Here is a 142,446-nt window from a genome sequence, read left to right as displayed (position 1 = left end):
GCGTATGGGACTCTTCTGCATCTTTCAGATGCTCAAAAAGTAGTAGCTGATCATTCAGGCAACTCCTGTTAGAGTGATCATGTTCCTATTCCCATGGGAAAGCATGCACCTTGTGGCAGAAGCTCTCAAAAAATTTGGTGCAAGGAAGATACATGCCCTGGAAAATGTCACCCAGGACTGCTAACTGAAGACAGCTTGTTATAGTGAGAACTAGCTTTAATAAGATGTACTACAGTTTTGCTTAGAGTGACCTGGATTCACAAGTCGGATCTGTCCTGCTGTATCTTATCTAAGGAACAGATTTTGCATGGTTGGCATGTGTGCAAACACACCCTATGATTATTACACATGCAGACTGAACCCCAAGTCTGCTCAGAAGCAGGAACTGCAGCCACAATTAATGGATCTCAGTAGGTAATCCTTTCTGAAACAATAACTGCTCAGCTGTTGTGTAAAGAGGCCGTGTTTGCCTGTAGAGCACAACTATATTAGTCACATTCCCTCTCTCCAGAATGTGGATGTTCCTTATGGAGCAAACAGTCTAGTGGTTCCTAGTTATCCACATTTGAGAATTTGAGTGGAGACAGCTCTGGGCAGAAGTCTTGAGTGCCTGGTATTTTGCCTAGGCTGTAGACAAGGAGAAAAAGGATTATAAAAGCCCAGTGAAGACTTCTGTAATAAAATGCTCCCTACTTCTTATTATCTGATGTTGTTCCCTGACTTTAAAAACATCTTATTAATTGGTTCAGCATGTCAAGCCATTATTTGTCTGCAGCCAATCTCATTTTGCTTTGAGGCAGAGAAGCATTTTGCCTTCAGATCTGTCGGTCTTCCAAATCTGTTGCCTGTAATATCTGAGTATGCCTCTGTAGTTAGTAAGTCCTAATAAAAATGAAAACTTAAAATTACCAGTAGTTAGTTTAATGCAAAGTCTTGAATGAAAAGCAGTAAACTTAGATTCTCTCAATTAAGGAAAATGACTCAAAAAATTACTTGTCCTTAGGAATATTCAGCTTTTAGACATCGCAAGCAATGGCAATGATGCCAGTTACAAATGTTATGACAGTAGTGATACTCTGTCTTTTACCTGTAGCTGGTGGTGGGTGTGTGTATAGAAATGCTCTCTGAGAAGGGTCTGTGTGTCATTTTTCCTTACCTTTTTGGGTGCCTTAGTTTGTGGAGACTAGGTGTTAAACACAAGTAGCCAGTTTTTGGGTGTTCAGCATTTTCACTCTTGCCTATGGCCATGTGCTGGTTTGACTGAAAATGAGTTAATTTTCTTCATGCAGTTAGAAACCTTTCTTTTTCATAGCTAGCACGGTCATTGTTTGGGCTTAGTTTGACGAGATGACACCTCAGCACAGAGTTAATATTTTTAATGCTCTGGTCTGAGAGCCAGGGCCTCTGAGCTCTGCCCACAGGTGTGAGGCAGCTGGGAAGGGGGGCATGGATGGGGCAGAGCTTGACTGACATCCAGACTGATCAATGAGAGTATTCCATCCATTAGCGTCATGCTTCATATTGAAGGAGAGTCAGGATCTTCCAGTCTCTCTCTCGGGCGCTTGCTCTGTCTGTCTCTCTCTGTCTCTCTCTTGTGTTCTTTGCTCTTTTTGTTGGAGATGGGGGAGTTTGGACTTCTGCGGTTTTGCAGAGGCCTTTGAGCCTTTTTCCTTTCTTCTCTTTCCGAGATCAGCTGTTAGAGACCAGGTGCTGCTTCCTGGGACTTACTGATCGGAGTGGACAGAGTTCATGAGGAATTTCCTTAGGTATCTTTTATTTCTATTTTATATATATATTTACTAGTAGTATATTAGTATTTTGTTATTTTATTAAATTGTGTTTCTCTCAATCCAAGTTTCTCCCTTGCCTTTCAATTCTCTCCCCTGTTTGGGGTGGTGGGTTGGGGAGGGGGATGAGTGCGCGGCTATTGTGGTTGTATTGCTAGCTTGAGTTTAAACCATGACAGGCCATTACAGTGGTGTGAGTAGAGTTTCAGAGCAAAGACCACCTAGAGATGCTGGGAACTAAACATGCAAGTCACTGGGCCACATAACCCTGCACATGCTGTGAAACCCCTGGGAAATTAGCACCAAGTTCCCAGAGTTTCGTTGCAGTAGTTCTGCAACTCTTACTTTTAAAAATGAGGTGAGTCCTCTGGGGAAGTTCTTGGATTCCCAGTTTGTCAGCAACTTTTTTTCACTTTTCTCCTTTCAGGTTTGTCTGCTGGCTGTAGAGTGTTGATACTTGAAATTCGAACAACGTCAAGCAGCGTGCTGTGTCTTGTATTTCCTGACAGCTTCCTATAAGCCAGAAACTGGGAAGATAATAATCACCTTTGGTTTGGGAGGACTTGGCTTTTGAAGTCTGTAAGCGAAGATAAGACTTCCCTAGTGGACCTGTTAACATGGGAAGCAGGTTGCAGGGGCAATGTGTGATGTCTGGCAACACACAACACTGTGAGGATATGGCAGGGATGTTGTGGGAAGAGGACTGCTATCTTAGAGAGGGCATTTATGAACCTTTCTTCGCATCTCTCCAGAGTTAATTGTAATATTCCTCTAGGCCACGTATGGGAAAATGCTTACCTCTGGCTGCTCTGGAAGAACAGCTCAGGCTCTAACTCCACAGTAAATTCTACTTAGTCAGAGTGATGCTCTGTTGAAAGGCAGGCTTACCTGTTAGGAATATCCTTTCACCTAATTAGACATAACATCATCTGTGTTGTCCATCTCAGTGCAGGTTTAGGGAGAGGCAAGAAATGTGCCATGTGGTGAAGGCAACAGTGACCATGACCTGCTTGAAACCTCGGTATTGCTTTTTGGCAGCATAGCTCTAGTCTGTACATGTTTTTGCATGGATCTTCCATGCAAGTGTGACAAACCAGGAGCATGTGTGGACTCTGAGGGGTTGGAAATCGATCTCGCACTGCTCTGCTTGCGTTCTGCTAAGGAGATCTGAAGTGGAGGCAGAGGAAATAGTAGGAAGTACAAGGGTAAAACAGATTAGAGAATGAGGATGAAGGATAAATCAGGGAAAAAGATGTGCAAAGAGCAGGGTATATAGCTTATACTTTATACTGTAAGCAAAATGTCCTATTTAATTGCTGTAAGTATGTGGGCTTGGGGACCTCTGTTGTGAAACACATGAATTTCATTTTAGTAGAACACATTTCATTATCACTTCTGTAAATGTGTGAGAGATTAAATTGACTCAAATATCTTTAAAAAAACTTCAGGCAAGGGTCTACTTCTCAAAGAATGAAGTAGCAGTTCCTTAATGTCTTATTCTTTTATTGTACTTACCAGAATTGGTAAGGAGTCTTATTATTAAATAGGATTTCCTGTGTTGAGCCTGAATTTGCCACCATCCCTCAGCTTTACCAACTCTACCTCTCCAGGTTCACTATAAATACTTTTCTGCTGCCTTGGTCTTAACAACTTTCATATAGCTTCTACGTTGTGATTCTGCTTCCCTTTCTGGAAATTAGTGTTCTCTTTATGAAGGTAAAATCATGTCAATAAAAGCCAAGTGTACTGTAAATAGGCATAATCTTTGTTTTCCTCTCTCTGGCCTTTCTGAGTTCATTTTAGCTGTGTTCCTACTGTCCTACCCCACCTCAAACTGGAAATTCTCAAGCAGATCTGCCAGAGCAGGTCACATTGTTAAAATAAACTACAGTGTGTAATGTGGCTTTGTAGTAGCTCTAATGTCCTAGGAATCTGAATGCCACATCCATGTAAGCAAGTTTAAATGAAGGAGATCATTTAAGATGGACAGACTTTCCAGGTGTTTTACAGCAGAGACAAGGCTGTCAGGATACAGACTGGGGGACTAGTATGGAACAGTGTGCCAGTGAAGAAGGACCACCACCATTTTGTATTTGGCTGAGAGGATCAGGTGGGAGTAGTTGATGAATGAAGAGAGGGTCGTATACCTGTTTTCAAGCCTTTTTTTTTTTTTTTTAAATAAAGGTTTTGTCTTCCTGTAGGTTTTCCACTAAGAACGCAAAATTTTATATTGCGAAGAATGTGTGCACTAACAGCGGGTTTGTGTTGTAGTGACCCACAGTAGAATGCATAGACCTCTAGGGGCCAGCAGTGAGAGGCTGAAATTCACTTGTCTTGAGCATGGAAAAGGGATTCTTACATTTTTGGGAAGCTAGTTTAGAAGTGGAGTTTCCAAGCTCCACTTGGGTGCCAGACTGATTCCACTTAACAGTGTCAGAGAAATTCTAACAGTAAATCCTGTGTAGTGGATAATTAAATTATAAACTTTGTGTCCATGGGACACAGAGTGGAACACATACAAATGTGTCCTGCGGGTTTAAGGTATTTTGCTTTTCTTTTTGATGGAAGAAACTCCCAGTAGGCTTCATGCCTGATCTGGCATCATCTGGAGTCCCACAGGTCAGGGAAACACCTGCCTATGTTCAATAGAATTGCATCTCTGTGCTCCCACTTCATCTGGATCACATCACAAGTACTCTTGGCAGTGCCCCAGGCTGATACTAATATCTATGAAGCTGTGGTTTTAGCTAAGCTTTTCTATATAGAGAAGCTAAATAATCTCTTAGCAAGGGAAACCTTGGATTTCTAGATCAAAATAAGAGAGGAAGGAGAAACTTCTGGGCATTCCATAAAGAGCAATAGGAGGAGGGAGGGTGTGGAATATGCTAAGCTGAATACTGGGCCCTCCCTAGAATTACTTCTGTCTTTAGAAATCACAGAATGGTTGAGGTTTGAAGTGACCTCTGGAGATGATCTAGTCCAACCCACCTGCTAAAGCAGGTTCACCTAGATTAGATTGCACAGGAATGTGTCCCGACGGGCTTTGAATGTCTCCGGAGAAGGAGACTCCACAACCTCTCTGGGTAGCCTGTTCCAGTGTTCTGTCACCCTCAAAGTAAAGAAGTTTTTCCTCATATTCAGACGGAACCTCCTATGCTTTTGTCTGTGCCTGTTGCCCGTCATCCTATCATTGGACACCACTGAAAGGAGTCTGGTCCCATCCTCTTGACACCCACTCGTGAGATATTTATAAACATTGGTAAGATCCTCTCTCAGCCTTCTCTTCTCCAGGCTGAACAGACCCAGCTCTCTCAGTCTCTCCTCATAAGAAACGTGATCTAGACCCCTAGTCATCTTCGTAGGCCAACACTGGAGTCCTTCCAGTAATTCCTTGTCCTTCTTAAACCAGGGAGCCCAGAACTGGATGCAGTACTCCAGATGTGGCCTCACTCAGGCAGAGTAGAGGGGGAGGAAAACCTCCCTTGACCTGCTGGTCACACTCTTCCTAATGCACCCCAGGATACTGTTAGCCTTCTTGGACACAAGGGCACATTGCTGGCTCACGGTCAACCTGTTGACGACCAGAACTTCCAAGTCCTTTTCTGCAACACTGCTTTTCAGCAGGTCTGCCTCTAACTCATGCCTGGGGTTGTTCCTCCCCGGGTACAGGATCCTACACTTGCCCTTCTTGAATTTCATCAGGTTCTTTGCTCAGCCCTCCAGCCTGTCAAGGTTGTGCTGAATGGCAGCACAGCCTTCTGGTGTGTCAGCTCTTCCTCCCAGTTTGGTGTCATCAGCAAACTTGCTGAGAGTGTACTTGGTCTCTTCGTACAGGTCACTGATGAACAGGTTGAACAGGACTGGACCTAACACTGACTGCTGGGGGACCCCAGTAACTACAAGAGCTCCAACTAGACTTTGGACCATTGTTCACAATCCTCTGAGCTCTGCCATCCAGCCTGTTCATGATCCATCTCACTGTGCATTCATCCAGCCCTCACTTCCTCAGCTTGCCTATGAGGAGGTTGTGAGAGACGGTGTCAAAAGCCTTGCTCAAGTCAAGGTGGACAAGGTCCACTGCTCTTCCCTCATCTACCCAGCCAGTCATACCATCATAGAAGGCTCTCAGGTTGGTCAAACATGATAGCACCTTCTGTTTCTCATCTTGGGAGGCACCTAAGGAATATTTGTCACTGCTCTGGTTGGTCTGACACATTTGCTAGTTGGGCGTCATTGCATGAGCATCACCACTTTGGACCCAGCCCCAAAAGCTCATCAGTTTAGAGCCTGCTTTACCTCACCCCTCTATGCTTGCTGTCTCCTCTCACAGCATGTCACAGGTCAGCCTGATTGCATCCCCCTTCCCCATCATATCTAGTTTAAAGTCTTGTCAGTGAACCCTGCTACCTTGTGTGCAAAGACCCTCTTCCCCTTATGTGTAAGGTGAACTCCATCTGATACCAGCAAACCCAGTGTTGTGTAGGCCATCCCATTATCAAAAAAACCTAAAATTGTGGCGGTGACACCAGCCACAGAGCCATATGTTAATAGAGTGCACCTGTCTGTTTCTTCTAATGTCACTGCTCATGACTGGAAGAAGAGAGGAGAAAATAACCTGTGCTCCTGATTCCCTCACCAACTGTCCTGAGGCCCTGAAGTCTCTTTTAATTGCTATTGGATTATGGGTCACAACCTTATAGCCACCCTCATGAAAAACCAGTGATGGGTAGTAGTCCAAGGGCTGTACCAGGCTGGGAAGTTTCCTGGTGATGTCCTTAACCTGGGCGCCAGGAAGGCAGCAGAACTCCCTAAGAGGAGAGTCCTTCTGGCATATTTGACCCTCCATACCCCCAGAAGGAAGTCACCTATAACTATAACCCTTCTTTCTTGTGGAGGTGGTCTTAATAGGGAGGGTAGGTCTTTCATATCACGTGGGCACCTGTGGTGTAGATGATCCTTCATTGTAATTGGCCATAGACTGGCCTTCCACTTCCAGGACCTTGTACGTGTTGAACGGAGGCACCTGGGAGGGTGGGGTGGTCAAGGAGATGTTTCACCTGCTACTTCAGGTGTGGACTTGTTTCCATTCATCCGTTTCCCTTGACCTACTGTCTTCGGTCAGGCGGGAGGAGGATAATGGACATTCTTGGTCTTGGTTGCTTGGTAGTGGCCTTTCATGTCTCAGGGAGGCCAGAGCTTGATTCCACCAGTCTATTTCCTTCTCCACCTCCCTGACGCTTCTCAGACTTTCTGCCTCTTTTAGCTCTACCACCAGGCTCAGCAGGTCACCCACCTGCACACACCTCACACAGCTGTTCTCACTCTTACCAGTGAGAGACTCTGGCATTCCCTGCAGCCCAAGGCCTGGATGGCTGCATGTTTCTTTGGCAGCTCTGTCTGGGTTGCTGCCTGCTTCATGGCAAACGCAGGGGACTTAGCTTTCCTTTGGGAGGCTACCGTAGTTAGGCTCCCTCTGTGAGGGTGATAACCACTGACTGAACTAATCTCTGAATGTACTAAGAGCAGCAGTACCATGCACATTATGAATTGCACCTTCTTAACTCACAAGTGCTTATCAGTGCCAGAGGCCAGGGAGCTGTATTGAGTCCACTTTATGTGTGCAATGGCTCAGTGCACTTTTAGTGAGATCTACAGTTTGCATAGAGACATAACAGCAGGGCAATCGCTTTTCCCATGGTTTTGGCAGCCTATGCAGGAAAGTAGTCATTTAATGCTCAGAGGAGTAAGGCTGACAGAGCTGACCTGTCATACTACAGAGCTCTTCAGGAGCAGGTGCTGCCTGTGAATTGCAGGCAGGCACCTCTTGCTTCTTCACCTGGGACAGCATGTTGTGTCATAAATTTGTGAGTCAAGCATTTTTCTATATAGGTTTGTCCACAAGCAAAAGGACAAACAGATGATGGCAGGGCAGCATGTGTTTTCAAATATCCAGTAAGGGGAAATAATTATTTCAAAATGAGGGTATTGACATGATCACGTTTCACCCTTCAATGAGTGTGCCCGCAGAGCAACTTCCAGGTGTCTGTCAGCCTTGCAGTGGGGCTCAGAGCTTTCTTGAACTCTTTCCATGGTGCTTGAGGTACTTCCCAGAAATCACCCTTCCTATATGTAAGGGCAGGAAAAAGCAGAACATGCTGGTATGGGCTGATCAAAGCATAGAAACAGAGCTTATTTCTGAAAATTATGTTCCTTGGTTAATTAGCTGTGGGTAAAGTGTGAAAGAGGAGCTTCCTGGTTACTAACTCCAACATCTAGGTTTCCAAATGTTTGTGACTGGAAGACTGCAGAAGTGGCAGTTTACAGTTACAGTGCTGTGGAAACATGTAGGAAGACTTAAAAAAACCCCAAACCAACCAACCAAAAAAAACCCAAAACCACCACTACAAAAAAACCCCAAACAACAAAACAAAATAAAACCAAGGAAATCATGGGTATAGGTGTAAGGGTATATTCAGCATGCAAACCTAGGGACATCAAAAACTTCAGCTGTAATCCAGGAGCTTCTAAGCTACTGTAACACCTACTGTCATGCAGAGGAAGCAGCAGCATTGGAACTAACCTGCATGCATCAATACAACAGCAGCAGTAGATCCTTCAAAATTTAAATCTGCAGATAATCCCTAGAAAAAGGTCACTCAGAGCAGTGGAGCATTATTGCCATTGTTTTTTCTCTCTGCAAATTGTTTTGCAGTCTCTCCTCTGAACTGCCTCATTCCTGTAACTGCTTTCCTCTGGCTAAGAGAGCTTTTCATCCAGCTGCTGAGCTAGATCTTGCTCACTCTTTTCCTCCTCTATTATCTTGCTATCTTTGCTGAAGTGATTAGCATCTGAAAAGATTTCAGTCTGCCTCACATGTACCATGCAGGACATACTAGTTACTGACAAAAATGCAAACTGTCCCCTAACTTCACCAGGATCAAACTGAAGTACTTGAAAAGTTGCAGCTGTAAGTTTAGATCAAATTGATTTTCATGTGACAATCTGATTTCCCTCAAATTAAGGTATCTGGGAAGGATCCAAGGGTATTCTGCTGTTTGTGTCTTGTAACCATAGGGCTGTATTTCCTAGGTGAGGCACGCAGCACCTTTGAGCTCTCTGTTAAATCTTGCGTAGATGAGCTAGCAAACCTGATAGCTGTGATTCTCCCTGCTACAGCAGGCTCACGAGGAATAGCAGCGGCAGCACAGAAGCTGTTAGACAGAATTTGGGCTGGTGTTTTAGACAGAGCTTTGTCTGCTGGGAACACCCACAATGGTAAGGTTCAGCAATTTTTCCTACCTTAACTACTTTTCATCTTCAGGTTAATGTTGGACAAAGGGTCTGATGGCATAGATGTAGCAAAGGCGTAGGGAATGAAACAGGCAGGGGAGGAGTCTAGCAGCTTGGTTTGAGTGATGGTGCATTGTCCTTTGATGAGGAGGCTGGAGATGGGACAGGTGCCTGGTGGGCATAGAGAGGTGGTTATAATGGGATAAGGGAACCAGAAAGACCAGTTGTGAAGTTTTTCCCATGGACAGTGGAGACAAAGGGACTAAGGGAGGAAGAGACTGGATGTTTTGGAGGGAGTGTAGCAGGGGTTTTGAAGAGCTAGTAGCAGTGTTGTGCTCTGAGAACCTTTTGGATGAAACTTGTTGAGTAGCCATTTTTCCCTCCAGTTTCACGCTCTTTCCTGTTCTTTCCAGTCCTCCCAGCTTATAGGCACACTGGTGATGATGGATGGTGGCACAGGCAGAAAGATGACACAGATGGTAACTCTGTTGAGACTCTGTTTCTGCAGCATTGTTACTGAGTGACAGAGAAACAACCTCGATGTCACAGGAGGCAGCTAAAGGCCTCTTCTGATTGAAATTCAGAGGTAACAGCAGGGCCCTTTCCCTTTGAGAGATGGGGTATTTCAAATGCCTGTCCCTCTTATTGTGTGCTGGGTGTACCTCTATAGGACAGGTCCCCAAACACATCTTGCCTGAGTCTGTGCAGTTTCCCATGCCACTTCCTCTGTGTTCCCAAATGTGAATGCTGGAGTCCACAAATCTCCCTGGGTCCCTTTGGCACCTTAGAAATTATGAGGCAAGTCCAAGGTTTGGGTGAGAACCCTGTGGGATGGGGTCTATACCCACAGCCAGGCAAGGCAGGGCTGTGGGAGCTGGAGACTGGTCCTGTTATGGCACCACTGGAGCAGGGGCTGGTGGACCTGGGGGGCTGATGTGGGGTCCCTGGTAGTGGGCAGGTGGGAAGAGCCCTTAGGGGCAGCTGGACAGGGAGAAACAGAGCTGTGAGTGTCTAAGCCCTTACAGGCTGCTGCAGTTACACTGATGCCAGGCCACCACTACGAAAGAACTCAGTTTGCTTCTGAATTTCCTTCTCCTTTTTAAACGCAGATGCTTCTCTTTTCAAAGCATTAATGCTGTTAAACATCTCTGTCCCAATTTTCATTTATCTTGCCAGGACCTGTGGGGTGGTGTTGCCAGCATGACCAAATTACAGAGAAGGTTCCTGTGGGTTTTCTGCCGCTGTGGAGGAGCCCCACTGATTACTCCCAGAGTGGAGACTGAGGGCAAGAACTGCATGCTACTCAGTGGCCATCAGAACACTATTCCAGTGCATCACCTTCCTGGTAGGGATGTCGAAGTTCAGGCTGGAGCTACTTCTCCAGTGAAGGCAAACACTGGCTTCTGTGTACCAGGGTGTTATAATCAGAGCTTTGCTCCATGGGGTGATTCTTGAAGTGTTGCAGAGCAACGTGTGTTCCTTGGCCAAATGGGCTGCTAATAGAAGAGTCCTTGTGCCAGGCTTCCTGCAGATGAGTGTAGAGATCCTTTAGTGCTGACTCTGAATTCCTATATGAAAGAGACTCTTCACAAACATGCATGCTAGAAGGCTGCCTTATTGCTTTCTGAAAGAGCAGCAATTCTGCAGAGCAATTGCAAGCAGTATCAGAAGCCTACATGTAGTCCTGTGTAAAGCCTTGTCATCAGCATTGTAATGAGCAGAATTATGTTGATCTGATGTCTGTTCTAGAAGACTGTGACTTGGAGCCATGAAATGCTTGTTTTGATAATGGCAGCATGTATGTACATACTCACGCACTCTGTGTGTGAATCCATGGTTACTCCTGTTGAGGATTAAAACATTGTTAAGAGTTATTTTCATTATAGAATCATTCAATAGTTTAGGTGGGAAGGGACCTTCAAAGCTCATCTAGTGCAACACCCCTGCAATGAGCAGGGACATCTTCAACTTGATCAGGTTGCTCAGAGCCCCATCCAGCCTGGCCTGGAATGTCTCCAGGGATGGGGCATCTACCACCTCTCTGGACAACCTGGGCCAGTATTTTACCACTCTCATTGTAAAAAAATTTCTTCCTCATGTCTAACCTGCATCTCCTCTCCTTTACTTTAAAACCATTAGCCCTTGTCCTGTTGTAACACATCCTTCTAAAAAGTATGTCCTTGTTTTTCTTATAGACCCCTTTTAAGTACTGAAAGGCCACAATAAGGTCTCCCTGAAGCCCTCTGTTCTCCAGGCTGAACAGCCCCAACTCTCTCAGCCTGTCCTCATAGGAGAGGTGTTCCAGCCCTCTGATCATCTCCGTGGTGGCCCTCCTTTGGACCCTCTCCAACAGGTCCATGTCTTTCCTGTACTGAGGGTTCCAGAGCTGGATGCAGTACTGCAGCTGAGGTCTCACCAGAGCAGAGTAGAGAGGCAGAATCACCTCCCTCAACCTTCTGGCCATGGTTCTTCTGATGCAGCCCAAGATACAATTTGCTTCTGGGCTGCAAGCGCACATTACCAGTTCATGTCCCATCTTCTATCCACCAGTACCCCCAACTCCTTCTCTGCAGGGCTGCTCTCAATCCCTGTATTGATACTGGGGATTGCCCTACCCAGGTGCAGGACCTTGCACTTGGTCTTGTTAAATCTTACGAGGTTTGCATGGGCCCGTTTCTTGAGCTTGCCCAGGTCCCTCTGGGTGGCATCCCGTCCCTCTGGATGACATCCCATCCCTCAGGCATGTCAGCTGCACCACTCAGCTTGGTGTCATCTGCAAACTTGCTGAGGGTGCACTCGATCCCACTGTGTCATTGATGAAGATATTAAACAGTACTGGTCCCAGTACTGACCCCTGACAGACACCATTTGTTACTGGTGTCCATCTGGATATTGTGCCATTGACCACTACTCTCTGGATGTGACCATCCAGCCAGTTCCTCATCCACAGTTCACCTATCAAATCCATATCTCTCCAATTTAGAGAGAAGGATGTTTTGAGGGACCATGTCAAAGGCCTTACAGAAATCTAGATAGTTGACATCCATAGCTCTTCCCTTGTCCACTGATACAGTCATTTCATCACAGAAGGTCCCGAGGCTGGTCAGGCAGGACTTGCCCTTGGTGAAGCCATGCTGGCTGTCTTGAATCACCTTCCTGTCCTCCGTGTGTGTTACCATAGCTTCTAGGAGGATAAGTTCCATGATCTTCTCAGACACAGGGGAGAGGCTGACAGGACAATAGTTCCTGTGTTTCTCCTTTCTACCCTTTAAAAAAATGGGTGCAATGTTTCCCTTTTTCTAGTCACTAGGGGCTTCACCTGACTGTCATGAGTTTTCAAATATCTTGGAGAGTGGTCTTGGCAACTGCATCAGCCAATTCCCTCAGGACTCTGCAATGCCTCACATCAGGTCCCATAGATTTATATATGTTCAGGTTCCTTAGGTGGTCATGAACCTCATCCTCACTTACAGTAGGAGGGACTTTGTTCCCCAGTCCGTATCTTGCAGTTCGTCCACTCGAGAGGTGTGGGAAGAAGCTTGACAGTGAAGACTGAGGCAAAGAAGTTGAGTATCTCAGCCTCTCCTCATCCATTGTTACTAGTTTGGCAGTCTTGTTCATGGGGGGACACACTTCCTCTAACCTTCCTTTTCTGTTTGACCTACCTGTAGAAACCTTTCTTAATGTTCTTTGCTTCCATTGCCAAGTTCAGCTCCATCTACACCTTGGCCTTTCTGACCTCATCTCTGCACAACAGGGCAGTGTCCCTATCTCTCCCCAGGATACCTGTCCCTGCTTCCACTGCCTGCACATTTCCTTCCTGCCTTTCAGTTTGATTGGCAGGTCTCACCTGCCTTCCTTACCTGATTTCTTACTTCTTTAAGAAGTTCAGAACACAGATCTGGGCTGTGCTAGTCACTGGTGAAAGAGGCTGATCTTATATAACACACTTGTTCATCCTCTGAATTCCCAATCAGTAACACACTCTGAAGTGTCAGGGACTATGGCATTTGCTGACAGAATGAAAGGCAGCGCCTTATTTCTTGTGTCCGTTATGTCCATTACTAATGTTTAAGAATTTCCCATGTTTATGTTTGTCTGTTCCCCTTCCCCCTTGAACCACCTGGTTTCCAGCATTATCAAGCAGGAAGAATCTGTGAAGTCAAGTGTTTCATCATTTTGACATTGAAGGGAGCATCTGGGGACTGGGAATTCTTTCCTCATTCTGTCTACAAAATGGTCAGATCTGCTTGCTTCTAGTTGCTCTGACTTGCTGAAGTCCAAACTTGCGTTCTCATTTTGTTAATAAATTGTATTTAATCCATTCCAACATGGGGTACAGGTCTGGGCTCTACTGTTAACTGCTTCTTAATGCTTCCCATGTGCTTGTACTATGGATATCAATATAAATTTGCATAAATCCCATATGTATCACATGTAGTTGTAAGAACATCCATCTCTTCAATATCAACTGTGGAACCATTTCCTCAGCAGTAAGTAGAGCAGTAAGCCCCTTCTTTTCTTTAAACGAGCCACTGGTCTGATTACGTGTGTGCCCAAGTTCTATAGAATCATAGAATCATAATTTTGGTTGGAAGAGACCTGCAAGATCATTGAATCCATTCTCCTATGCCCAATTATCCTACAATAATTTATCAGGAGTTACTCTGGGGTATTTTCCTGTACTCCCCAATCACACTCAAGTTACAGTTCACACTTCTACTGTTATTTCAAGCTTGTTTCTAAAAAACAATCCCATATATCTCCACATGAAGTCCATCAAGGGCTGCTCTAGAACAATACTGAACTTGCCACATTTGTTGCCCTGGATTCCAGATGCCATGGTGCACTCTTGCCTGGTTTAGAAATGGTGGAGACTCACCTGGCAACTGTCTGTCATCTATCAGAAGACCATCATCTTATACTTATTAGTTGTATCCAAGCTGTTCACATAATTTTTGCCTGAAAGACATCTTTCTTGTTTCATCAAATCCAGAAACACTATACTTTTCTTTTTGTAGTTGGTATATCACTCTTGGGTATCTTAGGGACTATATGCACCTCCCTTCCTCCTTCAGCATTTCTCTTGGGCTCATATTCTTTTTGTGTAATTCTTCTCAGTCTGTATCCTGAGGGCCTTGTGCCCTCAGCTCTTCTGAGAGCTAAAGCATGATGCCCATGGAAATGCCCTGAAAGGACACCCCCAATTTTGCAGTACAGGCTGGGTAGGGGTGGACTGGGCTGACTCTATACTTGAAGGTTATGCTCATAAGCAAGTATTTTGTTTGCTTTTTTTCTGTTACAGTATAGTCTCAAACTGTCACTCTGAACAGCATTTTCATCCCTTTAAATAATGAGGTGAAGAATGTAAAGGAGAAAATGTGGGGAGGATAGTATGATGAAAAGTAAAAAGGCAGCTCTCTGCTTTTGATCTTGCCCTTGAGCATTTTATTCTCTAGGAACTACAAATCCAGTGTTCCTGAGCAGCAGCAGGAATTTGTAATCAAACCCAGATAAAGCCTCAGATCCATTCTGTAGATCTATTCTTGGAGATAACCTAGCTGGATGACTTCGAAGGATGCCAGCCCCCTGACCTTGTGCTAGCTCAGCTCCTTCCTTTCAACCTAAAGAACCACTCCAGGGAATCAAGTGAGTCCTTAGAAAATAGTTTGAGATCTGCACAAAACTCCATAGAGTCCCTTCCAGCAGAATGAAAGCAAGCAGTCTGAGCTGACCTTCCAGATGTGGGTGTTTAGTATCTTCTGCAAGCTGATAGAATGTGAACAATGGCTGCAAATCTGGGGGAAAATGGGCCTTAACTGGGTATTTTTAATCCTCCTGTGGTTTGTGAATGGTGAGCTAAATCCTCATGACTATTAGGGTTTGATTGCTGCAGTAACTGGTCGTGAGCTCTTATGCTGCAACTCCATTGCAAAAAAAGGTTTCAAGGATCTAATGAGAAATCTATTTTTTTTGTTTTTTCTTCTAGTACTCACTGAAGCTGAAGGTAACTGTGAGATGCCTTTGTTTTGCATTATTCCTACTCCAAACTAGAGGATAAACTAGAGCTTTTTTGTGTGTGTTTGCAGTGGGCATTGGCTGACCTATCCAGGTTGGCAAGCTGTCTGCTGGAATTGTGAAATAGTAATCCAAAGGAGAGTCACACAGAATTGTGTCTTGTCCTGTGAAGGGGCAAGAACATGAGAGAATGCACTAGACTTGAAAAGTCTCCTTCATCTCACTGGAGATGCTTTCTTGTTGGAGCTTTGTTCCAATTTCTAGGTGGGCAAGAAAGACAAATCACTCAGCTCTGAGGGTAGTTGTGCTCTCTTAGGCTCATCTTAAGAATAGGTTTTCATTGTTGAACATGTCCATGATTTTCTTTGGCTTTTTTTCTGCATCTTATATCCAAGACTGGGACAAAAAGATACTGATGGATCAAGTGACAATCTTACTAAAGGGGACTGAGAGCACATAGTACAAATGAACTCTCGTTACACATAGCACTGACTTGGCTGTGTTCATTCTGAGTACAGCTGGCTGGAATAACAGTGAGGTTTCTCTGGAGCTGAGCTCTTGTCTTCTGTTAGCATTTGAAGGCAGGATTCCCTTTGTTGTGTCTTGTAGGTCCCATTTTATTTTCAGGGGAATCTCAAGAGTCTCATTCTAAATGGACCTATTGCAGTTTTCTATATACTCTCTGACCATGAATAAACTCATATCCAAGTCACAGACTTGTTTCTAGATGTCTTCAGTCCAGCCAAATGATTTGCTTGCCTGCATGTGCAGAGATACTGCTAAAGTTTTAACAAACAAGAATTGTCTCTGTGTAGTTGAAAAAGCAAGCTAGTCTTGTTGGATTCCAGCCATATCTATGGGTAAATCCAGAGTCTATTTTGCAGGCTGCCAATGATTAGAAATAAATCGCTTACTTGAAGACTTCCAATAATGGGTACTCATGAAGCTGTTGGTATCTTTGTTTCCTGTGTCCCATAACACATCCTGCTGCATTTTCATATCAGCATGCTAGTAACCTGTGTAGCTGAATGCAGAGCATAGGACTTTTCAGATCTTGCTGGTCTGTAACAATGGCAGTATGCTGCCTCTGAAAAAGGCTAATACCACAAACTGTAGAAGAAATTGAAACTAAAATGTAAATAAATAAATAATGAACATTAGGAATTAATTCCCATGGAAGCCATTTCTGCCTTGGTGAAAGCAGCTGACAATTGGTGTCACCATAAAAAAAATGTACTGTTGTGCTGCGGATATTTATCTGTTGCTGTATATATGATAACAATATTTTATAACATATAACATACAATTAATATTAGATGCTAAGGGAAGAGAGACTAACCTATTTTAGAAGCATATAATCTATGCGCTTATATCTGGGCTAGTCACTTTGTGTTCCCTGTAGAGCTAATGCCGGAAGATAAGCCACCATTGGATGCTGTGTGTCTGACTGTATCTTCAGACTTGAGTCATATCACCCTAGAAATGTTCTGTGTCTCTCACCACTAATTGTAAAAAGAACCTAAAGAATTAGCTCAGATGAATATGCTTAAAGATGGCCAAGATGAATCTTCCTCCTAAGGTCAGGTTTTCATATACTTTGGTAGCATAATATAACTGTTCCAGGATCTGTATTGTACTCTAGTCTTGTAGTGCTCTGGAGTCTTTTGGAAGTAACTGATCTATGAACACCTCAGCACAGGACTGTCACTTAGACTGAAAGGCAACTTCTGCAGCATTAGAGGTGCTGTGTTATGCCAAGCCATGCTGGTGCTACTCAGCAAAGGGCTTAAGGCATGCACATTGCACCTGAACCATGGAGCTCTGTCTGAATAGCTGCATGTCTGTCTTTGTTTCCTTTTCAGGAGAAATTTGCAAATGAGGATCCTGTGTATGCGTTTGGGACAACTGCCCCACTCTACCAGAGCAGGTATTTTTGCCTGCACCCATAGGACAGCACCACCAAGAGATACTTCAAAGCCAGGGGCTTGCACTGGGTGCTGGCCTGTGCCCAGGGTGGATTATGGTATTGACCCTATGGACCTCTTCTTCTCTGTGAGCACCCTGTAGTCATAGTGGGTGGAGGACCTGTATATGTTGGAGTGAGGCAGTGGTGGCTGAAGTCACTGGTGTGGGTAATGGCAAAACTGGTCTCTCTCTGTGGTCTGTCCTGAGCCCACACAGCCGCAGAGATTATAATCAGATATAGTCAACTGTTGTCTTGTTTTGCATTATCCCTCCATCCCTTCCCACTGTTGATTCCTCTTCCAGGCATAGTAACTAGCTGTAACCTTTGAACTTATTTTTTAAATGCCCCCAGTTGCTTTTCTCTGCTGCTTTGCTTCTTGCTGTCTAATCTCACTGTATCTTTCCTGGAACTAGAAGAGTATGAAGGGATGGGGAAGGTTTTCAGAGAAGGGAGTTTTCATCTGAACATGTGTTGTGCTTCTTTTCCAGGTGATGGGAATGACAGGCTTGTTGTGGATAGTCAGAAAGTCATTGGACTGAAGATGAATGGCGGAAGTACAGAAAGTCACTTCTATAGTAAAGGAGGTTGCATCCTGTTGAATGCAGGGGCACCCTAAAATTAGAAAGGGTTACTGAGGAAGGCATGTCCCAGTGGGCTGGAGAAAAACTCTTGTCTGTAGGATGGAATAGTGTTAGATCTGGTTGACTTGTACTTTCTCCTCTCTTCTCCTAGATCTGAAAGTCTCTTTCTTTATCCTTTTCTCCTTGTCCCACTCTGCTTCCAGGCCCTCACTGGGTGGGTCAGACCATGTTCCCTGGTGCTGACAGCGGAATTCAGGGTCTCCCTGTACTTCAGTAATCTAGTGAGGTTGACGCTGAAGCAGACTGTGGGAGCAAGTGAGATACAGAAAGAGAGGAAAGAATGAGACAGATTATCTTCACAGAGAGCTCTGCTGATGCAGTGGAAGAGCTGCAGCCAGGCCACCACCTGTCCTCTGATTGACTTGCCTTTCCAATGCTCCTGTTCCTGTTTGCTCCCACGCCACTTTCTGCTGTAGATCTCACTGGGGTTTCACAACAGCAAGATCTGCCAGGGGTAGCAGCGATTCTCCAGCTGAGGGCAGCTCCTGGCTGGCTGTGTGCTGTGCCTGCTGTGGACCAGAAACTGCTGCTCCTGAGGCCAGAGGATGAGCTCTGCAACAGTAGCCTGAGTGACTTGGTGCAACAGGCAGTGAGGCATCAGGGTAGGGAGGAAAGACAGAAAAACTGTGTGGAGAGGTAGAAGGAGCTAAGCTCAGGAATGGGCAGCAGGTCCCTGCGCTGGGAAAAGAGCTGGTGTCAGAACTGCGATGTTTCTGACATCAGCTGGTGCTAATTGAAGTGCTATAAATTATTTACTTAAATACATTTAAACAAACAAATAAGAAGCCTTTGTTTAGACTGTTTCATCTTCCTTTGGGCTGGTAACCAGTATATATTAAGCAAATATTGTCTGCATTGCCTTGTAAACCTATTTTGGGTATACAGAAACATGTGCTATGGCTGTGCATGTTTAATCAACCCTGTCAGGTTAATGTTTTAGAGTCTTCAATTTTAACACTTTATCTTGATGAGAATATAAAAAGTATCAGGTTTTGTTTCTCAGTTCCAGTATGGCTTCATGGAAGCTGAAATTCAATCAATGCAAAAATCCCTCAGCACTTAAAATTTGTCATTAAATCACAAAATAAATAAATATATAAAGGTATCTTGGATATTTTGGACTCATGGAAAGTAAGTTTGTCTAAACATATTTGACAGTTACGTGGATTCAATTTAAACAAAGCAAGTTTTATCTCTCAAAAAACTAATTAACTGATTAATTTTTATTTTTTTTCCTTCTTGTCACTGTGTTCTTCAGCGTTTCAGAAATCACAGAGCTTAGCTCCTTACAACTAGATCCTATTTGTAGATATGGAGGGCAAAAGCAATTTCCATGCTCTTGCAGGCCCCCCAAGGCTCTTTCAGTTTGAATAAGCTAGTCATTACTTTGCACCAGGTGAATAAACAGAAAACAAAAAAAAAAAAGGAAATATTCTGTGGATACATGAACAGATCGCTCTTGTCAAAAGCTGGCTGAACACCTTTGTAAACTGTGTTCTGGGCATTCACTAGGGACTTCCACTTGCTCAGTAGTCTGCTTTTAAAACATTGTGGGAAACACATACGGCTTTATTATTTTCTTATTTTAATTACTTGGATGTATTCTAAAATGATATTTGGAACTCAGCAAATGTCTGTTATGTCTTTAAACTGACTTTTAAAAAGGCTTATTTTCAAGCCAAGCTGTTACTTAAGCAGCAAAATTTAAGAAAGCTTGATTCAAGGGTTGTAGCCGGTTTGTTTACACCTTTCTCCTTCATTGCAACCTTCCCTGTTTATGTATTCCTGGCTTCCTAACCCTTATAACCCCATTTTCTTATGTTTCTGCACTTCTGGCTAGGGCAAGAGGCAATTCCTGTTCTGGCGGGCCACGAACTGTGTCCTCTCTGACTAACTGGTACCATCCACTGACTTGCTGGCCATGTAGCTGCTGTACAGCAGCTGATCGCTGCTGATCTTAAACAACATGCTCTTCATCAGTGGGAGATAGGAGATCTGGTCTCTCTTAATGTAATAGGTTAAAACCTTTTTTGGGGGGGAAAAGATACAAACATCCTAGCATCTGTGATCAGATGACAAAAATTCTACCTTTAAAAAATGGATTATCTTGATTAAAGAACGAGCCATTTGGATTCTGGAGAGTTACAGTACGTGGTGGCTTGTTGGTGTTTAAAAAGGTTAAGAAAGGAGAGAGAAATCTGTGGGATGATGGTTAGGTAGCGATTTATCATGTTTTGTTTACAATGTGAGCCTTTTGTTCAGATTTCTCAGCCTTTTTCTGTGATTATGCAGGCGTAGTCTATGTTTTCCTCTCAAAATAGGAGTTAACCCTATGAAGTCAATGAGGACATTTACTGCATTGTACCAGGGATGAAGTAATTTCCAATTCCTGTCATTGGTCCTGGAATGTAGCATATATAGAATATATCTTGTGGTTTGATCAACCAGCTGACTTCTTCAGCTTTCTAAAGGTAGGTTCTTACAAGCTCTTGACAGAATCACAGAATGGTTTGGGTTGGAAGGGAACATCTATTCCAACCCCCTCCTATGGGCAGGGACATCTTTCACTAGATCAGATTGCTCAAAGCCCTGTCCAGTCCAGCACGGGATACTGCCATGGTTGGGGCATCCACAGCTTCTCTGGGCAACATGTTCCAGTATCTCACCACCCTCATTGTAAAGAATTTCTTCCTTATATCCAATCTAAATCTACACTCTTTTAGTTTAAAAGCATTGCCCCTTGTCCTGTCACTATAGGCCCTTGTAAAAAGTCTCTCTCCATCTTTCTTATAAGCTCCCTGTAAGTACTGAAAGGCCGCAATAAGATCTCCCCAGACACTTCTCTTCTGCAGGCTGAAAACTCCCAACTCTTGGAGTTTTTCTTCATTAGGGAGGGTGTTCCATCCCTCTGATAATTTTTGTGGCTCTCCTCTGCCGCTCTCAAACGGATCCATGTCTTTCCTGTACTTGAGGACTCTAGAGCTGGTTGCAGGACTCCAGGTGGTGTCTTGCTGTAGCAGAACAGAGAGTAATGCAAGTGAACATAGCAGAATGGTCTTAAGGTTTGAATTTGAGCCTGTAATTTTGCATGCTGAGGTGGTGGGTTTTGTTGTTGTTGTTTTTGTTTTGTTTTCTTTTTGTTTTGTGGGTTTTTTGGTGGGGGGTGTGTTTTTTGTTTGTTTTTGTTTGTTTGGTGGGTTTTCATTGTTGTTTGTTTGTTTATTTTTCTGCAGTTGAAAAAGATCTGGGATTTTATTTTTTCAAGTTCTAAACAAACAGACAAACAATACTAACAAAGATTTAAATAGATCTTTAAAAGTTCAGCTCTCATTTTAGCATCAGACTTGGACTATAACCTTGTTCTTTATGACTTGCTCTATGCTGCTAAAACAAGGTGCTGCTGAACCAGTCAGGCTGGTTCTTGAGCCCTGTGCTGCTGGCATTGATGTTGACAAATGGTACAATCAGCCATGCTGTGGCGTCATTGTTACCCTCTAATTTCCTCAAATTGTATGTAAAGACCTCAGGGAAGACTGTAGGAAGAAGAGGAGAAGAGATGGAGGGTGGCAAAGAAAACTGAGGGAATGGCTGTAGTGACATACCAGGAAAAGAGATTGTAAGGATGCATAGAATTCCTTTTCTAATGTTATATTTATTTTGATTTTAACATCTCTGACACAAAGAATACATGGGACTGTAAAGTCTGTCAAATGACAAGATAAAGAAGCAAGTGGACTGTCTGTTTAATCATGAGGAGCTCCTTATTTTCTTTGAGAGCAATGGCTGTTCCTATTTATAAAGTCTCTATCCACTCTCTTATCAGCTGCAGTCCCCCTGCTGTCTGCCTCTGACAAAGGGGCTGGTCTGCCATTCCCTCTTCTTTCCCCTGCCATGCATTTGTTCTATGTGCTGAGCTGCCTTTGTGAACCCTGGCTCTGGATATTGCTTGTGATCATTTCCAGGAGTACCCACGGCTTTCCCTCTCCCCAGAGAATCCTCACGTAACTGAGTCAATCCCCATCAATTTTCAGCCCCAAGATGTGGATCTGGGATTTGTTCCCCACTGGCTTAGTCCAGCTTAAATTGTTAGGTGTGATTTGGGAGGCTGCTTCTTTGGACCCAGCAGCCCTGTCTGTGAAAGGTTAGTATTTCCAGAGGAAATGTATACTTGGCCTTGAGCATTTGTGTTGTCTCCTTGGCCCTGGTTATGAATCACTGTGCAGCCTTGAGCAAGTCCCTTCCCTTTCTATGCCTCAGTTTCTTAGAGGATGTTGTAGCTGGTCTGTCTTCTCTTCATCATTGCCAATCTTGCAAAAGCACAGATAGAAGTGCTATAGGTAATTTTACTATTAATCAGAGGTTGATTTATTTACTTATTTTTAGATGCAGATCTTCTTTCCTTTATCCTGGGATCTGGTTTGTTTTCAGAGGCTAAGGAGAGAAGCAAGTTCAAGTCACCACCCCTAATACCATAACAGAATGGAAAGCCAACGTGTTTTGTGTCTCGAGCAGTGATGGCTTTGGGATGTCTCCCACAGTAGGACTGATGGCCTTCAAACCTTTATGAGTCTGGCCTTACCATAGTCTATGATTCAGGGAGAGTCATTTGTGTTGAAAACTACTATGTTCAACTGCTTGAAAAAGTGTGTCTTTCATACTCATCTTATGTTTTCCTCTTTCTTTTTATAAACCACTCCCCAGACACATGGTAAATCTGGAACTGGCTTAAAAAACATCCCATGATATGTTAGCCCTGCCTGTTTTCCAGAGACTGGGAGAAAAATCCACAGGCTTTACTTGCCTGTCCATATATCAAGACACCACTTACATCCATAACCATTCTAAATGGGACGTACAGCTTGCTGCTATTCCAGCATCTGCTAAATTTCCTATTAAAAAAATAGCATATTAAAATGTCACCCACTTTCTCCCTTGTCCTGTAGTGATGTCTGCTGTTAAGCCTCCACTTAAGACAAGCGGCTGCTAACTCTGCCTTCCTATATGTCTGGGACATATCCAAGGCCAAGGAGTACCAGTTGGAGTCATGCATGAGCTGTGACTATGCTGCCTGCCCATGTGCTGAGGAGACCAGGACATTTCACTGAGATATTACAGCCATCAACCTGTGTGAGAAAGCAGAGGAGAAAGATAAGAGAAGGTCATCCAGGAGTTGCTTTGCTCTTCATGCCATGGCTCAAGCTAATCCAGTATTCTGCTTTTGCTGTAGGCCAGGAGTCTGTCTTGTTTGGTTTGCTTCTGCCATGCTGGTTAGATATATAGTCTCTCTGATCCTGTGGGAGTCCTGGGGTTTGGTACTCCATTTCAATAACTAAGTATTCCATCACATGGCAAGCATTTAAGTCCATTTTTGTGTATTGGGTAATAATGTCAAGCTGTGTATGCAGGGAAAATACAAAGATCACTTCAGAGCATCCACAGTATTCTCCTTAAATCATCAGCTTGTCCTCCACAGAAGTCACCAGTCCTCTGAATTCTGCCTATTTCATCCCTCTTTTTCCTGAGGATTTCTGTAATCAGGCTGAGCCCATTTGTGGCATGTGGCTGCATGAGAGAAAGACACAATACACTGGTCACCATTAGGGAAAGTCAATACAGAGATGCCAAGACATCCCCAATACATGACTTCCACTGATTCCTCTAGAGTGGGTGGAGGAGGAATGCTGGCCCATAACCTGTGGTACCAAGTCTTGTTCAAGCCAAGTCCCAAAGTCTTTCAGATGTGAGCAGTTTTTGTTGCTATACTGCCCTTAGTGTGTTTCCCTGTTTATCTCTCCCTCCTTTTCCTCCTTCCTCTGACTCTTCCAGAAGGAGAAGAAAAGTGGTCTGGAACCAATAGGGTCCAAGCAGCTGCTGGCCAGAGTGCCTGCAAACACAAGATCTGGGAGATCCCCTGCTTGTTTGAGGCACTGACATGTCACTCTCTGGATTCCTGGCTGGCAGAACCACAGCATGAGATCCAGACATTGCCCAGTTTTCTGCACATATAGCCAGAACAACATATGTTACAGTGTAAATCATCTCATTGCTTCCCGTGGAATACAAATATGCTTAATTGCTGTAGTGTACCCCAAATGCTATTTAAACAACTAGGTGATTACTCCACCTCGCTCAGCTGCATAACTCTGTGTGATGTAACATATCCTCAGAGTGGGCACAGAGACAGGAATTTTAGGACTACATATAGTGTCTCTGAAATCTTCCTCGTATTTAGCAGGCAGGCTTCTCAATAGCCATCACACCTTCCTTCAAACTGACATCTGGATGCTGGATGGAATAGCTGGTGTCTCTGCTGTAGAGAGCAAATATTTTTACCTTCTCTATGTGCAGTAAAGCATAGAGTGACATAGAGTCACAGCAGAACTGTGGGGTGGGAAAATAATAACGTCAGAATGGAGAGAAGAGCTTTGTTGAATGGAGACTGTCCTCCTGACTGACAACACCAGTATCCAGTAATGGAACTACCCTCTGTGGCAGGCCCTTTCCCTTCATCTGCCTGGGGGCTATGGCTCTGCTCATCTGTGAACTGGTCTATTGCTTACCATGTCCTACCCTTTACAGCTCAGCAAAGGAAGGCTACCCAAAGAAGACAGCAGAAGAAAGGGAAGCCAGAGAAGCAACTGATGAGATTGCCCAAGGAAGAAGCATCCCTGATATCTTTCCTTGAAAGGAAGAAATCTTCCCTGTCTCTTTCTTCATGCAGCCTCCAGAAAGATGGCACACCTGTGTACCTGGCTTATGTGTATGCACATTATCAAAATAGCTGGTGCAGATACAGCAGCACTGTGAATTGTGTTTAACACTGAATATCTGTTTTACATTGATACTTCTACCATGTGTTTTAATTTTAAACTTCTGAGCCTGTATTCAGTAACTGTGGGCAGGTCTCTATCACTTGTTGCATGGTTCATCTCCAGTTGTATGCTCAGTCCAGCATGAAAAGGAAAAGGCACAGTCAGAAGATTCTTAGAAAGTATCCTACCTATGTCTGGCAGTGTTCAAGGTATTCCACAAATACCAGCTTTTCCAAACTACTGCAGTGTCTCATGTGTTTCCATACAAAATGAGTTTTCTTTAGTCCTTCCACCAAAAAGAAGCTTCTTGGGAGTAATCAAAGTTGCCACTTAATTGAGTAAGTAAGGGTCTTTGCCAAAACTAAGAATCTCACATAACACCTGACAAATGGGTCCACAAATGTATTACATGTAGTAGAAACTCCACTACAATTATTCTGGTGGAACCTCCTTTATCTAGGACCCTAATCTTTACCACTAGGTTCTAGTTTCGGTTTTGTTTCTTTGTTAACACTAGAGATGATTCCTAAGCCACAGCATTCAGATCTGGAAGTCTTTGTGGTTTTGTTGCAACAGCCAGTTCACCAACTTATAAAGAGTTTTCAGCTTCTATGAGACCTTAACTAGTTGATGGCTATGTTTGAATTTATAAGCCGGGATGTTGTGATTCAGCGAAGTCACTATGCCTGGAGAGCTGGTGAGACTTTCTCAGTTCAGTGAGGTGGGTAGGAGAGATGAAGCAAGAACCAGAGCTTTGGTATTGAGCCAAGAAGGTTTGGTAGATAGTAGGCTCTTTCAATGAGTTATGTGGGTTTTTGGCGTGTTAGCTAAAAATAAGCTGCACTAGTGATGTCTGCCCTTTTATGAACACTATGTAAAGGTGCAGGTTTCAGGGCTCACACGTGTTCTTTGGAGAGAGAACCATGGGTCTCCTGTAGTTTGAATACCTTCCTGTGAAGGTTTCCACACTCCCTTGGGCATAGGTCTGTAATTCTGTAAAGCTCAATTCCAGTTAATGAATGTAAAGCCTACAATCTAAAGGCTTGCACTAGATTTCCGGGCAAAAATTTAAGATTTGCTGTTCTTTGAATGCTCTTGGTATAGGAGCCAAGCACTGAGAGAGGCACAGAACAATTTATACTATGTTGCCTTCAAGCTTTCTGACCCAGTCAGTTCCTGCTCCTTCTGCTGTGTTTGTCCAGGTGTGTTCTCAGGTCCTTGCTTGGCTTTGGTGCAGTGGAAAATTCTGCTGTCAAGGCAGCAGAAGGTGGGTGCAGCAGTCTACCTTGGCATTATGGGGAGATTATTGAGGGATTCCATTATGTTATGGATGTTGGTCAGGTTGCAAAGACCTTATCAGCTGACAGGTTTTTATAAACACTGCACAGGCTGTGAAATATTTTTAATGCAAAGGTACACTTCACTGTCAGAACACAAGGGTATCAAAACCCATTGTCTCTGAAGATGCTACACAGTAGTTTTAGAGTTTGTGTATGTGTGTGTAAGAGGCGAGCTGGAGATGTCAGTGATTAGGAGTATGAAGTCTGTGATTGGAAAGGAAAGAAGGCAACAACGGAAGAAGCCCTAGGCCTGTGTGAAGCTGGTGATGAGTGTCTAGAAGAGAATGAAGAACAATTCAGTTGCTTTGATGAATTATTCTGTACTACAGGCTCTCTAACAGATAGGATTTCTAAAAGAAACCAATGACTTCCCCCTCTCTGCATAGTCTTCTGTCAAAGGGCTCTGCAGACATCAGGGCTTCCCCAGTACTCTTCTCACACAGAAAGTTGGTACTATTGCCTTTTTGTTTTCTTCAAAGCTATAATATTAAAACATTGAAGGCGTTTCCACTGCTCCTGGTCCTCATTCTGAACCATGGAGGACATCTTCCATGATAAGAGGTGTGACCCTTAGTAAGTCTCCTTCCTTTTAATTTTTGATTAAAGTTATCTGTGGAGAACAGGTATCTATATGGTTTTGCATTGTGAGTATGTACTATGTCCTTTGATCCAGTTGAACAGTATGTTTTCAGGAAGGGTAGATGCCTTACTCCACGTGGGTCTCTTGGCTCAGCACTTCTATCACAAAGGCCTTCTCTGAGTCCATTTCGACAAAGAAATTGCAAAACTAGAAACTGTGCACAGCCTTACTGTGCTTTCTGTATTTCAGAGACTTTGTTCGGGTCTATGACACCTGTGCAGCTGTCAGTCACTGCTTGATCCTTCAAATGTGTGTTCCTGTGTCCAAGAGTCAGGTTTGCTGAAGCCAAGCAAGGAACAGAGAATGCACCTGGGCAAACACAGCAGGAGGAGCATGGTGGGACAGGGTCAGAGAGATCTCCCCAGTGCTGATCGTGGTGGGTGCAGCTCCTGTCACAAGTCTACCAGCAGCTGGACCTCTCTGACTATGGTTTATTGATTTATGGTAGATCTGGCTGGTGCTTTTTGTAGGAAAATCTCAGGTTTTAGACAAAAAAAATTGTAAGTATGCCTGCTATTCTCAGCAACACGGCCTTCCTTCACAGAGACAAGAACAGGGAAAATGTGTCAATTGAAATAAAAAGTAACCAGTCTTTCTTACTTAGGAACCTAAAACTGATTTAGACCAACTTAAAGCTGATTTATGAAATCAGTTGAGATATCTGGCCTCTGACTGGTTATCTCAGTGTGTTGAACAGTAAAATATTCACTTGAGACAAAGGCAGTGCTAGCACTAGCAGCTCTTGTGCATAACGTTTAGCCCCCGTGATGTATGCTTGTTCTAGAGTGGCCCAGTGAGAGAGGTAAAATAGAGATCGGTCTTCCCAACCCTATCTGGAAGAGTATGGAGAGCCTTGGGAACAGAGAAACTTCTGGGCATCATACAACGTGGTTTTGCCAGAGGAAGAGATGCCAACTGTGTGCTTGAGTAACACCATGCTGGGACCCAAATATGGAAAACTTAGGCTGCATCAGCACTATTAAACAGTGCTTGGAAATATTTCCAGGCACAGAACTGTAGTTGTCTTTATTTTTAGGATGGTCCCTGGTACATTTCAGCCTGGGCTAACTCACATTGTCTCACACAAGTCTCAGATGTAGTTTGTGAGTTAATGCAATCTGTGTACCACTCACAACAGGCGGTTTACATGGTGACTATGCTTTTCTGGAGGCCAGGCTTGTTAAACAGCACAGTTGTTTACCCTTCTGTACAGGTTGTCATCATTGCTAGAAAATGTCCCACATGTTAAATTGTGAATTTTAACCTGACCCTCGGGTCCAAAAACAGAAACAAAAGGCTATATGCCTGTACCCTAGATCTTTCAGGCCCAGACATAAACAATGAGGAACTAGAAGGAGTTCCTGAGGCCTCCTCCTTGCAGATGGTGCCATTGCTAATGAGTGTTGCAGGGAGCTGGTGGATTCCTCTGTTGGCCAGTATATATTTCCTATTTCCCTCGCTGTATGAAGTGAAGGAAAAAGCAAAGTCATTAGCTCATTGGTGGTTGCTGGCTGGTGGTAGTGTTGCTGTAGTGGTTCCTTGTGTGCATGCAGGGATCTGCTCCTATTCTGAAGGCAAACAGGAGATCCATAGTCTGATCCAGAGCTACTGAGACTGTGTCCTGAATGACAACACCACCTGCTGTGTGCTCTTGCTGCTCAGCAGCAATCCATCTCCAGCAGCAATCCATCTCCAGCTGCAACAAAGGGACGCAAGTGACAAGTGATCAGGACCTGGCATGGGTCACTGACCAGCAAAGTTCTCACTTTATTTTTTTTTTTTCCCGCATAGAAAGTCCATTTAATCAGATGTCTCCATGGCAGCCTTGCAGGAGGGGATGTTCTGAACTAGTGGATGGCAGCCAAAGTGGCTGCTGTTGGCTAAGGGGCAATTGGCACAGTACACCCATCCCTACTGCTGCCTGTGTATAATCTCAGGAGAGAGGAAAAGGTGGGGAGAGGCTGGCTCCTCCCCTATCCCACCTCTTCATTTAGACTGTGCTCAAAAGAAATTACCCCCCTAAAGACAGCCTCAGTGATTTCAGAGGAAGAGGGGCATTGGAGACTGGGCAACAAGAGCCCCCAAGATGAGGACAGCCATCCTGAGCCTTCTGTTGCACATGACAGCTGCTTTTCACCAACTGTGAGTGGCGCTGAACTTCTGTTTCGGTCTCTTTTATGAAGGCATCAGTCTAGGTAGACAGACCACATTCCATGCCATCAGCTCTTATACTTCCTGCTCTATCAGATCGCCTCAAAAGTTGTCTGAGACATTTACCTTGCCTCCCATGCATTTGATTGACTCCTGCAAGTTAAAATACAAGCCAACTTTTTGGGGAGCTTCCAAGTCAGACCTTAGGCTCAGGGGTGTTTGCTTCTCCAGTTGCCATGCCAGATCAAATCCCTGCTGTCTAGACTGAAAGGGTATGAGGCCACTTCTGAAGACTGCAAGTGATTGTTTTAGGGAGTTCAGGAGACAGCTGAAGTAAGAGGTTTGAAAAATATTGTAGGGCTGTATTTAAGCTAATCAAGCAGAAACTATTTCTCAAGGTATCAGTGAAGCAATCACTTTGCTGGGTTCACTGTTGCTTTTGAATATTGACTGCAGTCATGGCACATTGCTAAGGATTTCTGCATGGAAGCTCTTTTGCATTTCTAAGCGCTTGACCTGATGCCACCTCTGATGTTTTCTTTCCTCTGCCCCAGACATTACCTGGTGGTGATCCCTGCAGACCTCCGCTACCCATCCACCCAAGTTGCCTGCCTTCATATCACCTGTTATGAAGCAAAGCTTCAAGTGAATCTGGTCCTGGAGTGCTCTGCAGGACATAAGCTTTTAGTGCAAGAAACCATCCAAAAGGAGAAGACTTTCATGTGTACTAAGTTCTGGGTGAGCCACCCTAGGCAAATGCCATCACTGATTTTCCCTTCAGGAACTGTAAATCCCTTGTGTTACTCCCTAAAAAGGGATAACATAGACAGGGTCTACTATGCCTTGGAGAGAGCCTGCTAGAAAGAGGGGTGGGTGGTGCCTAGGAACATCTATCCCAACATAATATCTGTTGTTCAGCACTGAATTCCCATTCTGAATGTAATTTTGAAATTGAAGTTACTTTTGTTAAAATCTACCACACTTCTGTATACATAAAAAGAACCCAGCTGTTTCCTTCTCTTCCATCACAGCTCTTCTCTGAAGGACTCATGCAGTTCCACAGCTAAATCTTGGGGAAAGTGTTCTGCATGACATACTGCAGTTTCTGTAGGATCTGAAGTCAGGCAGCAACTCAGCTCTTAGGAGCTACTGAAGAGCAGTTGGGTGTAAATGGATGTGCTTGTTATTTTCAAATAGCATCCTAGAGCTGATTCATTGTTGGTGGGAATTTAGCAAAGACAGCATAAGGCAGACATGCCTAAACAGTATCCCTTCTGTTATACAGTATATTCTATCCTGAGACTGCTGGGGGGGGCTTTGACTGCTAGTGCCAGGAGGAACCTCTGTCTCTTCTAATCTGGCTTTCTTGCTTGTACATGCTGGGTAGTCCTGAAGGCCTAGCAGTTGAGGCTGTGCTACAGCTTGATCTTTCGCCTTTGATTCTCTGCTACCATCTCCCACCTTTCTGGCATCTGCCCATCTTCCTGACCAAGTCTGAAGACTCAAAGGTGTCAGGAACATGCTTGTCACTAGAGATGAAATTCCTTAACCATTGGGAAAAAGGACAGATTCCATGACATGCAGGACTTCCTGCTGTCATGTAGGGCTGAGTGAGATCTGGATGTGATCTAGATGAGGTATTGGAGAGAATGGATGGCCTGAGACAGACGGAGGAGAACGGGTTAGTTCTTCCACTTAACTATCAGTTCCGGCTCAGAATCCCCAGAAGATTACCTGGGGGCTGCATGCTCTCCTCTCTCTGTACAGGTTGCACCTCCAGCTGACGGCACAGAAGAGATTGCCACTGTCAAACTGATCATAACAGGTGAAGGGGTCAGTATTGAGGAGAACAAAAAGGTCCTGATTCGCAAGGCCAGCAGCAGCACCTTCATCCAAACAGACAAGACCATCTATCAACCAGGGCAGACAGGTGAGAGCTGCAAAAGGGAGCAACCGTGTGCCCTAGGCTGTCTGCTGGTAACACCAAAAGGAAAGCCTTCCATTGCCTGATATTCACAGACAGCCCTAACAGAAGGCTTTTAGAAAATGTCTCTTGTTGATGTAATGTTTTCAGTGGCTGTAATGTCCAGTTGTGACTGTGAAGTTGCAGGAGCTAGTAAGTCATTATCCATGTTAACTTACATGTGGGAATGTCTGTGGCAGATGTTATCGCAAATGTGTATAGAATAGAGACAGAAGCTGGGGAAACAGAACAGGAATCTGTAGGGAAAGACTGAGATCTGATAAATATACTCCCTGATTTCCTTGCCTTCAGTGAAATTTCGCATTGTGACTCTGGATGAGGAATTCATGGCACTCAACGATTCGGTAAGCCAGCCCTGAGGGGCTGCAGAAAAGGCTGCCTTGTTCCATGGATGGATCCTACTTCATTTCTACCCTGCTCATCTGCCCAAGCTCCAACTTTCCCACATTCATCCCTGGGCCAGGTTTGATGGGTGTCCAGAGGAGAATAGTAACTCAAGTAAAAGCTGGTAACTCAGGAAGATGGTGTAGGTGTACATGGCTCTTGCTTGTCCTGGTCATGCAAGCACAAGCATAGGACATATTGATTCCTGTTGTGATGGTGTCATGTGGGGAATTAATAGTTTGCAAGTCAGGATTTCCTGGATATGTGGTGGGGAGGGGTGCTCTTAATCTGGCCTCTACAAGTTGTAACATGGGAAATTCTGATTAGACATTAGGACAAACTTTTTCATTGCGTTGATGATCAGATATTGAAACATGCTCAGAGAAGGCATTTTCATCCTTGGAGATGTTCAAAACTCAGCTGGAGAAGACTATGAGCAATCTTCTCTGAGATGCTTCAGCAGGCTGTTGAACTAAATGACCTCCAGAGGTTCCTTCCAAACTATGTGAGCCTATACCTCTGTAACCCTGTTAAGACTGTAGCTGAGCCAGGGCTAGGTCTGTTTGGGTAACAAGTTTTCCTGATGGAGCACTCTGTCAGGAATAGCTGAGTGACCTCCAAGTTGGTTTTTCCTTTGTCTTTCTCTAGACCTTACTGTAATGGACCCACCTGGGACTTGCCATTTTTGGTGACATTTGTTTCACTTTATATTGTTCTCCGTGCTGTAAATTTGCAAATCAATAGTTGCACATCCTTCAGAGAGGGCTCTACATCTGAAATGTCTTGTGTGTGTTGCTGGCATGTGTTTCTATTTTCTAATGTTTTTACCTTTCCCTCCCCACAGATTTCCCTGTTTGTCCAGGTGAGTTATGCTTAAATCTAGCGTTACAGTAGTATTGATGGCAGCCATTTCACTAGGCTATTCATATTCAGTTCCTGGTAGATTTTACAGACCTCTGAGCGGAATAGTAGAACTTCAGATTTCTAAAATATAATCCTTCAGCTTCTTTTTGATGTGTTTACTTGAGGTTATGCTCCCAGTTACTTCAGTAGAAATCTGAGTTGTTCTAGACTTGTCATAGCATAGACAGATAAATTTAGACCTTTATAAAATAAGTTGGAACTGTGAAGGATGTTTCCTTGAAATCAGAATGTAGATAAATGTAGGAGAATCAGATGCTGGGAGCTGAGTCTTGGAATTATTAATATATTGCCTTCAAAATTTCTTGACTAGACTATACCAGACCTCATTGCTTAGCTATAGAACCTGGTAATCTGCAGCACTGAAATTCTGAAGCTCAATTTCTATAGGGTGTGGGTCAGTGAGATGCTGGAACAACTGTTTCTTCTTTCTTTCTTTCTTTCTTTCTTGTGGATGTAGGACCCTAAGAACAACCAGATAGAGCAATGGCTGAATGTGCTTCCCCAAGATGGCATTGCAGATCTGTCTTTCCAGCTAAGTGATGAGCCTCTGCTAGGGACATATATCATCAATGTAACCAGTGCAAAAGCGTATGGCAGCTTCTCCGTTGAGGACTATGGTATGAGCATGTGGAGGATAAGTCTGAGCTGCAGAGAGGACCTTGCTCTCTTTATCGAGGAAGCTGGGTGTTTATTCCATTATAACCATCCCAGGAGCAAATGGGAAAAGTAATAGCACCTGTCACAGAAAGTGTGAGCTGAGGCTCAGGAGAGAGACAACTTTGGGACCATGGGTCTGTGTGTGGGAGGAATGTTGAGCATGGATCCAGACCTTTGACACAACTGATTCCTGCAGGTCTCTGCATTAGACAGAACAAGGTCATTTAGGATGGCCTTTTCCAGAGAGTATGAAGTCCAGTGCCATCCCACTTCTTGTTCATCCCCTAATTAATTGTGTTGGAAGGCTAATCTCTCAGTGCAAATAGCTAGAAGTACTAGGACATGGGTATGTTTGGGTTGTAGTTGGAGAAAGAGGAATCAACCAGGGACTACACACAAACCCATTAAAGAAAAAATGGAAATCTTCCCTTTCCCCTTCTTGCTATCTTTTTTCTCCATTTCTTGGCTCTTACTTCATCATAGTCTATCTTCACATTGATTCTCTTGAAAGGCTGTCCCTGGCCAGTGTTTCCTACATTCCCTGTTGCTTCCCTTCCAGTGCTGCCGAAATTTAAAGTGACCTTTGAAGCGCCAAATCAGATTTATGCACTAGATAAAACCTTCCCACTCCGGGTATGTGGCAGGTGAGGATTCTGCTTGGAGGGATGGCTCTGTGTTAATTTCTGGCCTGATGTGTACAAGATGGCTAGGTAACCATGAGGGGGAAATTACTTACACTTCAGTTACAGGAGGCCAGAATCTTCCACAACTGCACTCTAATGCAACACAAAACATTCCTATAACTATCCTGGTACTCTAATGCCCCCTTTCGAAAAACACTCTACGAGTCTCTATACACAAAACCTGGTGGAACAACCTACCCTTTGACAAGCAGCCATTTGTGGGACAGAACATGGCAGATGTTTGGTATTCACCTCCCTGCAGAACAAACTCATGGGAAATGAAGGGAAGCTCTTCTAGATTATGCTCTAGCGGAAATGAGAGAGGCAAAAAGGAATTGCCCCAGGTACAGTCCAAGGACAATGCTAGGTTTAACAGCCTCACATAAAGGTGCTTTTTTAATGAAAGGCACTTTCTTAATCACCCATGCTTCTGCTCATAAGATGATGCATGCCTTCAGCATTTTCTCGGGTTATAGCAGGTGATGCTGATGTAAAGTTCAGAGCTCTGTGCTGAGTCAACACCTACAACACTCTGGTTTCCCAGAACAGATTATATCACAGAGTCCTTGATCTGCCATCACTGCGGTGCCCCAACTTGGCCTTGCTTATTGAGTCAGGGCTCCTGAGCCTGCTGTGTCGCAGTCACTCTTTTGCTATATTGTGAAAATCTCCAGGGCTACGCAAAGTAAGCGCTGTGTTATCTTGGTGTGTGTGACTGTCTCTTCCTTTCCCTGCTCCCCCAAACAGATACACCTATGGGAAACGCGTCCAAGGCATAGTTCATGTGAGCCTTTGTCAGAAGATAGCCCCATTTCTGCCCAGTGCTTCCAAACCTGATCTCTGTCAGGAATTCAGTAGTCAGGTGAGATACTTAGCAGGAGCTGAACTGTATTCAGAGACATTTGTGCTTAGCCCCAGGGTAAGGCAGGGCTGCTGGAGACTTTAACTGAAGTATAGTGGTGTTACCCTGTGGTTTTGGCTGTTTAGCCACTGGTCTACTGGTGCTGCCTCTTAGTAACTGTGCCTGATGACTATGACTGCGTGTACATCGCGTGCAAGCTCCACATCCTGGACAGCTGTGTCAAAAGGCAAGCTCCCTGAGACCAGGGATTTTGTGCTGCTGTTTCTGCGTTGTTTGGGTAACTTCTAACATAAATGCCTTGCTCAGACCTTGTTTCCTCTCTTTGTACCATCAGACAGACGAGATGGGTTGCTTCTTCACAAATGTGACTCTGTCTTCCTTCACTCGAGACTTTCGGTACTATCAGGACAGCATAGTTGCAGAGGCCTCACTGGTGGAGAATGGCACAGGTAACTCTGGAAACATCTCTGGTGGCTGGTAAAAGGCATTTGAAGATGCACTAATCTTACCAAGAACACTGGAGACTTTCAGGCTAGCAAGGGCTCTGAGCTTTCTGAGCCCAGAAAGCTCACAGATAAAGACAGAGCCACCGGTTCCTGATGGCATGACACACTCACTGTGAGTGCCTGTGGTCTCAGGTGGTGAAGCTTAGGGACCTCTCTAAGGGCAAGAAGTGGGAAGAAGACTAGATATCCAGAGTCCTGTGCAGATCATCTCCCTGGTATGAAGTGTGTGTGTGGCTGAACATGTGCATCAGTATTACCAGTGGGTCACTCTCTGGGAAATTGCTGATTTGTGCTTGTCTACCTTGCTCCCTCCTTTATGTTTCTGTTTCACTGCTTTCATTCAGACATACATGTCAATGCTTCCCACAAATTACTCATCTCCAAGATTGGTGGCACGGCCTTGTTTGCTGATGTGAAGTCTTACTACCACACTGGAGAGATGTACAGGGGGAAGGTAATTCCCAGTTATACAGTCCTTTAGAGGGGGGAGCATGAGCAATGCCTTCATAGTAACTTACCTCGCGTCTTGTCCAGCCAGGGGCTTGGGAGGACATTGAATGATTCCCAGAGACAAAATTCTTGAATGTGGGAAAAACACCCTATACTGCCATTTGCCAAATAAGCCTTGAGTAGTAACAGCTGTGGGGATCCATATGTGGGGTGCAAACCCAAATACTTCGAATTTCAGCAGTAGAGAGGACTTCTGCTGTGAAGGGATAGAGAGTATGGGCGTGAATGAACATGTGCAAGTTATAATAGGAGGTGACCAGTAGCAGTGTTGACCATATAGTTAGCGACTAAAAGGGTGACCTTGCTATCTTTGGAAATTCTGCTCCTGCCTTAGAGAAGTAAGAGATTCTGTCCACTTATTAGACTCTTCTGCACTTCTCTTGCTCACCACTGTGTTCTCAGATTAAAGTCATCGACTACCAAGGCAAGGCATTGAAGCACAAAAAAGTCCTTCTTGTAGTAAACTGCGGTGAGCAGCAATTTAAGCAGGAGTACATTACTGGGGACTCTGGGACAGCTTCATTTAGCCTGAACACGACTGCTTGGAACAGCACCTTGGCCTCCCTGGAGGTAAGTGAGGAAGTGTTCGTCTTGTTGGCAGGGGTAGATGTGCATCTCAGAGTTGTTTATTGCCACACAGACATCTCCCCTGCTCCTTGAAGAACAGTAATTCAAACCTGAAACACCTCAGCATGTTCTGGATCTTGCCTCCCTCTGAGAGCTTATTTTCCAGATCCAAATTGCTTTTCTCACAAGCTCTTCACACAGAGACCTCTGCTATGATGTTGCTCAGACCTGATCTGAGCTTCTTACCAAGCTGCAGCTAGGGTGATTTGCAGCTGACTTGCTTAACTAGATAAAGTAACCTTTTTTTTTTTTTTCTTTGTGTGTGTGTGTGTGTGTGTATGTATATCACCAGGCAATTGTCCTGCATCAAGATTTGGATATAGAGCCTGGGACAGCTGATTTGAGTTACCAGCGAGCCTCTCATTTCATACGTCCTTTCTACAGCACCAGCAGGAGTTTTGTCTCTATTGTCCGTGTGCCAGAAACGATGCCCTGTGGTAAAAAGCAGGCTGTCCAGGTGGACTTCAGAATTTACCAGGAGGACCTGGAACATGGGCCCAAGCGTGTCATTTTCTCCTACTTTGTGAGTTTCTGGGGAAGTGCTAGTAGGTAATGGCTTAAGGCACAAGATCAACATCTGCTACAGATTCAAGCCTGTTATATGATAGCTTTGGCTCAGCCCAGATCAGGTAGCTTGTCCAGCCATCATGAGGCTGGATCTTGGTTTTGATCCTGGGACTGTAGTAATAGCAACAAAGGCTGCACCTTTCTTTTGGGCTCTGCACAGGTGCAGGGCAGGTATTGGCCTTACCTGTCCTTCCCCAAGTCTTTTGATCCCTTGAGCTCTCTCTGCTACCTGAGAGTGAGTAAAGCTCATATCCCTCCTCTTTCCCCCATTCAATCTCCAATTTCAGGATTACTTTGATCTTCACAGTGGTCTCAAAGACTGCAACTGGCATTCATTTCCCTTTCTGTATTCTTCACTAGGTCACAGGGAAAAGAGGGATAGTCCATGCAGGTCAGAAGACTGTTTGGGTTGGGCTGCCAAGAAGTAAGTGCACTCCCCTGTTTTGTGTCAGTGGTTTGTGGCATCCTGTCTTATTTGGATACATAGTATAAGCCTCTTTTCCATTTAAAGCTGGCTCACCAATTTCTGTTGCAACAGAGCAATGTGCCTTTCCAGCTTTCATGTTTCCTTTATCCTCCTGCTTGGTACTGAGAGAAGAATACTCAGCATTTCCCAGCCCATAGGCTCATCCTCTGTTTTCTTCATTTTCAAAGAAGTCTCCTTTTGCTGCCCCTGCAAATGGCATGAAACTATAGCCTTACCCTCTATCAAAACTCTGCTGCTTTAATTTGCAATTGTGTCTAAAAATAATCTTTAAGTAGTTAGGATGCCACAGTCTGTCATTTTGATGGGTGTTTACTCACTGTTGTCTACTTCTCCAGCTCTTTTTTTTAAAAGCCTAAATTACAGGTGCTTTGGGACAAAGGTCATCTCTTTGTTGGTGATGGGATGGGAGATGTTTGGAGGCTTTGAAAGATATCTGAGATTCTTACTCAGCACTAAGCTTGAACTCCAAATACCTGTTTCATCTCCTTGAGGCAACCAACAGAACCAGGAAGAGTCTTTTGCTGGTCTTGAATATCAGATCCAGAGGTGTGCTGATTGTTTTAGTGGTCACCAGAAATCTCCTTGGTCCTGAAAGACTTGAGGAAAGGAATTAAACAGGCACATGCAGGATGGTGAAAGCTGATCAGAGTCCATTTTCACTACAAATCTACTTTCTCTTCTTCCTTCTCTCCTCCATCTAGTGCTGAAAGGCTTATTTTCCATCCCTCTTACCTTCAGCTTGATCTCTGCACCAGCTCCAAGACTTGTAATTTATGTTATCTTCCCTAATGGAAAAATCATCGCTGATTCTGCCATCCTCAGTGTTTCCATGTGTTTCAGAAATAAGGTAGGATTTGTGTCTGAGGCCTGACTAAATGTGTGAGAGTGTAGGTGTCTGTTGCAATGAAGAGACTGAGGAATACATAATATGGGTATCTCTGTGTGGCTGATGATGTGTAGGATGCCAACACATGAACATGTGAATGGTGAAGTGTGCTGTTGTGCAACTGCATGTGGAGCATTATGAGGGCTGCTACAATGTTTGAGAAAGAAAGAGAATTGCTGTGTCTATCTCCGTAGGCTTGTATAACAACTGCAAGCCAATAGGATCACAGCCCAGCACAGGTTACTATTGTGATTCCCAGGAGAGTTCAAGGCTGCTCTGCTGCTCCTGCAGAAACCTAAACTTGTTAGTATGTGGTGTCAGAAAGACAGCTGAGAGTGGCTGATGAAAGAAATGGATTTTACTGGCTCTCCAGAAATGGCTGAGTGATGTGGTCTTCGTGATACCCATAGGAATCTGCTTTCTTGGCTGTGTCTTGTGCTCCAAAGATGAACTTCTGAGGACTGGAATTACTGCTGCTCCACAGCTGTCTATCTGTCACGGGCAGTCAGATCCAAGCAAGTGCTTCAGGAAACAGATATACCGCACAAGGAGCCTGGACATAAGGGCTAGGCTTATATTAATCCGAGGCTCCAAAAGGAGCAGAAAGACAGCTGTGGGAGGTGTGTGATCATGGCTGGCTGGTTTGCTGAGTAAAGAGAGCACTAAGTTCTGATACAGGAATGTCTTCAGTACTGTGAACTGTGTACAATGATGATTCCCCCTCTGCTATCTTTCCTGTTAGAACCTCAAAGTGATGGTTTTTAGATACCTCTGGGGGTCTTGGGAAATGCCCCATCTTTCCATGCAAGGCCTTGGAAGCTCTCTTCATGTAGGTCCCTTCCCTGCTCAGGAAGCGGTAGAGTGGCCAGCAGCAGAAATGTCACTCACCTATTGCCTGTATTCTTCCCATCCAGGTGGAGCTGGGCTTCTCAATGCCCGAGACCCTTCCTGATTCACAGATTGGTCTCCACATGCTGGCAGCTCCTGGATCCACATGTGCTGTCTGGGCTGTGGATCAGAGCATCCTTTTGCTGAAGCCAAGAAAAGAGCTCAGCAGCTCCTTGGTGAGTGAGCCTGCTTTAACTTCTTCCTTTCCCTTGTCTGAAATGAAGAGATGGGGAGACAGACTATTGCATCTGTGCAGAGCTTATATCCCAAATGACTCAAAGCACTGCCCAGAAGGATCAGAAGTGCTCTCAGTGTGTAATGGTTAGGGGTAAGAAAGAGGTTGAACATCACTCAGTTCAGTGCACCAGTGGTAAATGAGCTTCTGTATTATGTCTCATGTTCAGTTCAGCAGGTTGTGAGGTTGTGCTGCTGATGCTATCAGAGGAGTGACAGTAGGCCTGGGCATTCTGGCATATAGTCATGAACAATAGCCAGGAACAAGTCAAACAGGCCTTGGATGAATGACAGGAAGGGAATGCCACATTTTATTTGTGCTGATTTTTTTTTTTTTTTTTTTTTTTTTTTTACCTTTTCTTGCTTTCTCAGATCTATGGACTGTTCCCATCTGTTTATAACTCCAGGTATCCTCGACAAATGTCTGAAGATGATAATTCATGCGGGTTCCCAAATTCTGATGAACCTGATGTGTTTACAGCATTCAGGGTAAAAATGTTTGTTTTGGTGGGCTGGGAGAATTCATGAATTGAGGGAAGTGTGGTCCCCTGGCTTTACTAATATCCTAGGAATGCTATTGCAGACAGTACAGGGAACAGGTCCAGTTTAAGCCCTTGTAACTCACTTGTTTGAATAAAAGACTTGAAATTGTTGACCAAGAAGAAATTGTTGTGTGGTTCTGCACTTCAGTTGTGTGATTCAGGATGCCAAGGATGATTAGTTACTTTAATTGGATTTCACATAGCATGTTGAATCTCCATAGCATGAGCAATTGCACTCTGCAGGCTGAGAAGGCATAGTGCCTAAATGACCATGTGTTTGAAAAAGAATAAATTCGGTTAACTCAGGCCAAATGACTTAGCTCAGAAGACCTTGTTTGCTCATTACTGAGGACCTGAATAATTCAATTTCAAAATGAAGCAAAAAAATACTTTGCCAAGCCAGAGGACAGGCAAGTCCCCATTGGGTGATGGACAAAAAGGCAGAGGATAGAGAGCTTTTGGTGCATCAAGGTTTGTGTGTTTCTTTTTCTTTTTCCCTTCAGGAAATGGGGTTGAAAATTATGACCAACACCAATATCAGGAAGCCCAGAGTGTGTTCAACCACTTCATCGACAAACATGCTGCAAGAAAGAGCATTGTTTACTTCCAGGCCCATGTTGATGTTTGCCCAGCCCCATAAAGCATATAACAGTAAGCATTTACTAACTGTTTCCTCTTACATGGGGTACTCTTTCAGGTGATAGCAATCCTGGGTTTGAGCGAAGAGGCAGTACTTGCTGTAATTGTGAATGGAAGAGGGAGAGTGTTCCCTGTTGTGCTAGTGTGAGGCTGCCTGGGGCTCAGGGCTTCTGGCTCTGAAACATTAGTGAGCTGTCTGGATCTTAACTCTTATCTCTGAGCTGAGGGAATGGTTGCCCTTCACTTGATGCCTACAAATGCAAGTAAGGTCCACAGCACCTCTATTGTTTGAAATGAGGCAAGAGATTTTAAAATTGGGATAGCGCCTTCTGTTCCAGTGCTGTGCTTGCCAAGTGCTGACTGGATGACCTGCTGGGCTGGAGCTCCTCTGTTCTAAACCAGGGCCCAAGGACCTTGTTATGACTGGGGCTTTGTTATTTCCAGCAGAGCATCTGACAGCATCTGACAGCACTATGTTTTCACCTGTTTCTTCAGCTGAAGAGAAAGTACACAAGCATTTCCCCAAAACCTGGATATGGGATTTGTATTCTGTGGGGTGAGTAAACTGAGCAGTAGGCGTCTAGTCTGGGTGGCTTAGTGTAATGGGGAATGACAGCAGATACACTGGGTTTAGATTATAAGCTGCCGAGGAAGGTGTCTAAGGATGTATGTCATGGAGTTCATACCTGTCAGGCCATTTCTCATTGGAGCTGATGTCTGCATTGAATGCATTTTCCAGTACTAGATGATTGTATAGAAGTTTTGTCCATCCATGAGAGGTAGCTGGCATGGGACTACAGGAAAGCATGTGCAGTGCAGCAAACCAGCTTGGTTTACTGCCCGCATCCTGCTTGTGGTAGCCCTGTGAGACAGCATTTCCTAAACTGTGCTCACAGGATGTATCCTTGGGATGCAGGTGAAGTTGTTCTTCACAGAAGTCCTTTATAGTACTGGGAGCTGTGTCTTGTGCGAAGGGCTCAGGGAGTACGCAGGGTGTGCTGAGGGACTGTTTGGAGATTTTTCATTTCTGACTTTAGGAATTTCTTGACTGGAGTCTGCTCAGGCCAGATGCCCCCCTATCTGCCTTCTCCCATCTCCACTGCCCTTTCAGCTACTTCCAGCTCTTCAGTCCCTAGCAGCAGATGTCTGCTATGTGAGATTTATGTGATGGTGATTTATGGAGATTAATCTCCTATGTGATTTATCCACCACTAGCCTGATCTGAGCAACCAAATGTCTCTATGTTGTATGTGTTGCCTTCCTGCATGTGCCTGGCAAAAGTGAATGTCTCCAGTTATTTGAGTCAAATAGTATCAATAAGCTTTATCCAGGGCTGTTTTTATGTCTGTTGTGGTAGCAGCCACAGAACAGTCTGCTACTCTCAGAAGCTGTGATGTGGGCACAAGCCAAGTCTCTGCCCTGTCTTCCGATTGCACTTTAAGATGTCAGTGTCTCACAGGAAGGTGAATAGCTGGATCTGTCTCTTCTGCTAAGTTCTACAGATGCTGAGCCAGTCTTGTTGCTCTTCTGATGTGTCTGGTTCTCCATCCCTAGACCAAGAAGAATAAAAATGCTGACACCTATAAAGCATTTTCATATGTGCAAGTGGCAAGCACTGTCTGAGAGAAGCCTTGAGTGTGATTGATGACATCTTGCAGCCATGTAACCTCTTGTCAAAAATGTTCTGTTTATATAAACATCTGAGGAAGGGGTTCCTACTTTTACAAGGACCTACAAGGGCTATAAATTCAGCAGAGGTTAGGGGTTAGACTGAGCTTAGGGGGTGGGGTACACTGGAGAGAACGGTGCAGATCAGGTCACCTGTTGCTGTGTACAGCAAGAGTCAGTTAAATGCTTCTGTTGCTGTCTACTTCTCAGTCCCAGTGGAAACAAGAATATCACCGTCACTGTGCCTAATGTCATCACAGAATGGAAAGTGGGGATGTTCTGCACAGGACGTAATGGCTTTGGACTTGCTCCAGCCTCCAGTCTGCTTGTGTTCAAGCCCTTCCTTGTGGAGCTCAGCCTGCCGTCTTCTGTGATCAAGGGTGAGACCTTCCTCTTGAAGGCCACAGTCTTCAACTACCTGCAGCAATGCATGAAGGTAGGTGAGCCCTGTAGGCTCTGCAAGAAAAGCATGGTATGGGTGGGTACGAGATGGCTCAAGTCTATGGCCTGTGATGTTTATCTTGTTACCACCACTATCTCTGCTGTACCTTCAGATCCAAGTGACTCTGGAAGAGTTTGCTCACTTCCAGCTGAAGCCATGCAAAGGCTGTGTCTACAGCAGCTGCTTATGTGCCAAGGAAGCTAAGACCTTTCAGTGGAGCATCACAGCTGAGCAACTGGGTGAGTAGAACAGGGAGATGGGGTGGTGGAATTGGGAAGGAATAGGACCAAGGTGGGGATGTTTTGTACGAGCTGACGTGGAGCAAGGAGTTGTTTGCCCTGTTAACCAGAGAGTACGTGTTTGCATTCATCCTAAGGTCATGATTACTCACAAGTCTGTGCTAGGAGGTACAGAATCATATAGGGCTCTGATCTGATTTTTTGTTGTCACAGGTGACTTCAATTTTATTAAAGGGAAGTGCTTCCTCAGAAGAGGTTTTTTGCACCTAAATGTGTGTTATTTTCAGGGCACATGAACATCACCGTTAGCACAGAGGCTGTGGCCACTGAAGAGCTCTGTGGTGAAGAGATACCATATGTCCCAAATCAAGGACAGAAAGACATGATGACCAAACTCCTTCTGGTCCGGGTCAGACAAGCTTTTCTGTTACCTAGACCTGAAAGTGGGGTTTGTGAAATTCCCAGATTTTGTGCAGGTTTATTTTGGGAGTTACTCCTTGCTATTAAAGATGACTAATTAAGAATCTCAGGGCCTGCGCTGGGCCTAACGAAGAGGGCTGATGGATGTGGGAGGGGTATCCTCTAATTCATACTATAGGAAACTTTAAATATTACACTCTTTTATGTCCTTGCTCTTGAGCTCTCACAGACTTTCACAAGTTATGATATTCTGAAAATGTGTGCTGTTTTCTCATCTGAAATGAAAAAAATTGACAATAATTTGCATTATTACCTGGTAATGATATTATTCCTGCCTGAACCAGGATTTTGTCCATGTCTAATTCTAATCTACTTGTAATCCTGTTTCTCTCCATTATAATGCTACTTTTCTGTGTTCCAACAGCCAGAGGGAGTCTTGGTAGAAAGGGCTCGCAGCTCCATCCTGTGTCCCAAAAAAGGTAGAGAGATTGTTTTCTTCTTTCACACTGCACATCCCCTACTTCCTGCCTAACTACCTCCTGGGTCTTTCCACTTATTTAAATATTTTTCTGTCAACAAGACCAACCTACAGAAGCAAACTCTAATTATAGTGCCAGCTAGAGCTTCGCCTGTGTAAGGATGTGGGGAGGTCCAATCTTTTAGCATCAGTGTCCCTGATACTAATGTGACAGCTTGAGGCCTTTTCCACCTGTGGTAATAAAACCGGACTACCAAACATGGTGAGGCTGGAGGAGATGACTTAGGATTGCTGCTCCCATCTTGAATTTTATTGTGTATGATGGGGCCATTAGCAGATTTTGAGAGCATGAAGTGTATTGAGAAGACATACCTGCAACTGAAATCTGAAACAAGATGGAGTAACTTATGTAAAGGAAAGCACGAAGGTGGCTTTGAGAAGGCTTAGAAGAGAAGATCCTCTCAACCTTTTCAGAAGGAAGGCTGTTAGGATAATGAAGTTGCAGTGAGATTGATGGGGGGAGTTGAGGGTGGAATGGGACAGGGTTTTTGGGGTGACCTGCAACCTCTGTGACAGGAAAATGGGCTGTTAGCATAGAACAGTTTCTAATGACCTCTGGGGATTTTGAAGGCTGTTTTCATCATGATGTCTTTCTTTTTGTCCTCTCCACACCTTTCCCTGCTGATGTCAGGGAATCCAGCACAGGAGTCTGTGTCCCTGAAGTTGCCTCTAAATGTGGTTGAAGGTTCAGTCAGAGCTACAATCTCAGTCACAGGTAAGGAACTCAGCTATGCTAATACCTTTCCACATCCCATATCTCTAAGTTCAGCCCTAGGAAAGCCCAAATCCAGAACCCCCCAACACCCTTTCTGAGGTTTCCAAGGCTCCATTGCCTTGTTCTTCTCATGCATGTGGCTGTGTTTCCTGGCTCCAGACAGCCTCAAACACTCAGCAAGGAAGAGGGTGTTCTGTTTATGGGCTTCCCCTGCCGGGATGGGAATGCATAGAGCCCATATAGAGGGCACAGTGGAACTTATAAACTGACTGGACGGAGGTGCCCCCACACTGCTGTGCTGGGGCTATCTTGCCCGCTGCACTGCTGGGAATGGGTCACAGGCAGGAGGAAGTGAATCCCCAAGCCTCCTACCTAGAGGTGGTCAGGCTGCCTACACTTTGTTTCAGGTGACCTCATGGGGACAGCACTGCAGAACATGGATCACTTGGTGCAGATGCCCCATGGCTGTGGGGAGCAGAACATGGTGCTGTTCGCTCCTGTTGTCTATTTACTGCAGTACCTGAAGAAGACGAGGCAACTGACCCCTGAGATCAAGGAGAGGGCTACAGGATTCCTGCGCAATGGCAAGTACAGCAGACCCACCCTGTTCCTCTGCCTTCTCCTGTGTCCAATCTACCAATGGTTGCCTAGTCCCCTTCCCCTCAGGGCACTCAGCTACTTATAATGTTAACATCAGCCCATTCCCTGCCCAGTGATCTCACTGCAAATACCATTCTGAGCACTAATGTCCTGTCCCACTTCCCAGGATACCAGATACAGCTGCAATATCAACACCCTGATGGTTCCTACAGTGAATTTGGTACCAAGGATGAGCATGGTAATACTTGGTAAGACATGGACTCTCTCCCTGCTGTCTACCTGCTGTCTGACAGCCTGGAGGTGGGCAGCTTTCTGCTTCCAACATTGGATCCTTTCTGTCCTATTGGACGCAAAGTCTTCCAGGTGTTTTGTGGGCTAGGGCATCCCAGGGGTATACAAGTGTCTCTGAGATGAACTGGTTTTGGACCAACAAATAGCAGAACAATGGTGAGGAGAGACCCATCAGTTTCAAATTCCCACTTTTTTTCTTTTTCATCAACTTCTGCTTAGATTCTTTCAGTTCATTCTTCCTTCTCTCTCATTCACTCAATTTCTTTCTGATTCTCTCTTCCCTCTCTCATGCCTTTTTTTTCTGTTCTCTCCCCAACCAGGCTGACTGCATTTGTGGTTAAATGCTTTGTGCAAGCCAAGCCGTACATTTTTCTGGACAACAGGACCATTCAAATGGCTCTCACCTGGCTGGAGCTCCACCAGCTGCCCAATGGCTGCTTCAGAAATGTGGGCCAGCTTTTCCACACAGCCATGAAGGTAGGACCCAGAGCACCTTGAAGGACAACTCAAAGCAGTTCTTGCCAAGTACTCGTAATTGTTTAGTTTTCTTTCCTGTATTGTTCTGCTTTCCTTTGTGGGAGCAAGCCAGGAATAGGTGGGACCTTTACTGAAAGGCTTCAAGTCTTTGTATATTAACTTTCCCAGCTTTTTGGTTGTTTGTACTTTTTGTAGGGAGGTGTGGATGGGGAAATCCCCTTGGCTGCCTACATCACTGCTGCATACTTGGAGGCAGGAGAGTCACCAGAGGTAAATACTGGGATTCTTTGCCATGCTCTTGACTTAAGATCTGAATCCTGAATAGCTTAACGGTGTCACTGAGGCAGGCAACAGAACATCTTCAAGAGGCTGTGGACAAAGTAATAGAGTGGGGCAGGAAGAACTTACTGCTTCTGAGGAAAAAGCCTCAATTATCCCTTGAGGATGGCATTACTGGCAGGGGAGAAGCTGATGTTAGACTACAGGGAGCAATTGGAGTTCATAGATGGATACTATGACCATTTCCTAGGCTTTGGCTGCTCATTTCTGCTCCTTCAACCCATCCTCCCACTCTCTTGCTACCGTTTGTACTATACATAGCTGAGAGCTAGTGGTGATTTGTTAGGAAGGACTGGTTGGTGTAGCTGTTCCCACAGTCAAGTAAATAGTCGTAATGACATTTTTAATGTGTTTTAGCTTCATTTCACTGAGAGGGCACTGCTGAAACCTGTGACCAGCTTGGGGAGAGTCTGTGAAGCACCCTGCACCAAGGGCTGGAGACACTGCTTACTGGTGCTGCATTGATACAAAGAGAGGAGGGCAGGCTTGAGACACTATGGGGTGCTTTCTGGCCAGCATATGCTAATGTGTCCTTCTGCTTGTGTGTGTTAGTGCTTGCCTGCCTCATGTGTGTTTTTGTGTGACCAACATCCACGCATCTCTTCTCTGTAGAGTACAGTGGTGCGCAAAGCTCTGGACTGTATCGCTTCTTCCCTTCCTGAAGCTGCCAGCACTTACACCCAGGCCCTGCTGGCCTACACTTTTGCCTTGGCTAAGGACTCTCAACGCACACAAGAGCTACTTGATATACTTGATCGAAAGGCAATCAGAACAGGTATGGGAGCTTTGGTGCCAGATGAATATCAGAGAAGAGGCAAGTGAGCTTTCTGAGCCGTTGGTTACATGCAACCTGGCAGGACCATAGCCTTACCCTTTAGGTCCTTCACCAAAGAGAGCTTTTAGACAGCCAGTCTACAAACTCTAAGTATGTGTTGGCAATACTGTGGTGTGGGTGCTGATCTCCTTCAAACCTCTCATCCTTTTCTGGTACTCAAAGTAGAGGCTGGGCTTTGAGAGAAGTGGATTTTCTTAGGCAGCACTGCAAAGCACCAGAGAGTGAAACAAGCTGGCAAGCTGTCCTACTTCTTGTTAGTTAGTGACCACCAGGAATGGCTAGTGGGTAGCTAGCCAGTATCAGGTATAGTGGACCCAGCAAACAGGGCAACAGACTTGGACTTGGATGTCTGGGAGGTACTGTGTATGCAGATTATTGGCATATTAGTTTTTGTTTATCACCCTGGCAAATGGGTCTTTAAATGTGTAACATGGAGTGGTGAGCATTGCAAAATACACAGGACTGCAGTTTACCCAGTGACATGATGACCTAGGCAAGAGGTATTTAGTCAATGGTCTTGAGGTACACCATCCTCCTAGGCCTCAGGATTTCTTTCCTGACATCCCTCAGAGTCATCTACTCCCTCCCTTTCCCAGGTGGGCAGATCCACTGGAGTCAGATCTCATCCAAGCCCAGACCCAGTACCAGCACTTGGTCACAGCCACTGTCTCTGGATGTGGAGTTGACAGCCTATGTCCTCCTGGCCCTGCTCTCCAAGCCTAATACCACAGGGTCTGATCTCACCACAGCCTTGGGCATTGTGTCCTGGCTCACCAGACAGCAGAATGCCTATGGAGGGTTTGCCTCAACACAGGTAACTTGTGGACAGGGACAGGGATGTTGCTTGAGAAATAATCTCTGCACAATCTATGCACAATTTATGCAAGTGAGAACTCTTTGAGGAGAAGAGCACTTGTAAATGGAGGTCCTCAGTACAGTGAGCTCAAGTGTCTTTGGGTCTCAGAGCTGCGTCATTGTTTCTTCCTTTTCAGGACACAGTAGTTGCCTTGCAGGCCTTGGCTAAGTATGCAGCACTGACGTATGACACTGAAGGGGTTGCAGAAGTGAGGGTGAGGTCCCAGAGAGGATTTGGGAGGAAGTTCCAAGTCTCCTACCAGAACCGGCTATTGGTGCAGGAGGCAGCACTAACAGAAGTCCCGGGAAAGTTCTCGGTGCAAGCCCATGGCAGCTGTTGTGTCTTTACCCGGGTAGGTTCCCACAGACCCTCCTGTGACAACCTTCTGCTCATCATCTTATTAAAAACAAGTCTCCATTGTATCTCTATGCAAAGAAATGTGCATTAACTGGGCTTTAATCCCAGCCTGTTGCCAATGCAACAAACCTGTGTGCTGTAGAAGACTCAGAGACAGAACGTGTCCCAATGTGACAACGGTGATGCTTCCATGGTTCTCAGGGTATTGGAGGGTGGAAATGTTGTATATTGGTCCCATTGCTGTGTGCCTGACTTGCACAGTCTCAAGGGAAAGGGTGAGGAGAAGGATCCCCAGGTAAAAGGATCATGGAATGTTTCCAATCTGAATGACCTGTATTTTGGGTACCAAGATGAGTATACTCACTGTGTATGGTTTATCCAGTCACTGTCTGGGGTCTGTATCTTGAGGATTAGAGTAGTCAATGAAAAAAAAATAGGTATGATAGATGATACTGAACTAATTATCAATGTCTTATTCTGTCTTTTCCTATCACCCTGCAGATGGTGCTGAGGTACAACATGCCTTCCCCACAGGTCTCCACATCCTTTGCCTTGCAAGTGAAGACCAAGCCTGTCAATTGCACTGAGGATGATACACACTCTGTTACTGTCTATGTCAATGTCAGGTGACTCTAAAGACACAGATTCACTTGGGAAGGAAAGCCAGGCATGGCTGGAGAGCTGAGAGGTGCTTCTTGGCTGCAATGCAGGCACCAGGCAGTTTCAGCAGAAGTTCCAGGTGGAAGATGGAGAAGGAAAGATATGACTGTCATTAGGGAAGGGGAAATGTTTCCAAGGGCTTTGGTTCTTGCTAGGGAGAGGACTGCAAGTAGGCATCTCAGACTGGGGATGCTCAGAGCAGTGCAGCCATCATCTGCTCCCTGTGAGAGGGAAGAGTGCCTGCCTTGGCCCTGGTCCTGGCTGGGCTGCCTGGCTCAGGGTCCAACACACAGTGTATGGTGGTGGAGGGAAGTTGGGAGAGATTCTCTTTTTTATCTTCTCCTCCAGGTACACTGGGAAGAGAGCCACTTCCGGCATGGTGATCGTGGAGGTGTCCCTACTGTCTGGATTCGTGATGGCTCGAGGATCCCAGATGTCTGTAAGAAGCCTGGAATCAGGATGGTGATATGGTGTTGGTGGGACTATCCATGCCCAAGGAGAGGGTGTGGTTGCATAGGAAGGTGTTGTCTGTCTCTTTCTTGAGCAATCTTACCATCCTGTTCCCTCTGCCACACAACAAACATGAACACATACTGTTGGCTCTCTCTTTGTGCCTTGAGGTTGGTGATCTTTCTGGCCCAATTCACTCAGCATATTCTTGACAGCTAAGTAGCCTAGGTTCCTGGCCTTGGGCTTTTCACAAGCTGAGTGATCCTGCAGGGGGATGAGCCTGAAGGGCTAATAGCCCAAAATAAGTTTGGAAATGAGTAAATGAGAACCTGCCTACTCAAGCTTAAATAAACCTTGTTGGAATGTCTCACACTTGCTTTTCAAAGATCCAACTAAATTGCTTCTCCTCCTCTCCTGTTCCTAGCTGCAGCATTGGCACCCTGTGAGAAGAACCGAGAATACACAAGGAGGTGTTGCCATCTACTTAGACAAAGTATGTGTGTGCTACTAGAGAAGCTGCAGGAGAAGAGAACAGTGGCAGAGTTGTTTGGAGAGTCCAGGGCTGGGCTACCAGAGCACGATATTAATCTTCCTGTCCTGCCTTTGACTCCACAGAGTTGTTACTGCCTGTTAGTAGAATCAAATTTAGGTGAGGAATAAAAAGAACACCTCATAAGTGAACTGTCTTTTGCTTTTCTTTCCTAGTTGAGCCATGAGTCTGAGACATATGTCCTGCATCTAGAGCGGGAGATTGGGGTGACCAACCTGAAGCCAGGCCATGTCAGGGTCTATGACTACTACCATCCAGGTGAGTCTGGAACCGTGAGATGTTAGGACTGTCTGGGTGTTTGCACTTGGCTCTATGCAAGGATAACTTAGATCTCTCCTGTTGTGTTGCAGAGGAGCAGGCCCTGGCTGATTATAATGTCTTCTGCATCTGAGGTAGGTGTGAGTCCCTTCCTCTGCCCCTATACGGAGCAAGCAACCCGGCCATCTCTCTTCTGTCCCAGAGGAGCCCTGTGTAAATTTGATTCAGCACATTCCCATCATTTAGGACTTTATTTGGAATTCCCTAGGCCTCCAGGGACTTTAGTCTCTGCCCTCTGTTTTCTGGACTTTATAATGTAGTCTTTGCTGGGTTGCCCTGTAGGCAGGACATCAAGTGTTTAACATGTAGCCGTGCTGTGAAGGACTAGTCATGTTCATTTTCCAGGACTTCCTACAGGGCTTTCTGAGCTGGTATGGTACATGGGACTGCTTGCCAGCTGACAGTGCTCATAGATGCTTTGCACTGTTGCGGAACAACTTCTAAGCAGAATTCATAGTGCTAGTTTCATCTTACATTGTTTGGGTATGGAAAGTCCCATCTATTGCTGGGGAGGGACTGAAATAAAACAAGGCCACTAGATCAAAACAGAGATACCCTTTCCTTTTACATCCTTAGTGAGAGCCTGGGCTCCCTAGCTGTTAGCATCCCATAGTTAATAACTTGGGTCCTATTATTTGCTCTCTGGGTTACTCCTTCTTCCTGCTCTCATTTCTCCAAGAACTTGGTCTGCTCCCTTACTGTCCACTATTTCAAGCCACAGGGATCCCACTAGTGCGAGATGCCCTAGGACAACAGGGCTGCTGCATTATTGCTTCTGGTTTGATGGGATGTGTGTCACCTGGAAAGTCACATCTCAGGAAGCTGGGGCAAACCTCAAGTTAGATTTGAAGAACAAACCCAGCCCAAGCCATCCTGTTGATCCTGACAGCCATTTCTTGGTGAATTCTTTGGGGTGTCTGATTAATTTTGATTGTATTAAGCCATGGATTTTCTTGATTGTAAAAAGAATTACAACAAAATATAAATCACAAATTTGAGTCCTGTGGTGTGTGCTTTGACTTTGTGACAGAGGATTTCCTTGGAGGAGAGAGCAGGTAAGCAAACTGTCATAGAGAGAGTGTAGCTGAACCATGCACCTTGCATTCATGTCGTCCAACACTGGATTGCACTCCAGCAGCATCACGCAGTCATCAGTATGGAGCGAGGACTTCTAGCTCTGTACGGAGACTAATCCCACTGAGCATCATCTGCTGCACAAAGATGTAGCCGAGCAATAAGGCCTTGTCTGATTCTGCACTTTATATGAATGTAAAGTAAATCCACCCTGCTTTGTATCTCACAGATTAGCTGCTGTCCTTCTAGCACAGAAAGAGGGAGGAGAATAATTTTTGTTTCTGCACCACCTGTGAAGCTGGGTCTTGCACAGGACAATTCAAACATGAGTTGTCAGGCAGGGATGGTACCCCAGGGTTGAACAATCCCTGCTTAATGAGTTACTGGAGGGTGAACAGAGTCCTTGTCACATGACAAGGAGATGCAAGGGCAATTCAACAATCAAAACTTATCCAACATCTGTCATTACTTTTTAAAATAAAATCTCATGGTTTAAGGAAATCCAGCTCATGATCTGGGATCTTCAAGCTTGACAGTGCTACGTCCCTGTATAGACAGATGAGTCTCCAGAGAACCTTGCTAGAGCTGGCTGTGCAAGTGTGATGGCTGAGTGCAAAGTCAGGCTTAGGAGTGGAAGGTCTGGGAGGTGGGTGAAGGTTGAGGGTCTGGATTTAGCTATAGCGCTGAAAGTTCTCCAGACCAGATCCTAACGATTTGTAGTCGTTAAAAAGGAAGGATTTTGAACGTGTTTAAATTTCACATTTGAAGTTCCAGAGTAACCCTGAAGTCTCAGCAATTCTCCTCTGCGAGGCAGAGACACAAGCATTGCAAGTTGTTTTGGTTAAGAGTGAACATTCTCCATAATGCACTGAGGACATCTGCCTGCAAGGCAGGCTGCTGAAAGCCTGCTATGTGCTTCATGTGCAGCTTAACAGGACCAGAATGAATGCATAAATTCAGCACAGCAGTGTTGTGGTTTAACCTGGGCCAGCAATACAATCACGATAGCTGCTCACTCATTCCCTCTGCCTTCCCCTTCTGCCAACAGGGGAGAGAATTGAAAGGGAAGGGAGGTACTTGGATTGAGATAAACAGAATTTAATAAAATAACAAAATACTAATACACTACTAGTAAATATATATTCATACAGTAGAAATAAAAGATAATGGAGGTAATTCCAAATGAACTCTGTCCACACTAAGCAGCCAGTCCCAGGAAGTGACACCCTGGTCCCAAACAGAGAAAAAAACTCCAAACCTCCCCTGACTCTGGAAAAAAAACAAAACAAAACAAAACAAAACAAAAAAATGCGTGCAAGAGAAAGTGCCAGAGAACAAGAGTGGGAACACCCCAGAGAGAGTGAGCAAGAGATCCTGAAAGGTCCCAACTGTCCTTAAATCTGAAGCATGATGCTAATGGGATGGAATGCTCTCATTGATCAATCTGGACGTCAATCAAGCTCTGCCCATTTCTGCCCCCCTTCCTCGCTGCCTCACACCTATGGGCAGAGCCCTCAGAGTGTCCTCAGCTCTCAGACCAGAGCAATTAAAAACATTAACTCTGTGCTGGGGTGTTATCTTTTTGTTCTCAAACTAAGTCCGAATAATGAGCATGCTAGCTATGAACAAGAAAGGTTTCTAACTACATGAAGAAAATTAACTCATTTTCAGTCAAACCTGCACAAGCAGTTAGGTGTTACCAGTGCCCTGTGCAGTGCCAGAAGTGGCTATGCTGCGGTTGGCTTCATTCCAGGTGTCACTTTCTCCCTTCTTCTGCACCTTTGTTTAAACAGGTGCTTTTTCCTTTTCTTTTCTTTATTCAATTTCCTCAGCAGTCCATGAGCAATGTAAAGTTGAACTCTGCAGAACAGGATTTTTACCAGAATTCTATTTGCTCTGAAAATTTTTAAAAACAACTTCGTAGAGACTACAACCTTCTTTGGAAATGTCTCCTCTCCCCCTTGCCTTTATCTCTGGTATTGTCTGTCCTTGTTAATATAAAAAAGCAGAACTGGAGCTAGTCAGGCCTGCACTTGGTATCAGTACTTAGCACCACTGGCTACAGCTTGGGCTCCTGCAGAAAGAGAGGGACCCCACTTACCAATGCCACCATGTTCTTACCAGCTCTTTGCAGTGCTTAGCAAAGCGCAGGCAACAGGTCTGATAAAATTCCCTGGAATAAAGGTATTTTGGGGAAAACAACTGCTGTATTTGTCATACACATATGTGTATTCCACCTAGTCCTTACTGACCACAGGAGGGGTAGCTCATGGATAAGCCCATTATTGCAGTAGGAGTTCACACACAGAAAAATTCTACTCATATACAGACATGTACACACTGTGTAAAAATTGCATGTAGTGGCATTTTTCACTAAATATCCATTGCAATTTCTCTTCTGGGTCCTTCAAAATGTTATTTCTTGGACTTAAACTGCAGTACTTGTGGTGTCTGGCTACCAGAGAGCATTTGGAAGGAGGTGACTGGAGAGAATTTCAAGACAGGGAAAAAATGGTTTTGCACAAAACACATTGATTTCTCTGTGACCTGAACTTCTTCCTCTCTCTTTAGAACAGGACATGTTGCACATTGCACTAATTTTTTTATCATTCACAAAATCAAGGGGTTGTGGTGATTCAACCTGGAGTCTTGGTGGTGCACATGCTTCCATTTAGCTTGTGATCAGTTCCGCTGCTTGAGCACTGAGGACTGCCTGCCTCCAGGGACACAATTCCAGCCTCAGCTCCTTGTGCGCCTCTTGCCTGTCTCTGACCCAAGTGATCAATGGGTCTGTGGGCTGGGGAGGGAGTTCAGTATAGGACAGCAGCCAGGTATCTTGTGCCCTACCACAAGTTCCAGTGGTTGCAGATCCCTGCTAAGAGGTGCTTGCTTCCCAAGTGTCTCCTGGCTGCAGCAGCTGGTCACCATGCCGGTAATGGGAGATGGAGATGGGACTGAGATGTATCATGCACATCAAACCTGCAATTTTGTTTTTGTTGGTCCAACATTTGTTTAATTCTGTTTTGTTATCTGGCAGTTGGGTTGGGTTGATTGCTCAGGTTTCCAGTCAGTCCTAAGTCCAGAATTTCAGAGGTATTGATGTGTCCACTCTCACAAAGCAGCTGCTGTAGTCAGTAGGAACCAAGTCTCTTAATACCTTTGCCATTGTGAGCCTCTGTGCTGTTATGAGGGATCTACCTGTCACCTGAAACTGCTGTGAATCTACCATAAACAAACAAATGTCAGCTGGGATTTTCGGCAGGCACTGCCTGTACTTTTTGAGACCCACAGAAAGAAATGAAGGGCAGTCTAGCATCGAAGAATGATTCACATTCTTGCTCAGGTTCCTGTTTGCTTGTTTATCCAGGTGCGCTTATACCTTTTTCTTAGCCATTGGCATCAGCAGCTCTGAGCAGAACCAAGTCCTGGGAGGGGGAAAAAAAGGAGAGAGAGGATTTGTATCTGCCCACTATGTGTGGAGGGGATTAAAAAAAAAAGCCTCAAACACTGGTTTCATTGTTATATGTCAGTCTTTCCTAAAGAAAAGGAAAATATTAGCAGGCCACACATATTTAAGAGCCAACTTTGGTACTGGAGGATAAATTAGTGCTGCATTTTTATATGAAATGGTCATTACACTGAAATAGAAGAACTTCCTTATTTTAAGAACAAGTAGTTTTAAGAACCAGATTTTCTTTTCAGTTATGGTAAGATAGGGAAAAAAGTTCAGTATAATCAGTAGACCAACAGGTATAAAATTGGTACGTGGAACAAAGCTCCCAAACTAGGTAACACAAGTTCCAGTTACCTAGTGCTAGACCCATAGACTCTTCACAGCTGGAGAAAACCCCATAGGTCTCAAGCCCTACAGATTTTGACCTGCCTGCCCAATATTCAACCTTCATTTCCAGTGGTGAGTGTGTGTGTAAGTTGATCCTGAACTGAACTAGAGAGGACTTTGTGATATAGCTGCAGCTAATAGATCTCCTCTTCAAGCTGAAATACCTGTAGGGCAGAGATAAGGTGAGGACTCCAGCTCTACCTGCTCTCTGTGTTCTTCTCCTGGGTAAGGCAGCACTCTGTGAAGGAACAGAGCACTATGCATATATACTTAATTTGTACAAAGCCCGGTCTCCAGTTCAAGACTGAGACATGTCTTAGGAGCTACAGACTCAGAAACCCTGGGGACAGCATGACCATAGGAGTTCACTGTGAGTTCCAGTTGAGTGCACATGCCAAGGGGCTGTGGGACAATCCAGATGGAGGCAAAACAATGGGACTGGGACTACAATTGGCACAGGGAGCAGGGTCATTACAGTGAACAGGACACAGGCTGTTGCTTAGCAAAATAAAAAGCAAATTTGTCTGAATGATGCAGTTCCATCCCAGGGGAGAAGGAGACCAGAGAGGCTGGTGTCCAAAAAGACTTGGATTGGCTGGTGAACATCCTGAATGGTACAACCCTGTGCCTGCAGCACTATAAACACGGGACTGAGACAGAAGGAAGGAAACTCTGAGGCTTTTTGTCTACTTTTGGGAAGCAACAGCAACAACAGCAAGTGGCCTGGAGACCTTGGAAGGAGAGAAGCTGTACCCTACCTTCTTTTCTGACCAGCTCTCCAGAGGAATCCACCTCTCTGGGGGTCTCCCACAAAAATGTGGACTCCCTTCCTCCTGAGCTGCCTGCTCTACACCGTGGGGATAGTGGCAGAACCGTAAGTGCCATTTAAAAATCTGGTGATTGATAGTTGTGGTGCTGAGGGAGGGGCCAGGATAGCAGGGAGAGATTACGGGGCCCTGCAAGTCATCTTCTTGGAAAGGATAGACATGGGGTGGTATGCAGCATGCCACAAGCCTTTTTATGAACACGGAATCCTCCTGAAGGTGGGAACCTCTCTCATGGGTATTGCTGCGGTACAAGAACTATGTGAGGACTGATGATGGAAATAAGAAAAGCAAGCGACTGCAGTCTGAGGCAGGCTGAAGGAAAAGGTATAGGATAAAGTGAATGGCAAATGAAAAGGGCTGCAAGGCTGGCAATGATTAAGCAGGAACCAATCTGCTGCCAAGGTAGTTGGGGAGCTGACTTATAACAAGAAGGGCAGATCCTTTTCTGTTCAGAGGCTGGACTGTTGCGTTTTCCACATGTACTGAGACCACCTAAGAACGGTTCCCTTTGCAGAAGCAGAGATGGTCTCTACTGCGTATGTTTCTCTGCACTACTGTAGCATCCTCCAAAGCCATGTACACACCAGTGTGACCTGAGGTCACCAGAAAGCATTTCTCTTGTATTTACCTCAAATTAACTATGTACCTTCCATCACCCCTCTGAGAGGTTCACGCTCTCATTGTTAATCTGTCCCTCTCCCCAGCAAAGCAGCACCACCTGCCCTCAATAGAGGTAGTCCTACCCCAATGGAGAACTGCCCTACTTCCTCTGACCATAAAGTATTAGTGTCAAGAGTGGTTGAGACTACTCTCAGGATTTGATGTCTTGTTTCCCCACTGCAGGAGATACTTGATCATTATTCCAGCTGCACTGCCCTACCCCTCTTCTCAGAGAGTGTGCTTGGACCTCCGTGGGGTAGAGAAGCCTATTCGTGTGGCCTTGACCCTTGTGCATCCATCTGGCAACCTCAGCCTCTACCGCAAAGTTGTCCGAAACAACTGGATCTTTGAATGCTCCAAATTTCAGGTCAGGATCATTCTTGGCAGGGACCTCAAGCTGCCAGCTCTCAGCATGTTCTTTTGGCTCATAACTTCTCTCACCAAGGAAACAGAGAATGAGGATCATGGGAGGACAGAGTTCATGGAAAGGAGTGAATGCAAAGTCAGGGAGAGTTTAGTGGGAGCCTGATGTCTTTGCTTCCTGCCTTCGTCTGTCTGCATGATAGTGTTCCTGCTGTGTATCTCACAATCTACCCTGATGGCAAACCAAGGGAAGGCTGCCTGGTCAGCTGTCAAAGGACCGAGGAGGATGGAGCTGTTTAGAAGTGCCCAAATGGCAGCTGTGCAGCTCGTTCTCTCCTCTGAGAAGGAAGCACAGGGTGTCATTTGTGAATTGTGATGCAGGAAGAGCCAGACCTTTCATTTCAGACAGCCTCCCACCATGTCTGCTTACTTTCAGGCTTCTTCTTAAGGGCTGGAAAATGTGTTGGAGGACTAGGAAAGGCACTCTGCGCACACAAGCTCAGCACAAGTCTTTCTGATCTGCCAAAGTCATGAACCTCATTTTCTTGGTTTGCATGGATGAGTAGGAGTAGATTTTAGCATCCATGACCCACACACTCTCAGATTTCTCATCAACATAGACCTTTTTTTCCCTTAGGTTAAGTCTTTTCCATCTTGCTCCATGCAGGCTGTAGCAGTGGCCCTGTAAAAGGGCAAACAATTTCTCTACACGAACAGGCTCTCTTTTCATCTTGTCCAAGGTCTGCCCCAAGTGTAAAGGCATCCCGTGTGTTTCCATAGACAGAGCCCTCAACTACAGAGGGGACAACATGTGCTGGTCTTCAAAGTAAGACAGAGAAGAGGCTGGCCTCATGGTGCAGAAGGAGCAAGGAAAGGAGCACTGCTCTGATGCCATCCTGTCCTCTCCTACTGCTTGCTAACCTGGTGGCTCCTCTTTTGTGTCCCAGGTCCCTCAACCTGCAGGCAGCCAGGAGGTGGGCACTGTCCACCTGCACATCTCCAATGGCCAATACTTCAGTGCAAATGAAGAGAAGAAAGTCCTGATCCGCAGGGCTGGCACTGGCACCTTTATTCAGACGGATAAACCCATTTATAACCCAGGACAGATGGGTGAGTACTACAGGGAGCACCCTGACAGTTCCCCTGCCTTGACCTGCCTGGACATTTTTCCCAATTTCCTGTGAGTGGTGTGCTGAGTACTATGTGCCATGTGGCCTCCATTGGGACAGAGAGGGAAGCTATCTGCTGCCTCTGGAGTGATGTATCTGTGCACCATGTTTTAGGGATGGGAGGGGACTGGAAGGATTGGTCTCACACATTCTAGGAGCAGAGTTGGCTTGGAAGAGTGAGCAACCTGAATGTGGTCTTCTCAACCAGGGCCATGTAGGACTTGCCTGCTTACACTGCAGATGAGGAAATGTAAGGCTAACTCTGGGTGTAGCCTGTAGGAAAGACCCTAAATTGAGATGCTGTCTGCTGTGCTGCTGTGATGTGTTTGGAGGGAAGAGGCCTCAGCAAGGGATAAGGGAGGGCTACAGGGCAGGTGTGAGGCTGCTGGTACGGCTTTGTGGCGAGCTGTGATTTCAGGGTGAGGCGAGTGCAGGGCAAGTCCACTCCCACATGCACTCTGTCTCTGTAATGCTCTTCTCCATTTCTTCCCTTCAGTGAAATTCCGAATTGTGACATTGACCGAAGAATTTACTCCTGTTAACAGCAAGGTAAAGCCCATCTAAGTGGAGGCCAGGAAGTCTCCACGTTCCCTCTGTTGTCTCCACCTCCTCTGCCAGCCCCACGCTATGAAGGTTGAGACTGCAGTACTCAGGGCAGCCAGTGCCAACCCTCTACTAAACTAAAGTGGGACACCAGTGCCCATTTGCTGACAGCTGTGCTGTCACTCTCACAGGACAGCTGCTGGTCAGTGGGAGGCTGGCATTGCTGGTGGTATTTGGGGAGTGTGACAGTGCTCCCTACTAAGTGACTTAGTACAAGGCAGTCTGGGAGCTGCATATATCTGTCCCCCTGCCAAAAAAACTGGCAGGGTGTCTGAGGACATCCACAGGCTGCCTGCCATGGGTGCAATTATCAGACAAGCTGTGTACAGACTCGGCCAGACCTGTAGCTCCCCGCCCACAGCTATTGAAAGCTCAGCGCTTTGTGGAGTGTGTTGCACCTAAGGGTGGCAGGAGGGTCTGAAGCAAGATGAGATGCATTGCAAAATTTTAAGAAAAATTAATTGCTATGTGAAAAGATATGCACGATATGATCATAAAAAAAAAAAAAAAAAAAAGAGAGAAAAAAATATAACCAAATTGTACTGACTTGCTGCTGGCAGCAGCTCATTCTTCCCATGTCAAGGGAGTGAGAAGTTGCCAGAGACTTGCATATGTGCTAGCCAGGAAACTGCAAGACTAGCGTCTTTCTACGGTAAGCAATTATACCTGCAGCCAGCAGCTACAGCTATTTCACAGTCCTTTATCCTCAAGCAATTTAAGGAGAGCCAACAGGAATTAATGCATGACAGATAAATACTGAAGGGCATACGTGAGCACAGAGTTGGATCAAATCCCTCTAGACTGAAATAAAGGGAGAGATCTTTCTGGCTTCTTCTGATTACATTTCCTCTTTTTTGGGCTATTGCTGAGGGCCTAGGATCACACACTCCTTTCTCCTCTCAACAGAGAAGTCATATCTCGTATATTAGTTAGACAACGAAGTAAACAATACATTTGCTTCCATGCTTACAGTTGGTTCATGAAGATATTTGACCATAACTATTTGATGCCTGTGTGTCAGTGTAAGTTAGTATTATAAGTGTTAATGCTGTGATGAAAATTCAAAAGAGGTCATATTTAACCAAAGCTATTATGAGGCTTGAGTGCACAGCAGCATTAAGGTTCTAATATATAGTTTGTAAATTAGATGGGTTGGAGATAACATGGGTGCTTTTCCTGAGCATGTTTTGTTTTAGCATTGACATTGGATTGGAGTTACAAAAATAGTTAACCTGCACATTTGTTTGTTTCATTGAAAACAGATCTGCCTGTGATAACTTGCATTAAAGCTTAGAATTATGGATAATGTGAATTACATGTGGCCTTCTGTTTACAGACCATTACTCCTCAAAGACCCTGTTCCTGCCTCCCTGTTCCTTGTGCTCCCAAATAACATGTCCTTCACCACTACTGTCTCCTGGCTGATAGCTGCATTGATATAAGAACATAAAGAGAATTACTCAGCCTAAAAGGGATGAAATATGTCCTTCTTTGTCCATCCCTGTTACTGTCAGCTGCAGTCTTCATACCTCCAAGCCTTACCTCCTAGGTCAGGGATTTTACAGGAAAATAGGGGGTGTATTCTTCCTGTAGGTGATGCAATTTTGCTAATTCTTGGAATTTATGTTACCAAACTGATGCCTTTTAGTATTTGTGGACGTGGGATGATGGCATTTGTGAGTGTCTCTGTTTTTTTTTTTTTAATGGTAAATTCTAACTTTCACAGTTGTAGAGTACCTATCAAAGTACATCTTACAAGTTCAGGGGTCAAAAAGCAAATCCAAAGAATAGTATAGCTTTTATGTTTTTTATTTTCCTTACTATTTCAAACCCATTCTCCTGGTTTTGGTAGGATCAAGCTCCTTGTATTCTTGTGTTTGGGATTGGCAGTTTTGTCACAGCACACAGACTAGATGGGTAAGATAAGTTTATATGCAGGTTGCAATGTCATGCCAGTTTCTGACATTGCTGTCTGTTTGCTTTGCAGTACTCCATGGTGCAAGTCCAGGTGGGTGTTCCAGACTCTCCAGGTGTTATGAGGAAAGGTACTTCATTATGGATAATACCTAGGCCTCTGTCTTGCTGAGTCAAGTTACTTTTCTTAGAGTCTGTGTGTACACATGGACATGCATACTCTGTCCACACGCTTCTTGTTAGCAAGCATTCATGATCCAGCTTCCATCCATTTCTGCATTTACAAACACTAGCCAGGTTTTAGCTAACTGTTACTGTTCATCTCTATGTAAGACTAGAGTCTAAATGTCAGGACTTTTCATACCCTCTTTTTCAACAGCAGTACAGAGTAGAGTAACCCTGGGTGGGTTGAGTTCACCTTTTCTGTTTCCCCAATGCAATCTGGGGAGAAAACACCAGGAGCCTCTGAAATACCTCTGAATCCACTGGGCTCTAGGTAGAGAAATGGCAGGTGTTGCTGATGACTGCCTCTTCTTTCCTTCCCTTGAACTGCAGGACCCAAACCAAAACCGCATTGACCAGTGGCTGGATGTGAGACCAAAACAGGGCATTGCAGAGCTCTCTTTCCAGTTAGCTACTGAACTCTCTCTGGGGACTTACACCATCAGTGTGGTGAACCCAAAAGTGTCCAGTACCTTTAAGGTGGAGGAATGCGGTAAGACGGAGTATGGAGAAAAAAGAATGGGATGGAAAAAGTTGCTTGTTTCTGTCTGTATAATAATATGTAGCCAAACATTGTAAACTAAGGTTTACTGTCTGAGAGATAGGATTAAACACAAAGGTATAGAGTATAGAGTGGGCAATATCAGATATGAACACAAAGGAGATTGTGCTGGAGATTCCTAGAGAAGTTATCTGCCAACAACTAGGCTGGCACAGAGTGAGAATACACTAAAGATCTCTGCAAGACTGTTCATATGGTGGAGGAAAAAAATGGGCTTCTTTCTTTGGTTTCCCTGTTTTTAATTAGTTCTTACTTTTACCTCATGAACATGTTCCTTCGTGGGACTCCAGCATTACATGAACACATTCTTCCCTTTTGTGATCCCATGCCTCAGTTGTCTGTTGTGTTTGATGGAGTACTGTGGTTTTTGTTCCAGTGTTGCAGAAGTTTGATGTTTTCGTCGAGGGACCAACTCAGATTTATGCTTCAGATAAAACTTTTCCACTGCGTGTGTGTGGCAGGTAAAGAGGATGTTCAGGGAAAGGAAAGAGCTCATTGAAACTGTGTTTCTCCTTCTGCATGTCTCCTATGTCTTGAATCTATCAAGGAGAAGTGGCTCAAGCAGGGCCAGAAATAGTTGTTCCTTTTGAAGAATACCAAATAGTGCAAGAGTCAAAGTGAGAGGTTCTTCTTTGGGGAAGAGGTTCACAAGCCATACTTGGGGGTGACCATCCAGCTACAGGAAGGCTTGTCCTAGGCAAGTGATACCATGATCTGGAAGCTGTGTGTCCAGCTTTGAAAGACCTTATGTGGGGAAAAACACATACCTAATATGGGACTGGTCTGCCGAGGTAAAGGTGCAGGAACTGGTGTTTCTTCAGAAGGTTATGTTGTTCCTTCTCACTTACATGCTACTGAATTTATTATCTTAAAAGAAACAAGTGGATTTCTCTAGTTATGTAGTCATTAGCAAAAACTGAGCAGATGAGGCTGTGAAGGACCTAAGATGGCATAAGCACAAAGGTGGAACGAGAATGGTCTGGAAAGTACTTCGTAGACAGATGAAGAGGGTGAGCTCATTTGTGATAAAGGGGGTGAGCTGGGTTATCCGGAGACTTTTGGTGTCTCTTTGCTACCAGTGTGACATAATTTATCATTAACTGGAACACTTAAAAGTAGACCATATGAAGCTCTATTAGAAAACAGTACAGCACTCTGCACAGCCAGGATGGGTTGCAGATGTCTTCCTGTTACTGGTAATGTCAGGAGCATTGCTCCAAAACGAAAGACAGAGAGGAGTCAAAGCAGGGAAAGGCAGCAAGGCAGAGAGGGAAAATGTACTGACAAGGGCCCACTTTTTCTGTACCTTGCAAAAAATGGTGGAACAGGTCTGATGATGGAAACAAGAGTCCAGATCATGAGATAAGCCTCTGCTGAGGCAGATCTGAGGTCATTCTGTAGCATTATTACTGCCATATTATGTACTTTCTGTTGCTGTCTGGAGGGACACAGGTTTCTGCTGCTTTCACACCTGAGCTTGTATCTCCAGTGGGTGCTGCTCTGTCCTGTGTGAACACATCAGCTCACGTCAGCAAGCACCCAAAAGTGGGAGAGTTTAGGAAAGTATGGGTCTTTCCCAGTCTGTGCTTTCTTTCTGCCTCTGTTGGATGCAGGACCATGCTGTTGCAATCCCCAACGTGTTATTTTTTCGTTTATGCCTGCTGTGCTTACCTGCTGCATTAAGATCTTAATCAGGAAGGCCACCTGTGTGGAGCAACCTGCTCAGCAAAATACACAGTGCTTCTGCTCAGCAGGTCCTCTGGTGTTCTGCCTGCAGGTACAGCTATGAAAAAGCAGTGCAAGGAACCATGCGGGTAACTTTGTGCCAGAAGGCAAGGAGGCGTCCTCAAAATGTCAGCAGGGATATCTGTAGGGAATACAGTGGTCTGGTGAGTAAAATCCTGGAAGATACATGAGTAGTGAAGGAGAACCATATAGGACTAAGCGTCAAGGGCTGAGTGAATAGAATGAACTGCTATGTAGGGAACGTTTGCCAGCCTCTGTAATGTGTATGTAGACTAATAAGTAATTGTTGTAATTAAATTAATGCAATTATTGTTGCCTAGGCCAACTGAGAGGCCTTTATCTCCAGAAATTCTTTTTTGTAACTTTTCTTACTAACAACAGGGACTAGGAAAGAGGAATTTCACAGAAGATTGAGAGTTCTGTTCTTTTCTGGAAAGAAGCGTAACTTGCCAGAAATTAAAGTAGTATAAGAAACAACAATTAATAGAGCAAAATTACTGTGTTAAGGTGAACTCGTCCTGGAGCTGCACAAGGACACTAAGGTGTGGTGGAGATATGGATAGGTCAAATCACACAGTGTTTTTATACTTTATTTTATACTTTCATATCTTTATACGATTCCATATACTTTCATATATTTATATATTGCATATTCTTATATGTTCCTTATTATATCTTTCCATTCCTAACAAAGTATTTCATAGCTGGGCTTTTCCCTTGTACATATATCATTGAAAACTTTTCATGCTTTATGATTTGTCATTAGGACTTGTTACAGTACTTGCAATCTTGCACATCTGGAAATGATTTGTTACTTTGATTTTTCATTTGATTCTGCAGGTCTTCTAGCTAGATCTATTAAAATACTCATATAGTTTCTCTGTAATCCAGTTAGTGCAATCTTCAGTTTTCTACTAAAGCTGGAAAGTTGTCAACATTGCAACACTGATAAAACTGTGAAAGGTGTTTTGTTTTATATTCTACAATATGAATTACACATATTCATGTATATAAAACAGAAAATACAGGATTTAAAATGTGAACCACATCTATCTATACATGACTCTGCATTATCACTTGTTGCAGTCAACAGTTATGACAGAATGACTAATAGCTTGTACTTTTGACTCCTTCACTTCTCTCCAGCCTCAAATAATATCTACCACTTGCTATTGCAGACCACGAGCAAAGGGTGCTTCACCGCTTCTGTAATCACATCAGCCTTCAACCTGGCTCCCAGCGAGGAAGATGGCAAGCTCTATGCAGAAGCCTCTCTCTTGGAGATGGGCACAGGTATCCAGGGGCTCAGCAGAGGAGGTGCAAGGGCGAGAGGGACCATTCTGAGGGTATGAGGGTCAGAGTGGGCACACCTCCCCCTCTCCTCTACCTGATGCTGGGACCATCACAGGACATGGGGAGCAGTCCTGCTTGAGGAACTTGCGGTGCTCACGGAAAGCTACTCTGCCAGCAGCACGCAGATGAGGTGTCTCCAAGCGTGGTCCTTAAGGCTACAAAGTGGCTTGGAGCCATCTTAATTAAAGAAGGAGCTGCCATGGGAACAGCCTCCAAACCTTGAAGGGTGCTGGTGTCAGAAAGGAAGTTCAAGACACTCTGCTTAGAGGGGCTGGGAAAAACAAAGTGAGATTAAACTAGGCTGTGGTAGTCACCTCCAATACTGATCCTGCTCCCTTTACACTCTGTGTTCCAACAGGGGTACAGATCAACACCTCCAGCCAAATCCTCATCTCCAGGACAGCTGCAAGGGCAGTGTTTGAGACACCAAATGCATATTACATCCCTGGAGTACCCTACAGGGGGAAGGTGATTTTTTTCTGTCACTTCTTCCCTCCCCATCATTTGCCAAGGAATTTAGTGTCTATTAAATTTTGTTGACCCAAAGCATTTTCTGTTCCTTGGACAGAGTATTTTGCCTTGCAATGTGTCACATTACTTGACAGTGCAGCTCCAGTTAATGTATTTCAGATCCCCAAATGTGTCTAAACCTCCAGTTTTTGCTGAGAGCAATGAGTGATGTCTCAGCAGGCATGCTGGGATGCAAGGACGTCTCAGCTGTTGGCTAGGAGGTGATCCCCTCATGCTCTAGCCACACACACCTTTTGGAGCAGACAGGTTTTAATCACTTTTACCTTAGCTTTAGAGAAGACGGAGTTGTATATGTCTCCTGTGTTCTTGGGGAACTGAAGCTAAGGCCACCTACGCATGAAGCTCTGTGTCAGAGGGAGGAAAGTTTTGGGTATGACACTGGAAGAAATATCTGACTTTGGCTTTTCTGCTTCACCCTATTGTCACCAGGTTAAGCTTCAGGATCACTACGGAAATGGTATGAAAAACAGAAAAGTTTATCTCATTATAAAGTTCATGAGGCGTCGCTTTATCAAAACATACATCACAGATGGTAGTGGAATAGCATCATTCAACCTGGACACAACTGCCTGGAACAGCTCATCAGTCTCTTTGGAGGTAAATCCCACCTTTGCATACAGGAAAATGAGAATCCTTGAGCTCTTCTAGTGCTCCCCACTCCTGCCCTGCCAGCTCAGGCCTGGACTCCCCTCACAGCTCTGCTTGTGCAGAGCCAGTAGGAAGGCACCACACAACAGCCTTTCCCAAACTGAACTGATGACATCGTAACAAAGTACTGAAGCATGAAACTCTTTATTTCTGTGTGTCTCTGGTCCCCTCTCAGGGAAGGTTCACATTAGAGGATGTCATGCACACACCTCGAAAAACTGACTTCAGTTACACAAATGCTTACCATCACCTCCAGCCCTTCCATGTCACAACGAAGAGCTTCCTGGACATACACCCACCCACAGAAACACTGCCTTGTGGGCTGAAGTGGAATGTCCAGGTGACCTTCACACTCAGTCGAGATGACCTGGGAGAAGATACCAGTCGTGTAGGCTTTGCGTATTATGTGAGTAAGGGTAGTAGAGAATCTGGAGGAAAAGGCTGCATTGGTGGGACCAGAACCCAATGAAATGTTGAGGGTATAATTTAGATCACCCTTGGAGGGATGACAGGAAAGCTTGTTCTTGCAGAAATGAGTAAGCACTAGACCCTGTAGAGCTCAGCCTGGCCACAGTGTGATCCTGGTATTGGGGACCCAGTCACCTCTATGGATGGGAGGAGGCTTTTACCTTTACCTTTTCCCCTTGGCCTCTGTCAAGGCTGCAGCAGGGTGGGAAGTGTCTTGTGCAGAGGCTGCTGTTAAACTCTTCTCCCTTTAAAACTGGATGAGGGATCACTTTTGAACTCTGGTTATCTAACAGATGCTCAGTGTAAATGGCTTTTTGTCCAGTCTGGAGACCTGCCTACTAGAGCGGAAATACCTTTGTGGTGTCTCATCTCCACTAAAGCCACTACCCATCCATTGTCCTAACTGGACAGACCAGACCAGAATCTTATGTGTTAAAACTTTTTTTCCCATGCTGTGATGTCTGCAAATCTGCTGTACCCAAGGTGGGGGGTTGGATTGGATCCACAGTTTATTTCTGAGGTTGCTTAGAAGAGCAAGATGTACATAGGTGAATGTGACTGTGTTCTGCTGGCAAACAGCAGCCTGCTCATCCTGTGTCCCTTCTCCCTCAGGTCACTGGGAAGGCTGGAATTGTTGTCAGGGGCCAGAGGACTGTCCAGGTTGGGAAGCTGAACAGTAAGTCTGTGGCTGCCAGACAGTGGGAAGTGCCTGGTGGGTTTCTAGGTTGGACAGTAAGATTTGTCAAAGTTTCTCCCAGATTCTCTGAATCTATAGGTCCTGGACAGTCAGCAAAAAGGACAGAGGGAGTCTGAGGAAGCAATCATGTCAGCTGGAAGAGACCAAAAAGACAGGATGAGGGAAATGATGGAAAGAAAGTCTGGGATGACCTGTGGGAAGATGGAGTGCATGGGGTCTGAGAATGGAGAGAGAGGGCAGACAAAGTAGCAGCAGGAATCGGTTTGACACTGTAGGATTATAAAGTAGAAAAAAGGAGGGCAGAAGGAGATCTCAGTGGGGCTGTGATGAAAACATTTTGCATTTCCTTCCTCAGTGTTGAAGGGCTCCTTTTCCATCCCTTTGACATTCACTGCTGACTTCACCCCATCACCTTCCTTAGTGGTGTATGCCATCTTCCCCAATGGAGGTGTAACAGCTGACAGCATCCGTTTCAATGTTGCCTTGTGCTTTGAAAACCAGGTGAGACTCACTGGGGGAGGCTGGGGGAGAGCTGACAAGCAGACCTGAGGGAAGGAGACACTAAGATCCTTCAAAGAGAGAACTGTGGAGAAGAGATGAAGGGGATGTCTGCAGCACAGTGCCGAGGGACCAGGAAAGCTTCAGCAGTGACTTCTGTTCATAGCAGTGGCTGAGCAAGGGAGACTCCAGCTGGTCTCCCTCTCTCTGTCTATGCTGTTTGTCTGTCAGCCTCCTCACCCCTCTTTCTTTCTTTCTTTCATATTTCCTTTCCTGGTGTGTTGCTCAAGGTCAAGGTAGGACTCTCAGCTAAAGAAGTCCAGCCAGGGTCAGCAGTGCAGCTCCAACTCCAGGCAGCCCCTGGCTCCTTGTGTGCAGTACAGGCAGTGAATGAAAAGATGCTCTTCGTGAGACCAGAGAGTGAGCTGACAAGTCAAATGGTGAGTATCTGTGCGCCTAGGCAAAAAAACCCAGGAGTGATAGATGAGCCACAGGAGGCAGGCAGTGCCTGTGGTGAGGGGAGCCAGAAGCTAATGGATGAGGAGGTCTTTGTGTGGAAGAGAAAACAGGGTCTGCCTGGTGAGATGGGCAGGAACAGATTTGTATGCTAGGGGATGGTGGAGCAAAGCATCTGGAGGTATCTGCTCGTTGGCTCATTCTTTCCTGTCTGTGAGTTTCCCTAGGTCTATGGTTTATTCCCTGCTGCTTATCAACATGGATACCCTGCCCAAGTAGAAGAGCATTCAGATCACTGTGTTCAGCCCCAGTCCATGTCACCTCTGCTACGAGAGAAGCCACAGCATTCCTTTCAGCATGACATCTTTAACCTCTTTCGGGTAATCACCTTGTGACTTTTCCCAGAACTGTTGAAATTATGAGCATCTGAGATATCTTTTCTCCCCAAGCAGTCTGAGAAGGCATTGCCTTCTCCAGACAATCACTGCTGTCTGTCCTGGCTTAACTGTGCTGTCTCAAGAGACATACAATCCCATTATGAATAGGAACACCTGTATTCCATTCCACAGATGCAGAAAGCAAGATTATGAAATCCTGGACCAGCAAAAACCAACTTTTGGGGCTTGAGAATGAGGGTCTGGGCTCTGTACTGTTTGTCAATAGTTTTAGAAGAAAGAGAGATGGGGAGTGATCCCAAGCATTAGACCACAGATCAGTGACATGGCTTGGTTGTTAGCTTGCTGTCTGACGTTATTTTGGGCTGTTCCTTGGCTGATCTCTTGTTGTCTTTAAGGCAGATGTGCTCTAGAAAGGACTAGCCTTCAGCAGCATTGATACAAGACAGGCAGTGCCATTTCACCTTTGTCCTGGGGATCATGCCCTGTCCTCTTATTTAGCAATAGAGACACAGCTTAGGAGGCTCTTTCACAGCATAGGGATATCTCTTGTGTTTATGGACAGGTCCATGTCCCAGCCCCAGGGGCTGAAGAGAAGGTGTGCTCCCTGTCACGCCTCTGTATGACTTCAGAGGGCAGATTTCATCCAGCTATTCCCTTCAGCATGAAGGAGGGGATGGGGCAGGACATGGAAACATCTCCTCTGTGCACTTGCCACTGGAAATGCATTGAGAGGAGCAAAACATCCTAGTGTTCCTTGGAAGAGAGGTGGTGGCTTAGTGACCTCCTGAGAATAAGGGATTGGGAAGGCTGTGCCATGTGTCACCCAGCACTGTGTCTGGTTGGCCAGAGCTGCTGTGGGCTGCCCAGGCACTGGGCTGTCCTGACCTGGATCGTTTTCAGAGTAATTTTGAAGAGCAGTGGGCCGCTCTTCCCCACTCACAGACACTTTTTTACCTCCACGTCCTCCTTTTTTCCTAACAGAACATGGGACTGAAAATCTTCTCAAACCTTCTAATCAAGAAGCCATCTCTGTGCTTTCCTCGGGTAGACAGGAAGCCGACCATGGGTGAGCTGCACTTTCAGCCTTGGCAGGAATGACCCAGTTCCTACAAAAAATGGCTCTGAAGAATGTCACTATCTGGATATTACCTGACACTAAAGGATGGTGTTCCCTTTTCTGGCAAAGACAAACCCAAGTGTGGGAGAGGATCTGCTTCCCCGTGGCTATCCCACAGGCTGTGCTAAGACCTGCCTTCTGTCCACACCTGCAGCTGCAGGGACAGTAATTTCCTTCCTCCATGTCTCAGTTTACACTAGTTAATCACACCAAGCTGGTTCACACATCTGCTTATATTTAAGCCATTACTTGCAGAGGGGCTACAAATTTTCTGCAGACCAGCAAACAGTGTCAGTATTAACAAAATTACAGAAGTGTTTGTTAAAATGGCTCTCTGAAGGTCTCTTGTCTCTTTAGCACTAACTCTGGGTCAGGTCAGCCGGGGGCTTTGTCTAAACAAGTCTTGAAAAACTTGCAACCAGCTCATTGCAAGCTAGTTCTCCTGTTACCACTCTCTTTTCCCTTCCCTTCCCTTCCTGTTTTCCTACCAAATAAGCCCACTCCCTTGTGTTTTCTTCTGCTAGACTCTTCCCTTACCTCTCTTACTGCTTGCTTTGCCTCTTGCCCCAGTGCTAGGTTGTCATCACTGGCAGGGATCACCTCTCCTGCTCTGGTGGGACTCATTCTTTCTTTCAGGGGGGCCTTCTACAGAAGACCAAAGAATTGCTAAGGAACAACCCCAATTTACTGCCCGTGGAAGACACCATCACTGTTTCCCTGAAACTTGGATCTGGAATCTGTTCACTGTTGGGTAAGTGATGCCAAACTTCACAAATGGACAGAAGGATGATCCCTTTGTTGAGACTTAGATGACTTGCATTTTTGCAAAAACCCATTCATAGGTGTAAAAAGAGGTCTGTATGTGAATTTTGTTGCTCTTCCCCACATTTGTAGTGTGTCAAACTGGAGGAATAGTAGACTTTGAGGTGTAGAACCGAAGTCTACACAGCTTTAGAGAAGAGCAATACACTTTCAGACCAAAACACCAAGTATCCTCTCTTCACACATTGGGGTACACTCTACTAGCTTCTCAATTTGGTGGGTGTGCCAGCTAAGTTTATAGTCCTTGTTGCTACAGTGCTTAGATTAAGACAGATGAATTGACACTCAGGAGGATATGGTGCTGCTGCTTTCCAGAACACCATACTATTGACTGGCATCATGCTGTTGACTGAGTGTACACAGCTGGAATGCTCAGGAGAAGGATATAAAGCCATTAGTTTTGACATTTAAGCAGGGTTTGTGGCTTTGGAGAACAAATTGCTGACAGCTGCCTTGCTGTGAGCCACTGGAGCAGAAGTCATTGGTAATACAGCAGAGGTTGATCTGAGCATGAGGACCTGCACAGCCTCCCTCATCCAGGGCCATGAACCCATCCCATTACATTGTAGTGGGATGAATTTCTTCATGGAAGTGCTCTCTTCCTCTTAGCTCCAATGGCAGCAGGAGTGTCCCAGTCACAGCACCTGCTGTTGCTGCAGAGTGGAAACTCAAGACATTCTGCTTGGCTGGGAGGGGATTTGGCCTTGCCCCAACCACAAGCCTCAGAACAGTCCAGTCCTTCTTTGTGGATGTGACACTGCCATATTCTGTCATCCGAGGAGAGACTTTCATGCTGAAAGCTATGGTCTTCAACTATTTGCAGCAGTGCATACAGGTGTGTGCCTGTGCCAAACGTAATACTGTGTGGGATAGACCTACTATGCCCTCCTGTTTTAGAGTACCTTGTGCTAATCCATCTCTCCTGAGTTGCCCAGTTGCTCTGCTGCACCTGTCATTCCCTCAGGTCCATGTGTCCCTGGCTAAATCCTCAGACTTCCAGGTGGAGCTTTGCCGGACCTGCAGGGAGAAAGAGTGTCTGTGTGCAGAGGAGTCCAAGACCTTCATGTGGAATATGACAGCAGTCCATCTGGGTACGGCAGCAAAAAATGGGAGCGGTGATAAAGAACCTTAAAACTGAAGTGAGAAGGAATGGGGGTCCAGAGAAGCTGGCAGAGCCTTGCCTCCTCTGGATCCCAAAGTTTGCTCTTAGTGGTTCAAGCATGCAATCCATCATGTCTGCTTTCTTGCTCTCTTCTTAGACAGACTCATCAAAGAGAGCAGGAACTGAATGTGTGGCATGGAGAACTCTTGAAGACAAGGCTGTGGGACCATCTAGGGAGGAAGGGGCTGCATGGATGTGGGTGGGGGAACCTTGTATTGTTGGTGCTATGCTTCATATGCAATGGGAAGAGGACACCAGGGTCCAAGGGGCTGCTGGATCTTCTCCTGTTACAGTCACATGTAGTGCAATGAAGTTACTGTTGGTGAGGCATTACCTGGTTCCATCATGTTTATCATGTGTGAACAAGCCATCAGTATTGGCTGGCTTACCCTTACCAGTCAAACCACTGAGGCTATGAAGAGCAGCCACTCAAAGCATCTCAGACCACTATTAGTTAAAGCAAGTTGACTCCATTTGGCCACAGGTATAAGAAACAGACTTCCATTTATTTCTTCAATATATTTGCTAGGGACTCTGAATATCACAGTGAGGACAGAGGTACTGGACACCATGCCAAGGTGTGGGAGCAGGAAGCCCTTGCCAGCTACCATGAGGTGGAGGCATACGCTGGTCAAACATTTGCTCGTCCGGGTCAGTATGAAAGCAGGCTCCCTTCTCTTTCTGAGTTTCCCTGCGCCCGGGGGACAGGAGACTGAGCTGGGCTAAATGTTTTTCTCTCCTAATTTTTTGGACAGCGTTAGCATACTGAAGCTGTGGCTCATTTTGCTTTGTTCTCCCCAGGACCCAGCCAAACCTATTCCTTTCTTACAGTGCCCTTTCTTGAACTGCATTCATACACCATGTCAGTGTTTCTCCCTGTATCCTTCCCTCATCAATCACTCATTGTACATGAGCTTTTTTATATGCTCACTGACCAAAGAGTCTCCTTCCTCAGGCTTGCTCTTGCTCTCTTGGGCAGTGAAGCAGGCAGCTTCAGTGCAGACCTGCCAAAGGTGAGGAGGACAGGCTGGGGACTAACCTCTGAATTTAGACTTGAACTTGCTCTGAAATTTTGCTGCTGTTAGGGAATTTTGCATGTAATCTTGTTTCTCCTTTCCCATGGTCATATTCCTGCCCTGGTAGCCCGAAGGTGTGTTAGTGGAGAAGTCTTACGTCTCCCTTCTGTGCCCAAAAGGAGGTATGTTGACAGCCTGAATGGGTCCTGCAGCCTGAAACAACTGGACCTAAGAACAGGACTAAACTGTGAGAGGTCTGATGAAAGAATGTTTCCAAATGATTTTTCACATAGGAAATTCCACTTCCTAGTAGACAGGAAAGAACAAAAAAATATTACTTCCACATACTGTGTTGTAGTGAATTTACCAGTGCGTATAGGTGGCAAAATCCTGTTCTGTAGTCTCCTTCCCACACTGCAGTCCCCAGGCATTCCTGAGGCTTGATAGTCACCAGTGAGAGCTGCTCCAGCTGTCCCACCCTGTTCCCATGGCACTGCAAGTCTCTCCAGGTTGTTCCTCTGCCAAGTGTTAACCAACTGTGATTCTTGTGGAGCTTGTGAAGCATAGTGAATTGAGTTGTACAACTTGGTGAGCCCTCAGCCTGGCTGGCAGCTCTCATGTTCCTTCTAATCTGTAGTTTCCAGGCAATGGAACTTGGTATGATGAGTGGGACAGACTTTAGGGAGCAGTCTGTGTGAGAGGGATGTGGGTAGTATCCCACTTATCTGTGTCAGTCTTGTCTCTTTGGTTAGTTGCATTTGGCTTGATTTTTCATGCTACACTTCTATGCTGTTATCAGGAAACAAGGCTGAAGAACCTGTGTCACTTCACCTCCCTGACAATGTAGTAAAGGGATCTGCTAGGGCTTCCATTTCCATCTCAGGTAAGTGATTTCTATTGTGGGGTCACCAATGAGCAAGGTTTAAGTTGGTGGTGGTGTCAGGGCATCCATTTGACATGAAACTACTCAAAAGAGCATACGCCGTGTTTCTATTCTTTGCAAGGTTTCCCAACACCAGACTTTCAGATTTTTGGATTAGCACTTAGGCTTTCATGGGAAAAGTAATCTGCAGAGGAGAATAATCCGTATTTTTCTAGCTAGGACTTTGGAGCAGAGATTCTAGGCCATTATTTTTACCAGAACTTTGGGACCTTGGTTAGTTCTGTGTAGATGCAATCAACAAGGCTCATAACCATCTTACCTACCTGTAGAGTTTTACTGCTACAACAGAAGCTCCTGGAGAGAAGAAATTCTACTCAGCATTGCTAAGTTCCAAAAGAATACTTTGGAGATGCTACTTGGACCAGACATACCTATCATTCAGTACACTTATTTGCACTGGCTCATTTGCCCACATGGTATGTGGTATGAAGCCAGGCCTGGTATAAGTAGCCATGGATATTATGTGACAGAACCCCAAAGGAGGAAAACAAATACAAGGCTTTTCTGGCTGTCTGGGGAACATATGGACACCTTCACGCCATCTGACTAGCACCCCTGCTGGCTTACTGACACTTTGATGCTTGACATATGGCCAGGTAGAACAAGCCTGGCTAAAGACCAGAAACATCTCAACCTTTCCCTACATGCTTTTATATTTGTCTGCCTGTATGACACACACTGAGCAACTGCAGCTCTCCTCATAGCCTTTTACAAATAGTACTTGTTATGACTGGAGTCCTTCAGACTGAAAAAGCTGATAAGGGAAAGTTTCTCAGGGACCCCGTAGAGTGGTCACCCTTCATCATGATGCCCAGACTGGGAAGAGGCAGAAGAGTCACCATTCTCCATCCTGCACTCTGTTGTTTTCTCCTCTTTCCACCACTCTCCAGTGTTTTCCTCCTGTGCTGAGATAAAGCATTATTATCCAGTCCATGGGTGAGAGACACTTCAAATCATACTTTCACTTGCTTTGTTTCTTATAACCTTGTGTAGGTGACCTCATGGGGATGGTGCTGCAGAACTTGGACCGCCTGGTGCAGCTGCCCCATGGTTGTGGGGAGCAGAACATGGTGCTGTTTACCCCCATTGTCTATGTGCTGCAGTACCTGGAGAAGACGAGGCAAATGACCCCTGAGATCAAGGAGAGGGCAACAGGATTCCTGCGCAATGGCAAGTACAGCAGACCCACTTTGCTCCTCTGCCTTCCCCTCTGTCCAACCTGCCAACAGCTCTTGCCCTTGCACTCATTCTGTTAATGTTGTCCTCTCTGTGTTACTGTACTGTATTAATCACTGTTCCCATCTCCCCAGGGTACCAGGTGCAGCTTCTTTATCGGCATAGAGATGGGTCCTACAGTGTCTTTGGGCAAAAGAGTGGGAAAGGGAACACTTGGTAAGCACTGGGAATATCCCTTGCTCCTGATTTGCCCTGTCTGGTCCAGAGTAGCTAGCATGCCTGCTAAAGCTCATTGATAGGTTGTGTGTTGCTTCTTTTGGATGGAGACTCCAGGAGCTCCCTGGCAGGGGGACAGATTGAGGGACCTGAGCCACTTGAAAAAGCAGTGAGGCGGGGCAGCAGACTTTCTAGGAAAGTGGAACAGCAAAGATGTGGTTCCAGGAGGTGGGAGGTCTCTTTTTTGTCTCTATGGCCCTGCTGCTGCCTCACAGAGAACACTGGTTTCTACTGGTGGTATCCTGGCAGCTAAGAGAGGTACATACTGATTGGAGGTAGATCAGGGAACAGCAATAAAAAATCGTGTCCCCAGAAGAGCTGCATTGTCCCAGGTTTGCCCTGTGGTGTCTGGGCTGGCAGAAATGGAGAAAGGAAGGCGGGAAGAAATGGGGAATTCAAGATTGTCTGTAGGTATTTGGAAGAGAGAAAGTACAACAGGTAAATGTAGAAGGGCTAAGAAGTTTTTCACCCGTGAAGTGACTGGGTAAAGCAGTAGTACATAAGTAGTACATTTGTGGAGCCAAATTGAAGGAGGGCAGCCACTTGGGTCCTGTGAACCACTTCCACTTTTGGCTTGAATCTCTGTATGAAAATGACTCATTTTTTTGGCACCCTGCTGTGTCAGTATTAACTTCAGGAACAAGCACTCAGAGGTCTTTGACTTTCTCTTTGCATTTTTTGTCTTTGTTTCTCTCTTACAACTCAATTTCTTCCTAGGCTGACAGCTTTTGTAGTCAAGAGTTTTGGCCAAGCCAGAAAATACATCTATATAGATGACAAGAACATCCAGGATGCCCTACGCTGGCTGGAGCAAAACCAGCTCCCCAGTGGCTGCTTTGCAACTAAAGGGAGTATCTTTCACTCCTCCCTAAAGGTAAATGAGGGCCAAGCCAGACAGCACAGCTGGGGAGTAGCTGCACAAGTATTGTGACAGCAGATGATTGTGGGATCCCAAAGGATCCCGGAAAGTCACTCCTGCAACCAGCCTTAAAGAGAGCAGGATATGGGGTGGGGAAGGCATAAGGAATGATTTTCCTTCTGGGGAGTCACTGTCTGTGCCCTCCAAATGCCACATAGGGAATGAAATGTGCATTCCCTTCACAGGGTGGTGTGGATGATGAAATCTCACTGGGGGCGTACGTGGCTGCAGCACTGCTGGAGCTGGGTCAGCCGCTGAAGGTGAGTATGCTCCCATTCCCTCCTGCTCTCCTGTACACTCCCACGCCTGGACACTGCTGTGGGGATACACCAGCTCATACTGCTGGAATTCTCTAGGCTGGGAACATATAGGGAGCTGCTTTGAGGGAGCCAATATTTGGCCAGGCTGTGAAGACATTCCCCAGAAGAGACAGTGCTGTAACACTGGCATGGTGCAACCCTGTTTGGTGGCTATGGTTCCCAGTGCACTGTTTTCTCAAATGAGTCTGTAATTTAGTGGGTTTCTCTGGAGCTACATCAAGAAGACATAGTCTGGCTACCTGACATGAGCTTCCCTGGCCCCTACTTTGCCTCTGTCAGAGTTTGGCATGTATCTCTCCTCCCAACATAGAGCAAGCTGATGCAGACCACCCTCCGCTGCCTGCAGCAGGCGGTTCACAACATCACCAACATCTACACAGAAGCTGTGCTAGCCTATGTGTTTGCCCTGGCTGGGGACTATGAGACAACCCAGGAGCTGCTGTACAAACTGGAGGAACAGGCCATCAAGTCAGGTGCTGGCTGCTGGTTGGGGTATTGCTTCTCATTCACCTGCTGGGATCTGGAGTAACATATGGGCAGCTAAAGCAGTTAAAAATGACATGTGTTTGTACATATTCCTTGTACATATGCAGTGACTGCACTTTGTGACTGAAAAGATGATAATTTATTTCACAAGTTGTGAGTGTGACTTATCAGAAAGAGTTTCAGCCTGGAGGATTTCAAGATCCTCTTGATGGGAGATGTAGGAATCTGTGAGCTAAGACCAGATGAAGCCCTAGAGAATAAATGAAGAAAGTGACCATGGCTGGAGTACAGGGAATGAGCTGAAGGAGCCCTGAAAGCACTCTGAGATTTGTTTCCTGTGAACCTGCAATTACATCCTTTCTGGATAGCCTGTATGCTTCTTTCCTTCTTCAGGGGGACAAATGCACTGGAGCCCCAAGCCAAGTTCTCCAGCTTCCACAGACTTCTGGCCTGGTACTCAGTCAGTGGACATAGAGCTGACAGCCTATGTGCTCCTGGCATACCTCTCTAAGCCACAGGTACATGCAGGTGACATGACAACTGCAGCTGGAATTGTAGCATGGCTGACCCAGCAGCAGAATGCCTATGGAGGCTTTGCCTCTACCCAGGTAACAAGTAGCTCCCAGTGGCTTGGTATATTTTTGCACCTGAGGCTGGCAAGGCAAGTCCTCTTGGGGTCTTCCTACTCCAAGTCAGCTTCACTAGAGCTGGTGCTTTCAGAGGAGTGACTGTCTTTCCCTGTCTAGGACACAGTTGTTGCCTTGCAAGCCTTAGCAAAGTATGCAGCAAGGATGTTCAGCACATCAGGCCAAGCTCTTGTGAGGGTGAAGTCTCAGAGGGGCTTTGTGAGGGCTTTCCAAGTCACCCGCCAGAAGCGGCTGCTGTTGCAGCAGACAGCACTGACAGAGATCCCAGGGCAATTCCTGGTGCAGGTCCATGGCAGCAGCTGTGTATTTGCTCAGGTGAGGTTGTGGGATGAGCATGGGAGAGAGATGAGGCAGCCTCTTCTCCCTGTATGAGATCATGCCTTGTCTATCTTTTCCCCTCCTGGTCCTTGCCCTGCAGATAGTGCTGAGGTACCATGAGCCTCCCCTACAGGCTGCTGTAACCTTCACTTTGCGTGTCAACACAGAGCTGACCAACTGTAGCCAGACTGATACACGTTTCCTCAACATCCGCATCCTTGCCAGGTAACCCCAAGGGTTGTTTCCAGCAAGACCCATTGTGCTTGGGAACAGCAGCCAGCAAATGCTCAGGGCTGCAACAGGGGGACCTGGCACTTGGGGCAGACATGACAAGGGTGAATTTGGTGGGTGGAATGAATGGGGAAAGAAGATGTTGGCTACTTCCTGTGAGAATGAGCAATGCCTGTTGGGTCCTCAGCCAGATCACTGCCTGGTTCAAGGTATGGTGGTGGAGGGAAGCAGGGCTGGGAGGGTATTATTCTCACAGAGTCAGACCTTCTGACTGTTTCTTCTTCAGCTACATAGGGAACAGAGTCACATCCAACATGGTGATTGTGGAGGTGTCCCTGCTGTCTGGATTTGTCCAGACTCCTGGATCCAAGATGTTGGTAAGGACTCTGGAATCACAAAAGGGTAGCTGTGGTGAATGAGTCCCACCTGCTTGCTCCAGTTGGGAACTCTTAATTTCAGGCCATGGGGTAACTAAATTAGCAAGGGCCCTTTGCTGTTGGAGCTGAACCAAAACCTCTCATTTTCATACAGGGTCCACAAGGATTGGCTACAGAAGATCAGAGGTCATTCAGCTTCTCCCCCTGACACTATTCTCTCTTGAGCCACAAACAAAATATGCTGCTGGGTGTGCTAAACACCAGGATTTGTTTTCCAGAAATTCTAAGAAAAGATTTCTTAGAGATACTTTAGTACCACCCCAAAAGATTATTTTTTCTGATTAAGCCAGAAAACTGAAGGATGAATTATTTGCACAGGTCCCAGGCAGGTCTTTAAGAGCAGTCTAGCAGTCAGTGAGATAACAAGAGTCTTTACTGATGCCTACACCTGTTTGCTGACCAATGCATCAGTCCCATTTACTCTCCACATGGCCTTTTGTCCCCAGACTGGAAGATTCCTCTAATTGAGCAGTGTCAACATAGTTAATTCCTGAGATGCTCGCAAGGGATGTCAAGGAGGGAATTACTAAAAATAAAACCACTAAAACCCTTATGTGTGAGAAATACAAAGTTCCACACAGAGCCCAGCTCCACATCATCCCTTCAATGCAGCAGTGGGTTCCTCAGGTCAGGAAGCCCTTAGGAAAGTGCTCACAAATTTCCTTTTGTTATTATTTCCTATTCCAGCTGGAGCGCAGAACCATTGTTAAGAAAATAGAAGTGAAAGCTGATGTGGTCTACATTTATCTGGAGAAGGTAAATGGGAATAAAAACATTTGGTTTGGCACAGTGAGAGCAAGAAGCCAGAGGACAAGGAACTGTGTGAGAAGCCCAAGGCTGGATGAGGCATGGGGAAAGAGCACTGGCAGAACTGTGGACAGAGGGAGCTTGCCCAATTTAATTTCTATTGGATTAGCATTTGCTATTCCTCACACATACTCCTAAAATCTGGAGAGATTTAGTGCAGAAAAACATTCAAGCTAGGGAAGATGAACATGCAATGATTTCTTCCCTCCCATTCCTTGCTAATTTCTTTCCACCTACACAAGCTCGACGATGAACCTCAGACTTTCATTCTGCAACTGGAACAAGTAATTCAGGTGAAGAACCTGAAACCAGCCAGCATTAAAATCTATGATTACTACCAGCCAGGTGAGTTGCAGATTCCTTCCTATACTCGGGTTGGAGGTTGGGTTCCCAGCTGTCTGGCTGGGAAAAGGTGGTGTGTGCTATTCCCTGTGTGCATGTATGCGTGTGTAATTGTCTTCCTGATTTCCTTTTGCAGAGGAGCAAGCCTTGGCTGACTACAGTGCTGGCTGTAGTTGAGGTAGGCAGCAAGTCCCTGTGTGGCAGGAACAGTGGCATCAGGAAATGATGGGTCTTGGGTGAGAGAGAGGAAATGCAAGCAATCAAAGATGGGAAAGAGGATGGTAATCAAGAGGAGCATATATCCAGCTAGAAAGAGAAACTGGCAGTTACCTGTGGCTAGGAGTGTGGAAATACGCTGCTGGCTCTTTTGCAGACAGGGGGGCAGCTGGAGGGCACTGCTGGAAGATAGAGACAGGGACAGCATCTCTCAAAATCAGAATGATGAAGGAAGGGCTGGGCATCAGTCATGTGGAGTGAGAATGTGGAGGTATAGCAGCTTGTGCTAAGAAGAAGCGTTAGATTCAGACACAGTTCCATTCCCTCAGCCTCCTCCCCCCTGCTCCATATTCATTGCAGGGTAGGAAAGGGGGACTCAGGGAGCCAAAGGAGCAAGGTGGAGCTAGAAGTTGTAATATTTCATCTTGTGGGGTAAAATATCCAGCTGCCAGAAGGGGGATTGCTTGTATTAGCAGCCTGAAGCCAGGACAGGTCTGGAGAAGTCTTTTCTGGAAGGGTAAAACAGTATCTTGACATGGTACATGCTGCATCCTGACACCATCCCACAGAAAGAATGCTGCCTGGGGACCTGCCTAGGGAGCCACCCACACCACTAGCCAACACAAGGCAGCTTCCACAGTCTGATGATAGCCATGGAGGCACCTGATCATGACCTCCTTGTTTGTCTTACCTTCTCTCCCCACAGTCACACATGGTTCCTCAGAAAGGGGTGAAGGAGCTCCCACATTTGTGATAAAGGAAAGGAACTGCCACACCATGACTCCTGCCTTTGCCCAATATTTCAGGTTGGGCACTGAATGGAAGGAGGTGCCCTAGCTGGGACACAGTCCACATTAAACTTTAGCCCGTGTGTTCCTGAGTGGATGGACTGAGGGATGACAATAGTCCAGTATTGTGCCTGGGTTGGGGTAGAGGGGGTGGGGTGTTACATATCTGGTACACACCTGGGAAGAAGAATTAAAGTAAACATGACCCCTTACCTTGCCACCATTGTGTCAGTTGTTGATATGCTACACACTTAGCCCAGGGAAATAACTTTTCTGCCATTGCACAAACCTTCTAGCTTCTCTGTTTTTCTCTCCTCATGCTTCCCATGGCTTCTCCCAATACATCCTGCAGTAGAACTCAGGCAGCTTTGGAGTACAAGATGCAACTGAACATGCTGTGACAGCTGTGTCCTTCTTGCAAGCTCCTGTGCCATCAGCTCTTCTTCGAAGCAGTTTTCAGATAGTAAAGCAGTGCATTGAGACTCTAGCCTTTTAGCTCACTTCAGCAGTACTGTCTTGTCAATTGCTCTTGGTAAAGGTCTCTAAATGCAACTGTTGGCCAAAGGAACTGTTAAATATAGCCCAGCCCTCCCTTTGCTTTCAGCTCAAGCTTGCGTGATGGTCATCTCTCTCAGATACCTAATCTGCCTTGTTCCATGCTCTACCTCCTCCTGTGCAAATCTGCTACTAGAGGAGTACAGTTTTGCATATGTAGGTGTATGTGCACACACAGAACAAAGGTGAAGTTATTTTCCACAGATGCTCTTATATGTGATTTTCCTGGTTTGGAAGAAAAACAGTAAACTTGAATAATCAATCAGACAGTCCTAGTCTCTTGACTTTTAATAAGATGTCAGGCACAGTCTGAGCCTCTCAGAAGCTAACCACTCAGCAGGAAATTTCAAGTATTTTCTCTTTGCTTCTCATCTTTATGTTGTGGCTGTCCATTGGCAGGGGTGACAGCAAACTGGCAGATAGAGACTGCAGAAGGTGGGTCTGTACCTGTTCCTGTGAAGACAACAAAGAACAACAACAACAACAAAATCTGTGTTCCTGAAGTATTAAAACTAACCACTGGGAGCTCAGGGCTTTTTTGCATCTCATGACCAAATGGGACTGACAAATCATCAAGGACAGGGCTCTCTCTGACTCTGCCTGTACAAAGCCTACAGCAGAATCTCCACTAATGGTATGGGGCTTGTGGCAGGCATCCCAGGTTATGTACCTCCCAAAGGTGATTCATGAAGCAGGTGTTTTTCTCCATCTTGTGGGCTGTGGGCAAGGAAGCATGCCAATGCAAGCAAAGTTTAGAACAGGAGCAGGCATTGGTCAAGTTCAAGCTTTGCCTTTGCCCAGCCTGGAAAGAAGGAGTGGCAGACACCCATTCCTTCACATGAATCAGAAGCTAGGCTGAGACTGTGAACTGCTTGGCACTGAGGAGTCATGCCCTGCAGTAAAGGTGATCGTGGTGTCTTGTGTGCACAGGGCTGGAGGGCTGTGGAACTGCAGGGAAAGTGACGGGCAAAGGAACTGTATTGACTTGAGGAAAGTATATTTGATGCAAAATGCCAGGACTGATGGTAGGACTTAAGAGAGGCAGCCCTTGTTTTCTGTAACATACCTTCAACTCTGTCATGAGCTGGGCACCTCAAACCTTCCACTTCAATTATCCCTTTCCCTCAGTTTAACCACTGGGATATAGGAACTCACTGTTACTTAGCATTGCCTGTCACTTGCAGTCTGGCAAGTTTCTTGACCAAGGGCCCTTGCATGCATCTCCCTCTCCATACTCTCCAGGACCCATGCCTATGATGAGAAAAGAGGTGTTGGGCCCTCACCTTACTCGCATGGAGCACTGTAGCTCATCACCGTAGTTTCTTCTGGAAGATGAGAAAAAAAGTGCTGGTGAGATACATTTGCCAAAAACTCTCTAAAGCAACCCATCATTGTGCCTCCATTTCCAGGAGAGGCATTCCCTCAGCTTACAGGCCATGACTCTCCTCCACTGTGACATGTGACACCACTGGTATGTGTCAAAGATTTTGTATTTAGCTAGTTCAGATTCACCCCACATTTCTAGATCTTCCTCCCACTGGGTACCCCAGAGAACAAGTTGTTTTCAATGTCATTCTTCTAAGAGGGTCCTTGCTCTTCTAAGCCATCCCCTCACTGTGGTACCTCTGCTTTTGCTGTCTCCCACAAAATGAGCATTTGAAAGCATGGCTCTGAGCAACGTGCTCCCCTCTCATTGAGAGAGTTAAACCCTAAGTGGATCCACATACCAACTTCAAGCTTGCAAGTCCTGAGCCAGAAAAATAAGTATCTACCATTTTGAAACCCAAGAGGGTAAGTCCATAACTAGAGAGCTTCTAATTGGTAGTTAGATAAGCATGTCAGCAGTGGTATTGTCTTAGGCTTGACACTTCAGAAAAATCCTTCCAGTGGTACATTTGGGTGGTTTCTGTAATACAGCATCTGAGCTCACCTGGCATGTAGTAATCATAGACCTTTATATTAGCTGGCTTGTGATCCATCACTTGCATGTCCTGCTGCACCAGCAAAGTGTAGATGTGAGGCTGTCTAGTCATCTAAGAACAAGCGACAGAAGGATTACAGCCAGAACCAAAGTCCTGTAGAAAAATCCCTTCTACATGCTCTCAGGCTCCTGTGGAGACCTCATCACTGTGACAGATCTGTTCTGCTTTCCAGTCCATCTCAGAAATATCTTTTACTTCACATGCTGTGGCCATCTCCCATTTTTTGGTCACCATATTTAACCCAGCTTATGAGAGACATCAAACCCACAGAGTTTAGGTATCTAAATGTAGCAGTAGTGTTGACCACCAATCCCCCATTCCCCTACAGTTCTGCTCTGAGCTTCTTCATGCATCTAGCCCCAGTGGCTATGTTCTTATACACAGTCCCATTACACCAGCTCTTATTCTCCATTTTCACACAACCCTCATCATTAGGCAGACAAAAGCAGGGTGTGGATGAACATCTGCTGGATGGTAGTAGTTACAGGACCTGCTGTTGATTGCATTCCCCCTTGTGCTACTTCGTATCCTGACCTGAAGTTCTTCTCTCTGCTGCCTTTCTACTTTGCTGCAGGTATAGTGAAAGCAGAAACTCTGCAAGTCTAACACATCCACACAACAATAACCCACTTACTACAAGGCTCAGCTTATTGACAGATGGTGATGAAGAATCACAGAAATGTAAAGTGCTCCTTAGAAATTCAAAAGTTTTTAAATTCATGCTAGGTCTTATTTCTGGTGCTGTTTATGTGTGCATATAGCTAAAGAAATGCTAGATAGGTAGCTAATCTGTTGACTAATGAGGCTGTGGAGCGAGAACTGCTGTTCACACAACCATCTCATTTAATTTTGAGTGATCTTGGCAAACTCCATGAGCAACGTTGTATGCTCCCTACTACAGTCATGCTGCTTAAGGGTTTTCTAAGAATTCAGGCTTGCTTGAATTTACTAGATGGATCCTACCAATACTCCCCAATCCTGATCAGACACTGTATATGGACTTTCAGCAGTCTCTGAACAGTGTCAACAGATGTAGGCTTAATATCAGATTTAGCATCATGTGACTCAAGTTAAGTAGCCCTGTATACAGGCTCTACAGCTGAACAGCTGCAGGCTGACACAACACACTTCTCCAGGTCAGCAAATCTGGCTGGTATGCAGGAACAACAGCTCTAGATACTTAAAATACTAATTGAACCAAGATACAAGAGTCAGCTAAAAGCTATCTGCCAGTCCATAGTCCTCTTAATGATGACATTAGCCTAAATTCCACTCACTTCCTCCAGGTAGAGAATGACACGGTCAGCTTCACTTTCAACTTTCTTCACTAAAGGCATTTTCTTTAGCTGAAAATAGAGGAAAAAGGTAAGACTCTAACAGAAAGCAGAAATACTCAAGGATATTTGTCCTTGTGAGAGCACAGGCAAAATATTCACGTGGCCAAGGAAGGCCTTAGGGTAGTGGAATGCAATGTATGGCCTGGAAGAGACTTTGGGTATAAAGATTTCTTGAGAAGAACCATGTTCCTCTGCCCACAGGAATAATCATAGTTCTGCATGCAATCCTGCATGATGGACATCCACTACTGTTCCCATCCCAGCTGGACACAAACTCACAGTCTCACCTCTTCCAACGAACCTGCCACGGGACTGTATCCAGACAGCAGCTCCACTTGGATCAGGACCATGTTGGTGGACACACGGTTCCCTGTGTAGCTGCAGTAAGAACCCAGGGGACAGCACTACTGTTACTTTCTGAGCCATGATCTCCAGATACTCCAGCCCAGCTTTAGTGCTCAAGTGGAGGAATGTGCCTTTCCTTCCAGTGTTTCTCCTGTAAGCACACTTGCTCCTGTACTGTAATAAATCTCTGTGCTTCCCCTGACCTCTCTCTTAATTGTGCTGAGCCAAAGAGAATAAATTCCTGGGAAGGCTTCTGGAATTACCTTCTCCAGGCATGGCAGGGAATGTCACATCCTCCACCTGCTCTCTTGGAAGGTCTGTCCCAAGTCAGGCAGGTGTACAGCAAGGGAGAGTCAACCAGGGGCAGAGAATGGAAGACTTAGGAATACTTGTCAGCAGTCAGTGCCACAGGACCTTCACATCACTAGTATTTTAAGACCTAATCCTAGAAGGAAGTGAGGCCCATAGACCTTGGGAGAACTTGTGGTGACTGGCACGATGATGAGATAGGGCTATAGCCTGAGTCATTCCCCGGGACCTTGTACCTTCCACCCAGCTGAGGAGTGCATAGTTAAATGAAGTGGGACATCTTAGCACTTGGACCTCATGAGTAAGGGGAATCCTGGCCATCAAGAGACTGGTCTGGTAGCATAGGGAAGGCAAAGGGCAACTGAATATCTCCTACCGAGCATGAATCGTGACAGAGAACTGGCTGGCGTTGGGTGCAGTGCATTCTGTCTGCACAGACATGGCAAAGGTGATGTCACTCCTTGATGGAGGGATGTGGTACCGCAGAATGGCCTGCCAAGACAGAAAGAAGCTAGTTGGTAGAGAATAGCAGGGTTTTTACTGAACAGTACCTTCGTCTAGCACTGACTGCTGTTTGCTGTTTTGCTCTATTGTAGGAGAAAACTATATGGGAGAAGCAGAGTTTCTGCTTGTGCACTGCTTCTGGTGGTGGTCACTGGGCTTCTTGGAGAAAAGATGCAGCTCTGATTGGGTAGACATGATCCAGACTTCATTCAGGGAATTGCTATTCCCTTTCTATTGGATCCCAGCTACTACTACCGGCCTTGAAGCCCAGATTCTTGCAAGTCACTGCAACAGTTCAGTCTTGTCTAAGTAGCAAGGTGAGAGGTCCCCTGGCTTTCAAGGTTTTTCCCCAGATGGATCTTTTCTCCCTTGCTGGGCTTACCTGCAGGAAGAGGCACCCATGGCCCTGTACATGCACTCTATAAACTTGAGGAATGGTTGGCAGCTCCACTGTCTGCAGTAGGAGGCGATTGGTGTTGTCTATTCGGATGTTTTGGCTGAAACCCTCAGAGGAGAGAGAAGCCTGGAGATTAGGTCCATCCTTGTTGAAGGTCTTGCTTGCATACAGGCCTAGGGCTTCCAGAGCAACCACTGTGTCCTGAAGAAAGAGACACACATTGGGCAAAATAGGAGCCCTGCGTCCTGTGCATGCCCAGTCCTTAGCTTTTCCTTAATACTGCAGCCGCTGCACAATCAGGGTTGAGCTTTTCACTTGGACTTTTAGCATGGGATAGTCTCAGAGGAATGACAATATTGACCCTTTCCAAACCCTCAGGAGCTTTAAATCCATATATTTAAAAAAAAAATGTCTTTTTTTTTTTTTAAAATATATTTTTTAAAAATTTATTTTTTACTATAGGCTGTCCTAGAACCCATTGCTCTCACAAACCATAGCTGACACCAGGTTCTCTGATGATGATGGTTCAAGGGAATTACCTGAGTTGAAGCAAAGCCTCCATAAGGGTTTTGCTGCTTGATGAGCCAAGACACAATCTGAGACACCTTTCTGATTTCATCTGAAGACAAAGTTGACTTTGAAAGGTGAGCCATGAGGATACTAGATGTCAATTCCACATCAACAGATGGAGCCCGATACCAATATAGGGAGTCTTGTTCCTGTTTGGACTGTTGACTCCAGAATATTTGGTCATCTAGAGGTGGAGCGGGAACACTTATGGAGTGTGGATTCCTTTGGCCATTCAGCCCTGGGATCTCCACACAATTCTGCCAATGACTGTCTCTCCAGCCCCACGGTCTTTGGTACCTGATATTGTGGCCGCCTCATCCAATTGTTTGAGGATTTTCTGCCTGAGTGCCTTATCACCTGCTACTGCAAAGGCATTTGCGGCTAATGCCAGGCTGTAGAGGTTGGAGCTGCCAGTATCAGCATTGACCAGGTCCCTTATACATTTCAGAGCTTTCCATACAACTGGGTCCTAGGATACAAATGAAAGCACACCAGTTGCTGGCAGAGTGCATGAGGAGGGAACGCAGCCTTGATGTGTGCGAGGAGAGTAGAAACAGGGACAGGACACACAAGGACAAAACTGGTATCGTGCCCCTGTGTGGACAAAGGCAGAGAGCTGGTGCACTGCCAGCCAGTCCCTGCTGCTGATACTCACGGAGCGTGGCATCCCTGAGTGTATGAGAGCTGTGATGATCACAGAGCTCATCCCCAGTCCCTCTTCCACTGCACCCTGCAGCCACCACAAAACAGAGAAGAGGAGGGTTACTGTGGGGAGGGAGGCAAAGAGGTTTTCCAGTACTTTCTGCTCCGTGAACAAATTCCAAGCCAGTGCAGGCAACAGTGCTGGTCCTATTCCTCCACTAAGGAAGTGCCAGGGCTAGTATCTGCTCTTGCAGGTCCTGTTTGTGGGAGTACTTCTCAGCTACAGTGCCCCAGGCTACTCAGGGTAGCTGATTTCCTGCCTCTGCTTACAACTGAGCACACTCCGCTTTCCCCTCCCTCACAAAGATTTTCAGTAGTGGATTTCAGCACCAGGGGAAAGTGATGTTTCCACAACCTCACTGCAAGATGGCACCTCACTTGAGGGCCAGGACGATGACAAGGGTATGGAGGAGCAAAAGAAAAGGTAGTTTTTGCAAGGGGAAGTGAAAGGTATCATTCCCTTCACTTGAATTATCTGAGGTCCTGTCTACTGAACTGCTGCTGGATCCACTTTGGTGGTACTCTGTGTGTGTCTGTGCATGCACAAGTGCTGTGTGTCTGATTGTATATGGCTCATTCCTGGCAAGGTTAATGTCACATGAGTGACTGCCATCAATCTTTATTCACTCAATTTCTGATCTGACTCTCTCTGTACATGGGGGAACTCATACTGTAGGAAGAATCAGCAGCTCAGTAATGGGAAAGGAAGCTAAAACAGTTTACCAAGGGAACAACACAGAGTTGGAAAACTTTTTTTTTTTTTTTTTAAGGTATATGTTAACTTTTGAGATGGGGCTAGAGTAGGACACTGGTTCAGTTCCCATATACGTATCATCAAATGCAAACCATCATTCATAACCTGAAAAAGTACCACCATGACTAAGCACAACCCTGAGTGTCACCCAAGGGTGACCTTGGGCACATCGGAATCTCCCTCCTGCAGTAGGGTTTGTTTGTTCTTGGCACCCAAACTGGGCCAGAAAGTGAAAGAGCTCTGAGATACCTAAAGAGCAGTCAGGACATGTCATACCATCAGACCATTGTTGAAGAGCTTCCCCACACTCTTGAAGCAGCCAGATGGAGTCTGACTTTTAATCAGGGCACTGGCAGCATCCCTTATATTCTGCTCATCTATGTGGATGAAGTCCTGGGCTTGGCTGAAGGTCTTGAGGACAAGGGCAGTTAGCCTAGAGCCAAGGAAAGGAGAAGAAAATCGGACTGAGCCAAAAATTGATACCCATTTCTTGTAGGAGACAGGAGTCTCTGTGTCTTCCACTATCTCAGCCCTGGAGAGCAGTCCAGAACTTCTGTGCAGGTGGAGAATTGGAAGCAATGCATGAGTTAGATGCTATTGAAACTTGACCTAAGATCCATTTGCATCAAGAAAGAAAAAAATCGACAGTTAAGTGCCCCCAGAGCTCTGCCAGTTCCAAGAAGGTGTGTTTGTGTGATTTGAAGCCACGAGGGCTGATATTTGTTGAGCTCACTCAGCCATTTTCCCAGTCCTGTTAAGGCACAAAACACTCTGCAAAACTTGAAAAGAAGGTGTCTTTGCAGCCAAGTTTTCAGAATCAGCCTCAGCTGGGGTGCTTAAGTACAAAAAATCAATCAGGGGTACCTCAAGTCAGTTAATTGGCATGGTTCACTTCCAGAAAGTCTCAGAAACAGTTTCTGTTCAAAACTCCACACCCACAGACTCCACTAGGTTCCCCAGACCAAAATCCAAGCCACTTTCAGCCTGACCAGGTTAATCTATTTTTCGTCAACTGTGTCTGGATATCTCTTCTTACCATGTGTTCCCTGGCTCACTTCCTTCCCCAAAGGCACTGTATGAGCCGTCTGTGTGCTTGTACAGGAGTTGCCGCTGATATCCTGTGGGAAAAGGGGGTAGTGAAGATGCTCTGTGTCTATTGAATTCTCAAGGTGACAATGTGCCTGCTGATCATTATAGAGAACATTGACTCTGAGGAATTCAGCAAAGGGCTTTCAGGGGGGCCACCATGTACCCCTTGTTCAGCTGAGACACAGCAACCTGATTCACACTGCTGTAATTCCCATGGTGTCGGGCAAGTGATGTTACACAAATGCTGTTCAGCACCAAGCCTCTGCTGACATCCCCACTGCACAACCCGCTGTAGTGAACATCACCAGCTTAATAACCCAAAATGAGCATGAATCCACTTACCACTTTGCAGATAGCCAATTGCCTTCTGTTTGATTTCTGGAGTGAGTTGTCCTGTTTCTTCAAGGTATCGTGTGATAAAGACATTAGGGGCAAAATGAACCATGTTCTGCTCACCACAGCCACTGGGCATCTGGAGGAGCTCATCTATGTTGTCCAGTGCTGTTCCCAAAATGTCACCTGTAGGACAGAACCACAGCTTTGGGAGCTTTACATATTCTTGCATATAGAAAAAGTTCTGATCTCACCAGTTCTCCAGATAATCTGCTAAGACCAGTCTCAGTGCACCTCTGCTCACACTATAGTGACTTTCATGTCTGTAGAGCCCTATAGGAACAGTGATATGGTACTTGTCTGTCTTTCCCTTGGCTAGGTGAAATTGTATGTCTATCTGTCCCAGTGTCAGTTGTATAAGAGATGGGATGCTTCTCTGGAAAACATGAGGGCCTAGTATCACACCTCACTGTACATATTCTCTCTTGTGAGACATGCTGACACCAGAAGAAAAGACTCCTGCAGAGCAAAATCTTACTTTCCAAGACCCCCTTAAATCTCACCTAAGAAAGAGATGTGGGCTCTCTCCGACCCAAGGACCACGTTCTCTGGCATAGTGAATGTGATTGTCTCTGAAGCTGAAGTTCCTGCAGATGGCAAAACCATCAGAACAACAACAGGCAGAGGGAGATGGCAGACACACAGTCATCCTCAGGAGTCTGGTATCACCTCATCACTTGGCAAAATCAGCATTCAACAGAGAGGATGACATAGAGATCAGGCCACCTGCTGATGAGTGACTATGATATGGTTAGGTGGTGGCTTGGTGCTCCCCAGGAGTTTGTCATAGTACTGTGTAGAGCTGAATGGCTTTGCCTGCTCATAAAAGCTCCAAAATCCCTGACTTTCCCCTCCCAATGCACCTCCAGATAGTCCTGGAACTGTTCACACACCACACTGCTTCTGCTTGGTCTTCTTGCTCTGTGTGTATGTACAGCTCCAGTGACAAGATAGTCCTTGTATCTGGGGTACCTGCACCTACCTTTAGGGCACAGGAGTGAGGTGTGTGTCTTCTCCTCCAGTAGCCCCTCTGCCTGGTGAGGAGAAGGCTGGTCAGGTCAGAAGGGAGAGCAGTAAAATGAGACAGCAACTGTGCAGCACCCCACCTTCCTGCAAGCACCTGTTCCATCCTCCTAGGCCATGCAAAAGGCCTCACACAGACAGTGGGAATATGTGTGCTGACAGTGAAGTGTCCCTGGGAAGCAGTTTTCTAAGCTGCTGCATGGCCTCTGCCCCCATTGTGCTGCTAGCAAGCAGTTCTGACATCTCTGCCCCATCAAATGGAGATGCTCAGCTCATGCCCTGACCCAGCCTACCCTTAGAATCAATCCTTGATCAGCCTCCTCAAGAAACATGCCTACCTACCTGGCTCGCTCACCCTTCCCAGGGTTACCTACTTGGCTGTTTTGAGTCTGACCCACTTCCAACCTTGCCAGAACCTTGAAGAAGACTCTGACCTTCACCAGCAGGTGTTTAACCACTGTGTCCTTCCCTCCAGACTCTGGCACAACAGCTGTACTCTCAGTGCAAACATCTTCCTGTTCTGTCACCTCAGCAGTGACAGTGAAATTCACCTTCCCTAAAGAACAAAACATCAAGAGGCCAGTTGGCACAGTCATGCCTGTGTTTTAGTTTTCTCATTCATGCTTTGTATAACAGGCCATTCTCCCTTCCAGCCCAGCTCTGGTTTCCTCAAGTAGCTCTGCTAGTGCCTCCCACTTATGCCCGTCTCTCATCCCCTTACCTAATTTTGTAGCCTTCACATTCCAAAAGAATGTTTTTGCTGAATCAGGACACAGACAAGCAGTGAACCTGGTATTCGCATGCATAAATTCAAAATCCCTGGAGTCCATTAGGCTAAGCTGGAGCTAGAGGCAAAACAAAAGGGAGTTCAGATTACAGAGCTGCTGCTGTGTTTTTCCTTTCAGCTCCTTGATCCAAATGTCAGTCAAGCCCAGAAGTCCAGGGTGAGTATGATGATGGCCCTGTTGCAATATCTATGGGCCACCAACAGCCCATGGACATTGCAGTCCTGTAGGGTTGAAGTTACGAGGGTGATAGGCTGGACAGAGATGGCTCTGCACGGAGCTTTGTGAAGAGCTTCCTTGGTGTCTTTTGCCCAGTGCCTGGTGAGGCAGACCCTTGTCTGGGTCTGTCAGTGAAATACTGTTACCACACATCCCTCCACCCAAAAGTCATCCTGAAAGGAGCCACTCACCACCATGCACTGTTTCATGTAGCTGAAAACTTTGACTTTCAGGGGAAACGACTCCCCTCGGAAGATGGAATAGGGCAAGGTGGGTTCCATGAAGAAGGGCTTGAAGCTTTGCAGGCCGGTGATCTCTGAGATTCCCAACCCATGGCTCTCTGAGATGCAGAAAGTCATGGCTTTCCAGTCTGTTATACTGTCAGGTACTGTGGCAGCTAGTTCAGCAGTCCCTGAATCACTGAGGAAAAGACGGAGTGGAAGGGGTTGTCCATGTTATACAACCAGCCTGTATCTTCTGACACTTCAGCAACACTACCAACCAAACTTCCATCCACTTCCAGCCACAGCTCAGCAGTCATTATTATGTGTCACTTACATATCTGCATCCACAAAATCAAAGACAGTCCTGCCCTGAAATGGGTATGATCCAGCAAAATGACATAGAGAGTTAGGGATCCTATTTTGCAGAATGTTGGCACATGGGAGCACTGAGAAAGCTGAGATATGTGAATAACAGAACAACAGTGGATGCTTGAATTTAGCAAGACGTTTGACTCCCATAGTACCTTGTAGCCACATTAGTGTGGACTGGACAAGTGGGTGATAAGGTGAGCAGAAAATGTGCTGTACCACTGGGGAAAAAGGGTGGTTATTGGTGACACAAAGTCCAGCTGGACCCATGACATCCCTCGGGAACTGATACTTGAGCCAATACTGCTTAGTGGTTTTATTAATAACCTGGATAATAGGAGAGAGGGCATCCTCAGCAAGATTAGCAGACTACCTTGGTATGTATTAACAGACTGTACCTTATTGGGGAGGGATTCCTGATATGCTGGAGGGAAAAGTTGCTATTAAGAAGAACCTTGACAAATTGGAAAATTTGGCTTGAAAATTAGTAAATACTAAATTCTGTATGTGGGATGGAATAATACCATGCAACAGTGCAGGCTAAGCAGTGACTGTCTAGTAAGCAACTTTGCAGAATAAGAGGTGGGGGTTCTGGTGGATAACAAGTTGAGCACATCTCATGTGCCCTTACAGTAATGAAGGCCATCTACTTCTGGACTGTATTAAGTAGACTACAGGGACTGGGCTGAGAAAAATTATTTTTCCCCGGTATTCTTCCCTTGCGGGACCACATCTGCAGTGTTGTGTCCCATTTGTGCCTTGCAGCATAAGAAAGATATTGACATACTTGGATGCATGCAGTGGAGGACTACCAAGATGGTCAGGGGGCTGGGACATTTGATGCACAAGGAGAGACTGAAAGAACTAGGGTTTTCAAACTTAAGAGGGAGGATCTAGGGGAAGACATTTTTGTTTTCTACAGCTACCTAATGGGAAGGTGAAGAGACAATGGAATCAGACTCTTCTGAGGTGCATATTGATAGGATGAAAAGTAACAGACACAAGCTGGAATATGAGAAATTCTGACTTAGGATTAAAAATATACCATGAGGATAGTCAAATGCTGGAACACTGGAACAGGTGCCCAAATAGTTTGTGAAGTCTCCAACCTCAAAGTTACACAGTCCTTGACTACAATAACTTGATCAAACTGGATCTGCCTTGCACAGGATGTTGAGCTACAGATCTCTGGAGGCCTCTTCCATCCTACAAGGGTCTATGATTTTAAGTTCCTCAGGATCATTTGAAAAATCTCAAGCAGAGACAGGAGGTGAACCAAACCTCCATTGTCTTTATTCACTTCTTCACACCTCCCTTTTCTTTGTGAGCACAGAAGGCAATAATACCCTGGCTCTGCTCCTGCCCATTCCCCCTCCACTGTGGCTGGCAGGAGGTCTGGATCAATGTGGGGCTACAGTCCATAATTACTCACTTGATGGGAACCAGAGTCCAGATGAATGTTTCTGGAAACCAGGTACGTATTGGCCCTGCCTCGCTAGCCAGCTCAACGTGCTCTGACTCAGCATGTTCAACAGCAGCATCTGTTTCTGGGTCCAAGTTGTCCAAGTCTGCCAGCTCTCCATAAGCTATTGGGAATACAAGCATTCATTCAGAGCAACTGTGAGATCAGGACAGAGTTCAGCTGGGGAAAGCTCAGCTCTCTGTCCCTCTCACTCCAATCCCATTTGTCCTCTCCAAGATGCCCTCAACCTACATAACCATTGTCTCTCACAAGAAAATCCAGGAGACCATGTGGGTTCCAGTATATGTGTGTTCCCCCATGAGGGGGAGATAGCAGAAAGACCTAAATACTGCCCAGTATCAATCTTGGCTCACTCTGTAGTTTCCAGCAAGACCTTTCCTAGTCTTACAAACAGATGTTCCTTCCTGAGACAGCTGCCTCATTTTCCCCCTCGAGCATATTATCTTCCTGCCTGTCAGCAGAAGCTTCCAGGCAGGTTCTTCCTATGCAGCCAACCCTTCACCTTTTCAGTGTGCTGGACACACATAAACTTCAGGACCCTCCCTCTCTTCCTGTGGGGCACATCTTCTGTGAAACCTCCCAGCCAGCTCTGGAGCCATCCCCAGTTCCTGAGGATACATGTTCAGCTGCCCTTGTGCAGCCTGTATGTTACCCATGATTTCCAAAGAAACAGGATAAAGATGTACACATGTAGTCATAGTAGAAGGTGGTCTGGGTGCGGCATTCAATTGGAGACTTGATTTTAAGGTTGGTTAAAAATGTTAGACCTGCATTCTGGAGGAAAGAAGAAGAGGAAAAGAAGGCAGATTTCAGTGCAGGTGGTGGTGTGCCTGAGGGTCTGTCTCTGCTCCCATGTTCTAGCATATTGCCCACCCTGTGTTGTTGCACCTCAGCCTGACCTGTGAATTTATACAGGGAGAGAATGCAGAACCACCCTGCTCCCAAGGCCTGATCCTGGCCACTCATACCAAAGGAGGCTCTCTCCAGTCAGGATTGTGGGGGTGACCACTCGCATGTATATGTCTACACATGAAGTCGTCATTTTAGCACCACGGTTTGCTGCCCACCCTAACACAGACTTGTCCTCATCTTTCACCTGCTATTTCTTTCTATTACTCTTTCCCTCCTTTCCCCAGTCCCCCTTTTCTCTTAGGTTCATTGCTTTTGCAACCTTCACTTTTATCTGACTCAGGCTGATACTTGCCTCTCCTTCCAATCCCTAGAAAGTCAGAGGGTCTCGAGCTTAGGATAAATGGAGAGCTGGGTTCTAGGGATATGGGTCAATGGGAATTTATCAAGCTGAAAGCATGGAGTGTCAGAGATCTCTTAGTTCAGAAGCTTGGCAAATTCAGAACTTGAAATTGCCAGTGATCACAGGAAAGGCAATCTGTGAAGCTACCCAGCTCTGACGTAGGATATGAAAGGACTCAGCTCTGGTAGTCAGGTTTTCTGGAAGTTAGATTCACCTTCAGAAGTTCATAGACATCTGGTTGGGACACTGCGTAAGAGTATCTGTTGTACGTGAATGGTGACATTGTTCCTGGTGGAAGGGTGGTCTGAGAGGAACCAATGATTCCTGGGCTCTTGTGGATAGCGCAATAGTCACTGTAAGAGTCTGTGAGGGTGCTGGGGTGCTCCTGAGAATAGCTGAACATATTGTACACCTGTAGACCAAGAATGAAAACAGTACAGGTCAGTGTGAGAGGTGGGAAGTTTTTAATTTCTATCTGGAGATTTTCTGTGACCACAAAGGCAGAGCTTAGGTCCTGCCTGACACAAAAGACTCACCCCAAAGGTTTTTGAGCTTCATGGAGAGCCTCCACAAGTTTTAGATACATAACATCAGAGATGAACATGAACCCCTCTGGGGTATGACTGCATAGTTGTGGCCACTTCTAGCTCATAGATTGAACCTGTGAGCTCAATGCATACAGTAAATGTACCTTCCCTGTAAGAGTCATTAGATAGCCTCTTGTCTGACTGAAGACACATCCTGGATCCATCAAGACAGTGTCAAGAGGCAATTCAAGGGTCCTTAGACCCATTGCATCTGAGGTCTAGAGGTGAAATTGAAACTTTCCACTGCCAGTTTGTGATTGGAAGGACTGTCTGTTTCATGTAAGCTGGAACAAAGAAATGGAACCTACCACACATCTTTTTGAACATAACTTTTTCAAAGCACTATCATGAATTTTTCAGGAGATGGAAGTCTCTTGCCATCTGGTTGCCACTGTGGCAAAGCACTCTAAGTTTAACAAAGATATGCCTTTAGGCTGCACTTAGGGTGGACACTGATCCCTTTGTAGACACTGAAAATTTTGACTGGTATTTGATGTTGGCCTTAATTTTTTCTCATTAAGCTATGTCCTATGCCCGCTGAAGTGCCTTATTAACCAGTGCCTGCAAGGAGATACTCAAAAAGCATCTCTCCAATATTAGGAAGGCTCAGCACTAAAGTGACTCACACTATCTCTGGATAGCTCAGCCTCTGGCCTCAGGAGAAGGACACTCTGGTCTACAGCATGGATACTACATAGGGAGCCTCGTGCAGCCTGCAAATGGAGATGGACAGTCGATCCTGGGAGAGCCACTCTGCCTGAGAAGCCAAGCTTCACCTGAAACAGTAGAAAAAAGAGGAATTGAAGACATTGATAGAGGAAGGAAAGGGGAGACTGTGGGTATTGGATTCTGCTGGATATACATTGCCAATTTGCAGTTAATTAGCTACCCTCCTGCCTGCCTGATCTGTTGTTCACTACTTACATGGTTCCTGAAGCACTTGGAGACTTTCAGACTGAAGATGTCCGCTGCCACTTGTCCTTCAGGGAAAGGAATGTAGACAAAGATGGTAGCCATGGGTGAAATGAGGTCAATGGGCAGACTGACATTGAAAGCCCCATTATACTGACCTGAAGAAAGAAGGAGAAATAGAAGAAGTATAGGAAGAGGCAAGGAAGTATGTTTCCAAGGATCACAGCAGCAACATACTCATCCTCTATAATATTTCTGTACAATTACGTGGATAAAGACTATTCTGCCTTGCCTCTGGGGAGGCCACAGCCAGTCCAGGAGGTAGGTTAGTGCCATTTTGTAGCACCAAATGAGGATCTTGTTAACAATGTGCACTTGAAAGAAAAACGACTTTCCACTTGAGTCCAGCAAAAAGATTCAGTGAGTTTTCTTGGAGGTGTCTGATAATTCCTGCTTGGCAGATAAACTCTGACAATTTCATCATTTGATTGAAAAAAAAAAAATAGCTAAATTAAAAGACAGAAGAGAGATACCATATTTGCCGTTTTCTCTTGACTTTTTGTGCCAGACCTGGGTATTCCTGTTGGTCTCAGATCTCTTTTCTCTCCTTTCTGATTTAGACTGGAAGTGCTTTCCTCTGGGTCCTTAATCTGTCCCTGGTATTTAGATGCTCTTACCTAATGACGGATCAAGAAGTACTGTTGTTTGGCCATGATGTACAAGGGATCCTCTGGCCAAAACCTAGAGGGTAAAGAACAGAACAAAGGGTTGATAGTGCCCCTGCTCCATGCCTCTGGGCCAGCAAAGGGCCCTGTGCTGACACAAGCCCATCACAAAGCTGACCTCATTGATGGTGCTGCCTGGCACTCACCAGGTTGTAGAAGTCTGCTCTGGCAGCCCCATCCCCCAGCTCTGCGGCTAGGATGTGATACTGCACAGTGACCTGCTGCACGTTCCCACAGGGCAGCATTGCCCGCACTGGCTGGATCTTCACAGAGCTGCGGCTGGAAGAGTAGAAGGCCCTTGGTGTGAGGGATGCAGTGCCATAAGACACCCTCACATTTCGACTGCTTAAGTCCTCCGGCTGGGTCTTTGCCTGTGACACAGAAAATGTGACTCGGTGTCTGAAGATTTCCAACAGCTCTCCTCACACCAAAATCAAGACTGACTGTACAGTGGGTTCTGAACTCTCCCAGGGTAAGGTGTCTATTTCCACCTAAACCAAGCTCAGTCAGCCCCTTTCTGTGGAGCCCCTTTCTGGCATTGTCTGCTCTACCATCTGCTGTGGAGTCTGGCATTGTTTGCTCCTCTGGGATAATTAGCACCTAAAGAGGAGTCCAGGAGCTACTAGGACTTGGGCTAAAGCCTGAACTTCAGCAATGCTGCTGCCACCCTGAGAGCAAGCCAGATTGTTAGACTGTGTAAGAGTGGCTTATTCATCCTTGGATCAAACCACTGAACCCTTTGCTTCTGTCTGGTACATGTGAGGAAAGTATGGATCTGCCCTAATATTGCATTTCACTGTTCAGTATTAGCCCACTCACACGCTGTATTTCTTTTAGCGCTTTCCCTGATCCATAGGGTAGAGGTGGCAGGGAACAAATGAAGATGAATAGCCTTGCTCATCATTGACCTATGACCTATCCGCACTGAAACTATGATAGTAACATCTTTTGGACTTTCAGCAAGGTCAAGATCCATCATATAAAATTCTGTATGCACTCTGATAAAGAGACAGGGCTTGTCTTGAAGTGCCTTGACCTTGAAGTTGGGTAGAGCATGGCCAACAGGTTGAGGGAGGAGATTCTGCCCCTCTACTCTGCCCTGTTGAGACCCCGCCTGGATTACTGCATCCAGCTCTGGAGCCCTCAATAGAGGAAATACATGGACTTGTTGGAGACGGTCCAGAGAAGGGTCACCAAGGTGATCAGAGGGCTGTAACATCTCTCCTGTGAGAACAGGCTTAGAGTGTTGGGGTTGTTCAGTCTGGAAAAGAGAATGCTCAAGTGAGATCTTATCGCAGCCCTTTAGTACTATAAGAAAGATGGTGGCAGACTTTTTATCAGGACCTGTTGCAACAGGACAAGGGTAATGGTTTTAAAGTAAAGGAGATGGGATTCAGGCTAGACATGAGGAAGAAGTTTTTTATAATAAGGGTGGTAAAATACTGGAACAGGTTGCCTAGGGAAGTGGTAGATGCCTCATCCCTGGAACCATTCAATGCCAGGCTGGATGAGGCTCTGAGCAATCTGATCTAGTTGAAGATGTCCCTGCTCATGGCAGAGGCCTTGGACCTTTGAAGGTCCCGTCCAACCCAAACTATTCAATGATTCTATTATTAGAAATCTACTCCTATGACCAGACAGAGTCTTCCCTGTTCATGGGAAAGCAGATGCGAAGTTTTCTCTCTCAATTCCCTGTTGACGGCATCCCCGTTTAGCTTCTTACATTCTGATTACCTGCTCTGCTCCAGATTGGCTTGGAACAACTGGTTCCTTACTAACCTTCCTTCTTTCTTCCCTAAGTTTTCTGCCTCTTATATCCCAGTTTTCTCCTAACTCTTACATTATGTGGAAATACCACACAAACTGGTCACTGCCATTTTATTCTCCACATATATTTTCAGATGTTTATTCCCTAGTTCCTTTCCTATCTTCTTATTCCACACCATGTGGGAGTTCTTCCTTTGCTCTTTGCCCATGTCCAGCCCCATAAAGTCCTTTCCACCTCAGAAGGAGTTACAATGTAAGTAGACCTCAGTGACAATTTCATGGGGTCTCTGTCCACTGCTCCCTCTATCATCATGTCTCCTGACTGGTCAGGGACTCTGTGTGGTACCAGCAGTCAGAACTCTGGCTCTGCTTTGGGCTATTCCTCTTGCCCTGGATTTACGATTTCATTGTTCCATGCCTCTGTCTCCCTGGCTATACTGAGACAATTTCATAGACTATAGATCTGAGGGATGCATTGCTTAGTGCTAGCCAAATCCAATGTAATTATTGGTCTTAACCTCTAATAGAACTTTACTGCTGTTGTCCCATGCTGACGTCTCTAAGGTGAAAGATGCCATCCCAGTGTCATCTGTGAAGTAGGTCTTGATCTGCTTCCTGCTACCATGGGACACTGTAAGAATCACTTCCTTGTTCTTCATGTGTGTCCCATTGGCACTTTTGAGTTCCAGCTGTAATGATGCAGAGAACAGTTGCAGAATTGGAGGCCTCAGGATTGAAAATCCACCTCACAGTAGAAGTTCCAGTTCCCCTCTCTGAAAAGGGACTCTGTGGCAGAATGCAAATCCCCCTCTCTCCCCCTCCCTCCTTCGATATGGAAGGAGTAAACACATCTCCCTCTCTGCCTGCTGTTTGAGGCTAACAGCTTCTTTTGTTTGGCCTCAGGAGCCCCCTGGCCAGGGCCATTAAGAGAGAGAAGAAGGGAGTGCTGAGGTGCCAGGGAGCCGCTGGGTGCCCACGGCCAGTGTGGGGGATGTTTGGAAGTTTCAGGAGCACCCCACAGCCAGTGTGGGGGTGCAGAGAAGTTTCTGGAATGCCCACAGTCAGATCTGATCAGGCTATTAAACAAACGGGATTCTCATTGTAACTCTGCCCTTTGTTGCGGATCTCTTGGAACACGAGCCAGATGCTGCCGCCAAGAGCCCCGCCCGGGCTGGAGACTCCACTTGCCGTGCCGCCACATGTGTGAGTAAAATTAGTCCTTGCAGGATTGCAAGGGTTTCTACTTTCCGTGCACATTTGCATGCGTACTTTCTGTGCTCAATACAAGCACGTGTAAAATTAATCCTCGCATAATCATGGGTGTATTTTCCTACCGTGCTTCCACATAAGCATGTGTAACTTTTTGTGCACATTTGCACACTTATTTTCCGTGCTCAATACGAGCACATGTATAAAATTAATCCTCACATAATCACGGGTGTATTTTCCTCCCATGCTCCCACATAAGCACGTGTAACTTTCCGTGAACATTTGCACGCGTATTTTCGGTGCTCAATACAAGCACGTGTATAAATTATGTCCTCACACAATCACAAGTGTATTTTCCTCCTGCGCTTCCACATAAGCACGTGTAATATTCTGTGCACCTTTGCACGTGTATTTCTCCTTGCAGGATTGCAAGTGTTTTATAAATTTACCCTCGCAGGATTGCAAGTGTACACTTTCCGTACTCAATATGAGTACGTGTATCCCTTTAAAATAATCCCACACCATGTTCAGGCAAGTGTGTACTCCTCCCAGACTCAGAGACGGCTCCAACCTTGTTTTGGGTGAAGCCATGTGCATGCACTCTGTGGACTGCCTGTTGTATTTGTTGCTGCGCCTTAATAATTTTCCTCAACTGATATCCGAACCTGTGTTCAAGTCACTTTTGGAGTGCTAAAACCCTGTTTCTCATCGGTTTAATAAAAGTTGTTTTGGACCCTGTTGTCCCTTAAACTAACCTTGGGGTGCCTCTGTGACAGACTCTCAGTATGAACTCTAACTCCACCAACTGCTCCCCATTTATGCAGCAGCCATCTCATCTGGCAAAGCCATGTGCCTATTCCATGGTCAGACCTTTGGATTAACTCTTGGTAGAGATGTCAAAGGAGAAACTGGGACAGATGACTGTGATAGTATCTTTGGGCAGCTCAGACAAGGGGACCCCTCAGTACTTCTGTGCCTGCCATCTCCTGCAACTCAACTTCTGGCCTTTCCATGTTTCTGTGCTGTTCACTTACATTTCCATAGTAGGGAGCTCCTTGCTGATAGTAGTAGCTTGTACCCCAGAATTGGAGAGTTGTGATATAAAAAGTAACCTTGCAGTTCTCAGTGGTGTTGAACTCCACTCCTAGGAAGATGGAAGGTACATGCAGGTGAGTATCACATGTCTGAATAAAGTCAGCAGGATTGGATGGACTGAGGTAAGAGGTTGCTCATAGGAGGTTGTAGTTTCTCCATGTAACTTCAGGAGTCATTTAACACATGCACTTCGCAATAGTGCCTCCTACATTCTGACCTGCTAGACTGACAGCACTCTACTAGGAGGTCTCTGATAGTTCTCAAATGCTCTTTCTGACTTTGTTTAAGATGGTCTTACTTGTAGTTATCCACTCCCATTCTCCTCCCATTCTCACAGCAGAGTCACTAGAAGGCAAAATTTTGTGTTGCCTTCACCATGTTAGTTTCCAGTCTGCTGTTTTGTCATGTGGTGCCCATCTGAAATCACTGTAGTTGTTTGCTATGTGAACGTATGTCAATGCTTTCAGCAAGGGCTGCAAAACATTTTCTTGCAAGGAAAGGTTTGTAAAATTTTGTACAAGAGAAAACCTTATAGGATGGGATATTTAACGGTAGCTCTGGACAAGTATCCTCATCTCCCTGTCTGGGATGTGGAGATAAAACAGTACACAGTTGGGGCCTTGATTATCACTGGTTACTCTGAGTATCTTCTAATTCCAATGGACTTTCCTAAAGTATGGTTTAGGAGCAAGATAACCTGGCCTCATCCACCTCTGTGCACATTTCTACTGTGACTAGAAGACAAGAAAAAACAGCTCTTGCCCATCTCTGACAAACCAAGGTGACTGTCAGAGCTGGACTGGCCACAGCTTGTGCAGGAGCAAGCATACTGGTGAAGCCCATCCTGCAGCTGGGAGAATCCACATGTTTTATGTGAGTCAGACCTAGGTGCTATGGTACATGAGAGCATCCATGCTGCTGTGGTGCTCCCAGGGAAGACACAACCCTCTGAACACTTGACTCCATGGCAGCCAGTGCAGATATCTCCAGTAGTTTGATGGGAAGACACAAGGATCCATGAAGAGTCTTATAGATGGAAACCCAAAGACAGGCATGTTGCATGAGTGTAAAGTAAAATATATTCCACAAAGTGTAGAATCAGTTTTTGGTACCTGTTCCACTTTCTTTCAGAAAAGCCACAACTTCCAGGTTGAAATCATAATTGTCACCATGCTTCTGGTGGTAGATTTGAATATTCACCTCAGCACCAAAGCAGCCATCCTTGTTTGTCTAGGGATGCAAAATTGTATCTGTTAACCAACCATGAATGCTCTAGTCCCTTCTGTAGTGCAGATCAAACCCAAGGCCCAGAAGTCTAAAAGTACATGATAAAGACACTTGAGTTAAAGCATCAGCTCCCATACTAACATGAAATATACTGCTTTTCTGTGGAGCAGTCACTAATAGGAGATGCTGTTTCACAGGTATCTCATCTTCACACATTCACTCATATGCCAGTAGCAAACATGACTTGTCATTTCTCCCTGATGACATGATTTCTTCTGCTAAGGCAGGATTTATCTTTAAGATATGTGGTGCATTACTTAAAAATATGTAAACAAATATAGATACATTAATTCAACCCTAAAGATGAATGAGTAAAGTTTGTGCTAATCTGCAATTGCTTGTTTAGCTGCAAGGCGTAATCTTTGTGTTTCCAAAACAGCTGTTTCTGGGAAACAGCACATAGATTTTCGCACCAGATTAAAAAGTGGTACTAAAAAACATCCAGTGGAAGTGAATCGATGAGGAGAGTGTTTGTATTTTTTATTGGTTTGTTGCAACACCATTTTGTAGGCAAATCTGCAATAGCTTGCCCACAGATGCTTCTTACTTTGAGTGCATCTCAGAGCTGTTAGAGAAATCACTGAGAGAGGCTAAGGTTACTACACTAGGGAGTTAAGGACATATCAGTCGTTCAATCCCAAGAAAAGAGGATGCTGCTTCAACAGCTGATGCCTCTCCCGTTCCTCCCTTTAGTATTCTTCTCTCTCTTTGCCCTGTTCCTCTCTTTTGTAAGAGGAGCGTATGTCCCATATGCTCACCTCGCCAGTGTAATCCTTACAAATACTGTGCTTGGCTTTGGAAGACTTCCGATTATAGCGGATATGTTTACGGCACACCACAGCCTTCACAATACCATGGACTGGTTTCCCATATGTGTACCTGGCAAACATGGCAGAGAGGATTACACTCACATACAGAAACACTGGCTCAAGGGTGAATAGTATCAGCTTTAGTCTGTGGTTTGCAGCTATACAACCCAGCAGCATGCAGTATCTTCATGGTTCATGAGCTCAGCAGAGGCTAAGAAGTTAAAGTGACTTAATCAGACTGAGATAGAAGGCAGTGGTGTATGAGTTCTCTCCAAGTCAACACTAGTCCCACCAGGCAGTGCTAGGGGACATCATGCTGGTCAAAAGTTAAGTCATTATTCCTTCCACAGTGGCACTAATCATTGCAGCAAAGGTGGTGTATTGTAGGGCACATGCCCCACTGAGGAGATCCACTGCCACACTTTCAAACTCACAGACAAAGAAGTAGGGAGAGAGAATATTGAGAAAGGTGAGATTCCAGGAGAATTCCTTAGCAAAGAATGCTAGGGTACCAGACTTTGGGGTGGGGGCAGGGCTGTCAGAGACTATTTTGAGATCAGTTGTGCAGTTTCCAACCTAGTAAGATTGCACCTTCTGCCACAATAAGTAAGCTCACATGCCACAGACGTGGAGACGAAAGTTCTCCTCCAAGATGGTGACCACCTGAGGCATCTGAATGGAGACGTTGAACTTGGGCAGTACTGTGTGAAAGCAAGAGAAATATAATTCAGTGGGAACAGAGACAGCTCATTTGTTCCAGTCCTCCCTAAATGATTGTTTACAGAATTTTGTCCCTTCATTGCCTAACTACCAGAACAGGGCCTGGTAGCAAGGCATCAGCAGCCCAGCCAGGAGATTGTGGTGGGAGTAGACAGCCTCAGTCTCCTCCCCAGAGCACAGCTGTGGAACAGCGCTTTGGTCCATCCACAGGACATGGGAGAGGAAAAAGAGTGGGCCGGAGCGAAAGTCAATTATTACATCCTCTGGCAGACAGTTGGACATCTCAGCTGTTAGCACAACTAGCACAGCTGTTCACAGCTGCATGGCCCATTCAACTCTGTGTGAGAGAGGGGGATGGAAGATATAGATCTTTCTCTGCTGCTGTCAGCTCCCTGAGACTCTTACCATACTCCTCTACCCTGAAGGTATGTGTGCGGTCAGGCATCTTGATGGTGTACTCTCCAACTGGTGCTTCTGCAGCCAAAGGGAAGGACAGATCCACAATGCCTCCCACAGGTATAACATTCAGCCACTGTGCAATTCGGTTCCCTTTGGGGTCCTGCATAGGCAATAGTAGAGAGCAGTTATTTCCCAGTGCAAAAAGAGACTCTTTTGCAGGGTGTCCAAGCTATGACAGCATGGTCTGAGCAGATAACCTTTGTCCTGAGAGCCCAGATCTATGACACAGCTACAGTGCCTAGGTGAGTTTGAGATCGAAGAGAATAGGGCTTTTCTCCCTGTCTCATTGACAATCTATCATATTACAGCTCTCTGGTGGCACCACCATCTCATTGACCACTGCAAAACAGTGGTTTACAGCCTGCCTGTCTCACTAAGAGATACAGTTGAGATTCCTGTGGTGATCTGGGCTATGTAGCCCCAAGGTCACTGTGGAGGGGGTCAATCCTGACAGCTAATGCTGTCTAAGGCATGAACTAGTTGGGAGTGGGAAGTCTAATGTCTTGAATCCCCAGGAAAGTCTGGAGAAATGCATCCAAGACTTCATGCAGGGAACCATGAGGCCTGGTGTAGAAAGGAAGATGTGAAGACCTAGGGTGCAAGGGCATTTGGAGGCTTTGTTGACTGTCACGGTCAGTCCATGGCACAGAGTATTCTCCCACTGCTGGGTCTTTGGAAGGCAAGATGCAGAACTCTGGCTACAGTCACACTGCCCAGCCAGGAAGGACTCCATGATAGAGTTGGTGGGTGCTTTATAAACATATGGAAGAAGTGTAAACTGTTGTTTGAAAGGGTGAAGTTCGATCAGAGTACTACGTGTTTATAAACTGACATAAAGCATTGCATAGGCATCTCAGAAACCACGTGTTTATGTGTTGATTGCTTGGTGGGTATGGCATTCAGGTGTTCATTAGCTTCTGCCATTGCTAGTTGGAACTGTGACATCTCTGCAATAGGTTATGACAAATGACCCACCACTTTCAGGTATCTTTCCTCAGCCTGAGTGATTGCAGTCTGTATTTTATCTATAATACTGAAACTAAACTAACAGATATTAAGAACAATATCCTGAAGGCTGCTTTAGGAAGTTTCTCTAGCTGTGTAAACGCAACACTAACTGGTCAAACTCACATTTTTTGTATGTTAAATATAAAAGTATCCTTAAAGAAACTTCAGGATTTTCACAGATCTTCAATTCACAGGCTAAAGGGACTAAAAGTGCTGTAATCACTCTAGAAAAATTTGCTGGACTGATTTTCAATGGCACCCATCCTTTATTGCAGGGACTCCTGTGTGATCAGTATCATGACAGTGTGCTGCCAAACTTGTGTGGCTACTAAAGGAAGGAAGGGCAAGAAGTCGAGGACTGTTCCCATTCATTCTGAGGTAACTGGCTTTCTGCATCCATATTTCCCCACCATCATCTCCAAACCTGTTTCTTCCCCATGGTAAGAAGAGATCACCACTTTCAATAAAGTAGGTGCTTTACCTTCAGTTCCACCAGGCGGTGCTGTGGGGAGGAAATAACAGTTACTGGTGGGAAGCTTTCAGGTAAGTTACCACTCACGTTTTTATCCCATAACCACTGCCTGTGACCCAACCTCATAAGCAGTTCCTGCGTTGCTGTTTATAAGCACCAGAAGCAACACTGAGACTAACTGTCCACAGATGGATCACCTAGCTGGGCCAAGCACTGATCCAGAAGCCATGGAAGCAGCCCACAGCATTTTCAGACTTATTAAGGTTTCTCCTCTCTTGACTTACCGTTTCATTGCTGGCAATAAAGTTCTGATCCAAGGTTACAATTTGCAACTTGACTATAGAACAAAAGAAAAACAGGACTGGCTGAAATGAAATCAAGTCTGTTAATAATAATAAAAATGTATGGCTAAGACAGATGTGTCCATGTGCTTCGCTGAGAGGATGAAGGCAGCAGCTAAATCCATCCACTCCTGGGCCTGTGCTCAAAGCCCTGCTCTGAGATGGCAGCCAGCTAGAAAAAAAAGTGGCATAGGAGGTGGTGTGGGGTTTCTGGGAAGGCTGGCTGTATTGGTGAGAAAGGGCATTTTTCTGGACATTGGACCTGTGATGGGACACTCAGTCTTGCCTGCAGTGAAGGTCATGCCAGTGGAAAAGGGGTAAGACATGGGGCAAACAGCTGTACCCTGTGGTGATCTGAGCTGTGCGAGGGTAGTGACAGGACCTGCAGAACTGTGATCCTTGTCTGGGGAAGCCTGAGGTAGAGAGGGGGATTTAGGGCACCGACAGACTACTGTGGCTTTGACTGGAGCAATCCTGAATATAACACAGTGGTGCCTGAACCTTTTCTCATGCATCATCCAGAACATACAAGCACTGTTCACACTGGCATGCTGTCTGAGTACAGCTAGTACTGGAGATAAAATATCTCATGCTGACTCAGAAGAGAGGTATCCCCAAATCTTTCAAAGCCCAGAGGGACCCCATCTCCCTTGCAGAGCTGGCCTCCCTCCAAGTGCTAGAGGCTACCCTATATCTTGTGGCCTGAGGACTGCTTTTTCTCTCACAAGACATGGCATTCTCTCCATACCAATCTGTCCAGGTTTATACACAGGTTTGTCCGTCTGGATAAAGGTCTTCTTGTCTGCATGCTTGATTAAGATTTTCTGTTTCTTCTGAAAATCTGAGCTGGCTTCCAGGACTGCTATTACAATAAAAGCCACTTCATCGGGGTTTCCAACAGGAGGAGGGACCTGCAAGCATAGTTTAACCATCATTCAGGGTGAATTGCATTCATGGATCCCCAGGATTTTGGCATAACAATTAAGATACTGCTTTTATATTGCTCCAGTTCTTCTTGCCCTTAAAGACCTCCCAGTGCTTTTCAGAATGTTTTCTAGAAGAGTAAAATATCAGAGGGGCTACACAGCAGAAAGGACACTGGTAGACCTATTCACGCTGACACAGAAGATTCGGTGCCCAATTAAGATGTCCTCATGGGAAGACACAATTATTTGCCTTCCTGCCCAGCAAGAGCAGAACTCATGCACTATCCACACTACTGACAACCCCTGGAAATACCTTACTCACCTGGAAGCTTGTGCAATGAAAGAAGGTGAGCTGAGAGATGGACTGAGTGATCAAAGTCTCATTCCCAGCTCTGCTTTGCAAGGTTACTGTCACATGGATTGGGACTGCTTGCTTTCTGCTTAGTTGGAGGCACACTGTCTCTGAGAAGGGATAGTAGAGCTGAGATGGTATTGCCACAGCATAATTTCTGTTAAAAAAAAAGAAAAAAAAAAAAAGTCAGGTGAAACTGATTTTCGAAGAGGAGAGGTTTTGCCTGTAGGATTTGGGTACTTCCTAATAAGACTTCTGGTCTCTTCATTCTACTGTCACGATGCCAGTAGGACAAGATGGCATAGTGACAGGTGGGACAAGATCACACTGTTCACTATGCCAGTGGGACAATATCACACTATTGTTCTCTTCTTTAGCCAACATTCAAGCAGGTTTGAAAATTCTTGTTACTGACTCCTCCTGCTTACTGCTTCTGGACAGATTCAGCCAGTGGCATGATTTGCAGCAGCAGAAGGTCAGGTTCTGGAAAGATCGGAACAGCAGGAGGCAGAGGCATGACCTTCTGGTAGTTTTTAGCTGGAGCTCAGCATCCTGGCAAGAGAGAGTCAAAGTCCTGCTGGCCAGGAGCCTGGAGTGCTTTCACACTTGAGTGCTGTCAGGCTGCCTTGAGCAGCTTGTTTGCTGCTGATATTAGGGGATCTGATAACAGATGCCAATGACATCTTGATTTTCCTACTTAAGCTGACTTGCGGCACCTCCCCTCTCCCACTGAGCCAAAGGATGGGAAGACTCACTGCTTGAACCTCCCGTAACTTCCCTTGCTCCTAATGACCCTTTATTCTGAAACATTTTCTTACACCCATTTGACAATTCATCCCTTGCCTGCCAAGCTATAAAAGTACAAGACAGCATCTCTGAAGATGTGATTCAAGGATCCCAAGAGCCAGGCTGGATTACTTTCTTATGAATCTACAAAAAAAATTGGTATGGTATTGGTATTGGTAGGACAGCAGACAGTCTGTTGAAGGAAGCAGTATTTCCAAAGAGCAAATCTTTGTGCTGAAGGTAACTGTGGGAAATAGGTAGCAGTAAAACATCTTTTGATGAGATCTGTGTCAGCTTATGGAACATATCCTAAAGGAAGAGGCTGTACTCCCGCTGAAAAGGATTTTGAAAACTAGACTTGTGCATACCATACCACACATGGCAGGAGGGAACCCAACTACATCACAGTGACATATTTCCCACTATAACATCTACTGTTTGAGCACAGCAATGTTTCAGTTTGCATTTATGCCATGGCTGCAAAAGCGAAGCCCTTTAAAAATCAAAAGCAAGTACACAAGCCAGTATATCATATCAGTGACAGCTAGAACAGGAGTTTCATTCAGGATAAAGTATATAAAGAGAAACAGTGCTGGGAATTGTCCTTGCTAGAGATCTGAGAAAAGGCATAGATGGAGCAGACAGAGCCAAGACAGAATAACCACACTTCTTGACAAAGAGCACTGCTATTAGATACTTTGGGCTCACATTTGCCCTGTTTGTAGAGACATCCAGCTTTGTCTGCTAAATATTTAAATGGTGACCTATTACTCTGGGGAGAAAAGCATAGCCCAGAAGGAAATGTATTCTGGAGCACAGTAGTAGAAGTGAGATGCTGGCAGGTCAGAATTAAACACATGCAGAAAGCTGGCAGAATTACTGTGCCTCTCATTGCAGAAATACGTGGTCTAGTGCCTGTCAAAGGTACTAATGGGAGAGCCAAGTAGTAGAGGGAGTGGGGCAAGGAGCAGGCATGAGAACCAAGTGAATCATTGGAATTATGAGAAATTATGCCTCTCTGGAAAAGTGTTAGGACTTCCGTCCTGTTTCTGTCACACCACCGCCCCCCCCCCCCCAGTATTCCCAGAAGACCAGAGCGTGTATGCGAAGCAGCTGAGGTTCTTACAGCATTTCAGGCATTCCAGCTGTGCTAGGCAGGAGAAGGATGCTGCCCCACAGGAAAGCGATGCTCCACATAGCTGATTGCAGGTAGAATCCCTCCACGGAAAGCTTAGCCTCTCCTCTGCCCCTGCTTCGTCCCTGCTTCTGTTGTCTTCCTATTCTCTCCTCCTCATGCAGAGATGAAGGACTCTGCAGCTCCTATCCTGAGCAGGTGCCCATCTCTCTCTTGGTTTCAAAACCAAGGAGGTGGAAATTGTGCTGCGCATGGCGGGGGCTGGGAAGTAGGTGGGTAGAAGGGGTGGAGACAATATTTATTGCCATGCCAAAGGCATTTGCCTCGAGGCTTTATGAGATTCATTGTTATTTCTCAGCGAGATGACTTGCTCTGCCTTATGCAGCACAGTTGGTGGCAGCAAGAGCGTTCAGTTACTGTATTTGGTACAGAGGCCCAGTTTTCATACAGTATTTCATCAGAAACATCCTGGGACAAATTAATTCTTTGTGATCTCAGTGGATTTTGTTTTAGGGTTCTTCTTCTGTAGAACTTCTTTTTTATGTATTATTTACTTCTTACTGAAATGTCACTTCTGCCCTGCAGCCTCCAGCCAGACCAGCCCAGGGCTTCACACACAGCTCTACCAGTGTCCTCATTCCTCCCTGGAAAAAGGGAAGAACTTTAGCCTGTTATTATCTTTCTGTTGTCTATTTGTTCCCATTTAACCTCGGAGGCAGCTAATTGGATGACCATTCAGAGATGCAAAGCAGTGGAGAGTGTTTCTGAAATCAGACAGCCTTTTGTTCCACTAGTTTAGGTTTGAACCTAAAAGCCAGCTGATTTCAGAGAATCAAATCTGCTCCCAGATCAGTGACATACAGTGCTTTAAACTTGCAGATTACCTGCAATGACAGTGCTAGGTTAAAGGCTGGTGTGCTCCTATTATATTGAACTGTGTACAAAGAGGGTGGATGCTAAGCACACATATGGTGACTGTGCCAAAGTAAACCCAGGGGATTGCTTCAGCTGGGAGCAAAGAGTGGGTGGATGGCAAATTCACTCCATATTGTGTACCTTTGGTTATGCTCTGCAAAAATAAAGCTGGGGCCAGGGCAGGGTGGGGACATCCACCATCAAATGAGGTTGTAAGTAGAGGGCAAATATGTCCAAGCCTTGTTCACTTCACTTCACTTCACTTCACTTCACTTCACTTCACTTCATTTCATTTCGCTTCGCTTCGCTTCGTTTTGCTGTTGGCACTCAGGAAATGGAAATACAAGGTTGCAGTGCCTGAGAAGAGTCTGGAGGAGATGGGTGCTGGCATCAGTGTTGAACTACCTTATGGCTGGAGGAAGCTGTTAGAAGACTAAAACATCTGGCGTGGGAGGATGTAAAGTAGAGATTTGCTAAAATATGTTGAGACTTAAAATGTCTTGCTTTATTTGGAAAGATAGTGGAGCTACAAGTGGTGTTGGCAGTGGGTGGTAGGAATGGCCATGGAAAAGTACTCTGGAGGATCAGGTGTGGCTGGGATGGATGGGTGGACAGAGGTAGTGAATGGAGGTGAATTGAAAGGCTTTTACTTCAAGCTCTGACTAAATACTGAATGAAAGGAAGATCACTAATGAAGGAGAGTAATCACACAGAGTACTGATGATGCTTTGTACAAGCACAGGACAGTAGCTGGTGTACAGCTTTGGCTCTCATCAGATGCTACAGCCAGCATCCAGAACACTGCAGCTGAGATAAGTTTTTCTCCTAAGTTCCCTTCAGCCTGGGTTAGAGATCACCCATCCCTCATCTCCACACCAGTGCTCTGGCACCCCATGGCCTGGAATACCATCTGAATGTAGAAATGGGTGGAGAACTGGGCTGTGTGGCCTTCACTCTGCTGTTGGAAGCAAGTAAATATTAGCTAATGTCATTAGCCTGGAAGAGATACTATCTCCATATACTAACTCACTCACTCTTTGGACTTAGAAGCATCTGAAGGGGGGTATTTAGGATTGCTCCAGCCCATCAGTACAGGCAGTTGGCTTCTCCAGTGTGGATCTAGTCAGCTGTCTGTCCCAGCCCAAGCAATGGGAGCACCAGTGCTCCTCTTGGCCCTGGCCCTATTCCCAGTTGCAGCTGCAGCAAACCTGGAACCATGAGATTATATTCTTTTGATTTTGAGGGGCTTGGTGGAATGAACTGTCATTGAAGGGTGGTGCTGAGGTGTTGTACTGTTAAGCATCACAGAGCTGAACGGTGGGGGCCTTGTTCTCAGGGAAGCTGAGCAGAAGCAGCTCCTGAGTCCCTCTGGAGTGCTGAGTGTCAAGCGTCACTGCAGGTGAAGCCCCTGATGTTTGCTTGTGCAGGTATGGCACTGCACACACCACAAAGCTACAGAAGTCACATGTTTTGCCTCTGTTCATCCTCTGCTGGTGGGAGGTGAAATCTCATGTGAGGACTGAAGCCTTATGCCTCAGCCACTGAGTCTTTGGCTTCATTCCTCACACAGCCTTGCTCTGTGTACTTGCAGTTGGAGTATCATACACTGGGAGGGTGTGTCCTGGCTGGTGACAAAGTGATGACAGACAAATATCAGGAGCTCTCTAGTTCCATACTGGGCATGTTGTTTCTTTCTGGTATGGAAAGGGAGGTGCACTATAATTTCTTCACTGCAGGTCACCAGATATTCCTGACCCTGGTCTACCTCTTAATGGAAAGGAGCAGAGATGGATTCTGGCCTGTCCACCTCAGCCTCTGAGTTGTTTTTGAACATCTGTTCTCTTCTAGTCACTATATGGTGATATTCTCTGCTGTCATTCAGCATTCCCAAGAAGAGAAGCTCTGCATTCATCTCAGCTCCTTGACTGAGGCTGCCCACATGGCTGTCACCTTGGAGGTGACAACACAGAATCACACACTGGTGAAACAGGATGTGGAGAAGCCAGGCATTTTTCAGTGCATCACCTTCCAGACAAGCATAGCTGTGGCTACTCATTTGGCAGTGGGTGCTCTCACCTTCACTTCAGACAGGAGCCCAGCACTTCTCTGGATACACTGTCTTTTGCTTTGCCATGGCTTGCAAGCAGGTTGAGTATATTTCCCCACCAGTGCCAGGTAAAATACAGCAGTGTCCTGGAGCCTAGCAAAGTAGGAAACCTCTACTGTGTAGATAAAAACCTGTTCTTTTGATTTGTATCAGTCCATTTCATTCTACTTAAAACCTGTCGGAAAACATTGACTTTCAGTTTAATCAGTGTTTACTCCCTAAAAATGCTTGTATATCACAGTGCAAGTCAATGCATTGGTAATACGTTCTTTCAATACTTGCTTCCTCAGAAGCCTGGCCCTCCAGCTCCAAGAGGACCATTCTACTCTAAAGCTGCATCTATATTGCAAGGTGTGGTTGCAGCCTGCATAGACATTGAGTTTGCTTTAATTTAACTGTGATGGGTGGTGATGGTGCTGAACCCACAATCAACCGAATTTCACCTAGGCAGTCTGGATACTTCTTGGGTGGCTTTAATTTCTGTCATTGCAACTTTGCTGCTCTAGTTAGCTTAACTAGACACACTGAGGCTGGGGCACGACTACAGGAACTTCAGTTACATTTCTGGAGTGCCATGGGAATGTGTCTGGTGCTGAAGGTCTACAAACTGCCCCTTTCTTTCTTAGCACTGTACAAAGTCACTGTGTCTATGCCCTGATTGTTCTGCAGATTCAGCAGAACTCAAGGAGGGGCTTTAGTCACTTCTGGTTCTTGCATCAACAAGACAATTATTAACTGTTTGTTGCCAGTCCTTAATAGAGATTAAGTCCTGTCTCTGGAAAGCCAAGGAAGTCTGCTGTTAGTGAAAAGAACCTTTCTCCTGGTGAGCTCAGTCTTTCTGATACTGAGATGTCCTGGTTTTGCCTGATCAGTATCTCATCTCCTGTTACTGTCTTGGTCAGCTCCAGATCTGACTTCCCTATGGGTTTTCCTGTTTTCATAAAAATCTTACATTTACATGAAGTGAGAGAATTACATGTCAGTTGGTTCACTCCTAGTTTATGAATGACAGGCAGTGACTGCTTCCTCTTCCTATAATTTCAAGTAGGTTAGAAATAGAATTGTAAAGTGGAATTTGAACTCTGAAGCTTGGGGATTTTTTAATTAGATGATGTCTCATATCTGGGATAAGATGCAAACTCTCTGACAAATTTGTTTTCCATTTCCTTGTATCTATCAACCTAGGTGCCAGAGTTCATTCCCAGGAAAACAAATCATTCCACATCACACATAAGATATCTCTCTTGGCTGCTTCTCCTCATACAAACTAGATGGCTTCAGACTCTCCTGCATCTGAGATGTTGGAGGTGCAGGGTGGGAAAGATAGTAAAAGGGAGAAAGAAATGTGGAGAATGGCAAACATGACAAGGAGAAAGGCAGACAAAAGAGAATGAGGAAGCTGGAGAGCACAGACAATGACTAGGGGAAGGAGAGACCTGTATTAAATGAGAGGAAGGGAAGAGAGGGAAGTTGGAGATTTTGGTAGAATAGGTGCCTCTGTTTCTCCTTCAAGCTACTGGTAATGTCAAGCAGTTTGTGGTTTTTTTTAACCTGACAGCCAAATGTGGTGGGTTTTCTGAATGTCCTGATCCACAGCGGGGACAATGTGCTCTTTGAGGGTTGCAAGAAAGTCCTGGTCAAGCCCCAGAAGAATGTAATTCTGATAGAGACACACAAGGGCTTTTACAAACCAGGAGAAATAGGTAAGGCAAGAAGGTGATATATGGAAATGTGGAAAGAAGGGTCAAGGTATCAGCCACATCTGAGGGGAAGACTTTACCAAGTACAGCAAGATAAGCTTGTTGGAGACGGAAGACAGCAGATCTCTATTATCAGATGTTTCCAGGAACAGTATGCATCAGGATGTTCCCCTCTGAGCCGTGCTGCACCAAATGCCCAGCCTGCTGCTCCTGGGTCTTGTTTTGGTAAAGTATCTTTAGTGAGACCTAAAAGGAAAGTCAGGACTCTCTAGAACACTAGAGAGTCTCTTGTATTTTAAAGACTGTTGTCAATATTTGAGTAAAGCCTACAGTGACAGTTCTGAGCTCTAGAAATACAGAGTTACTCCAGTGTCTTCACAATACGAACAGGCTGCCATCAGACTGACCCCAGAGTTTAACACATCATTGTAATCTTTCCAGGTAAAGGTAGTGAGTTTCTACGTCCTGCAGCTGCATATAAACCTTCCACACAGAGTCCTCTGGGGTGGGAGATGCTGGGGAGGGCTGTTTGAGGAAAGACCTGAATACCTCTGAGGTAAACAGAGAGACATGAATACTGAAGCACAGAAAAAGAGAAGCAAATTTGTGCAAGGATACGTCGCAGCCAGAATGCTTTACAATAATTTTCTTTATATCTCCAGTGAAATTTTGAATTGTGAACCTTGATGATGACCTTAACGTTATTAAAAAAGAAGTATCACCTTGTGCTTTTCTAGAAGTAGGAGCCTTAGCATGAGACACATCAACAGGCTCATGAAAGAGACATCTCCCTTCATGCCTGTTAAACCATATGAACAAATGATCTTTGAAAGGGAATCCACTCATCCACTGGTCCCTTGGAGAAAGACTACAGTGTAAGCTAGCACAGAGAAAGAAGGAAACCTAGTGTGGGGTCTGGATGGCACAGAAATTTTTGGTCGGGGCCCACATCAGGCAGTGATATTAATACTGATTCGCGTGGGTGTCTTGCTCTATACAAAACTGAGCTTGTGTTTCTCTTGTTTTTACAGTATTCCCGGATATGGCTACAGGTAAGTGTCAAAGAAATGACCGAAGTCAGATGTCTGTCTCTTCTGCTGTGCCCTTTCACTCCTGTACAGAGTTGAGCCACAAATGCAACCTCATAAGGTCATGGTAATGGTTCAGCTGGTGTCTTTTCTACCTTGTCAGCCTGGGGTCTTCATTCAAGCCAGCATGCCTGTGATGCACACAGCTGAGCTAGAGACACGGCATAATGAACCTTTTCCCAACACCTTGTCTGCACAGAGCACAAGGCACAAGAGTAAGAGCTCAGTAGGTGCAGCACAGCTGCTTCTCCTTCCCACAGTGTTATGGTGTTACCACTTCACAGTAGCTTGACTGTTCTTGGCAGCATTTGCAATTCAAAAGTACAGTAAAAGTACCCTTGGAGGGAGGAGAAGGAATCTCACCTGGTGGTTGGCAACCTCTCTACTGGGGCATGGGTAAGCCCTTGTAGTGCCTTCTTGTGCCCGGGTACGGCTGGACCTGCTGGGTACCCATGCTCTCAGTGTGACTTGGTGGCTCTGCATGTCCTTTCCCAAATAGGATCCTGAATATAACCGTATTGCTGAGTGGCTGAATGTACAGTCAAGAAATGGCATTGTGGATCTATCCTTCCCCCTGGCCTCTGAAGCAGCCCTTGGGGAGTATACCATCTCGGTGCAACAAGACATGGCGAAAAAAAAACTTCAGTGTTGCTGAATATGGTGAGACTTGAACAAAAGAGGTGAAGGAAAAGCAGTGTGGGTAGCGGAAGAAGAGAACAGGGAGATGGGGCCATTTTCATCAGACCTTTTGCCCTGGATTAACAGCAGGCTGGGGACAGGGATGGATTGGTCTGTGCACACACCTCAGACTGGGCTGGTGGTTCTGCAGCTGCATAGGGTACAAAGGAGAGGCTGTGGTCTGACATCTCCTTCTAGCTGTTTCCGAGCCCTGTAATGAGCACTTTGTGCTGCTCATTGTTACCCTCTTCTAAGCCAGGTTTACTATCCACTCCAATCAGCTGCTATTAATACAATAGGAAGCAGCACCGTGTCTCAGTCCCATTCAGATACCTAAGGACAAACTCTGTGCCATTTAAAACGTTTGTGCTTGACTGAGCTGGAGTGGAAAGCAGCCCCATGTCCAATTGTAGTAGCAGATAGAGGGTGGTGTGGCTGAAGGGAGTAACCCCTATTTGCAGCATGGTGATGAATAACTGGGGACATTGCTGTCTTCACCCCCACCTGGACTGCAGCTACAACAGAACTTACAGTCAGTGTTCATACTCAGTATTGCTTTATTCCTTCTCCATCCTCACCTTCCTCTCTGTCATGCAGTGCTGAAAAAAATTGAAATAAATATTGAGCACCCTCCATTTATCACTACAGTGGATGAGGAATTTCAGCTGACTGTCTGTGGCAAGTAAGTACACGACACCGCTGTGATCTCTGGCCTCTGACTCCACAATCACCTCCAGATTGTCTATGGCTGAGAAGTGGCCTTCCAGTATGATGTTCTTGCATTACCTTGTGGCTCAGGGAGACAGATCACTCCCTGGAATGGGATCCTTCTTGCACCTGGTCATTTACTCTGAGGCTGAAGGACACAAGATTCTGGGTATAGTGGGTGGAGAGGGATGCAAACTGATCTTAAGGAATGAGCTGATGTTCCTGAGCAAACCAAAGTACAAAGCTCTCGTAGGCTCCACTTCCCCCCAATGAGGGTGGAGGGTAGCCTGGATCAATATGTCTACTGAGGCAGCCAGTCTTCAGGCGAATGTTTCTCCCCTTTGACACAGGTATACCTATGGAAAGCCTGTTCAAGGGAAAACAGATATTACTTTTGTCATACTAACCCACCTCTTGGAATACAATTTATCAAGTTCTACTAATGTGAGAAAGAAAACATGTTCGGTAGGTGAACAAATAGGAGAGTGGGAAGTATAACCTGCTGGAAATGTATATCTGTTCCTTTAACATGCCTTGATGCAGCTCTGATGCGTACTAACCTGTTTAGTCTGGTGTCTTCCCACTTGCTGGACCTGATCAGACCATTGATTCCTCTTCCTGTGACTCTGTTGCTTGAATTCCTGCTCTAGCTGACTATTTGTGACTCAGCGTTTCAGAAGAAGTTGTAAGCTCTGTGTAAGTAATGATGCCTGGGGTCTTTCCCAAGGGTCTGTATCACATTGTATGCAATCAGACCACTGATCTATTCAGTCCTGTGACCACTCCCACCAATAAACAGCTATCAGAGCATCAGATGGTCTGTGCCTTAATGCCCTGTTTCTTGCTGTATCCATACACTTAATGGATCATCTTAAGCTTGCTAGGGTCCCATCTGAGATTATGTCCAACGCTGGTTACACTTTCTTCATTTTTGTGTTCATTATATGTTTGTGGTTAAGCTCCATATTTGTTTTTTCCCCGGCTTTCAGATGCAGTTCTTTCAGCCTGAAAGTCAGAAGAAAATATTTCTAAATGTCAGACCAGCCAGCAACAAAGCAAAATACAAAAATCCAGCTGGATCTCTGCATCTTTTAAAGAGCAGCCAGTAGCAAAATATTTCCAGCTGGAATTCTGTACAATCGTAGCTGTGCAAAACAGTACCTGAATGCCAGCTGCCTCTCACATGGTATGTAAAAAGCCCTGCAAGGTTCTGTAGTGAACTTAACAGGCACAACTACAAATACTTTGTCCACCTTGTCTCTCTGGCAGACTGGCTGTATCCAGTCTTTGCCTTAGTGCTTGAGAACGCTCTTGAATTTATAAGTGGCTGGCTGCCCAGGTTAAACACGGCCACATCACAGAGATGGTTGTGACTGGAAAGTCACACTCTTGGGCTTTATTCATCAGGGCCATACAGTTTCACAGAGGAGATTACCTTTAGCTCAGGTAAAGACATTCACACTCCGTCAGCTGCAGGATCTGGGCTTAATCCAGTCTCTTGAGTTTGTGACATAATTAACCCTTATGTGATTTGCTTTTCTGCCACTTTTTTTGGTGACTGTTTAATCCAAGTGTGTTAATTTTCTTCTCTGGCTAAGGTATCCATAATAGGTTTCTGCAATTACAGGTTTTTGAACTTCCATCTATTCCACAAGTTTTTGGAAATACTTCTTTAGGTTTGCCCAGAACCTACAGAACAGTTCATCTTCCTCCACATCACGCTCTTTCTCTCTGTTCATATCTCTGTTTCTGCAGAAAATCAAGAATGGCTGTGCTACTTTCACAGTGAAGACAAAGACTCTGAAATTAGAGGACACTGACAGCTACATAGTTGTCATAGGAAAAAGGGTGGAAGATGGAACAGGTACTGGAGAATATGTGAAGCATTCTCTTCATTGCAGGCAACTTTGGTTTTGGCCATTCTGTAGCAGTTGAAAGTAACTTGATAGTTCCCAAGTCTTCTGGCATGATGATGGTCTCTACTCTAGTATAATACCTCTTCCATCTATTATTACCAGATTTCCTAATCCTCTCCGCCCTTCATCTCCACTAACACATGTATAAATTTTTTGTGATTGCCTGAACACCAGGTTGTTCCTCAGCCAGTTGCAAATCCTTGGCTAGCTATGGTGAAGTTTGCAACAAGCCCTTGCAGTCCTTGCTAATCACAGTGCACAATCCTGACAGGTAGTCCCTACCTGTAGCCTCTTGTCCCCTCTTTTCCTAAACCTGAGGCAGGGCTGCTTTATGCACACTCCTGCTGTGAGGAATCCTTTTCCCTTTTAGTCTGACACAATATTGACTATAAGAAGGCAGGTTTTCAGTATCAGTGTTAATGTGCACCTAGCTGTGGCAACTGGAGGCGTCCATTGTTCAAACTGTTACACTGTGGGTGAGGTCCCTCAGGCCACTTTTAGGCATCTACAGTGTAGCTGTCCATAATTAAACAGTCATCTAGTTTATCTTAAATAAAGATAAGTAAGTACTTATAGGTATAACGCATCGTGTCATGAAGCAGAGGGCCCAGAAAGGCTGAGGGAATCATAGCCTAGAAGAATGTATTTTCTCTCCTAAGTTTAGAAGTTATATATGCAGTTAGCATTGAAGCACCTTCTTGTTTTCTGCTTTCCGAAGAGCAATGCTGGGGTTTAACAGATTTCTCATCTGTCTACCCAGGAGTAGAGGCTAAGGAAGTGGTTTTAATTCCTATTGCAATGAGAATGAAGTCTATAGAGTTTGTCAACCTCCATCCATTCTACAAACGTGGACTACCATACACAGGTATGGTAATGCTCACAGATTCCTTCTCTGCTGAGAATACATCCTAGATCTAAACTTCTGTAGACAGAAAGCAACAGTCTCTAGGAAAGTAAGTGCAGCTCTGCTGGTAAACAACAACTGTGAGTTAAGCATCCTGTCGAAGCAATTTCTTCTGCCCATCCTAAGCTAGTATATTCCCTGGACAGGAATTTTGAGGCCAGCTGCAATGACTGGAGGCTTCCTCAGGAACAGCTCCTGAAACTTGTCTGTACAATTTAAGGCAATATGGGCTAGGGGTTCCATCAGCATGGAAATAACATTCCCTTCAGACAAATGCTCATGGTGACTTGGCAGAAATCACTAAAGCCTTGTATATCTGTTCACAGTCATTTTTGACTCAAGTCCCCTTGGTGATGCTAGGACTGCTGTCCCACTGGGGCTAGAAAGACTTTCATCTGGGCTAGTACTTAACCCCAGCATGACGGAGAGCAAGCAACAGAAAAGTTAAGTTGCTAGAGACAAGGCTTGAGCATGATCTTTTGTATCCTCCCTCATGTTCCTTTGACTTCACTAAAAACATCTGTTAATCTGAACACTTCCTTGGAGGAAATCTCCCCTTTATCCATTCTGGGACATATGCTGGAGGTGGCTCAGCAGAACTGGCAGTTGACACCCGTCTCTGTTGAACTCCACGTCTAGTGGCTGCCCTCACCCTGCAGCAACACACAGCTTGTCCAGGCTCAGCTTGTCAGGAAGCTGCTCTTGACCTCCTTTTCAATACCAGACCTTGAAGCACTTGGCTGCTTCTCCTCACAGCTTCTGATCCTACAGTTAGAGCTTCTGTGAAAAAATGTCTGATGTCCTTCTCTCTTCTCTTGTTTTTTCCCACTCTCCTAATGCTGTCAGAATTCAGGCCCTTTAAATGGCTCCTCTCTTTGTTCTTCAGGCCATAGCAAAAGGCAAGATCCTTTTCAATGGAGAGAAGTGGGTGCCAATTCTCCAGCATGAGAGTGAGTAGAAATGCATGAAGTGCCTCATAACACACTCAAGAAAAGTGTTACTGCTATCCAGTGGCAACCTCTGCAGGTGTTATCCACAGGTGGGAGCTATTCAACTGAATTCTTAGTGATGGTCCACCTCATTAGACCAACAAAATCTCCACTCAGTTCAGTGTCCTTCCAGGTGTCTGTCCTCCTGCCTTGTCTAATTCATCTACTATCCAATCTTATGACTCTGCCACTAGCTTGTACCTTTGGAATGTGTATCTTGCCTGTTTATTTAAGGTACAGTAGGGAAGAAGAATATTTTTGCCAACATTGAACCAAAGAAGTGGCCAGTATCCTGGTTTTATTGTTTATCTATGACAGTATCTGTGTGGAATATTCTGATCTGCAGGTAGAAATTATTAAATTCCCTCTTTTTGTTCTTATTTTGTGTCATACCCCAATGAGTTGATTCAATTGAATGCTTTCCCTCTCTTCCTTGCTGCTATCTTGTGCAGATCTGCAGGGCTCCTTCTTGTTGACTCTGACTATTGGCAATGACTTCCTGCCTGACATCAAGCTTCTACTGTATGCAGTCTTCTTGTATGGAGAGGTGGTGGCTGACATGGAAGAGTTTCAAGTAGGAAAGTGCTTTAGACACAAGGTGTGTAGAAACACAAGGAGTGTGATAGCATCATTGATGTGCTCTGGACTGCTGTGGTTCCTGGTCATGTTTTATCCTCAGCTAAGTGGTGTAAACTGGATACATACCAAACCAGATGCCCATTACTTTTGGCTGTGAAACAGAAGAAGAAAACTTCTTTCCTAAATTCCTAGTCCTGCCCTTCCCAACACTGACTGGTTTCTCTTCCCATTCCCCGTGACTGACTTGGGAGCATGCTGCCCCTCATGTTGTCCCTAACACAGAAGAGAAGCCTGACTGCTTATCTCCCTGTGGTAGTCCTGGATCAGAGGGTGGAGGCTGTGTGGTGGAAGGGGAATTCTAGCTGGGCTATATGCAGAGCAGCCCCTGTAACTTTCCCAATGGGTTTCCAGAATGACCTGTTTCAGCATCTCAGCCCTCTTCCCTTATTCGCTGTCCTTCCCTCTGCTGGCCAGACACCTAAGAGTCACAGGGTCACACCCTCCAAAAGTATGCCCCCTGACCCTGTCTTTTCTTTTGCAGGTGGCACTGGACTTCTCACACAAGGAGAAAGTCCCAGGGTCAAAAGTCAGTCTGGACCTCAAGGCTGCTCTAGGATCCCTGTGCTCTGTCCAAGCTGTTGACAAGAGTGTCCTCCTGAAGAAGGACAATACCCTAATAGCAAACACAGTGAGTGCTGCCTGCTGTGACCAACTCCCTAGTGTTCACCTGCCTTCTGTCTCCATGTGATGCGTTGGTGAGAAGAAGCCCATAGTCTGCCTCAGGACATTGCTGCAGTGTTAGGTGGCTGCCCTGACATTCGTCCTCCTCAGCCTCTTCTGAGCAGTTATGTGGTGATCATGTTCCTCATGCATCAGCCATGCACTGTGGGCCTCTGCCTGGGGAGTGGTGGATGCTGCATGGCACTGCAGGGTTGGGTGGGGAAAGCAGCTTCAAAGAGGTGCTGGTGCTTTCTGCTTGGAGGGAGAGTGCTTAGCATCTTTCCTTGCATCCACCTGTTTCTCTAGTCCTCCATCTTCTACCTGGCAGTGGGGCTAAACCTCTGAAACTGAATTTTGTCCCAGTAGGGTCCTCCTATCCCTCTGCCCCAAATATTTCTGGATTATAACCCTATGGCATATCAGGCTGAGCAGCTGAGGAGTTCTTTAGAAAAGAATAGCTAGAGGACAGCACCCAGCACACACAGTGGCTGGTGAAAAGTGGTCAGGGGTCAGGATCTTGTTGGCACCCAGGTGCATTCTGAGAATCTAGAAAGATTGAAGAAACTTATCTTAAAGCGGTCATGTGTTTCAGAGGAAAGAATTTAAGACATAGAACAAAAATACTGGAAGAACTGAAAATTCTAACATAATTCTACAATGTATATCAAAGACAATATACATGTATATGCCTCATGCAAAGTTGTAAGTTAAGTTATAGCAGGTCAGTTTGTTACAAAGAAGCCTCATCAAATCCAGGGAGACTTGCTGCACCTGAAGATAGGACCCACAATGTGATCTGGTGTTCCATTTTACAGGAATGCTGTTCTAGGGCAGAACACTTGCATCATCTACTAACAGGTATAGAAAGTTGTAATCATTAAATATGTAAGTCAGATGTGCCAGTGCCTTGAGCTCCAGCTGAATAATGTGCTTTATCCTAATGTTGCATCCTAGAGTTAAAAGGCTTGAAATGTAAGAGGTGAAAGTCTGCAAACTAAAAGCTACTTGCCTACATCCACTCCTTGGGCTTCATGTCCCTTGGTATAAGCTGGGCCAGTGCTAAGTTCCTTAACTGCAAAGCTTTATGAAATATAGTTGAGAGCTACAATCCAAATATTTGACCCATACTCATCCTTGTTGGACAGTTCCTTATGAAGATCTCTGTTTTTCCATTGCACCTGTATAAGGAGATCTTTGATGACAGCTTTATGATTGGAGGATGAGGGTTCCCTTATCACCTGAAAGACTTTGAGGCATACCTTTGTCTGCCCCAGCAGTCCAGTCTTCACAAAAAGATGGTAGCACCATGGTACCAAAGTGATGCTGATGTCTTTAATCTGTTTAAGGTGAGTCTCTGCACTTGCACCAAACTTTTCCTGAGCCAGCAGTTGCCAGTATACCATCCTGAATGCCTACAAGTCACTCTTAGAACACTTCAGCTGCCTTGATTTTGATTGCTACAAGTAATTTGTGCCTTGTTTGTCTGTGTAGCCACACTGATTGGTGTGGTGGATGAGCCAACTAGGAGAGGAGTGCTGCTGGATCTCATTCTCACTAACAAGGAGGGTCTGGTTGAAGTAGTAAAGGTTAAGGGCTACCTTGGTTGCAGTGACCATGAGATGTTGGAGTTCAGGATCTCATGTGGCAGGAATAGAATACCATGCAGAATCACAACCCTGGACTTTAGTAGGGCAAACTTTGGCTTTTTAAAGCAATTGCTAGGGGAAATCCCATGGGAAAGGGTACTTGAAGTTAAAGGTGCCCAAGGCTGTTGGTTAGCATTCAAGGACTAGCATTCTTCCAAGCTCAAGATCAGACCATCACGACATGTAGGAAGTCAAGGAAGGGAGCCAGGAGACCTGCGTGGTTAAACAGGGAACAGCTAGGCAAGCTCAAGTGGAAGAGGAGCCTGTAACTTAAGTCCACAGGCATGTACACCCTCCACAGAATCAGTGAGGACCCATACTGTCCATGAAGGGTTTTGGCACTTCAAGAAAGCAGAAGAACTCTCAGTGACCTGTATACCATTAAATCATAGCAAGGATTGCTCACAGGATCACGTGTATTCTTTTGGTGGGGTGGTGTCTTCTTCTCAGTCCATGCACATGAAGGCGCATTCAATCCAGTATTTCCACTTTGTGCAGTACAGGCTCTGAGACTCTGAGTCTCATTCAGACAAAACCAGAATCCATACTATGTTCTGGTCTGGTTCCCTCTCTGTTTTCTAAGCTAGGACTGGTACTAACTTGTATAAGAACAGTTTTATGTGAACAGCCAGACAGATCTTTCCATTCCAAAATTGTGCAGAGCCTGGAATTTTTTTTCTCTTAAGTTTTTCACAGGATATACAGTGTTTGGCTCTGGCTCATTGTTAAGGTTAGGCATATGAAGTTGACATTTATGAGAAATAATGACTGGCCTCAGTATTCTTCAGAAGCTTGTTTCCATTCTTTATGTACTGACCAGAGTCTGAGCCTGTAAGTCTTTGCATATAAACAAGCAGCATTTTAGAAAGTTTCAGCTACCACCAGCCCCCTTATGACACCTGCTATCATGAGATATTTTCAACAGTTCTCGTTCCTTTTTGTCATTGATTTACTCTCTTAACTGTTTTCCCAGATATTGCGCATGAAAATATTAACCAATACTAGAATCAAGAAACCAGTTTCCTGTATGAAACCAGGCTTTGAGAAAAAGAAGTATATTGGAAAAGACAGTGTTTTTGGTAAGGAACAGACATGTCCATCTCCTTGACTAAAGGGGCTCTCTTCTTACAATTCTGGCCAGCCTGCAGCTGAGACAGCTGACTTCCATCCTACTGTGTTTCTTGTTTGTGTATGAGAGGATCAAAGCTTGTGTCCAGTTCAATGGACCTGATTTATAAATCACAGATAAAAGCTCAAATATCTGTGCTTTATTGGCCATCCTGGTGTTCTGCATTATTCACAGAAAATGTAGTGTGCTCTTCACCAGCACTTTCACAGATTATTTAAAAGAGTGCTACTCCATTTGAGGATGCTGTCTCCCCCTGGATCCAGACCAAATTTGCTGGATCTGTCAGACTGAGTCTCAGGCTAAATTCAATCCAACTCTGCTTCCCTAAATCTGTGTTCATCAAAGACACAGACACTGTGCCAGATTCTCACTGAAAAGCCAACTCTGTCCACTCTTGTTCTGTGTCACAAAGCATTTACCGTTTGTGTTAAACTGCCTGTGAATGACGAACTAATTTCACCTGTAAGCTACATATACTGTTTTCTGAGGTATCTCTTGCTTTTCTGCAGAAAATCATGTTGGCCATAATGATTCTGTACCTCACTCTGATAACACAAGGAAGCCAAGACCACGGACACTTTTCCCAGAGACCTGGATTTGGGATTTGGTCTCTGTCGGGTTGGTAACGGCCTCTACCTGCCTTCCCCAGAGAGACCCCTGGAGACTTCTGATTGCTTCTGAGCAAGTTTCTCTCTCTCTCTCTTCCTGCTGTAGAGATAATGGGCAAGCATCTCTCCAAGTTGCTGTACCTGACACCATCACAGAATGGAATGCCAACACCTTCTGTGTTGCTAATACTGGATTTGGGTTGTCTTCTCTGACCGCTCTTAAGGTCTTCCAGCCTTTCTTTGTAGATCTGTCACTGCCATATTCTCTGATTCAAGGAGAGACTTTCAGTCTAAAAGCTACTGTCTTCAACTACCTCAAGGACTGTATCCAGGTGAGCATTCCCTCAGTTACACACCGCTGCTAGAGCAACAACTTGAGCCCAAAGCCAAACTATAAGCTTCCCAGGAGCTCTAGCTACTGGCATCTGGGCCATAAAGCACAGCCTCACACTTTATGACTCACGGTGTTTGCTCCTTTAAACAGCACCTGGTACTAACACTATGCTAATATGTGCCTTTACACCCTAACACGCTCAGGTGCACACCACTCTCACAGAGACTCCAGAAATAAAGGTGCATGCCTGTCCAGAGTGCCAGTTCACCAGCTGCCTCTGTGCTAACAAAGCAGAAACCTTTGAGTGGAACGTGACAGCCACCAGACTGGGTGAGGTTGAGCAGACGGATGTGTGGCAGCTAGCAGGAAGAGAGGTGGAATTCGCTTGCCTCTGCATGTCTGGTCCCTATGCTTGTATACAGAGCTGCTTGCTGTGAGTGCTCAGCAATGTGCCCCTGTGCTCCCTGCAGGCAAAGTGAATGTCACTGTGAGCAGCGTGGCAGAAGATTCACACAATCTCTGTGGTAACAGGATTGCTGTGACGCCTTTGCAAGGCGAGAGAGACACAGTGATAAAACCTCTGCTTTTGAAGGTTAGTCAGACCTCAGGGTGGAGAACACCTGGGGACAGCTGATCGTCCCCTGAGGCAGTTAACAAGATGCTAAGAGGAAGTTTAGTCCCTTCTCAGAAGCAGATAGGTCTGCAAAGGCATGATGACTTATTTTCCTAGCTTCTCTATCTGAACGAGTCTTTCTCCATCTGCAGCCAGGAGGTGTCCTACAAGAGAAGACCCATAATGCCTTTCTCTTTGCTGCAGGTATGAGGCAAAAATCTCTGACTGTTACTGATCACAAGAGTAGGATGGAAGGGGTAGTGGTACTGCAAATAACCAGGGGTGGTGGGAATTTGTTTGAGAGCAAGTGCTAGTGGCATCATCCCTGCCTGGGAGAACAACCACGATAGTTTGTTCGTGTTTGTCTTCTACCTGGCAAAATTTCCTGCATTGAGGCACTTGTTTGCAAGCTTCATCCTCACCTGGATCTCCTTCGGATGTTACATTTGTGTGTGATACTTCTTCAACGAGATAAATTTCTGGGTTCTGCCTTCCTCAGATAACACTGTTTCTGAAGAGTTCTCCCTGATGCTGCCTGCAGAAGTGCTGGAGGGATCTGACCGGGCCACTTTCTCTGTGATTGGTGAGAAAGGCTTTCCCTGTCCTTGGGTCCATAGTGGGAAGAGCTTGCACAATGCTATGCCCTTAATGATGCATTGACCCATTTCCTCACAAGATAAACTGTAAGGGGTGTGATGTTGGCCTCAGAAATGTGGATCAAGTAATCTTTTTCAGTATCTGTCAGTATTTTGTTTCTCATAAGGAAACTTCTCATAAGGAATGATCCTGGGTGACCCTCAAGTGACTGGACAAGAAGGCACAAAATGGGGTATCCTCTCTGATATCTGTCATTGCCACCCACCTAAGCAAACGAAAACCATCCCTGCAGATTTTCACCTAGTTTGCCTCTGTAATTCTTTTCCCTCAAGAATGACATCTCTCTTCACCTTTCTTCAGGTGCTCTTATCTTCACATTTCCACCCCCTTCCAGAACCATTATGTCTTCTCTTTTTATGCTGGTCTAATCTGGGAGAGATCAGCAGAAATCTTAATCATCTCTGTTCAGTGAGGGGCCAGCTCTTTTCTGGAACCTCAGTAGAGTTTAGAGAAGGCAGCAGTCCCTTATTTTCATACTACTGAATGTCTGTGCTTTCCATTTCTCCTGCCCTTCCACTTCAAAATTAAGGGGACGTCATGGGCCCAGCACTTCAAAATTTAGACCATCTGCTAATGATGCCCGGCTGTGGTGAGCAAAACATGGTTCAGTTTGCACCAAACATCTTCATACTCCAGTACTTGAAAAAGACTAAACAACTGTACCCAGAAATTGAAGAAAAAGCACTGAAATTCCTGAGAACAGGTAAACATTGTCCTTCTACCTTCTGCTGCAAAATCAATGTGGGGCACTGGTCTGGTGGGAGCATTGCCAGAGCTGTGAAAAAGAAAGATATCATAGAGAATAAGGGAGACGTCTAATGGAAGGGAAACATGTTTCTGAGGAAGCAGGACTTCTGTCTCTGCCTTTATCAAAGTATTAAACCTGCTTTTCTGAGGAGGGTGTGGGTAATTAACAATCTCCACCATTACACGGTGATTATGGTTTGTTCCCTTATGGGTTTGAGGGAGACAGAAATCCCTTGTGGAAGCGGGGCATCAGCTGCTATTAATTGGGATAAAGCGTGGCCTTTGCGGGGAGATAGGAGTTTGGTGGCTTAGTGTTTCCCTCTGTTTTAGGGCACATATTGTGGGGTTGTGTCAGATCAGTCCGATATAATCTGAATTTAATATAGTGCCTTTGTCTGTGGCTCATTTTGCAATGTTCCTCACATTATGGCCTGCCAGTTCCCTTAGCCTGCTACATTGCAAGCTCAGCAGCCTCCTATAGATAGGATTTTACTCCCTCTCCTTCCCCTTTTCTCTCTTGTACTGCAAGTCGGGACACATACCTGGGAGAGGTGATCCTACCCAGGGGAATGTTGGCAGCAGAGGGGTGACATGGAGGGTGAACAGTGAGGTCATGTGGGGGGCTGAGGAAGGCCAAACAGATGGGGATGGTGTTCTGACCTCAGAGCTTAAAGACAGGGCTTGCTCCTTTCTGTACATCCCATGAAAAGTGCTTTCAGGAGTCCCACCAGGGCTAGCTGCAGTGCTGAACAACAAACGCGTTTTCATATTGGTCCCCTCTATGAAATGCCTTCCTCCTCACTCCTGCAGATTTTTCATTCACAACATGGTGCACGTGAGGGTTCCCTGGGGCATGGGGAGATACAACGTGGTGAGTATGTCACTGTTCTGCAAAACCAGCAGGACAGACACTCACAGTACTTGCACGTAGCAGCGCTAGCTAGTAATGCAGAGCAGCCACATAGTGCACATCAGTGACACTGTGCAACTGCTTCTTGTCAGGCTGATACTGTGGGATGCACAGGGAATTGTGTTTGGTAGGTTTGCCTCAAAGTCTCTGACTGTGGACCTAATGAAGTCTCATGCTGTGAAGCCTTTTCCCACAGCAAAGATATGGCTTGAGATGCTACAGGCCCTCACACACTAAGAATTGTGTCCTGGCATCTGTCTTCATAGCTTACCAGCGTCAGCTGCTCTACAAACATTATGATGGCTTCTACAGTGCCTTTGGGAAATCTGACAACCAGGGCAATACATGGTGAGTGACCAAAATTTGTCCATCCTTCCAAACTTATTGTCCTTTCTGGTTCATCTCCTGGCTGTGACATGGAATTTCTTTATGCTTTGTTCACAGGCTGACAGTGTTTGTAGCCAGGTCCTTTGGACAAGCCAGTTCTTACATTTACATCAGTCAGGATCACGTGCACAATGCTCTGCTCTGGCTGCGGAAGCACCAGCTGCCCAGTGGCTGCTTCTGTAGTGTGGGGAAGCTCTTCAACAATGACTTGAAGGTATACCTGCCAAACATGGGAGTGGGGGGAACACAGTGTGGGTCACAGGGTTGCTTCCTCAGGCTCTTTCACTCTGCACGGTAGCACAAAACAATGTCCCCACGGTCTAGCACAGCCAAGGCATCTACCCAGGGTAGAATGAAAAAGCATGACCTAAAGCAGCAGGCATTTCTTCTGTGTGAGGTTTTAATGTCTGCTAGGTTTTCTTCATTTTTACTCTAGTCAAAAGGCACCATGGCTAATTGTGCCAAGACATTTCAGGGGCAGAGGGATAAATATTTTTATATTTTAGTGCTTGTCTAGATTATACTGTTTGGATTCTCCCTTATCTCATGCCTTATGATGCACAATACTCTCCAGATTGGCCTGACTATGCGCTCTAATATGGGATTATCTGAAGACACAGTTGCACCTCTATTGCCCACCAAATATGACTTCTTCTGGAGCCTGGCAGCCCCAAAATGATCCCTGCAGTGTAGCTGGAAATGCACCAAACTTTTGGTGAACATGCCCTAGTACTGAGGTACCAAATAGTGTGCATGCAGTGTGGCAATACTTGAGTTCATTGTCTTTCTAAAGGCAAGAATAATCCAGAGTGGTTGGACTGTAAAGTCACCCATATTAAGTACAAGGCAGGTTTACAAAAGAAATCAGGCTGCTATTTCAGCAAAGCAAAGGCTTACACTTTTTTTTTTTTTCATAAAAATTTGATGCAATACAAAATAAAAACAGAGTATACATGTAGGCTGTTCATCCTTGTCTGACTTTCATGAATTTCTTAGCTTGGGCTTTCTATTTGAACAGAATTTTTTTGGTAATAGGTTTCCCGCTCACCCCTTACACTTCAAAGTTTCTGCTATTCAGTTGTCAACTATGCTTCTCAGTGTCTCAGCCCAAATTTCTCTGCTCATTTTAGATCTAGTCTTGTCTCACGTCTGAGGATTCAAACAGAACTCCCCCAAGAATTAATGTTCTCTTATGGGAAAAGAAGCTCTTGTAGCATCTCACAGTCAGCTGAATTGTGTATAAACATGCATTGCTTTTTTGTATGCAAACCATGTACCATAAAAATTTGTTCTGGTGTCCAGTCGCTGATAAAATAAACAGCTTAAAAGTTTGCTTCATGCCCTTCTACGAGAAGGCACATCTAGGCTGCATGTACAATATGGCTCTCAGGCTGCCCCCAATACCAGACTTTCACGATATTCAGTAAGTGAGCCTGTAGGGCTTTCTTCAGTCCCCACATGTCCAGGAATGCCTAGAGGCATGCCACTGTACTCTCTCAGATATACCATTCATAGGATGTTTCAGTGGCTATATGATGACAGGCTTGGCTGGTTGGTTTTGTCCCTTTCTGATGTCCATGTGCCTTGCAGGGTGGTGTGGATGATACGATCTCATTAACAGCCTATATCACTGCTGCACTGGTGGAGCTTCATCTGGAGAAGAATGTAAGTCACATCATTACTCTTGCAGGGCTTGGGAGCATCCTCCACCCTTCATTCCTCCCCGGGTCTGTGGTTTCATGGAGTACCCAGCTTGAATTAGTGAAAGGTTCTGTCATGTCCCACCTTTGTACACCCTAAGCTCAAGGGAAATTTTTAACTCTCTAAGGATTTTTTTAATATAAATGGCCTGATTTGCAGAAAAGCAGAGCATCTGCCATTCCCAAATGATCTCAGTGGAAACAATTGTCCCTGAAAATGGCTCAGGGACTGCAGGGAGAGGCAATAGTTTTCATTAAACTGATCAACATAGCTAAAGCAGAAAGAAAAGACCACCTTTCAGGTATGAAACCCCACTCCTTCAGACTGGAAATAAAAGCCATGATCTTCAAGTCAAGTGTAGACTGCTCTAGCCAGGATGGGCTGATATTCCAGCCTTACTGCTACAGTTCTGAAAACAATGTTGTGCCCTCTCAGGAGCTGAGACCCACAGCATGCAGATCTGACAGTTCTGAGCCGGTGTGTTACCAGACACTTCCTATGGCTGGATTCTCCACCCCAGTGATCCGCCCAGTCACATCTTTATTTTCAACCCGCAACAAGTGACACATTGTCTGCCCTACTTCACATTCCACATCCCTGCAAGAAATACAGCAGTGAAATACATCAAAGATGTAGCTGGGGTACTTGAGGGTTAGGGGTAGATTTTCACAATAAAAAGTGGTCAAACCCATTCACTGGGTTTGGATTCCTTTTGCAGGACACCATGCTGGATAATGCCTTACATTGCCTCAAGAATGTAACACTTGATGAGACAAGCCTTTATATCAAGGCCTTGAAGGCTTATGTCTTCACGCTGAGAAAGGACATGGAGATGAAAGAGCAGCTCCTCGATATGCTAGAGAAGGAAACTGGTAGGTTGTTGGTCTTCAGAAGATTTTGGGTTCTAGAGATAATAACTGTATTTAAGACCTGGTATCTGTAGGACTTAATTGCAAGAGTTTCAGAAATTTAACTATTCTCAAGTTGGCTTTTGCATCAGAAAAATCATAATTTATTGAAACTGTGAAAGTCTCTAGTTTTTTCTGACCCAGGAAACAATTTCTAATCAAAGCAGCAGAGGTAATCTATGCTTAGTTTGTGTGGTCAAAGTATGCAATTGAGTTGTGGTGTTTGTGTCATTCTTCAGCAATTCATACATAGTACAAGAGATCTTGCAGAGGAAACTTGCCTCACCATGTCCATTCAGCTACTGATCAGGACATTTCTTGGCAGAGTTCAAACCTTTTGACCCCAACTACTACTCTACACAGCTCAAGGGTCCTTGGGTGGATGCATCTTTATTGTCGTTCTACTGAGCTCGGTTTTTCTTTTAGTCTCTTTGACTTAGAAAATAATGAGCTTCTATCCTGAATGAGGATTCCAGCGAGGGGATTTCAAAAGCACCTAAGCCTATGGTTAAACAATTGGTTAACAACATTACCTGACATAGCTTAAGCAAGCTCTTCTCCACATCTGTTCCTCAGGTAGTATGGTGAACTAAATTGGGGACTGAAAAATAACACAGAAGAAAAAAGGGAAAGGATTTTTCAGCCTGACAAGCTACCAGTGCAGTTCACTGCATTGCCACTCAAGTTGCCCAGCTGGCTTCACAGGGTGGCTTTGGGCAAACTGGAAGGAATAGAACTGCACACACTGAGTTCAATATTTTCTCATAGATGCCACTGAGAAACCAGGTATGGAACAAGTGACTGGAGCATACCCTCACTGATGTCCAATCAGTCTGATGCTTCTAACTTACTAAGCACCATGGAAAATGTCCCCTCAAGGCCCTAGGGCATTGAGCACTACAAACTGCATATGGCAGGTGACAGTTTTCTTTGGTTCTTGCTTCCACTGATAATAGTTAGCAATTACTTGGCAAGAACAATGGAGTTGTGATGGAAAGGTGTTCTACATATTTAAGTGTATCTATATTCTGTCTGCTGAGTCTGAGGATGTGACTATGGCCACCAGCTGCAGCCAGTTGGCCTCGGAGAATCTTTGCCAAAGAGGATTATCTTCTGCTGACTAGAGATACACATTCCATGGCCTCAAGGCTGGGATTCTGTTAGCCTCACTAACAGGATTACTGTTAGATCTCAAGCAGGAGTTTGATGCTTTTTAAAGAATCAAGGTTAATCTGTGGGTCATCTGTAGCTGCATCTCCAAGGCACCTTCTACCACTTCATGAAAAAATTGTTCTGCTTATGTCACCTTGGAAGTAACAAATCACAAATCCCTCACACAAAAATCTTCCATTTTGATAAACATAATGAAGTAAGACCAGTCCATAGAGTCACCGAGATAAATTCTACAGTCTTTATGCTAGTTTTATGCAAATAAGTGATTTTGTGACTGACTTGTAATTTAAAAGCATTTCAGGTTTTCACATTCGTACCATCACAGCAGGTGCCTACACTGGCACAATAAAGTTCTTAGCTGAATTTTGGTTAGACCCCACAGCAAAACATTCAACCAAACTCAGATGTGTTCAGAGCCTGTAAGCTTGGACCATAAGTGGGAACCCAGGTCTATCTTAAATTCTCCCAGTCTATGCACTGCATAGTGAGGATACCAACAAAATAAGTTGGATAGTTTTGCTCCTCTGGTAGCCTGCCAGCAAATCTCCCTCCAAGAGTGACCAATTCTTGTACAAGAGATAAAACTTACTGGAAATGAGTCCCAGAGCTTTTCATTACAGGGAGCCCTGTTAGACTGTGACAGGCAAATGCAGAAACAGCAAAAATGCTGTAGCTTGGGGACATAGCTTTGAATATACACAGAGCTGAATAAGACTATGACTGCACTTTAAATAAAAAGCCTCTGTCAATCTGTTTCTAGAGGAACTGTTTCCTAAAAGTACTGGATCTCTCTGCTTTCAAAGGAAGAAATGGAGCCTATCATAGCTGGCTGACCCTTTGGAGTCCAAAAATAACAGGAGGGATTTGCTTCTGCACTCTGAGACGCCCAGAAAGGCACAGGAATTTCTGATGGTGTGCAGGGAACTGCCAGTCCTACAGGGGTACCAGGGCAGGAAAAGCTGATGTTCACAGGGATCTACTGTTCTTCTCTTCCACATGTTTCTCCCCCCATCAGCAGAGCTCCTGACATCACATTCCAGTAGTGAAGAATCTTCTTCTTCTATGATTGAGACAGCAGCCTACATCCTCCTGGCTCATGTCTCCAAACCAGACTTGGCATACAATGATGCCTCAATGAGCAAGCTTGTGCACTGGCTCAGTGGACAAAGAAATGCCTTTGGCAGATTTGCTTCCACACAGGTAACAAGCTGGAGAAGTCATGGGGGAAGGAGATACTGCACCCAGAAGTAATGTGCACGTCTCTTGTAGGCATGTCACTCTAGGTTCATCCTTTGCAGACAGGCATGCATGAACACTGCTTGGGAACCAGGGTGACATGGCGTAATTTTTTCTATGTGGTGTAATTGGTATTACCCAGGGCCTGAGACTGCCAGCCCCAGGTCTCAGAAGTCATCCTGCTGCCTGTGCATTTGGTGGTATAGACCTTGCTTGTGTAAGACTGTGAATCAGGGCCATGAAGTGTGTAGTTCTCCCTGTAGTGTTTTACAGTGCACCAGATATTTGCTCTACAGCAAAGTGACTCTCTCTCTACCTTCAGGACACAGTTGTTAGCCTGCAGGCCCTGGCTCAGTATGCAGCCCTGATTCCTCAGGAGATCAGAGATGTAAAGGTGACAGTGAAAAGCAAAGAGGCTTCTCCATTGGTGTTCCACGTGCACAGGAACAACAAGCTGGTCCTGCATCAGGCACCTCTCCCTGCAGTCCCAGGGATGTACACAGTGCAGACGACTGGCAGCAGCTGTGTCTATGTACAGGTGAGTACATATAAGGAACAGAGAAGTCAGGTTTTGCCATTGACTCTTCAAGTGAGGTTTGGCTCTAAGCAGGCCTCAAGTTCTGAGTAGGATTTGGCTTTCTAGGCAGAATCATGACAAGCTTAAAGGAGATTGGGTATATTCTGTTGACATGGTTTTATTTCAACCATCTATTCTGCCTTCTTCTTAGAAATATCTCAGCTTTGCTGTCTCATGCTACAGAGCAATGTCATTGTTAAGAGATCAGTAGATCTGAAGTCGGGAGTGATGACATGCAGAACACTACCTGCTTCTAGACGGAACATATGTTGCTGATGTCACTGCTTCAGTAGCTGGGCAATGTATATCTTCTGACATAATATTCTTTGGGCTATTATCACATGCAGAGATGGGGAGTGATGTAGGACCAAGGTCTTCTTATCCCAGTATAGCAACACAACAGGTACATTAGGACAACAGTTTTTAACTTTCTGTCAGCTTTGGTAGTGGTCTGCTTATTAGCTATTCATGCAGCAAAGAACTGCAAAATCAAGTTACTTCCTCTGCAAACCTCCCTCACTGAGTCAGTTCTATTCAGTCATCTCCTGTGATGCTCTCAGAGCTTACACACAGTGTATAGACAAGATGACACAACAATTAGCTATGGCTAATGCATGTAGAAGGTAGCTAGGACTCATACTACTTGGCTACATTTGAATATAGTCAATAAGCATAAGACATCTGATGAGTACCTGCTGGCCAGGCAGCCAGTCACCAGGCAAGTAGAGGAAGATTTGCCTATGCTGCTGTTTGGAGGACTGTGATCATCCTTCTTGCTGAGTTGTCCTTTTCTGATTCTCTGCTCTTTCTTTCTTTCTTATGGGTTTAATACTTGTTTTGTCAGTATTTTTCCTCTTGAGATTTAAAACTACTAACTATTATCACGACAGCAGTTAACAGTTACACTTCTTTCTCCTTGTGGGCAGGGTTTTAGCTAATGTAATTTCTCACGTCTTAAATATATATTTTTAATAAGACTCGGACATTGTACTGAATGAGGCCTTGGATCACAGATACCTGAGCCGCTGAGGGTTACATTTGGCAGAAGCATGTGATGTCATGTGCTAAACAGCATGTGTCTGAACAGAAACAATAGCTAGGCCCAACTGTTTTAGCCACTGGTTACAAATTTCTTCAAAGCTGGAGGCACAGGTAGTCCTTCAAGCTCACACAGAGAAGCTCTGGGGCACTTCAAAGAGATGTTTTTCTTCTGCACCAGACCACTTTGTACTATAACATCCCATCACCAAAAACAGAAGAGGTCTTTGTCCTGGATGTGGAAACAGTACCAAGAGAATGTGATGATGTCAGGAAACAGTTTGACATCCATGTGTCCATCAGGTATGAGATCCCTTGAGACTTTCCTCAGAGGAAAGAAGCAGGAGCATCAGTAGTATGACTAGAACCCCATAAATCTCTCTTGTCTGTGGCGACAAAGACACAGGGCAGACTCTTTTCTTCTTGATAGATCCCAAAGAGATTGTGAATTAAGGCCTGGGGAAGCATGGAAATGCACTGGCAGTGGCTCTCAAAACCACAGCAACTATCTCAATCAGGATGAAGCAGCTCAGCAGACCTCAGAGCACTAGCAGCTGACATGGCAGAATTCCCAAGAGCCAGAACTCCCCCATAGGGCATGCTTGGCAGCTTAGGCTGAACCAGCCTTGAGGTGCACTATCCTGCAGTATAAACCTCTGCTGGAACCAGACAGCAGAAACTCCAGACCCTGTCCACACTTTACTTGCCTGCATCTGTCTAGGAAGAGTGTCTTGATCAATGTTCTCCATGCCCTGCTGTCCTGAAAGAGAACAATGTCAACATTGCCAGTCTCAATCTGTAACATCAAAGATCACTTTCACCCGTTGTAGAGGGCAGCATGAGCATTAACCATAATACACAGTCTGTCTCCATATTGAGCAAGGAGATGTGAGGAGGGAAGTTTCGTTTCTCCCATCAGCTAGACAAGCTGCTGAGTTTTCACATCACTGTAGAGCAGGTCAGAGTTTGGAAGTGCTCATTAATATCTCCTAGAAATGGTGTGTTGCCTTCTATATCTAATGTGCTTCTCTCCTGCTTTTTTTCAGTTACACAGGGAGCCGTGAGATCAGTAATATGGCCCTGGTGGAAGTAGAGATGCTGTCAGGGTTCATTCCTGTGAGCAGCTCTGTGACAGCGGTAAGACTTTTTCCTCTGGTCTCACCTGAAGATAAGAAAATCTATTTTCCAGATGTAGTTCAGCCAGAAATATTAAAAAATCCAAGAACTGCTGGAGAATAGTAGCTCCTTATCTTACTATAAGTTAACTAAACTAAGTAAGTGAAGATGAAGTGGGCTATTTCACAAGGCACCTTTCCACTTGCAAAACTCATTGTGCAGTTTTTCATGTTCAGTAGTGAGGATCACATAAGCAGTAAGAGGTTAGATAGGAGCTGAAAAACACCTATTTAGAACAATCTGGGGTGCACTGGGACCCTTTGCTGTTGCCAGTGGCATTTGTAGGGATAGTCCATAAAGTGGTGTTGAATTCCATAGAGCTGTTGAATGACATGCTCCAGTGTTTCAGGAGACAGCCAGGAAGATCCATCCTATTCTCCTACAAACTATCTTTCCCTTTGCTACAAGTGCTGAAATTAAGAATACTTCTCAAGGACACTTGTTCCAAATCTCAAAAAAAATATTTTCTAAGCCTCTGTGTGCTCAAAACAAACTCAATGCCATTATAGCTGGGGAATGCAGGGCTTCCCCTGACTCAGCTTAGTGCTTCAGTCAGCCATGCTTCACTGACAAATAGCAAACTTCATGTGAGACAGCAGGGAAGGCCAATGAGCTGATGATAACCAAAGCTCATCTATTGTCTCCCTTCACAGCTGGAGAAGATATCCTTGGTGAAAAAGACAGAGATAAAACCAGACAAAGTCACAATCTACTTGGAAGAGGTAAGAGGAAGATCACAGGGAGCTGCCCATTGAAATAGTAAGCAACTGCAGTGTTGGGTCTCTCAGAGATCAGAAATACCAATCTCTAGGGTGGCCAAGCAGGCTAAAGTTTTGGCAAAAGAGGAAGAGAGTGGAAGAATTTGGAAAGGTAGAGAAAGAAATCTCTGGTGCAGAGGGAATAAAGTTGGTATGTATGTGATTTTGACATGGCCAGTGCATTTTTCTGCTCACTTCTTGTCTCCAGTGGGGTAAGACTTCTCTGAAGCTTAACATCTCAGTTCAACAAGATGTTGAAGTGCAGAATCTGAAAGCAGCAACAGTGCATGTCTATGACTACTATAAACCAGGTGAGATTTCACTAGCATAGGCAAAGAGTAACTGTTATACCCCTCACCGAGAAACAGTTCTGTCTATGCCCCTTATTTCCTGATCTCCCTTATTCCAGTGCACTTCTTCCTGCAACTCCAAGCTTGAGTTTTCTCTGTATAAAACTTCTACATTCAAGTAGAAGTTCAAGAACTTGCTTTTCTATTATTGAGACAAGACTGTCTGGCACTATGATTATGTTGTGGTGTGCAAGTGTTCAAAATGACTGGTTTTTTTTACTTCCTTTAGCTTGAAGCGATCTCTCTGTGGAAAGAAATCTTCCCTGTCAATTTACCGTGTCTTCTTCTGGTTCCTGGCTCTCTTGAAAATACTTAGGCATTTATTTAAAGTTATTATTATTGTCACCCTTATCCATCAGAAGGCAGAATTTAGTTCTATGCTTTGCATGTGTTGTGTAATAATCCTACCATCCATTGGGTGCTGCCATGTCTCAGAGGATAATAGGAAGAGAATTTCTTACCACTTAAAGCTCTAAATTAACTATTAGCACACAGAAGAGAGATATCTTGGAATCATTGTGAGTCTCTCTGATTATTTTGTGCTCACTATGAGCCAAACCACTGCATAGAACATTAAGAATCATTAAAAAAAAAAAAAAAAAAAACAGAGAACAAAATGGAAAAAACTACAACTGGAGATTTATAAAGAAGCACCACAGACCTACGTGTTGTATACTGAATTCCATTCTTGTTCCCCCTTCCACGCCATGTCAAGAGAGGAGGAGACATCTCAGTCCAGCCTTTACAGAGCTAAATATTTTCACCTAATATGGTCTCTTTTTGCTATTACGTCATATACAAGAATTTTTGTGCTTAGGATTCACACTTTAAAAACTGTTATCCGACACAAGAATTCTAATTATCAGTAAAAAAATCAAGGCTATCAGGATACATTACTGAAATGTTCTCTATTTACAAAAATGTCCTTGCATTAGAAGGTATCACAATGCAAAAAAGGGTCTTTTACAGCTGTACGGAACACATGTTGGGGCACAGACCATTGGTCTGACCCACTGTAGACGTCGTATGAAGAGTAAAAAATTAAGGTACTAGAATGGTTACATTAAAGAGAAAGTAGTTTGGCACTACCCTACCATGCAGTTCTGTCGCTCACCACCCTTTCTCTCTCTTTTTTTTTTTTTCTACAGATGACCGCACAGCAAGAGAATATGTTTTTCCTTGCAGTTCAGGTTAGCGTTAAAAGGCTGCCAAGGCAGGAACAGATGAAACAGAGCAGAGGACTGGTGGTAAGCAAGCAAAGCAGCCCACCTAGATGATGCAGAGCCTTCCTGGACTGCAGGTTGAAGTAGGATCTACTGTACTAGTTCTGGGCGCAGTTTCCAGCCCAGGTATAATCTCAATGCAGACCAAGGCTTGCGCATGCCATGGAAAGTTAAAAGGATCTGTCTTTATTCCATTTCCATGCACTCCTTTCATTGTAGAGTCCTCGCAGCATCCCAAATATGAATGCAACTGGAAATGCCTATGTCAATGACAAAAAGATGTTGCAACTCATCCCCTCAGATTTGTTAGTCCTTAGATTTCTTCCTAAAAATTCATCAGGCACTTTGCCTTTTCTTGCTCTTTCTTTCTGCAGATGTCTTGAAGAAGAGTCCCTACTAGAATGCCCTGGCTCTGGAATCAATAACCTGAGTTTCCTGTTTCCATAAGGAAAACTTCATTGCTCTGGCTCTTCTCTGCTGTGTTGGATGCATCTTTGATCTGTGCTCCAAGTTTCTGTGTGAAACCTGGTTTGATAAACAGTAGTTTAAGATGAAGTGAAATAAAATATGTGGAAGGAAGGTGATGACTTGACAGTTCATGAAATCTGAACAGGTTTTAATGTCTGAAAAAGAGAGAAACATTACCTAGGTCATGGTTACATACTTCGCTTTTGATCACCATATTGGCATAAGTATTCCTCTCCACCCCAAGTCTTATCTCTGAGCTACCTTCTCAACTGAGTTAACATAACAGTCTGTCTGCAACCAAACTCCAAGCAAAAAAAAAAAGAAATTTCACTACATGGCCCTGTGGACCATCTTTCTGTCACAACTGAAGAGTAGGAACAGAGGGATATAGCAGCATCACAGACTGAGAGAGAATGGGACATTCCTTGGTAATACTTTTAGGTATTCTGAACAGCGCCATATAAACCAACCAAACAGAAAAAACAAACAAACCAAACAAACCAAAATTAAAAAAAGCAAACCCAACCCAACCCAACAACAAACAAACAAACAAACAAAAACATAATAGTGGAAATGCCCCTTACCTGACTAAAACTAATCCGTTCTGACAAAGGAACAAACCTCTCTCTCTCTCTCTCCCTCCCTCTTGGAAGTTGGGATCCTGCAGCAGAGGGGAGGGGAATGAGGAAAAAGGAGGAGAGGGAGAGGTTGGGGACTAGGGTTAGGTGGGCCATGTGGGGATGTAGGATGAGGAAGAGAGATAGAGCCCTCATCGGTGTGTGGTGACATTGGGATGGAGCTGTAGGTGTTGGGGAACCCAAGGGCAAGACAAGACCCTACCTCACCCAGCCTATAGCCATCCCTGCCAATGTGGTTAGTCTCCTCCTTTCACAGCCCTGGTTGCTAAGCTGCCCCAAGACCTCTGCCTGGTCTCAGTGTCTGTGCCTCCACCAGCACTCTGCACTCCAACTTCCCCCAGCCCTTTCCCTCCTGTTCTCACATGCCTCATCTTCTCCTTCCCTCTGTCACCAAGTTCCTCTCTCTCAGGGTGTCTCCTGCTCTGAGACTAACAAGCACTCCTGTGAAGGCAACAGCCCACCTCCTGCTGCAGGCACACTCTCTCCTCTGCCCAGTGGTATTCCTTTTGATCCCCTGCATAGAACTGAGAAGAAATTATCCCTGGTTCTTTGCTTCACCTTCACACTGTCCTGCTCTTCCACTGCCCAAGCTGTAACCCCAGGTCCCAGTCCCCATTGCCCACATGGCCTGCCTCAACTGCTGCCAGCGCTGCTTATCCCAAGAACTTTTGTCCACCAAATGGTCCCTGCCTCTTCCAAAATTTTCTGCCTGCCCAAGCATTCTGTCCATTCCAATATTTCTTTCCTCTTCAGTTTAATGGTCAGCAGATCTGTCTTTACCTAGTTGACCTCACCCTCCTGTCTGCTATGTATGCCTCTTTCCCACCTGTGCAAGACCCTTGCTTATTCTTCCTCGTTTTCTATTCTGCTTTTGTCTTCTCTTACTCCATTTTTTACTTTGTATTTCTTCGTGTCCCCGTTGGGCAAGGAAATTTTTCACGAATAGTGTACATTTCTGCAGTTGGTGTCCTTTTCATTGTCATCTTTTTTTGTTCGCTTTGTGTTCCCAGGCATTCCACATTTAAGTTCTGTCCTAACTACACCATTTTTACTATCATCTTTTGTATCATGTACCACTACTCAGTGCTCTTTTTTTTTTTCTGTAAACAATCAGAAATGACTGTCTCTACAGGTGTGATTTGTGGTAACACTTTCCTTTTCTCCCCCTCTTCTTTTTGTAGAAATGCACATATAATAGCAATGCATGGCCCTTCCTGTTTTCTTTGTTCATCTCCCTGTCTTGGACTTTGACTCACATGACTGCCTCCCATAAAACTGGGTTCAGTTTTCCCATTTCAGCTACTCATGCTCAGGCCTTCCGGATGGGTTATTCAACACTGTGCATGTTTAAACTCTGGCAATACCCAGTCCCATCCTGTAAAGACATTAACCTAGAAGTCTAATCTTATCTGTGAGACTACAAGAAAAAGATAATAATCTGAGGAATCTACACAGTAGTAGAGTAGATTGTATGCACATGGCTCATCAGGATGTGCACTCCATTAGCAAGGCAGTACACAAAAAGGTGGGACACCAGATAAGAAAAATGCGTACTGGTTTTATAGAGCTAATTATCAAGGAAGAAGTTACCAGACAGTCATGTCATAAATATGATGTAAAGCTATAAAGTCAACGAGACTGGAAACAATGGAGAAAAATTGAACAAGGTGGGCTGTGTGTTTGGGAGCTGATGATGCTTCTAAAGAGGAAGTACGTAGGAGAGAAGAAGGGGGGAAAAGGAATATAAAGTCAAGGAAATCATGTGACCAGCAGGGTTGTTTCAAGGATCCCTTTGCCTGATTCCCACAGCTTGCAAGAGGACTGTACATCTATTTTTTTCTGACCATTCAGAGTGATCTGTCCATACAGTGGGCAGAGTCAATCCTTTCCCTACTCATCATTGGTCTTGGGGTTGTCCAGTAGGGACAGGAAAAAAGGAAAATAAAACTCTGACAGCAGTGGCTAAGAAGCATGAGGAACTAAGTGTTTCTGTGGACAACTTATACAAAAAGAGGACAGGGCTGAGTTCAAGCAAGCAAAAATATGAAGGAACTGGAAGGAGCCTCCATGGAGCATTCCCCTAGCATTGTTCCTTCTCAAGACATTCATGGGAGTCAATGAGTACTGTTCGATGGTGCTCTGCCAATGGACAGGAAAGAACAAGGGAGCAAAGTGGTACCTACCATCTCCCACTTGCCTTCTAGGCAAGTTTCTTCCACTGGGTATGTGGGCTGGACTGAATGAGCTTCAGGAGGAAGGTCCTCTAATCAGGTTGAACTTCAGATAGGGAGGTTATAAATTAAAACTGAAGGCTGTAACTCAGTGTGCTCAGTGTGACCATGAGTCAGGCTCTCCTGCCTCTAAGTGGACATGCGTCAAAGGTCTGTTTTACAGGAAATGAAGTATGTGAAATATGAATACAAACAGATGTTTCCAGGTTTTTGTTTCAAATCAGATCAATGTTGTTCAGCTGCATATACGAGGGGCTGAGGAAGCTGTCAACCAGAGGGCTGAAAAAGAGCTGCTGTGTCACAAGCTTCCTTAAAACAGGAGTGTACATTAGAAGTCAGTAATGTCTTTGTATCTTGGAGCAAACTTCAGGGAATAGGGTAAGTGGCTAGACTGTGCTGGGTGGGCAATCTGAAGCTTGTTCAGCTCTGCTGACAGTAGAAAGGTGCTCCCTGTCCTTGATGACATCCATAGGAAATGTTTTCCAGTCCAAGAAAGAAACCTTTGCTATGTATAAGCAAAGCTGGGGTACAAGTAGCAGATATCCAGCAGACTTCTTCCCATCACCTCACCACAGCTGTTATATGGGTCTTGATTGCCCAGATGGCCTTGAGGCAATTGGAAATCCAAGCATGCTTGGATTTCCTTTGTGAATGTGGTTGTTTCAGCTTAAGGGTAGAGGCCCTGGAATTTGGCTTACCTTTGACATTCAAAGAGCCTTCCTTCCTGAGAAAAGTCTAAAGCTTGTTACTTCTTGTGTTGTACGGTTTGCCACACAGTGGTCTTTCCCCCACAGTCTCTTATGTTGACAAGCAGTATTGTTATAGTTGAATTAGTTTTTACATCTTATAGTTGAAATAAGTTTTGCATCTTATAGTTGAAATTAGTTTTCTTATGGTTGAATTAGTTTTCTGTTTTGCA

At 45.2% G+C, this 142,446-nt stretch overlaps 3 protein-coding genes and 1 pseudogene across 4 annotated transcripts; 3 read left to right on the top strand and 1 right to left on the bottom strand.

Moving 5' to 3' along the window:
• Window positions 1-28,580: 28,580 nt before the first annotated feature.
• Window positions 28,581-49,853, top strand: LOC308040981 (alpha-2-macroglobulin-like protein 1; the record flags this gene model as incomplete). The annotated part of the gene is made up of 35 exons (XM_080345398.1): window positions 28,581-28,636; window positions 29,200-29,383; window positions 30,413-30,575; window positions 30,921-30,973; window positions 31,858-31,875; window positions 32,395-32,554; window positions 33,154-33,238; window positions 34,025-34,139; window positions 34,474-34,588; window positions 34,990-35,099; window positions 35,558-35,725; window positions 36,075-36,305; window positions 36,710-36,773; window positions 37,538-37,683; window positions 38,637-38,786; window positions 39,217-39,333; window positions 39,890-40,071; window positions 40,495-40,581; window positions 41,904-42,129; window positions 42,248-42,374; window positions 42,662-42,783; window positions 43,219-43,273; window positions 43,964-44,047; window positions 44,455-44,631; window positions 44,814-44,895; window positions 45,259-45,415; window positions 45,611-45,685; window positions 46,367-46,529; window positions 47,186-47,403; window positions 47,582-47,797; window positions 48,304-48,428; window positions 48,811-48,901; window positions 49,337-49,405; window positions 49,618-49,720; window positions 49,813-49,853. 35 exons carry the CDS (start codon window positions 28,581-28,583, stop codon window positions 49,851-49,853), a joined length of 4,335 nt encoding a protein of 1,444 aa, XP_080201524.1.
• A 5,657-nt stretch (window positions 49,854-55,510) lies between these two features.
• On the top strand, window positions 55,511-79,006 carry LOC308051137 (alpha-2-macroglobulin-like protein 1; the record flags this gene model as incomplete). The annotated part of the gene is made up of 35 exons (XM_080361452.1): window positions 55,511-55,569; window positions 56,366-56,549; window positions 57,493-57,655; window positions 58,211-58,263; window positions 60,305-60,325; window positions 60,787-60,946; window positions 61,392-61,476; window positions 62,793-62,904; window positions 63,940-64,054; window positions 64,473-64,582; window positions 65,075-65,242; window positions 65,469-65,699; window positions 66,374-66,437; window positions 66,814-66,959; window positions 67,247-67,396; window positions 67,640-67,792; window positions 68,792-68,876; window positions 69,564-69,678; window positions 70,359-70,584; window positions 70,714-70,840; window positions 71,441-71,562; window positions 72,055-72,109; window positions 72,727-72,810; window positions 73,864-74,040; window positions 74,181-74,262; window positions 75,040-75,196; window positions 75,427-75,501; window positions 75,872-76,034; window positions 76,441-76,655; window positions 76,794-77,009; window positions 77,113-77,237; window positions 77,530-77,620; window positions 78,368-78,436; window positions 78,730-78,832; window positions 78,966-79,006. The coding sequence occupies 35 exons, from the start codon at window positions 55,511-55,513 to the stop codon at window positions 79,004-79,006; spliced, it is 4,302 nt and encodes a 1,433-aa protein (XP_080217578.1).
• Window positions 79,007-81,672: 2,666 nt separating this feature from the next.
• LOC308052821 (alpha-2-macroglobulin-like protein 1) lies at window positions 81,673-108,777 on the bottom strand (the record flags this gene model as incomplete). Its single annotated transcript, XM_080363458.1, has 35 exons — window positions 81,673-81,713; window positions 82,319-82,421; window positions 83,648-83,716; window positions 83,995-84,085; window positions 84,738-84,853; window positions 85,248-85,463; window positions 85,802-86,016; window positions 86,130-86,301; window positions 86,488-86,562; window positions 87,565-87,721; window positions 88,325-88,406; window positions 88,720-88,896; window positions 89,274-89,357; window positions 89,753-89,804; window positions 90,228-90,349; window positions 90,515-90,638; window positions 90,989-91,217; window positions 92,823-92,976; window positions 93,560-93,647; window positions 94,340-94,537; window positions 95,339-95,488; window positions 95,637-95,782; window positions 96,302-96,365; window positions 96,496-96,720; window positions 98,635-98,805; window positions 100,360-100,469; window positions 101,533-101,650; window positions 102,466-102,586; window positions 103,133-103,217; window positions 103,642-103,795; window positions 105,185-105,205; window positions 105,460-105,512; window positions 106,265-106,427; window positions 106,765-106,951; window positions 108,707-108,777. 35 exons carry the CDS (start codon window positions 108,775-108,777, stop codon window positions 81,673-81,675), a joined length of 4,404 nt encoding a protein of 1,467 aa, XP_080219584.1.
• Window positions 108,778-110,778: 2,001 nt separating this feature from the next.
• Window positions 110,779-138,162, top strand: LOC308040900 (alpha-2-macroglobulin-like protein 1; annotated as a pseudogene). Its single transcript has 33 exons — window positions 110,779-110,846; window positions 111,479-111,692; window positions 113,296-113,440; window positions 114,100-114,152; window positions 114,469-114,489; window positions 115,025-115,185; window positions 115,801-115,885; window positions 116,262-116,376; window positions 117,667-117,775; window positions 118,588-118,697; window positions 119,618-119,681; window positions 120,173-120,318; window positions 120,841-120,987; window positions 122,198-122,365; window positions 123,639-123,744; window positions 124,304-124,412; window positions 124,509-124,734; window positions 124,940-125,066; window positions 125,207-125,328; window positions 125,502-125,553; window positions 125,849-125,932; window positions 126,536-126,709; window positions 127,930-128,011; window positions 128,108-128,264; window positions 129,641-129,715; window positions 130,470-130,623; window positions 132,848-133,032; window positions 133,391-133,606; window positions 134,865-134,986; window positions 135,730-135,820; window positions 136,513-136,581; window positions 136,826-136,928; window positions 138,116-138,162. The product of its transcript is annotated as an alpha-2-macroglobulin-like protein 1 (transcript).
• Window positions 138,163-142,446: the final 4,284 nt, after the last annotated feature.

This window comes from Nesoenas mayeri, assembly GCF_963082525.1.
Source record: "Nesoenas mayeri genome assembly, chromosome: 1".
Taxonomy (NCBI): Eukaryota; Metazoa; Chordata; class Aves; order Columbiformes; family Columbidae; genus Nesoenas; species Nesoenas mayeri.
This window is presented reverse-complemented; position numbering and strand designations above follow the sequence as displayed.